This window comes from Lynx canadensis, chromosome B1 (assembly GCF_007474595.2).
Source record: "Lynx canadensis isolate LIC74 chromosome B1, mLynCan4.pri.v2, whole genome shotgun sequence".
In the NCBI taxonomy this organism is placed as follows: Eukaryota; Metazoa; Chordata; class Mammalia; order Carnivora; family Felidae; genus Lynx; species Lynx canadensis.
In genome coordinates, this window is record NC_044306.2 from 133871509 (window position 1) to 133978224 (window position 106716).

The following is a 106716-nucleotide window of genomic DNA, read 5'->3' on the forward strand; positions in this document are numbered from 1 at the left end:
TAGGAGTTTATCCCAAGTGCGACAGAAAGCCATTAATACTGTACGAAACTTTATTCCTCACAACATAGAGAAATAGGTATTATAAAAGTTGGAACTGGACAAACCGTAATATAGGGGTAGGGGTTGGAGTCGAAGTCAAGTTATTACATTCTTAATACTTACCTTCACTGCTATTATCTCTCCTTTTCCATAAACCCCTGGGTCAGAAGAAGCCTACTTTCCTCTTTTTCTTTGCTTGTGGCAAGAATTTTCTTCATATCATTTGTGTTCTTTCAATCAGTGGAAACGTCACACCCACCAGTCCTGTCTCTTAATAAGTTAATGCATGCTGAAGGAAATTAAAACAAAGAATTTAAATGATTTGTTCAAAATCACACACCTAGAGAGTGACAGAGCTGGATTCCAACCTAACTTCAGAGTTTTTGCTTTAACATTATGCTGCCTCAGATTTCATAAAGGCCAAGGGTGAATAGTTTCAAGATGACAGTGATTTCTTCTGATCCAGTCTGTCCCAGTTACTCTAGTAAGAGCCTTTTGCTAACGAAGGCCATTGTTTAGTCACAAGAATGTAAATACTATCTTTTGACTTTTACCTTTCAGAATCAACCATAGACCAAGCACAGAAAATGTTACAGTTACAAAATAGAAAGTCAGCATGATAAGTCCTGAGAATATGAAAGTAAACCAGGTATTAGAAATTGGGAGGTAGAAATGGAATGGACTCCTGAGGAAAAGAATAGGGCTTACCCTCCTTTTACAGAATGGGAAACTGAAAGTTTCATCATACAGTGGCATAAATAAGACATAAAAAGTGTAAAAGTTTTAAATATAACCAAACAAAAGTAGTAAGGATAATAACATAATTTATATTGGGAATATATAAGGAGAAGGGTATTAGAGGAGGAATAAGTGAGCTACATCCTCAGCTGTCATAGAAGAAAATCAATTAATAATGTCTATTATTGGGGCACCTGGGTGGCTCAGTCAGTTAAATGTCTGACTTCAGCTCAGGTCATGATCTCATGATTTGTGAGTTCAAGCCCAACTTCGGACTCTGTGCTGACAGCTCAGAGCCTGGAGCCTGTTTCAGATTCTGTGTCTGCCTCTCTCTGTTCCTTCCCCGCTGGTGCTCTGTCTCTCTCTGTCTCTCAAAAATAAATAAATAAATACAAAAGAAAATTTTTTTTTAATGTCTACTATTGATTAACCAAGAAATGACACTGTAAGCTTTTATTAGAGGCATGGAATCAATTCTGCAAGAGATAGTTAAATAGATTAAAAGTAGTTTATCTGGGACACCTGGGTGGCTCAACTTCAGCTTAGGTCATGATCTCACACTTTGTGAGTTCAAGCCCTGTGTTGGGCTCTGTGCTGGCAGCTCAGAGCCTGGAACCTAGTTCAGATTCTGTGTCTCATTCTCTCTCTGTCCCTCCCCAACTTGTGCTCTGTCTGTCTCTGTCTCTCAAAAATAAATAAATGTAAAAAAAAATTTTTTTTAAGGAGTTCATCTGAAGAATTAGACAAGGATGGGACTCAGAACTGTGTCTTTTTATTATCTGCACCTTTGAACCATTTTTAAACCAGATATAGTCATTACTTTGAATTCATAGATTCATGACTTTTTTAAAAAATATGCTTGGACAAGTTAATTTCTGACACCCTCCCGCTCTAAAATTCAGACCTCAGAACCAAGTATGAAGGCTTCTATCCCAGAATGACTGAAAAACTATTGGAATTACCTCCTTTAACACAGTCTGGCAATCATTTCTGAGTGTTCTTCCTCAGTGTTCTTTAGAATAACGGGGAAAAAGAAAAGTGACTGTTCTTTATTGGCCTATATAATTGATAAGTACAGCGACCTTTCCTTCTGAATCCACTAGCATTCTACAGAGCCAGCCTTGCAAACATAAACCTCTTACTGATGGCTGGTTAAGATACAGTAATAGCTATCATTCATTAAGTATATTTGTATGTAAGGTGTCATGCTCTATGCTTTGTAAATATCTCATTTACTCAACCAAGCTGCTATTATACCCATTTTACAGATGAAGTAACTGAGACCTCAGGGGAGGGTAAATAATTAACCAGGTATCACATAGCTGATAAAAAAAAAATGGCAGGAATTCAAAATCCTTGTTTTTAGACACTTTTCCAAAGAAGATATCCAGATAGCCAACAGACACATGCGAAGATACACAACGTCACTCATCATCAGGGAAATACAAATCAATGCCACACTGAGATACCACCTCACACCGGTCAGAGTGGCTAAAATGAACAAATCAGGAGACTATAGATGCTGGCAAGGATGTGGAGAAACAGGAACTCTCTTGCACTGTTGGTGGGAATGCAAACTGGTGCAGCCGCTGTGGAAAACAGTGTGGAGGTTCCTCAAAATCGAAAATAGACCTACCCTATGACCCAGCAGCAGCAATACTAGGAATTTATCCAAGGGATACAGAAGTGCTGATGCATAGGGGCAGGTGTACCCCAATGTTTGTAGCAGCACTTTCAACAGTAGCCAAATTATGGAAAGAACCTAAATGCCCATTACCTGATGAATGGATAAAGAAGATGTGATTTATATATACAATGGAATACTACTTGGTAATGAGAAAGAATGAAATCCTGCTATTTGTGGCAACATGGATAGAACTGGAGGATATTATGCTGAGTGAAGTAAGTCAGAGAAAGAGAGATAGCATATGTTTTCACTCATATGTGGATCTTGAGAAACTTAAAAGAATTCCATGGGGGAAAAGAAGGGGAAAAAAATAGTTACAAACAGAGAGGGAGGGAGGAAGGCAAAACACAAGAGACTCTTAAACACAGAGAACAAACTGAGGGTTGAAGGGGGGGTGGGGAGAGAGGAACATGGGTGATGGGCATTGAGGAGGCCACTTGTTGGGATGAGTACTGGGTGTTGTATGTAAGCCAATTTGACAATAAATTATATTTTTAAAAAATCCTTGTTTTAATAGCTGCGCTCAAATGCCTATTAGGGATTAAGTTACCTAATGGTATGAGAGGGAGGTGTTATGAATGTTGTAGGAGTTATGAATAATAGGAAGTATTATGAGTAGTAGGAGTTTTGATTCTTTTGAATTTTCAGAGTGATTTATGGTTGGCTTAGCTTTTCTTCTTTGCCCTAAAAAAGAAGGAAATATAACATAGTGATAATGGCCTAGGTCTAAATTCCAACTCTTCCATTCATACTGTGAGCTCAGGTCATCCTTTGTTTCTTTGTGCATATAATAGACATTTCATCAAACCTACTTCTTAAGACTGTTGGGAAGATAAAATGAAGTGTGCATATGTGAATCACTTAGCATAACGCCTACTTAAGACATCGTTGCTCAAAACATCGTTGAAGCGCTCCACATCCTTACCTTTTTTTTCTCGCTTTTTCAAATGCCATTTCAACAGCTAGAAGGGTAGCCTGAAATTAAGATGCTGCACACAGAAAACATTTTAAACTCTCCCAATGAAAGGCATTTTTAAAAACCACAAACATATAAAATCACATTTTGCCACTGTGTCAAATTAGTAGCTAATTATCACTCACAAAACCATCCACATTATAATTATATTAGTGTAAATTATAACTTACATACAGTTGATAGAATACTGTGCTTTATGTTAACTCATTTGAACTTCACAAGAATCTTGTAGGGTTAAGTATTAGTAACATCCCAATTTTACAAATTAGGAAACATCCTTAGGGAGGTAAAGTCACATACACATATGGGATTCAGGTGTGACTATTTGAAAACACTGGGTTTTTTCCCTACACCAGGGAAGCTCTGGTCAACTTTGTGAGTCAAAACTACCCAGTTCTCTTTAAATACAATTTTCTCAATAGAAAATGTTAGAGAAAGAGCCTGAATATGTATGAAAGTCAACATATATGAAAGTAAATACACACACACGTAAAATGTGATTTCTTTGTATAGGTATTGGGCAAAAACGTTTGACAAATCCTCACCCTGCATCTAGCCCAGTTATGCTTTTACTTGCTGTGGGAACTTTAAAAAATTAATCCAACTGATCTATTTACTTATAAAATGGGGAAATAAATAGCTTTCTTCTCTAGTTCCTAAGAGGCTTTAAAAAAAATCTAATGAGATAATATATGTGGAAAAAAGTTCTGGAAACTGTAAACTTTCTACACTATCATAAATGTGGATTTAAGGGCAATAATAAAAACTTGCAGATGATAGATAGGAGTGTGAATTCTTTGTGAACTTCACTTTTTTTTTTTTTTATTTCTTGACATTATACAAATGTGTAGGTAAGCATTTAGCTTCTTGCTGAAAATGTTTTGCTCTCAAGAGGGAAATGTTGGTGGGACCAAAGGAGAATTTAGTCTTTTTTTTTTTTTAATGTATGTTTATTTTTGAGAGAAAGCGAGTGCAAGGAGGGGAGGGGTAGAAAGAGGGGGACAAAGGATCTAAAGTGGGCTCTGCACTGACAGCAGCAAGCTCGATGTGGGGCTCGAAGTCACGAACAGAGAGATCATCATGTGAGCCAAATTCTGACACTCAACCAAGTGAGCCACCCAGGTGCCCCGTGAACTTCAATTTTTTGTGATCTTCCTGCCTGTTATTTTCTTAATGTTTATTTATTTATTGTAATTTTTTTAACGTTTATTATTAAGAGACAGAGTGTGAACAGGGGAGGGGCAGACAGAGAGGGAGACACAGAATCGGAAGCAGGCTCCAGGTTCTGAGCTGTCAGCACACAGCCGCACACGGGGCTCAAACTCACAAACCTCAAGATCATGACCTGAGCTGAAGTCAGACGCTTAACCGACTGAGCCACCCAGGCGCCCCTCATTTATTTATTTTTAAATATTTATTTATTTTGAGAAAGAGAGAGAGCACAGTGCTCCAGCTCGCACACAAACAACACAGGGGCAGAGAGAGGCAGACAGAGAATCCCAAGCAGACCACACTGTCAGCACAGAGCCCCTTGCGGGGCACCATCTCATGAATTGTGACATCATGACCTGACCTGAAATCAGAAGCCCCACACTTAACTTACTGAGCCATCCAGGCACCCCTTCCGGCTTCTTAAATATAAATATAAATATAAATATAAATATAAATATAAATATAAACATAAACATAAACATAAATATAAATAGTGACCATCTGTCACCGACATGACTGAAGCCTCTTTTCAAAGTACTATAGTGTCTCACAAAAAGCCTAAATTCAATTACTGTCAAAAACTGAATTGAAAAACTGCATGTAACAGACAATTATTAAGCTCTTACTGCACAGAAACCCAGAGTTGGGTCTTTTTTTTCAGTAACCAATCTCTAGGATTTTTAAAAATATTTATATAAATAGGCTACTAAACCAAAAATTACATAGATAATCTTTATGCAAGGTGATTTTCTATTTTGTTATTCATTCTGGAGGCAATGATTTATTAACCTGGATAAAGATGCAATGCAATTACCAAAGTGTAATATATATATATATATATATATATATATATATATATACATTTTTTTTTTCACAAGTTCTAACAGGTTGAGTGAAAAAGGTTATCCAAAAAAAATATACTGGTGTTCCTTGTGGAAACAATCCCCTATGATACGATCTGATTTTTCCTGGACCTTGATTATTGCTGTCCTTGAAAGGACAACATTTTCTCTGCTCTCCGGGAATCGAGCTTAGTTCAAACTAAAATGTGAGGCAGCATAATTTTTCCGGGCGGGCTTGGAGGGTATGGAACAACTGACCCCTCTCTCCACGTTCCTTTCAAGACAGGAAACTACATTTGCATCCCTTCGCTAATGATGGGCATCAAGTTTCAAAGAAGCGTCTGACCTGGGCCAGGGACACTGTCAGCTATCTTTGTAACTTTGAGAGGAAAGCAGGCGGCAGCTAAGCGTAGATGGTCGGCTCTCGAGACCCGGAGGTAGTGGGTCAAATAGGACCAGAAGGGGAAGCCTTGCCCTCCTCCGGACTTTGTCCCTCCCAGATTTCTGAGCTGGCGAGCAGCAGCTCCGCACTGCAGCCCGAGCCAATTGTGAAAGGCTGAACGAAGCCCAGCCCAGCGGAAGGAAAGGTTTCAGAGTTGTTTGTTTCTCCCTGATAAAGGAGCCCTTCCTTGCTTTTGCTTTTATTCTCTCTGGTATTGGACGGAACAACCCTCCAGAAGCAATTTAGAGTGATTGGTGAAAGGAAACACACCAAAAGCTCGCAGCAACAAAAAGGATGAAATTCTTTCTGCAGTGTCTTCAGCTTCTGCCCTTACTGATCATCTTCAGCTTAGAGTCGCTTCTGAAGCTTTTCATTCCTAAGAAGAGAAAATCAGTTACTGGAGAAATCGTCCTGATTACTGGAGCTGGACACGGAATTGGGAGACTAACTGCCTATGAATTTGCGAAACTTAAAAGCAAACTGGTTCTGTGGGATATAAATAAGGTAATAGTGCTCACTCTGTTTTACTTTTTGGCACCTTTGATCTGTAGACAGGGATGCATTCTGTAGGCAACATCCCCTTCCAGCATCTCTATAAAGTAGGTAGAAAAAACTACTATTGGTATTTTATAGATTCATTAATGTGTTTATGATTACAGGATAAATGGACTTAGACAATATAGGATTCCCAGTTACTACCCATCACTAATTTGGCATTGTAAACATATACTTCCTTTTGCCCTGAAAATAATTTGTAATCTCCTCCAAAGCCTGATTTCGCTGACCCTTCTATCTTAATCAGATGGGGAAAGTAATCGTTTTAAACTAGTCTATTAAAAGTAAGAGGTTTGCACCTGTTAAGAAAAAAAAAATCCTACTGGCCATTACTGAGATAAGTGGGTTTAAAAAGATAGCCAACAGAAAGCAACATTATTGGATCATAGCAGTTGCCAAAAGTAATTTTTAAAATTATCTTTTTGTTAAAAACGGTATAAAAGAAAAAACTCTTTGAGGTGCCTGGATGGCTCAGTCAGCAGAGCGTGTGCCTCTTGATCTCGGAGTCGTTGAGTTCAGGCATGAAACTCCACATCATGAGTGGAGTGGCAGAAACTCCACATCAGGCATAGAGTTTACTTTAAAAATAAAACGAAATAAAAAATTTAAAAGAAAGAAAAGAAAAAAAAACCTCTTCAATGTACACAGTGTTTTACAAGAATAGGTGTAGGCTTAAGGAAGAGAGGAGGACTTTGAATCTAATCTTTTATTTGGCCAATGGTAGATGGGCAGAGAGGTTTCCAGAAGGCACCTGAAGACCCGAAATGCCATCCCTTACACGTTAGTCAGCACCCAGTGCTGTAAACAAGAATTTAGGGATTGCAAATTTAGATGAGAGTTCACCCAATGAGTGTGTGATTGAGATAGCATTTTTTGAATATCTGTTGCATAGATTGTTAAGAACACAGTGCCAAACAGGACATAGGGTCCCCTGCCTTCAATCTCATAGGGAAAATAGACTTTAAATAATTATGTGCAATGAAAGATACAAACGAGGCCCAGTCCAATCTGATGTGGTCACTGGTGGTGAATGTCTGGCAGGTTGGTATGGTCAGACTCAGCAGAGCTCTCCACTTCTTCACAAGCTACCTTCTAACTTCATAGAGCTTTAGGTTCCTTTTCTGTAAAATGAATAAAATAACAGTACTTGCCTTAAATTATACCAAGTAGCAGATATACCAAATAGCATGCACAAAGCATTTAGCAGTGTCTGGCACATGGTAAACACACATTAGTTCTTATTCACAAAGTGAAGTTTAAGCTACCATTGAAGAATTCAGGTATAAGTATTAGGTTACACATCTGTGTTAATGACTCCCAATGCCCTGTGCCCATTTGTACAATTTTTTTCTGCTTTGGAGTCAAGTGCTTTTATCCAACAAGTATTTATTGAGCACCTACTATCTGCCAGACACTGTTCTAATGCAGAACTGAGGACACAGCAGTGAGAAAAACACAAACCTTATGAACTAGGGACAATAAACAGGACATGCTGTATAATAAACTATGTAATTGCTGGATGGTGATAAGTATAAAGAAAAAGTGTGAAAGGGGAGAGGGACTTTGTATGGTAGGTGGAGGACAGGGATCGTGTTGATCTTATACACAAAACCTCACTGAGATGGAGACAGTTGAGTCAAGATCAGAAGAGGCTAAGGGTGCAGTGAGCCCCTCACCTGTCTCTGCAGAAAGGGATCAGCAAATGCAAAGCCTGGCACAGAGTGAGGGAAAGGAGAGAAGTAAAAGAAAAGTCTAGATCTGTGCTTTCCAACACAATGGTTAGTAATAGCTACTAGCCACTTGTGGCTGTTGAGCATTTGAAATGTGACTCATCTGAATTCTGACATAGGTGTAAATACACACAGGATTTCAAAGACAGTATGAAAAAAAGTATGTTGAATATCTTACAGCTTTTCTGTGGATTACATATTGAAATAGAATATTTCATTATAATAATAAATATTCCAAAATAATATTTTGGATTACTTTCAGTTAAATAAAACATATTACTAAATTAAATTTTATTTTCTCAGGTGTGGCTAGCAGAAAAATTGAAATTAAGTACGTGGCTCACACTATATTTTTATGAGACAGCGCTGGTCTAGAAACTTAAGTAGCAGCAGCTCCAGACCATAAAGTTTCCTGTAAACTATTGTTTGTGCTTTGGCTTTTCCTGGGAGAGCCAATGGAGGATTTTGAGACAGATTCTAGGCTGCTGGCGGGCAGGGAGAGCGGTTAGGAGACCCGCAGTAATCCAAGCAAGAGATGATGCTGGTTTTGTAGGCCAGAGAGGTAGTAAGGGAAGTGGCAGACAATCAAGAATAATGTAGTATTTGTTAAATTTATTTCATTTAAATAAACCTTCAACAATTTTGAGATTATATCCTTCATATATATATATATATATATATATATATATATATATAACTGTGTTAGTTTTAATGTCCTTATTTGGCCACATAAAAGATTGGCAGTCCAGGGTGCCTGGGTGGCTCAGTCGGGTAAGCGTCCTGTTTGGGCTCAGGTCATGGTCTGGCAGTTTGTGAGTTCAGGCCCCTTGTCTGGCTCTTCACTGCCGGCTCGGAGCCTGGAGCCTGCTTCGGATTCTTGTCTCCCTCTCTCTGCCCCACCCCTGCTTGTTCTCTCTCAAGAATACATAAACATTAAAATTAAAAAAAAAAAAAAAGATTGGCAGTCCTGGTTCAGTATATACACCACAGTCCACTTCCCTTGAAATTTTGCATATTTTAAAATTATGAAAGTCTGAGAACCACTAAACCTGACTGGGGAGGAGAGTAGAGTGGAAATTTCAAGCAGTCCATCCAGGCAGCAGATCCTAGAGACTTCTGGGCTGGTGGCTCAGTGGAGAAGGAATGAAAAAAGAGAGTTTCAGATTGTTTTCAGAACAAGCAGGAAGCAGGGAGGGGCCAGATCAAATTCTTCCTCCAGGGTTCAAAGACAGATTGTCTCCAGAGAGAATTTCTCAGATTAAGTCAAGCAGCAAGGTTAGCCAGGTCCAAAGATATCCTACTCAGGGCAGAAGTCTTCCATCTTCCTACTCGTCCTGAGGTCCATAAAAAAGGAGCATGAATTTCGGGAGGGATTAGTGGTGGCTTCAGGTTTCTTATTCTACTGAGACTCATGCCATGAATTCCTTATTGCTTAATGTAGATATTCTCACATTTCTTGACCATTCTCACCCCCATGCCTCATTAGATAAGTCTGTGAAGATAAATTTATAGAAAGTGCTGAGCACCTAGTTAGTATATACTCAAAGACTTTATCGAATGGAAAAGTGAATTAATGAATGGGAAAAAGCAATGGAAATAATCAGAAAAACTTATAGAAGTTTAGTAGTCTAGGTAATGAACAAAGAGTTTTAGTTGTAGGGATAGAGGACAAAGGATTAGTAAGGACTTAAAGGAGAGCCCAGGATTAAAAATTGAGAACTGCATCCAACATACTAGGGAAAAAGGTTAATACGGGAAATCTTGAAGAATGATGAGCAGTTCCACTGGGCTGAGAAAAATGTTAAGGATCTGCTTATTTTTTACTTCTCACCAAATGAATATGGAGGCTGTCTAAAATTTTTCCTGGCAGAATTTTAAACTTAAATTTCTTGCATTAAAAAAAAAACTTAAGAGACTCTTAAAAACTGAGAATAAACTGAGGGTTGATGGGGGGTGGGAGGGAGGGGAGGGTGGGTGAAGGGCATTGAGGAGGGCACCTGTTGGGATGAGCACTGGGTGTTGCATGGAAACCAATTTGACAATAAATTCCATATAAATAAATAAATAAATAAATAAATAAATAAATAAATAAAAAAAATCTTTTCTGGCATAGTTCAAAAGGTGTGGAGTGCCAACCTTGGCCCTAAGTGAGAAAGACCAGGGAAGTAGGAAAAGTGTGACTGCCAGTGTAAAGGAAGGGCATATTTTCCAGCACCCACTCTGTGCATTGACAGAGCCGACCAGTACTAAGCAAATCTCTGCAAATGAAATACATGGCAAATGGAGTTTAATTGCAAAATCTGTTCCAAATAAGAACCGAACTTTGTACAGACCCAAAGAATCAGTGCAATATACTTGCTGAAACTTTTTTTTTTTATAGTGGGAAAGTATGTATAACAAAAATTTCTGTTTAACCATTTTTAAGTGTTGAGTTTAGTTGTGTTAAGTACATTCACGTCGTTATGAAAAGACCTCTCCTGGCCAGGTCCAGAACTTTTTCATCATTGCAAACTGAAACTTTGCACCCCTTAAACAATTGCTCCCCAGCCTCCTCTCCCCCAGCCTTCAGCAACCACCGTTCAACTTCCTGTCACTGTGTATTTGACTATGCTGGGTATCTCAAATAACTAGAATTTTGCAATATTTGTCCTTTTGTTTCTGGCTTGTTTCACTAAGCTTAATATCATCAAGGTTCATCTATGCTGTAGAATGTGTCAAATTTTTATACTTTTTTTTTTTTTTTACTTTTTTTTTTAACATTTATTTTGAGACAGAGAGAGACAGAGCATGAACAGGGGAGGGGCAGAGAGAGAGGGAGACACAGAATCTGAAACAGGCTCCAGGCTCTGAGCTGTCAGCACAGAGCCCAACGCAGGGCTCGAACTCACGGACTGTGAGATCATGACCTGAGCCGAAGTCGGACGCTTAACCGACCAAGCCACCCAGGCTCCCCTCAAATTTTTATACTTTTGAAGGCTGAATAACATTCCATTTTGTATGTATACTACATAAATGCAATATACTTTTTTTAATTTTATTTTTTTATTTCGAGTTTTAATTTACATTCCAGTTACTTAACTTATATGGTAAAATTGGTTTCAGGTGTAGAATTTAGTGATTCATCGCTCACATATAACACCCAGTGCTGGACACAAGTTCCCTCCTTAACCATCACCCAGTTAGCCCATCCCCCACCCACCTTCCCTCAGGCAACTCTCCATTTGTTCTCTGTAGTTAAGAGTAAAAAAGAGTCTCTTCTGGTTTGCTTACTCTTTTTTTCTTTCCCTTCCCCTACATTCATCTGTTTTGTTTCTTGAATTCCACATATGAGTGAAATCATATGATATTTGTCTTTCTCTGACCTATTTCACTTAGTATAATACACTCAAGCTCCAACCACTTCGTTGTAAATGGCAAGATTTCATTCTTTTTCATGGCTGAGTAATGAAATCTATTTTAAAGGAAAGAGCCAAAAGCTGCCTGTTAGGTACTGGAGGGCAACATAAGGTTTCAGTGTCCCTTGGGGAGTAAGGGCTCCTCTCCAGAGTGTACAACAGTTTGTGTGAGAGATTTCAGTAAAAGGGAAAATACCCTATTTCCTTTTATTGCTACAGTTAATTAAGTTCAGTGAGCAAACTGCACATTCTTTCCATAGCTCTCCAGATTTGGGTTTTCTGCAAGAGTAATTGCAGGTTACTAGCAAATTCGCAACACTAGTATTCTGTTCTACCATTCTTTCTGTGGGTAAATGTAGTAAGTCCATCCACTTGTGGGTTAGCTGACAATAATTTCTTGGCTTGCAGTGTTCACAGACTAAAAATCAATCCAAGGTATTATTTGAGACATTCTTCAAAATAAAAAGAAGCTACAAAACTGGTAAAGGCAAACCAACAAGCAAAAATGGAAACAAAAAAAGGGAAAAACAAAACAACTCTATGGTCTGATCCTGAGTTTAAGTGACAAAATCAGTGCTCCAAATTGGGCTCATCATTCCGTTTCTCAAATCTGCTCATGACCTCCATCTGACTTGTTGCAACACCTTGTTGCGAGTTACATAAACTAAAAAGCAAGGACTTCAGCTTTGGTTCTTCCCACCTTCCTCATCCAGTCACCAAGTCCTGCTGATTTTACCTCCTAAAGATATATTTTAAGGCTCATTCTCTTCTCTGCATTCTTTCTAGTAGTGCCACAATTAAACTTGTATCATCTCTTGGCTGAATCATTGGAACTGCCTACTAATTTTTCTCTCTTCCTGCAGTGTTGACCCCTAAAATCTGTCTTCCATGCTTTAGTAAGAGTAATCAGTAAAATACTGACTATATGACATGTAATACTAACTATATTATAACAAATCTGAGTCCATAATTTAATCAGTGGCTCCCCACTGAGTTTTTGGATAAAACTTAGTATGTCATACAATGCCCTTTAATCTGGACTCCTGCTGGCCTTGAACTTTATGACTCAGCAACACCAGTCTGCTGATATTTTTTCCCACTGGACCTTTCTTCTATCCATCCCTTTGTTTACACTCTGCCCGGCATGCCTTTTTCCTTCTCTTTACCTGGCTGTTCTACTCACCCTTAAGATCCAACTCTGGTACCTCTTCTTCTAGAATTGTATTGCATGTCCCTCCTTTGTTGTGTTCCCATAACTCTCTGTATATTGTTCTGTTATTATGCTTACCACAGTGTATTAATGTGAACCATATGACACTGCCATTATTCAGTCCTTTATTCTGACACTAACAATTTCATATGTCCCACCTAAGTCTTATTTTAGGTTTCTTTCTACTACACTGTGAGCTGGCTAAGGTCTATTCTCTGTCTCCTTCATATTTGTGTCCACCAGGTTCTTCCAAGCACTGTGATTAAAAATTAAAATGTTAAAGGAATGAGTGAATGAATGGATGAATGAACTGTAATTAACCCTTTATCTATTTATTTTGCAGCCTGAAATGTACGTGAATAGTTTTTTAGTGACATAAAAAAAAAAGCTTAATGTTATTTTTTAAAATCTTGAAATGGAATACATACATGCATATATTCACAAAGTGTGTAAAATTCATAACTACAAAATTATTATTTTAAGATTTTTTTGTTTGTTTATTTTTGAGAGAGACACCTAGTGCAAGCAGGGGGAGGGACAGAGAGAGAGAGAGGGAGAGAGAGAGAGAGAGAGAGAGAGGGAGACACAGAATCCTAAGCAGGCTACAGGCTCTGAGCTGTTAGCACAGACCCAGATGTATGGTTTGAACTCATAAACCATGAGATCATGACCTAAGATGAAGTTGGACACTTAACCAGCTGAGCCACTCAGGTGTCCAAGATTTTTATGTTCCTTAAAAAAGGTTGCTTTAAGTTCAGTTCAGAATAAAAGGAGCTAGTCAAAGTAGTGAGAGCAAAATGTACCTGCATCCCTGCCAAAAATGCATCCAGGTAAATTATTGCTAAATGCTAGTTCAAACAACCTGACTATCCTTCATTATTTTCAGTTGTTGATACAGGTTCATGTTATTTATTTTGTTCTCTTTTTTTTTGTTGTTGCTTTTCCTAGCACGGAATTGAGGACACAGCTGCGGAATGCAGGAGACTGGGTGCGAAGGCTCATGCCTTTGTGGTAGACTGCAGTAATCGAGAAGATATTTACAGCTCTGCAAAGAAGGTGAAATTTTACATTTGGTTAGGATCGTATCATGTCAGAGCTAGGAGGGATTCTAGAGGTGGCCTCGTCATGATGCAGACAAAGTAGCAGAAGTTTTGTGACTTGCCCAAGGTTGGGCAGCCAGCTCGTGGCAGATCCAGAACTAGAATCTAGAACTGAGGTTCCCAGACTTTGGTGTGTTCTGGAATCTTCCAGAGAGCTTTTTAAAAAATAGATACCCCAAAGGTTTCTTTCAGTAAATCAAGGGCTGGACCCAGGAATCTGCATGTATAATACCTTACACACCCACACCTCACCCATCTAATTCTGCTACAGGTAAATTCTTGGATGACACTGCGAAACACTGTCAGGGTCTTCTGACACCCAAAGAACTGGGTTAGGGAGTTAGGATAAATTCAATTGCTTATCAGGCTTTGATCATAGATAGATAGATTTCTATAAAGCATTATTTGCTTTTTCTGTATATAACTGAGATATGCTATGTATATATATCATGGAGTTTCACTCTGAACACATTCGTACATATACTTGTTAACTAAATACTACGATAGTAAGAAGAATCAGTAGAATTACCTGGTCAAATTCCTTAAAATACACATTCCTGGACCTCACCCCCAGATAATCTGATTTCAGCACAGTATAAAGATTCTGATTCGAGCAGCTTTGAGAACCTCTTTGTTTAGGGAATTTTAGTTTGAGGACATTCTGAACTTCTATTCTTGAATTGTAATCTTTTATTTCAAACTGATGCCTCTATTACTGGTGAGGCCTGAGCTCAGACAAAAGAATAAGTGAAAATTACCCGGGCTAGTGGTGGGAAATAACTTTCCTGGAAGGGGGTACAGTAAGAGCAGGGCCTGTAGGTAAGAAACGTCTGCACTTAACAATAACTGTTTTACTTAAAATTAACAATGGTTTTCCTTCATAGAGACCTACATGCTTCCGGTTAATACTAGGTGTATCACTGCAAGTTTCTTAACCCCTCTGTGCCTACGTTTTCTCAATTATAAAATGGGGATCACAGCAGCACCTACCTCAGGGTTGTTAGGAGAATTAAGTGAATTAATGACGTAAAGTTTTTATATCAGTGCCTGGCACACAGTAATCACTTCTAGACTCATCTTGGAATAAGCTGTTCTGGAAAAGATAATTTCATTATTTGAACCTATTCCATGTGTTTTAACCATGCTGTTTTTTTTTACTGAAATTGCTCAAGGATAAACTATATGCTTAAACAGAATATACACAATGGCATGTGATTATCAGATATTCTGAAGTTGTTTTGATGTGGTTATTTTAGTATCAGAACATTTTTATGTCACCTGTTTAAACTCATGACTTTCTTTCTTTTTTATTTTTTAAAAATTTTAAGTTTATTCATCTTAGAGAGAAAGAGAGAGAAAGAGCATGCGCATAAGCGGGGGAGGGGCAGAGAGAGAGGGAGACAGAATCTGAAGCAGGCTCTGAGCTGTGGACGTAGAGCCCAACACAGGGCTCAAACCCACGAAGTGTGAGATCATGCCCTGAGCTGAAGTCAGACGCTTAACCTACAGCCACCCAGACTCCCCATGGCTTGCTTCCATTATTGAGCCATTATTGAGAAATGTGCAAACCAGACATTCACACCGTGGGGAGACAATAGATGCAGATGGGGAACTCAAGTATGAAGGAAGGGACAAGTGTGTCTGGGTAAATGCTTTGACAGTGTAAAAGAATCAAAGTCCTGTTACTTTGAAGGCGTTATAGCAGCTCCATCATTTCAACCACATACATGTCCTGTTTTTTTCAATATCTTAGGGGCATTATTCTGAACAACAGTTTTCATTTTGTGCTAGAGATGTGGGTATACGTACCAATAGTGTTGATCAAAGGCCAAATACCTTAGCTTGACACTTTAATAATTTAAATACAACCTGATGAAATTCATTTCTGTCTGACAAGCCTTTAGCAGTTGGCACATCATGTCCTGCTGGGTTGCTGATGGGTATTCCACCTCCTGGCTTCCTTTCTGTTTGAGGTTTGAGGTTTGAGGCTTGTCTTGGGCTCTGAGGTCAGAAGATCTGGGAGAGTCTCAGCTCCATGTGACCTTTAGTAGCCATGTGATCTAGGGCAAGAAACAGGCATTCAGTGTTTCATGTTCCTCCTCTCTAAAGTAAGCGTACCAGGAGTTGCAGGCTCATAGAATTATTATGAGAATTAAATGAGATAAATAATGAAATCGTGAAAAATGCATAGCACAATTAAAGCCTTTAATAGGCTATTTGTCACGTCCTCCTCAGTCCCCCAGCACACTGCAACACTATCTAATAATGGTAACTCCTAACAGAAGTTAGCTTTTATTTAGAACACAATGTATAACAGAATGCATTGTAACTCTAGGGTCCAACCACCAAGAAGCTTAGTTACTCAAAGCACCGTAAAAATATCAGATAAGATATTCTTTTGTTGCCAGCCCATAGGCCAACTGCCACCAGGGGAAGATAGTTGGTGAACAATAGAATGGAGTGACAGACCACAAAAATAAAGCAATAGAAGGTGTGACTAGCTTAATGGTATAATCAGTTTTACATAGTTTCTTATATAGTCCCTGCATTTGCCAATTGATTTTTTTTTTTTGCTTACCCTTTGAAGTAGTATTTAAAAAATAAATGCTAGGTTTTTGTCACCGGTTTTGTTTTTATTTGCCAGATGCCTCTCGGGTATAATAAATAGAGCAAAGTCAAGAGACTAAATTGCAAAAGAAAATTTCTACCTGCCAGACTTCCAGGTCTAGCTGTTTTGAAATTAAGTAGCTAAGATTAAAAAGTTCTTTTTTCCATTTTGGCACATAGATTACAAAACTACTCTTTTTTTCACATCTGATGTAAAAAACACATAGTTCTTTAATGATCCTTGCATGCAAACCTTCCTTTGTAACTCTTAATGATGCAGATATTTGTCTTATTTTTAAAGGTGAAAGCAGAAATTGGAGATGTTAGTATTTTAGTAAATAATGCTGGTGTAGTCTACACATCGGATTTGTTTGCTACACAAGACCCTCAGATTGAAAAGACTTTTGAAGTTAATATACTTGCACATTTCTGGGTAGGTATGACTTCTTTTACAAGAACATTCCCTTTTGTAAAACCCAAAGACTATGTTTAAAGTGGAGCTTTCAGTAGACATAAAGATGTGTCAAATCAATACTGAAGTTTTCTCCAGGCACTAAGGATAATGTCATACAAAGAGGTCATTTTTGAGGGTGCCTGGCTGGTGCCATCAGAAGAGCATGCAACTCTTGATCTCAGAGTCATGAGTTCGAGCTCCATGTTGGATGTAGAGATTACTAAAAAAAAATAAAGAAACTTTAAAAAAACAAGTCAATTTTCTTTTATTTTCTAAAAATTTTTTAGTGTTTATTCATTTTTGAGAGAGAAGGGGGGAGGGACAGAGAGAGAGGGAGACACAGAATCTGAAGCAGGCTCCAGACCCCAGGCTCCCAGCTATTAGCACAGAGCCTTACATGGGGCTCGAACCCATGAACAGCGAGATCATGACCTGAGCCAAAGTCGGGTACTCAACCAACTGAGCCACCCAGGTGCCCCCCAAAGAAGTCAATTTTCTTTCTTCCCTTTTTTTTAATGTTTATTTATTTTTGAGAGAGAGAGAGACTGAGCATGAGTGGGGGAGGGGCAGAGAGAGAGAGGGAGACACAGTCTCCAAAGCAGGCTCCAGGCTCCAAGCTGTCAGCCCAGAGCCTGTCGTGGGGCTCGAACCATGAGATATGACCTGAGCCAAAGTCGGAAGCTCAACTGACTGAGTCACACAAGTGCACCCAAACAGTCAATTTTCATGCTGTGGTCAAATCTCATCAACCATTTTCCCTCCCCGCCCCTTAAAAATATTAATAATAATAATTAGTTAATAATAAACTTCAGCTGTTATATATGTTTTAATTTTGAACTGGATTCTTAAAAAAAAATTAAAAACAAAAATAAACTAGATTCTCACATCTCTATGTGATCTTATTTATGAAAGAAGGAATTAGAGATAATCCAAGTCCTCGTCTGTGATTCTGTTAAAAGTGAGCCCAGTTTGCTTTTCAGATTCTCAGGAGACTCAGGCCTTGAGTATTTTCTGGCCCCAAAGCTGCAAACTTTATTATAAATCTCACCATTCAAGGTCTATAGATTATATATATAGAGAAAAAAAAAAAAAAGAATTTCTGAAGAGGCTGAAAATTGCCCAAATAGCCCATTCCTGAAAGGGCCTCTCAAAGTTTTCTTGGATGTCAGTTTGGGAAGCATAATCTCAAAAGAATGTTGGAGTTGGTAAAAATGCAGTATTATCTTATGTCAGTATTTCCAAGTTATTGACCTATGTCTTTGTATTTTTATAACTTACAAGTTTGCCTGTCTTTCTGCCTCTGTTAGAATGTAGGGCATTGCCTTAATTGTTTTTGAATCCTCATCACGTAATAGGTGCTCAGTAAATATTTATTGCATTCGGTGACTACTAGAAGATTGCTGTTCACTTCAGTATTTTGGTAAATGACATAACCAAACTATTTGCTAACAATTTCACATTGCATATAAATTCTTTTGATAACTATAGATTATTATATCTATTCAATATATGAAATGATAGAAAGTATCAGTGACAAAAGGTAAAGAGAGGACCAGGGCATATTAGAAGTTCACAATTTAAGTGAAATGGATTCTTAAAGTTTTCAGTATCCATTGCCTTGCTTAATTAGTTTTTCTAATCCAGGCATCCTATCCATTTGCCTCATGTGGCCACATTTGGCAGTTAATCTAAATTTTTTTTTCTTTTATACTAGGAAAATGTTAATGAAGTATAGCTTTGTCTGGAAATCTTCCCAATAGGTCTACAAAATCAGAAATAACAATATACCATTGTCTCTTAATCAACACTATTTCTAGACTACAAAAGCATTTCTTCCAGTGATGATGAAGAATAATCATGGCCATATTGTCACTGTGGCTTCAGCAGCTGGGCATACTGGGGTCCCCTTCTTACTGGCATATTGGTAAGTCAGGATGTGGTTCCTTAATTTGTTCCTATGCTTGTATGTGATTTCTTACCCTAATGAAAACTACCATTAATGATGATAAACTTGAAGTTGCCGAAATAGTCAGTTGCACAGTCTCTTGTACAATAGCTTTACCAATCATTAATCCTCTCCAGGCTGACCATTCTAGAGGTGGCTGCAGGGAAATTGTCCAATTAGAAGGCAGCTCTTAAAGCACTTCTCATCCCTTGTAGGAGCAAGAAATTATACAACAAGAGTAATCTTTTTGTACCATGAATAAAAGTTAATAATTTTTAATAAAGTAACTTTGTGGAAACAAAGTAGTATAAAGAGAAAGTATAATCCAGGATTCTAAATGATGTAAACATCTAAATAGTGGAATTGTTGTAAAAAAAAAAAAAACTATAATAGTTATCCATTTAGAAATCCCTGCCATTGTAATAAGTGAAGAACTTAACTATCACAAGCAGGTAACAGTAATGGTGTGCTCCACTGTATACTGTAAAGACAATTCTTTGCAATATAGTGAGGCCACCATAGCCAACAGGAACCTACGAGTTGCACACACCTCAACAGTGCTTGGCCAATTTCTAGAAACAACAGATATAGTTGTATGCGTATAAATATATAAACACAGGCATGGGTGGGTATCTTGTTTTTATATAATATCTACACGTGTATACATACATATGTATGCATATATATAAAAGATATATATCTTGCATTTAAAAGTTTGCAAGGTGGGAATGCAAGCTGGTGCAGCCATTTGAAAACAGTAAGGAGGTTCCTCAAAAAATTAAAAATAGAACTACCCTACAACCCAGCAATTGCACTACTAGGTATTTATCCAAGGGACATATGCACCCCAATGTTTACAGCAGCACTATCAACAGTAGCCAAAGTATGGAAAGAACCCAAATGTTCATCGATGGATGAATGGATAAAGAAGAAGTGGTATATATATACAATGGAGTATTACTCAGCAATCAAAAAGAATGAAATCTTGCCATTTGTAACTACGTGGATGGAACTGGAAGGTATGATGCTAAGCGAAATTAGTCAGAGAAAGACAAATATCATATGACTTCACTCATATGAGGACTTTAAGAGATAAAACAGATGAACATAAGATAAAGGAACACAAAAATAATATAAAAACAGTGAGGGGGACAAAACATAAGAGACTCTTAAATATGGTGAACAAACAGAGGATTACTGGAGGGGTTGTGGGAGGGGGATAGGCTAAATGGGTAAGGGGCATTAAGGAATCTACTCCTGAAATCATTGTTGTGCTATATGCTAACTAATTTGGATGTGAATTTAAAAAAATAAAATTAAAAAAAAAGAAAAATATGATAAGATGGTCCACAGTAATTAACTCATATATATTAGTATTTCCTAATATGTTAAGGAAAAGGCAGGTATATCTACTGAAAATGCCCAAGGAACAGCTTGAACTTTTTAGGTAGGTTAACCAATGAAGAAACTTATATTCTATAATTAAAATAGAATCAACTTTTATCCAGAGAATGCAGTAATTTAGCCTTAATGACTGACATTTGACAGGGGAGACCAAGGTCATTCTAAGACGTCTGATTCTTAAGTTGCACTCTTTACAATCTTTCCACAAAACTCATCTCCCATAGGAAACCAAATCAAATCATTATTTGATATGCCTTAAGGTTACTAAAGATGAGGAGAATAAATTGTTTTAGTGTCTAGACATTTTCCTTTAACAAAAGTTGTTAATATCCTGGTCAGAAACCATGCCTAATTATGTGTTCTCTACTGCACTTGGACCTCAATACCTATTAAGTAACAACAGCAACAAGAGGGGTGTGTGGTTCCCAGCTTCATCCCTAGACTGTTGCAAAACTCCTCTGTCACATGGTATGCATAAGCTAAGACTTTCCCATCCAGTCCAAAAGGAAATAGTCCAGAAACAATTCAGTTATCTTTTACCTGAGGGTCCCATATACTGTGGGTATAGTAAGTAATTCATGAATGTTTATTTTCCTTGAAAAGTCAAGATGAGCTTCCTGTGCTTCTGTTTATCTGTTTTGTTTTGTTTTTACTATTTGATCTCTCATGAACAGTTCATTGTAGCTTTATCCAGAAGCCATTGAAATGAGAGTTATCTAATTATCTTTGAACTTTACTGCAGTGGCAGAAATCATTCTAAGCATTGTAATTTGTGTATTACATATCTTAGTGATGTTAAAGATGGAATTTATTTTCTAATGTGACCTTGTGGCATGTACTATAACCCCCAAAAGCCTGTAACTATATTTTCTAATATGGCACAAAAAAGTATATAGACATTTATTAAATCTGGAATTATGTGAAAAAAATAAATAAAAGTTTGCAAGGATATATACCAAGCCATTTTACTCGAACCACACCTAGAGAGTGGTTATTCTTTGGTAATGACAAGTAATTTTATTTTGTTCATCTATATTTTCTGTCTTCCTTTCCTTCCCTTCCCTCCCTTTTCCTTTCTTTTCCTTTCCTTTCTTAACATATATTTGTTTTCTAATAGTTTCTAAAATGGGGTGCCTGGGTGGCTCGGTTGGTTGAATGTTTGACTTTTGTTTTTGGCTTAGGTCAAGATCTTACATTTCATGAGTTTAAACCCTACATTGGACCCTGCACTGGTAATGGGAAGCCTGCTTGGGATTCTCTCTCTCTCTCTCTCTCTCTCTCTCTCTCTCTGCCCCTTCCCCACTTACTCTCTCCATCTCCCTTGAAATAAATAAATAAACTTAAAAACATTTTCTTATGAACATAGACTTGGATTGAGTTTTTGGGTTTTGGGGGGGTTTTGTTTGTTTTTTAAGATGAAATAGCTGTTGAAGCAGTTACAGAACAGATGTGTGATGCAGATCATGTATTGTCTCTTTCAAACCCAGTTTAGGTTAGGTGATTGTCCCCTGGCCATCAAAGGCTCACATCATTTGGCATTGTTTTCCTTGATGAAAGCTAGCTGCAGGTGTTGCTACTCAGCTACTACACGAACTTCTACTCTCTGCCAGATTCTTAGTCCCCAGGCATTGAGGTAACCCAAGAGAATCAGAGGATCCAACAAGGGCTGTGAATGCCCTGTCATGCTTCCTCCTCTTTGCCATGGTAAATACTGTAACTCTCTTGATTCTAATTTGATTCTACTCCACTGAATGTTTAGCTATGAAAACCAAGAGAGAACATGTTCTGTATGAGAAACTATTGATAGTGCTTTCAGCAGAAGTAAAAGTTCTCATCAAGTGTTGTCAAAGCAGGAACGACACACACAGTTTGTGCGCAGATTGCACACTACACAATTCTAGGGGGCACTGTGCATATTCGGGTCCCCTTAAACTTAAAAAATCTTCCAGGAGATGGCAGTAAAGTAGCTTTAGAAGAGGAGTAGGTTTTTCTGACTCACACAAAGGTACCCTTTGGGCTAGAAATAGAAATGTGCTGTGACTGTCTGGATGTATATATGACTGAACCCAAAAAGGCCTGTATATAAACTTGTAAGATTCTGGCAGGTGGGTGTGAGGACCTCACCCTGCGGCTGCCCAAGACAAACCTCCAGGTTCCCTTACTTGTTAAATCTGCCACTTGCCAATCTGGAGTGGCCTGCCTCTTTCTTTGCTCTCTCCCCGCCCTCTGTGTGCAGGGGAGGGGTGGGGGCAGTTTCAGATCGTACCCAAGGAGCTCCAGAGGAGATTGCAAACCAACAACCCCCACAGTGCTTCAGCTTCCTTTTTGGTAAATGGGGATCATAGTAATACCTATTTCAAAGAGTTGTTGTGAGGAGCAAATGCAGTTAATACATCGGAAAAACTGAGGACAGTGCCTGACGTGTAGTAATCAATTTTACGTGCGATTATTTTTGTGTGGTTTTTCAAGTTAAGATTTACATTTTTCTTTCTGTTTTTTTTAATTTTTTTTTTAATGTTTATTTCTGAGACAGAGAGAGACAGAGCATGAGTGGGGGAGGGGCAGAGAGAGAGAGGGGGACACAGAATCGGAAACAGGCTCCAGGCTCTGAGCTGGCAGCACAGAGCCGGACGCGGGGCTCGAACTCACGGGCCGGGAGCTCATGACCTGAGCCGAAATCGGACGCTTAACTGACTGAGCCACCCAGGTACCCCAAGATTTACATTTTTCATGAGTAAAACTAGCCATCTATCTTTTAAGCCTTCAGTATATATCTAAGGTTTAAAAGAAAAAAAAAGTTGAAAGAGAACTTTGCATAGCTTTGTATTTTCCAAAGCACAGGTTAATTGGCAAGAATTTATAGCTACTTTGTGTAATTGCTAATAAATACAGACTTAGAGAAAAATAATCTAGTAATTGATGGCGCTGAGTTGCACATTTTAAAATGGTTAAAATGGCAAATTTTATGTTATGTGTATTGTCACACAATTTAAAAAAATTTTTTAATGTTTATTCACTTTTTGAGAGAAAGAAATAGAGAGTGGGGGGGGGGGTGGGGCGGGTGCTGAGAGAGAGGGAGACACAGAATCCGAAGCAGGCTCCAGGCTCTAAGCGGTCAGCACAGAGGCTGATGTGGGGCTTGAACCCACGAACCATGAGATGATAACCTGAACTGGAGTCAGTCACTTAACCGACTAAACCACCCAAGCACCCCTATTTTCACATAATTTTTAAAAATCAGTAATGTAATATTCCAAAAACCACTGAATTATACACTTCAAGTGGGAGAATTATATGATACATGAATTTATTTCTCAATAAAGCTGATTTAAAAAGAAAAAAAAACCTAACTGGAAAATTAATGTCTGCTTAAAATATTATTAATTTGCCTCTCTTGGCAAATGAAGGAGCTGTGACAGTAAGAATTGCTTTGCATTTTGATTTATTTATTTGACATATTTTTTGAGCAGCTATTATAAGCCAAGCACTGTGGTAGGCCCTGGGGATTCCTTGGAAACCAAAATAGTCACAGAGCTTATAGTACAAGTTTGAGGGACAGACGTTAAAAAAAAAAAAAAAATTCACCCAAACAAGTATTTAATCACAAATCCAAAACAGGCTGTCATGTAAAACTGAAGATTACTACATAATGGAAATAATTTAGACTAGGGGTCAGGAAAGGCCTTGTTGAGGAAGTGAAGCAGAGTCTGAAAGGGAAAATGGGACTTGTCCAGGAGAATTTACCCAGGAATTCCCTGGATGTATTAAATAATTAACAGGCTATGGAGACATTAAATCTTATGGAAACAGCAACAACAAAAACCAACGCTTTACCAGTTTTCCTAGCAAGACCTTTAAACCCACTCAGTTCTCGCTCCAATAAGTGTTCTGTGTCAATGCTTCTTAGACTTTAATGCCTATAAATTTACCTGAGGATCCGTAATGCACATTCTGATTTGGTAGGTCTGGGCTGGACCGAGACTCAGCTGATGGCCATGAGGCTCGGCGGAGGACCACACTTAACTAAAGAAAACAGACATCTGAATTCAATTGGTACCACAGCTTTCTCTAATTATCTTCTGGCCTCTCTGTTTATTTCCAGTTCAAGCAAATTTGCTGCTGTCGGATTTCATAGAGCTTTGACTGAAGAACTGGCTGCCTTAGAAAGAACCGGAATCAAAACAACATGTCTCTGCCCTAATTTCATAAATACTGGCTTCATCAAAAACGCAAGTACCAGGTAAGTTGAGACAGAAATGAAGACGACAAAAGGATTGGTGATTGCTATGAATATCAGCCATTCCGTGGGTTTTCTTAAATATTTTAATCCTTAAAACACCTGACATTCAATTCCCTTAGCTCATCTCAATTTCAGCTCCTGTAGATTGTGGGAAAGCAGGTGAGGCAAAAAGAAGGGGAGAATATATGTAAACATAAATATGAGGAACTCAGGTGAACTTGGTAATCCTCCTTTTTTTTCTTTTCCTGAGCAGTGGTTTTCTGACTTAAGTATACATACCTTTCACCAGGAGTGAGTGCTTGGGAACCATGTAGAGGTCCGACTCCCAGAGATGTTGATTGCTTGCGTTTGGCTAGGAGAGGGTAGTGGTGGGGAAGGGGACTTGGGACTCTGTTTAACAAGCATCATCGGTAATCTAGAGATTATCCTCCATAGTGAGCACTAGTCTTTACTTAGTTAAAAAATAAAACTATATGGCTCAGCATCCGACTTCAGTTTAGGTCATGATCTTATGGTTTGTGAGTTGAAACCCCATATTGGGCTCTCTGCTGTCAGCTCAGAGACCTCTTTGTTCGGATCCTCTACCTCTCTGTCTGCTCCTCCCCTGTGTGCACTCTCTCTCTCTCTCAAAAATAAATAAACATTTTTTAAAAACTTATAAAACTATAAAGGATAAGCTCTGAGGTTAGTTTTTTTTTTTTTTAAGTTTATTTATCTTGAGAGAGACAGAGACAGCACAAGTGAGGATGGGCAGAGAGTGAGAGAGAGAATCTCAAGCAGTCTCCGAGCTGCCATCGTAGAGCCTGATGTGGGGCTCAAACCCATGAGGCTGTGAGATCATGACTTGAGCTGAAACCGAGAGTTGGATGTTAACCATTTGAGCCACCCAGGTGCCCCAGAGGTTAATTTTTAATGTTTCTTTTCTTTGGGAGTAGTTTTAATGTCTTTGTAACATGATGCATAACTTTAAAAAATTCCAACATACAGAAAAATACGAATAAGTAAGAAAGTTTATTTTTAAATTGCCTTGGAACCTTCTATCTACTGCAAACTACTCAACATTTTGATGAACATCCTTCCAGACATCTCTCCATGTATAGCTTAAATGTCTAAATTATATGTAACTGGCATATATTACACATGGGGTTCTGAAAACTGTAGGTAAACTACTTATTTCCCTCAGCCTTATGTCATGGACATCATTTCATGTCAGTAAAGACAGAACTTTATCATAAATTGTGTTGGTTACTTAGTCTGAACATTAGTATCTACTAGTGATTTTTACCCTGGCACAGCTGCAATGAACACCCTAGTGATAAAGTTTTGGGGTGATGGGGGGTTCGTAAGGTCCAGAGTTGACAGCCAAGAAAGAATTCTTGAAGACGTTTTTGGTGCCAAACTAGTGATTTTATTAAAGCATGGGGACAGGACCCATGAGCAGGAATAGCCACATGGGGTTGTGACAGGTAACTCATTGTATACCCTCAGGTTGGGGCAGAGTCAAGGATAGAGTAAGTCTCTAAGGTATTTTGGAAGCAAGGTTTTTAGGACCTTGAGTGGCTAGCTGTTCCTAGGGAAACACCACTTATTACCATTTAATAAAACCCCAGTCATGAGACTCTTCAGATGTATATGGGGGGGGGGGCATAAACTTGGAGGATGATTGACAACCTATATCTTGGGGCAGTTGAGATAAAGGAAGTAGACTTACAGGATCCTCAAGGTTGTGACAGTGTTAAGCCAAGGTTCTCTTTTGCCCCTAGCAAACTGTCATCATCCAGGCAGCTGAGCCCCTATAGAGGGAGGTCACTCTGCTGGTTTGAAGGACTTGTCAATGGGCTGTAGGCAGTAAGGGAATTTAGTTTTTCATTTGTCTTAGTTTCCCACATCACCATGGCAATTTTCTTTGTTCTTCGGTAGCCATGAGTGTCTGAGGAATATCACACACATTCCACCTGGGGGGTGGGGGGAGTGGGTATGTGTGTGGCAGCCTGTATTTTGCCCTCAGCTTGCCCCAAGCTCCCTCATCACTAATGCGCACATATTTTCACATTTTGGTGGTGTCTCCTTCAGGTAGATTTTAGAAGAGGGATTACTGGGTCAAAGGGTGTACACATTTTAAATATTCGTACGTGCTGCCAAACTGCCCCCGAAGTGTTTCACCAATCTGCACCTGTACCCACGAGGGAGGAAGAGTGCCACTGCTTTTCTACTTCCTCAGCAGCCTGCCTTCTGGTGATGTTCTGCCCTTTCCATACAGGAAGGATCATCTTTGTTTCCTGATGACCTAGTAGCTACATTAAAGTGTTTTCTTATGTTTTTTGGTAGTAGGGCTTCTTTCCTTCTTTTTATTTTTTTTTTTAGGTTTATTTATTTATTTTCAGAGAGACACAGCACACACACAAGGGGGGGGGGTGCAGAGAGAGAGTGTGTGTGTGAGAGAGAGAGAGAGAGAGAGAGAGAGAATATCTCAGGCAGGCTCCCCACTGTCAGTGCAGAGCCCATGAACTGTGAGATCATGACCTAAGCCATAACCAAGAGTTGGATGCTTAACCAACTGAGCCACCCAGGTGCCCCTTTTTAAATTTTATTTAAATGTTTATTTTTTGGTAGTTTGACGTCTTTTTTTTTAATTTTTTAAAATGTCCATTTATTTATTTTGAGAGAGAGACTGTGCAAGCAAGGGAGGGGCAGAAAGGGGAAGGTGGAAAGAATGCCACGCAGGTTTTGTGCTGTCAGCACAGAGCCTGAAACAGGGCTCGATCCCACAAGCCATGAGATCATGACTTGAGCCGAAATCTAGAGTTGAATACCCAGCTGACTGAGCCACCCAGGCATCCCAGTAGTTTGACTTCTTTTGTGAATTGCCTGTTTCATGACCTCTGCTCACCTTTTCTATTGAGCAGTAGAGTTTTAAATTAATATCTATAAGTTCATTGTACATTCAAGATACTATCTTATATGTCATACACATTGCATATATTTTTCCCCAGTTTGCTATTTGCCTTTCAACTTCTTTTTATTTAGTTTTACATTAAAACTTCTCAGTTTATTTTCCATCATGGCCTATAGGTTTGGCGAGATATTTATAAAGGTCTTTTTCAGCCCAAGCTTATAAAAATACCCACCTATATTTATTTCTCCAGTACTTTTATGGTTGGATTTTCACATTTGGAGCTTTGCTCCACACAAAGCCTCTGACTCTTGATTTCAGCTCAGGTCATGATCCCAGGGTCATGAGATCGATCGAGCCCTGTGTCCCTGCTTGGGATTTTCTCTCTCTCTCTCTTTCCCTCTTTCTCTCTCTCTCTGCCTGTCTCCTCTGCTTGCATGTTCTCGCCCTCCTTCTAAAATTAAAAAAAAAAAAAAAAGTCACCGTATAGCTTGTTTTTCCCAAATAGTTAATGCATTATTTTGCATTATTTATTAAATAATACATCATTTCCTTCACTACTTTGAAATGTTATAGTAAATCTGCATACATACTGGGATCTATCATGCTGATAAGATTCAATTTTTATTTATTTATTTTTTAATGTATGTTTAGTTTTGAGAGAGACAGAGTGTGAGCGGGAAAGGGGCAGCAAGAGAGGGAGACACAGAATCTGAAGCAGGTTCCAGGCTCTGAGCTGTCAGTATAGAGCCCTACATGGGGCTTGAACTCACAAACCACAAGATCATGACCTGAGCTGAAGTCAGATGACTTCACTAACTGAGCCACCCAGGTGCCCCTAAGATTCAATTTTTAAATTTCATTTTGCCTCTTTCCCCCAATTCATCTGCCTTTGGTAAAAATATATTTTAAATTAATGAAGAATATTCAATGTGGCACTTTGGGAAAATATCAGGTTCTATTTAAATACATCTTAATGTAAATATGTCTACCCACAGGTATAGAGTAGAAAGCCAACATCAAGTAGAAATTTGGTAGCTGTGCAAAGATCTGATGCCCTACAAAGAATCTATCAAATTGTCCTATAAGTCCCTTTTTAAGATACAATTTTGTTAGAAAACAAAAGCATATTTATTTCAGAAGACCTAGTGTTTAAACTCATCTGTATTAATCAAATAAATCCTAATTGGACTCTGAAGAGAAAACAAAAGATGAATTATTTCGGGGTCCTGAGAAGTGGAACTGATCAGAAGTAGAAAGAGGATAAAACTTCATTAAACTGTCAAACAAGTACTGTATGATCTCACTTAAGTGTGGAATCTAAAAAAGCTGGACTTATAAAAACACAATAAAATGGTGGTTACCAGGGGTGGGGGAATTGAGGAGATAATTGTTTCAGGATATAAGCTTGCAACCAGTAAGTTAACTCCTGGAGTTCTAATGTGCAGCATAGTGATTATAGGCAGCAATACCATATTATAAACATCAAAGTTGCTAAGAAGCTAGATCTTAATTGTTCCCATCACACACAAAAAATAACCATGTGATATGATAGAGGTGTTAACTAATTCCACAGTGATAATCATATTGCAATATATAATTGTATCAAATCAACACATTGTACACCTTAACCTTACATGTGATATGTGATGTGTCAATCATATCTCAATAGAACAAATAAATTTTTTTAAGAGTTCATTAAAATTAAAAGGGAGTGTCAGAGAGAGGAGTACCATCCTCAAGGGTAAGATTTGCCAGTTTCCTCCATTATTTAATTATTTTCAGGGGGAAAACTCTCATTGGATCCTAATATAATATTTTGAGTCAACTTTTTCACTCAGACTGTCTTTCAGCAGTTAAAAACAGGTACCATATTTTTATAAAATTATAATTGGGTTTTTTAACCTTGCCCCCAGGACAAGGCTACATAAACTAACGTTCCTCGTGGGCAAGAGTGCCCTCTCTGGCAAAGCTCTACTAGTGACAATTAAAAAAATAATTGGGGGAAATAAATAAATAATAATTGGGAAGCTTGCTATGGGGGGAAAAGGATAAATCGAAGTTGGCAGGAGTCTAGGCCAATCACAGGAATATAACCTGGTTTAGCAAGGGTCTGGGTCTTGGTCCCTGCCACATGAACCCCTTTGAAGATAAACTGATACTAGAGTAGATACCAACGGTGAAGTTGGTTTTAATCTAGAAACTTAGTGCTAATTAGAAGACAGATCTTACTCTATATTGTGGACACTAAATAAAATTTGTAATTTTTTTTTAATATTTTTAATGTTTATTTATTTTTGAGAGACAGAGAGAGACAGCATGAGTGGGAGAGGGCAGAGAGAGATAGAGAGGGAGACCCAGAATATGAGCAGGCTCCAGGCTCTGAGCTGTCAGCCCAGAGCCTGACGCGGGGCTCGAACTCACAGACCGCGAGATCATGACCTGAGCCGAAGTTGGACGCTCAACTGACTGAGCCACCCAGGCGCCCCAAAATTTGTAATTTTCTTAAAACTCATGACAATGCTTTTGCTTGTAGAGATTAAGTAATTTACCTGTAAGGAACAGAACTGAGCCTCAGGCCAAACCTTTTCCCTTTTTACACAGAGGAGGGCCTTTCTGAAAGAAGGAAACTAAACAAACCTCAAAATGATTGATTCCAAAGAATTTGTATCATATTGATGTTGGGGCTTACATTCCCTTTTCAAGCACATCAAAGATACCGTTTATTGATTCTTATATTTACACATCTAACACACTGCAAAGAAACTGGTTTACTATAGCAGTTATAATTCAGCATAATCTGAGTTAATTGGAATTAAGTGTAATCAGGTGTTCTGAGTAATTTTTTTTGACAGCTAAGAGTTATTTGCATTAAATAAACTTGGATATCAAGAAATCGTTTTATTAAAAACATTTTTTGAAAGCCTGCTAACTAGGTGCCCGACTAGGCGTAGATACCTTATATAAATAACCTCTAATCTCTAATCTAGGAGGACTAGATTTGGCACCAGGACATAGTTTGCCTATCCTTGCTCTAATGTTTATCTGCAAGATAAGTCTTACAATGCCCATTTTATGAACAAAGAAACTGTAAGTTGGAGAAGTTAAGAAGATTGCTCAAGGTCACACAGCCTGAAAGTGGCAGACTGGAATTCCTACTAGCTCCCTAACTCCAAATGCCCTGCTATTCCTAGCTTTATTTCTTCACATAAATTAAAAAAAATTTTTTTTCAATGTTTATTTATTTTGAGAGAGAGAGAGAGAGAGAAAGAGAGAGAGAGAGTTGGGGAGGGGCCGAGAGAGGGAGACACAGAATCAGAAGCAGGCTCCAGGCTCTGAGCAATTGTCCTGAGAAACACCATATTTAAAATGTGTACTAGATATGTCATTGGAGGTATCTTTATTGCTTTTGTGATAATGTATAATGATTATAAACAAAATTTAAATAATGTAGAGAAAAGCCCCTTCAAAGCTATAGATGCCGTTAGGTCTAGTTGATTTGTATTTTTGTTCAAGTCTTCTATTTCTTTGCTAATCTTTCTAGTTGTTCAATTCATTTTTGAAAGTAAAATTAATGTCTCCAATTCTTATTTTTAAACTGTTTTTTCTCAATTCCATCAATTTTTCTTCATGTATTTTGGAGCTCTATCATTAGGTATATGAACAGTTTTTTATAAAATGTTCTTCCCTTGGGGCACCTGGTGGCTCAATCAGTTGAGCATCTAACACTTGATTTCAGCTCAGGTTATGATCCCAGGGTCATGGGACTGAGCCCCAAGATTCTCTCTCTCTACGCCTTTCCCCTACTCATGTGCACACTCTCTCCCCAAGATAAAAAAAAAATTTTAACGTTTGTTTTAAAAAATAAATAAATAAATGTTTTTCTCTCAAATAAGTTATCTCTCTCTTTCCCATTAGTGATATAAAGAATGTAACATAATCTGAATTTATGAATTAAGTGAAATTGGATATTCTGATGGAGTTTTTTGACAGTCAAGATTTATTTTTGTTTAATATCCTTTTAAAAACATCTATCCTCCTACATAAAATATGCATTAAAATTTTTCTCTAAAAATTTAGTTTTTGTGTGTGCTACAGAAAGATACTAGTTTTTGTTGGCTAGCACCATAAGAAAGAAAATGTTATGAAAGAAGGTGATAGGTAACATTTGTGTCATATGACTGTATTGAGTACTTCCCTACACATTACCAGTGGAGTGCTGAAGTCAGCTTAGACTCATTTGGGGACACAATGTTAATAGCTTGAAATCAGCCATGGTTCTTACACCATAGAAAGTAAATGGTACAAAACAGATAATTCTGTGCCCTAAAGAGCCAGTTGTAAAACATTTACTAGCAAACCACTGCATTAACTCCAGTTTTCAGATTAAACACAAAAACAAAAACTTCTAAACTTTAAAGAGTTGAAATATCTTCCCCCAAATTACTCAGCTACTTAAGTGGTAGTTCGATTAATCAAACATAGTCCTTCTACCTGAAAATACCCTTTGTCCCTAAGTATTCCTATGCCCCACATGCATTCTCCTACCCCACACCAGCAGATGGGCCTGAAGTGTTTTTGAATACTTGCTACAAAATCGGTCATGAACATTTATTTCATAGGATTTACAACTCTTGTTAACATTAGACTGTCATAGGAAAACATTTTTCCATGTACTGATATTTTAATGTTTAAGATTTTATTCTGCCAATAAATTGATTTTCTGGAAGTCTTTTGGTCTTTTAAAAATCATGATATTGGCTAGCCATTAAATTTCATGAAAATTATTCTGGCAGAGGCTAAAACTTTGGATAAAGAGATCAAACACACTAAGAAAAGTTTAGTCAGTGCAACACCATTTGATTGATAGGCTCACAAGACCACAGTGTGAATGAGGGGGTATGCCGTACTGTTTACACAGGTGTTTGTGAGCTTTCATGGAGCCTGGGAATAGTGAAGTCTGGTAGCAATATGCTAGAAAGTTAATTTCCTTCTGGATACTTCAAGGCACAAGCATCCTTCACTTCCTAGATTCATCATCCTATTGCCCTAATACCCTGCCTATTGCCACAGGCTAAAGGAGTGCTTAGTCTTCTTCAACCTTCCACTGCCTCCTCTGGACCAAAAGCTATCGCCTTTATTATTATATTTTCTCTCCTGTTGCTCTCCAGATTTTTCTTATGTAATTCTTCAGAGTCCAGGGTGAACACAGTGTTCTAATAAATGACTGACCTATGCTGAGAATGAAAGATGATATCCTATATATATATTTTAAACTCTGCCCTCCTTCATGTAGTCAATGATCACACTCACTTATAAGCATACTACTATACTTCTCAACTGTCCCAATTTTACTTTACTGCATATGTTTTCTATCTGAATGAACTATTCTATATTTGTTCCTAATGAATCCCATCCAATTCTTTTTGTCTCATTTCTCTTAACTAGTCACACACATTTAAAGTCTACTTCCCCAAAATGTTAGTCAGTTTGGTGATGTTGGCAAATTTCATGAGTGTATTCAATTATGTACCTTTTTTTCTAAGTCATTAATAAAATGTTAAAAACTGACAACCAATTCTTGTGTAACACCCATCCTTTTTTTTTTTTAAGTTTATTTATTTATTTTGAGAGAGAGAGAGAGAGAGAGAGCACAATGAGGGGAGGGGCAGAAAGAGACAGATAGAAAGAGAATCCCAAGTAGGCTCCACACAGCAAGCACAGAGCCTGATGTGGGCGTTGAACTCACAAACCGTGAGATCAGGACCGGAGCCGAAACCAAGAGTCAGACACTCAATCGACTGAGCCACCCAGAAGCCCCCCCACCTTTTTAAAATTTTATTTGTTTATTTTCAGAGAGAGAAAGCAAGAGCAGGGGAGGAGCAGAGAGAAAGGGAGAGAGAGAATCCCAAGCAGGTGTCACACTGTCAGTGCAGAGCCTGACACAGGGCTCGAACTCACGAAACCACGAAATCATGACCTGAGCTGAAACCAAGAGTCAGACACTTAACCGACTGAGCGACCCAGGCACCCCTTGTGTAACACCATTCTAAGTGCACATGTTCTAACAAAGGCCACTCTTTAGGGACCACATAGTGCATATGCCAGGGTGTTTAGACAGTGAAGATCCAACATGGAACTAAGTAACAAAGCTGAAAATTAAATCAAGACCTAGTAAATATAAGGGTTCCATATGGAGATCAAGGACCTTGAGCTGAACACACTTTTGTATTTTAATTTTCTCTGACACTTTAGAAATTGTTAACTAAGAGTCTTAGTGTGTAATAAAACTTGTGTAATGGTATTTGACTTTTTCCCCAAGACTTCTAAAGATTTAGAAGTGAATTTGTCAGTCTTAATCTAGCTGATTTATTTTTGAGTCCTGGCTCCTTCTTTAATTCTTATTTGCAAAATAGGGACTGTCGTGTCTCCTTCACAGGCTGTTGTAAAACTTCAGTGAGATGTCCTCTGTAAGAGTGTTTAGCACAATGTGCAGTACATGATAAGCGCTAAATAAATGGTTGTTACTATTAATGCTAAAGCAGCTGCTATTTTTGAGCACTTATAATGGATCAGATGCTACAAAGTCCTTTTTGTTATGAGTCCTGTGGTAATTTATCATTTGTTTAGCACCAAACTAAAGCTAAAGTTTCAGGAAATGTTTTGTTGCTAAAGACTGCTTCTGATTTCAGTTTGGGACCCATTCTGGAACCTGAGGAAGTGGTAGACAAGCTGATAGATGGGATCCTCACTGAACAGAAAATGATTTTTATTCCATCTTCTATATGCTTGTTAATAGTACTGGAAAGGTAAGTGACAGTTATGTCTATCAGCATTATAAACAAAGATTTATGTATTATATATTTTCACTCAGATTTAAAACCAGACATTTGGTAAAGTACAATTAAATGCTATTAAAGTAATAAAAATGATAGGCTTAATCCCTCAGTGTGTTTTTTTTAAGTTTATTTATTTTTTAAAGAGAGTGTGAACAGAGAGGGGGCAGAGAGCGAGGAAGAGAATCTGAAGCAGGCTCTGCACAGCCAGTGCAGAGCTGGATGTGGGGCTCCAGCTCACAAAACTGTGAGATCATGACCTGAGCCAAAATCAAGAGCCAGATGCTTAATCAACTGAGCTACATGAAACCCAGTCCCTCAGTTTTTAAAACCACATTTGTTAGTCCTTGAAGCAAGGTTTATACAGCAGTTGGGTAAATGAACTGAATAATTTCCACAAGTGTTAAAGTTTGGTTTTTTTTTTTTTTTTTTTAGAGAAGTGTGTATATTTCTAGAAGTCTTGTCTCATAAATGAATGACTATAAAGAAGAATAGGTGTTTTTTTGTTTCTTTAAAAAAACATTTTTTTTAATGTTTATTTTTGAGAGAGAGAGACAGAGAGACAGAGCTCAAGCAGGGGAGGGGCAGAGAGAGGGAGACACAGAATCTGAAGCAGGCTCCAGGCTCTGAGCTGTGAGCACAGAGCCCAACAGCGGGGCTCAAACTCATTAGCCATAAGATTATGACCTGAGCCAGAGTCCAACATTGAACTGACTGAGCCACCCAGGCACCCCAAAGAAGGATAGTTTTTTAAGCATTGTTACATAATAGAATCATAGGCCAACCATATTAGAGATTTAGGTTTTAGATATTCATTTAAATATACAACAGATAATCATTGAACTCTTGTTTTGTACAAATCATACCGAACCACAGAAATTGTTAAATAATCTTTTACAACTTTAAAGATCCTTGAGCCTTGCTACTTCCATGGACCAGCAACATCAGCACCACCTAGGAGTTTGTTAGAAATACAGACTCTCAAAAAAAATAAAAAAGAAAGAAAGAAAGAAAGAAAGAAAGAAAGAAAGAAAGAAAGACAGACTCTCTTGGTGTCCTGAACTAGAATTTGAATTCTAGTAAGATCTGCATGTAGTTGATTTGAATACATATTCAAATTTGAGAAGTACTACTTTAGAGCAGTAGCTCTCAGCTTTGGTCACATTGGAATTCGCTTAGGAGTTTTCAAAATACTAACGCCTGAGACCTACTCCCCAAGACTGATGTCATTGGTCTGGAGTGTGGTCTGGTCTCTGAGAGATACAACTTCCCCAGTAATTCTGATGTACAGCCAAGATTGGAAACCACTGGTTTAACCACCTTCCTCATAACACATTGCCTCATTATTCATATGTTAACACTGTGTGACAGTGAGGTTGATCCAGGTAGTGAGGGGAAGGTGAAGAGATGGCTTAGGTTAAAGGAAGAGAGGGAAGGAGGAAGGAAGGGAGGGAAGAGAGAAGAGAGAGGAAGGAAGGGAGGAAGCCTCTTGATCTTTGTCCCTACAGTCAGGCTTCTGCAACATGGTGGGGCATCAGGATCACTTAGGAAGATAATTTTAAAAATATAGATTCTTGGATGTCATCCCTAGAGGCTTTAATATTGGATGTTTGGTTGGGACCCAGACATCTGTATTTTAACAGGCAACTGCCACAGGCAGTTGGTTGAAAGATCATACTTTGAGAATTACTGACCTAGGAACTGAAAACATTTCAAGAGATCAAAAGCATACACGACACATGTCAGGCTTTTTAGCCCCTTCTACAAGGAATTATGGTTGAACATACCTTAGAGGTTTAGATAATGAAACTCAAGGAGATCACCAAGGATCTCCTTGGTGAGTAACTAAGTTAAAACCTGTGAAGTGTTGAGCGTTTTGCTTGTTACATTTCATAAGTAAGCACTCAGTGATTACAGTCCTTTAGAATGTAAGTCTATGAGGGAAGGAAATTTGCCTGTTTTTCATCACTGTATGTAGCCCCTGTACTTTGGAGAGTTGATGCACACATAGGGGGCACCAAAATGTTTGTTGATTGAATAAATTAATTCTATTTCCTAGACCTTTAGCATAGAGGCACAAAGTTTGTGCTCTGGGGTTAGATGAAGCTGTGTTTGTGACTTGCTCACACACGAACACAGACGAGTTGTTTATTTTTATTTATTTATTTATTTTCATATATGAAATTTATTGTCAAATTGGTTTCCATACAACACCCAGTGCTCATCCCAAAAGATGCCCTCTTCAATACCCATCACCTCCCCTCCCCTCTACTCCACCCCCCATCAACCCTCAGTTTGTTCTCAGTTTTTAAGAGTCTCTTATGCTTTGGCTCTCTCCCATTCTAATCTCTTTTTTTTTTCTTCCCCTCCCCCATGGGTTTCTGTTAAGTTTCTCAGGATCCACATAAGAGTGAAAACATATGGTATCTGTCTTTCTCTGTATGGCTTATTTCACTTAGCATCACACTCTCCAGTTCCATCCACATTGCCACAAAAGGCCATATTTCATTCTTGCTCATTGCCACGTAGTACTCCATTGTGTATATAAACCACAATTTCTTTATCCATTAGATGAGTTGTTTAATTTCTTTGAAGCTGTGTCGTCATCTGTCACATGGAGACAGTAAGGCTTTATAGGACTGTGAGTAATAAATAAAATGATGCATTTGGAGTATTCAATAAAAGTTATATACAACTGTTATTATTATAATTAACACTATTATTATCATTGCCCTGATTTTTCTCTGACTGTGAATGTTGAGTGCTCAATTGCCAAGCTTTATTTTAATGCCATCTGGTCAGATGTCTGTATATACAGTTGACCCTGAACAACATGGGTTTGAACTTTAGGGGTCCACTTATAGGTGGATTTTTTTATAAGTACAGTACAGTATTATAAGTGTATTTTCTCCTATGATTTCCTCAATAACATTTCCTTTACCCTGATTTACTTTATTATAAGAATATAGTATAGAATACAAATAACATATAAAGCATGTGCTAATTGACTGTTTATGTTATCAGGAAGGCTTCCAGTCAACAGTAAACTATTAGTAGTTAAGTTTTGGGGGAGTCAAAAGATACATGTGTGTTGTTCAAGGGTCAACTATAGTTACACTGATTCATATATTCTGTTTAGATCCCCTCAGACTCATTGGATTGTGACAAGTTCCTCAATATTCTTAAATACAGGCATACCTCATTCTATTGCCTTTTACTGTACTCTCAGATGTATTTTTAACAAATTGAAGGTTTGTGATAATCCTACATCAAGCAAGTCTACCAGCATCATTTTTCCAACACCATTTTCTGACTTCATGTCTCTGTGTCACTCGCAATATTTCAGACTTTTTCAAGATTATATTTGTTACAGTGATCTGTGATCGGTGATTTCAACTTGCTGAAAGCTCAGATGATGGTTAGTGCTTTTTAGCAATAAAGTATTTTTTAATTAAGGTGTATAAAATTGTTTTAGACATAATGCTATTGCACCATAATAGACCACAGTATAGTGTAAACGTCATTTTTATATGCACTGGAAAACCAAAAAATTCATTTGACTCGCTTTATTGTGATATTCGCTTTATTGCTGTATTTTGGAACAAGATCTGCAATATCTCCGAGGTATGCCTATATAGGGTGGGAAGAAAAATTTGGACCTACCACGTATCCATCATGCACAAAATAGAATATTTAAAGTATTTTATATTAACACATTGATTTTTCACAAGAACAGTGTGGAGTAGGTGTTGTTTCCATTTTCATGTGAGGAGTTTAAACTCAAAAGTTAAATAATTTGTTCAGCATTATGCTCAAAACCAAGTTCATTCTCTGCATTTTCACTTAGCAGTTCTGTTTCTTTAGTCTCTTAGTGGAGCATTTGAGCAATATTTTGGATTACAAAGTGTAAAAGTAGTTCCTGTTCTCACTTCCTTCCCAGTGTGACGTTTCTTGTTTCAAAAGTCTTTAACATCTCAGCTCTTCAGTTCTACACACCTCTTCTCTGGATCTTCTGAAAAATACAGGAGCATATTTATTTCAAAAACTAAATATTTCAAGTGACTCCTACCCTAAAAGGTGGTTAAACCTCCTTCCTTTCCCTTTTGAAACCAAAATGGATTTAATTGAAAAGAACATATAGTAGTGACTCAGAGTTAAAGTTCTTAATCTTGTTTAAGATGATACATGATAAAGGATACACCCATACTGGCAGACTATAGATGTATGTTATCTCTACTGATTATGAAACTGCTGACGACAAGAAGTTGCTATTAATATGGTACTGCTTTCCTTCTAATTGTTAAATTAGCTGTCACAGCAGCACATACATTCACTAGAAAATAGTCCAGAGAAGTAAGAGACAAATCATATCTTCAGTTTTCAGACAAGGCTTGTTTGCACATATTTATCCAAGGCTTGGAAGCCTCCACCCTAAAGGTATTTCCATAACCGTCTGTGGATGAGAAAACAGCATTATAATGGAGGACTTTAGAAATATTCATTATTGGGGTGCCTGGCTGGCTCAGTCAGTAGAGCATGTGACTCTTGATCTCAGGGTCATAAGTATAAGCCCCACATTGAGCATGAAGCCTACAAAAAAAAAAAATGTATGTTCATTATTAGGTGGGGACTAGGGCAATGGGGCTAAACTCTGGTTTTTTAAGAAATATCCAAAAAATTTCCTTATTCGTAAATGAAGAAGAGAAAGAAAAAATAGAGAGGAAGCCCAACACAATAGTTTCTGTCTTTTATGTGCCTGTTCCACTTTACTCTCATTTTATCACAGGGCTCCCTGACTGTATTCCAGTATGATTTCTACATTGCATATAGCTGCCTAATCATAGAACATATATTAAAAAGTTATTTCTCTCATGCAAAAAAAAAAAAAAGATGATACATGATAGACATAAGTATTTTAAAAGAATATATTTTACAAGTGCATTTAATATTAATTTCCTAATTATTTTCATGTATCTTTTTTTTAGGATCCTTCCTGAGCGTTTCCTGGCATTTTTAAAACGAAAGATCGATATTAGGTTTGATGCAGTTATTGGATATAAAACTAAAGGACAATAAGTTCTACATGGGCTGCATTCTACATTTAGTTGATGTAAATATATACCTTAAAAATGCCTGCTTTCTAAAACATCATTATATTTAAGTAACATAACTTAAATTCTTCTTCATACGTTAGCCATAGATAAATAAAACTGATTTAGCAGGTTTCAGTGGGTTTCATCTAATATTCACCAGAATTTTAACATTTAGACTTCTGCTTTTCCTAATTATCTTTTTTTTCTTCAGTATCCTCTTTTGAGGCCCTGGCAGTGCACATTTATTACCACCTCTCCTCTAGCTGAAAGCTAATTTCATATAATACAAAGAGGGGAATATCTTAGGAATTGACCTCACAGAAAATGGAGAAAAGGAACAAAAATAATTTTATAATAATTTCTAAGAGTTTGTGGCTTGTGAAGGCTTTGCAAAATTTGTATTATAAATATGTAAGATATAGTGGTATTTCTAATTTCACTTAAGTTTTATATAATTCACGTGTTTCCTTTTCTATTCTCCATGAAAACAGAAACTTCAGGCTCTCTAAATTTAATGAAGAACTGTATCTAATGGCATTTCACAGTGAGTTTCATGTGATGTAAGAAATACTGCTCAAACATTTCATCCTGCACATTACCACACTGTTTCATTTCAAAGCCAAACATTTCAGCTCAAGGAAACTAGAGATGGACACATCTTGCAGGTATAGAAGCACCATTGGGATTTGAGGCAGAGAATTAAGAGAATGTACCCATAGTGGCAACAATAAACAAATCAAACTTAAACTTTTGTCTCTGTCTTTTTGTCTTGAAAAGAAAACTTGATTTATCCTTCAAATTAAAGGAAAATGCATTATATAATCAAATATCTTTTTTTATTTTTTTAATATCTGGAAATTTCTTGGATGCAAGTGAGGCTCAGTGAGATGAGAATATGAATTGAAAAAATATTCAGGCTTGTTGGATTTCTATTGAAAAAAAATATTTCCAAGACTGTGTTAATATACACAAAGTAAAGAACTTTGATCCTTCCATCAGAAGGTTCATACTTAGAAAACATATAACTCAGAATCACTGACCCTGGTGAAATGTAATAAATGAGTCACATTTAGGTACAGAAATTTCATGGTAAAAGATCTTGATTCTGTTTCTAAACAGAAACATACTTACTTATTTTTACTTTTTTAACTTTTAAAAAAAGTTTATTTGTTTTGAGAGAGAGAAAGAGAGCAGGGGAGGGGCAGAGAGGGAGAGAGAGAATCCGAAGCAGGCTCTGCATCGCCAGCACAAAGCCCGACGCGAGGCTCGAACTCACGAACCATGAGATCATGACTTGAGCCAAAATCAAAAGTCAGACACCTAACTGACTGAGTCCCCCAGGCTCCCCAAAACTTATGTTTATTTAATATGTGTCTGGTACTTTCCTAAACAGTTGGCTTATTGAACAATTAAGTTATGTCATCAGTGCCACTGCAGATGATAAGGATCATAAGATAATCAGCTTAAGGAAGGTTATTACACTGTAGATTCTATAATATATGAAAATGTTTCACAGCAGGTATTCCTGCAATAATGTTCTCCCTGCCCATCAACTACCTTCTAATACAGAGAATCCAAATACAATTGCTGTCAGACTACATTCTACATTCAGTTGATGTAAATACATATCTGAGTCAAAAATGCCTCCTTCAAAAACATTGTCACATTTAAATAACATAACTTAGATTCTTCTCCAACATTAGCCATGCTCTGGTAGCACTCTACTGGAGTACCTGTGAATAACCACAGAATTTATAGATTTACCTGAACCCTGTCCTGTTAGGTGAGAGTGACACTAGAAGGTTGGAGAGTCTCTTCCAGTCAGCTTGGGACTCATTTTGAAATACATGTAGTGTTTATTATTTTGATTAAGTTATACCTGCTCCAGCTTGGCAAGAATAATGAAGTAGGTGAGGAGGAAACACAGTGAAACTTCAGTAAGGTGACTGAGGCCCCAAGATTACTGATGACTTTCCTCTTTTCACAATAAACATGTTTACCTCTTTTTTTAAGTTTATTGTTAGTATTTACTTATTTTTGACAAAGAGAGAGAGAGAGAGAGAGAGAGAGAGAGAGCCAGAGCATGGGTGGGGGGGAGGGGCAGAGACAGAGGGAGACCCAGAATTCAAAGCAGGCTCTAGGCTCTGAGCTGTTTGCACAGAGCCCGACGTGGGGCCCGAACTCACAGACTGTGAGATCATGACCTGAGCTGAAGTCGGACACTCAACCGACTGAGCCACCCAGGCACCCCAAAACATGTTTACCTCTTAACACATTTGTCTGAAATTAACACTTGGAAGGATTCTGGCATTAACCGTTATGAGAAATAAGTACTACTTCTTGGATAGTACGCTGACAGAATGGTAATCAGTCCTTTTCATGAATGTTAACCATATGCTAGGCACACTTGGCCATTTAATCTTCCAGCAATTCTGTGTAGTAGGCGTCGAAGGCATTGCTGAAATTCCTGTAGCAAGCAGTAACTCAGAACCTTAGAGGCTGACGCCCTAACTCTGTTGAAAGGTTAATGAATGCTGTAGGAGTTCTAGGTTTTTGTTCTCTGCCTCCCCCCTCCTTTTTTTTTTTTTTTCTTGTTGCTGTTGTTAAAAAAAAGCTTGTTCTGATTCACTAACATCAGGCAATTACTGCTTTGACTCTAAGTCTGAAAACTTTTAACTGTTATTTGAATGAATGAATTCTAACTCTGAACCCACGTCCTAACAGTTTAGTGGGAAAACTCATCTCAACCACCAATAGGGCCACTTCTGAGAGTCACACCAAAATCAAAGAGGCTTACATTGCCTTGGGGTAAACAGGAAAGACTTCTCTAATTGTCAACTATCATGGTACTCTGTGGTCCTAATGTAGGACCTTGATAACAGACGGCTCTCTCTTTTGTGGGGTACAGAAATCCTGACTGTTGGTAAGGAACTAACACTCCCTGGAGACACCATAAAGTCTTCCTGAGCCCTTGCTATCACCCTGGAGCCCTGCTATGGGACAACAAGGACTCACTGGCCTCTCCTTATTCCCTTTGAGAATATTCCCATTCTTGCCTTCAGAGGCACTCTTCCCTGTCCCTGTCCCCATGCTACCATTCTCATGCCAGAAATCTATTCTTTTTAATGGAAATAAGGATTAGAAAGAGTAAGGAATCAAGCCAAGGAAAAGGGTTAAAATTGACCCTTAGTAGGTTGTCAACATCAACTTGGCTAGCAAGTAAATAGCTAAAGAGGATTTTACTGTGGGGGAGGGGAGCAATTATTAAGAGCCTCCTCTCCCAGGCTGGGCAATAGACTTACTCCCTTGAAGAATTCTGGGTGGTAGACATCATTATTCCCATTTCATAGATGAGGTAGCCCAAAGGCATTCACCAAACTTACCTGAAATCACACTGCTACTCAGAGGTCAAGCTGAGGATTTGAGCCCAAGTTTGCTGACTCATTATCCTACAACCTCAGTGGAATTCCTGGATAGTTGAACCATCACCCTAAGCCCCCTCTGCTTCCTTTTACTCAAGCTCCCCTTGGTATTCAGACAATATTCCATAATTAGCCAATGAAAATCTCCAATGGGAATTGAAGCTGTTTCATTTAGGAATTTTTTTTTTTTTAATTTTTTTTTTCAACGTTTTTATTTATTTTTGGGACAGAGAGAGACAGAGCATGAACGGGGGAGGGGCAGAGAGAGAGGGAGACACAGAATCGGAAACAGGCTCCAGGCTCTGAGCCATCAGCCCAGAGCCTGACGCGGGGCTCAAATTCACGGACCGCGAGATCGTGACCTGGCTGAAGTCGGAGGCTTAACCGACTGCGCCACCCAGGCGCCCCTAGGAATTATTTTAAGGTAGAATGAAATCCTAAATCCTAGTTGCTCAAGTATTCTACCAAAAAAAAAAAAAAAAAAAAAAAAAACCAACAAAAAACCTAGCCTGGACTGACCCAATATCGCAACAGTCTAAAGTTGCCTGAAATTAAAACGCTGAGCCTGAAAATATTGGGATAGTCTTAATCTGCACTGGCCATCACATCCTTCCCAAAAATACATAGAAATTCCCGGTACACTTTAGAGCCAATGTGACCACTCCAGTTGTTTTTTATTTTGTTTTGTTTTGTTTTCCTTTTTCTTTCCCTCTTTTTTTTTTTTAATTGGTCTAGGGATGACTGGACAATCTCAGGATGAGAGAGATGTGCCTTTTACTTTCATAGACTTCCCTATAATTACGGGTGGCCTCGTATAGTAATTCAAGCTAGCATCTTCTCTACACCATCTGTGTTCCCCAACAGAAAATGGCACATCTAACAAGTGTCCAAGCTAAAAACCTGGAATTACACCTGCCTCCTTTTGTTCACCTTCATCCCTCATCTCAGAAAAATCCTCTAGTCCTTGGCACACACGTTAAATATTGGTCACCATTCCCACACTTATATTTCCAGCCTGAATCTCTCCTCTGAATGCCACACACATATGCAAATACCTTCTTGATATCTCTGTCTGTATGACCTGCAGGCATTTCAATGCAATATTTCTGAAACTGAGATTTTCGTGTTATCCAAAAACTGTTCCAAACCGCATTATTCCAGTTGCTCAGGTCAAAAAATGTAGTGTCATCCTTGATTCCTCTCTCTCACTCCCCACATTCATTACAAAAACAATTCTGTTTGTTCTACCTTGAAAATATATATGGGGGTGCTTGGGTTGCTCAGTCGGTCAAGTGTTCAACTCTTGATTTCAACTTAGGTCATGATCTCATGGTTCATGAGTTCCAGCTGTGTCAGGCTCCGTACCGACAGCGGAGCCTGCTTGGGATGCTCTGTCTCCCTCCAACTCTGCCCCTCCCTTGCTCTCTCTCTCTCTCTCTCTCTCTCTCAAAAATAGACAAATAGGGGCGCCTGGGTGGCGCAGTCGGTTAAGCGTCCGACTTCAGCCAGGTCACGATCTCACGGTCTGTGAGTTCGAGCCCCGCGTCAGGCTCTGGGCTGATGGCTCAGAGCCTGGAGCCTGTTTCCGATTCTGTGTCTCCCTCTCTCTCTGCCCCTCCCCCGTTCATGCTCTGTCTCTCTCTGTCCCAAAAATAAATAAACGTTGAAAAAAAAATTTTTTTTTAAAAATAGACAAATAAACATCAGATATATCTATATCTATATCCAGAATTCTATCACCTCTTATCACGCCTACTGCCACCACCCTGATGCAAGCCACCATCACCTCTTGTTACCCCCAGCACAGCAGCCAGAATGGGTCTTTAAAGTATGAGTTCACATCATGCTTCAGTTCACAATATCCCATCAGCTTCTCATCTAAAACTTAAAGCGAAAGTTTTTACCATGACCTAGAAGGTCATATGTAATCTAGTCTTCTTCCCCACTACCTTATTACCTGTATTAGAGTTCTCCGGAGAAACAGAGCCAGTAGGAAATTTTATATACATACATACATACACACATACATACATACATACATACATACAAGAAGAGATACAGTTCAAGGAACTGAGGAATTGGCTCATGTGATTGTGGGAGGCTAACAACTCTGAAATCTGTTGGGGAGACAGGAAGACGAAACTCTTGGGCACAAGTTGATGTTGCAGTCTTGAGGCAGAATTTCTTCTAACTCAGGATATCTTAGTTCAGGCTGACAATATCAAGGATTTGGTGTCTAGTGAAAGCCTGCCTCCTGGTTTACAACCAGCCAGCCTGTCTTCTTTCTGTGTCTTTACATAGCAGAAGGGGCAAGGGAGGTCTCTGGTATCTCTCTCTCAGTCTCTTTTTTTCCCCAAATGTTTATTTATCTTTGAGAGAGAGAGAGATAGAGCCCTGAGTGGGGCTCTGTGCTGGCAACTCGGAGCCTGCTTGAAATTCTCTCTCCTTCTCTCTCTCTGCCCCTCCCCTCTTTCTCCCAAAACAAATAAATAAACATTAAAAAAAATAAAGACTACTGATCATAGATATTAAGCACAAAATACCTTCACAGGAATACCTAGATTACTGTTACACTGAATAGCTAGAAACTATAACTTATCCATGTTGACCCATAAAACTGTCACACTACCCTCACCTTCTTTCAGTTCACGCCCTTGATGTTCCATGACCCACCAGACATATTCCTATCTCAAGACCTTTGTATGTCACTTTTCCCTTTCCAGAATGTTCTTCCTGCAGATACCCACATGGCTAGCTCCATCTTCCCTTTAAGTCTTTTTTCCCTTAGATCTTTTCAGAACTTAGCACTCCTTACCTAAAACCCTGCCTACACAACCATGCCCTACCAGATTCCATTTCTGCCTCTGTTCTCGATTTTTCTCCCTGGCACTTACCATTGTGGAGCATACTATATATCTTCCTTATTTATCATCTTTATTGTCTACATTGCCCCTAGAGCATAAATTTCCCAAGGGAAGTGATTTGTTTTGATGTATTTTGTTCAATGCTGTATCCCCAATGCCTGGAACAGTCCCTAAGACTATATCAAGAGTTTGATGTATATTTATTAAATTAATGCCCATTTATTCTATTATTCCCTCTCCCAAATATCTCTTTGCCACCACTTTCATTCAGGCCACCACCATCTCTGGCCTGGGTGACCTAACAGCTGTCCAACTGGTTTCCCTCCATCTATTCTTGCCGTTCTTCCAATGCATCCTCCATCCTGTGGCATTTCTAAATCCGATGATGGCAGTCCTCTGCTCAAAACATTTCACTAGCCTTCCTTGATGCTGAGGCTCTCAATGATTGAGGCTCTATGCACCTATACATTATCTTCTCTCTGCCCTACACTCTCTTATCCAAGACAGACCTAGTCCTTCAATGTGCCATGATCTTTCACATCCCAGTGCCTCTACACATGGTTTCCTATATCTGGAGCATTCTTATCCTCTTCACCATGTGGTCAACCCCTGCTCACCCTTTAGGTCCCATTTATGGCTCACCACCCACCCACCTTCCATCTTCAGGACTGGTGATGCTCACATAGCTCTTTATATTTAGGACCACTATGGCACTATGCACCAGGTGAAGAAGAAAGAGACAAGAGATTTCTATCCTCCCAAGGAAATGGGTAGCCAGAGAACAGAGGTAATTGCTATATAATAATTTGACAGTAAGATATGAAAGACAGGATGGTAAAAGGGGATTGGGTAGGGAAAGATTTCACAGAATATTCTTATAATTGGAGAGATCAGAAGGTAGTTGAAAGCAAAAGAGACAGGTCCTGTAGGCAGGAAGAAGTTGGAATTAATAGGGAAAAAAGAATAATTGGAGGAACAAGGAAAGAAATCTTGAGAAGTACACAATAGCGATCAAGACCCTTTCTTTGCTACTATAAGAAAAAAAGTAGGATTGATATGCAGAGATGAAGCAACGGGTTTCATAAACAGAAAATATGCAGAGGCCTCTACAAGATGTGAACTTGGGATTTGTTCAGGTAGGAACTAGGTTTTGGAGCTTCAAGAAGTTTATAAGACATTTAAGACTACCTAATACTGCTTTATCAGTTTGGTAGGGCACAGAACCTTTGACAATTAAACCTCCAGAAAGGAAGGGGAAATTATTTATTTGAAGAGATTATAATCCTCAACTTATACTTGGCAGACTTCTATAGTTAGACTAAGACAGTGGGTTATAGCAATGTACATAAATCCTGTAAATGTCTCATGTTATGGTCTCCAAAGAAATAGTGGTATTTCCCAATAACCACCATTCTACTTTCTATCTCTATGTATCTGACTAATATAGGTTATAAAACTGGAGCCAAACAATATTTGTCCTTTTGTGTCTTTTATTTTACTTGGCATAATGTTTTTAAGGTTCATTCATGTTGTAGCATATATCAGAATCGCATTCATTTTAAAAGAGGAAAGATATTGCATTGTATGTATATAAAGCATTTTGTTTATCCATTCATCTGTTGATAGACACTTGGACTGTTTCTACTTTGGGGTATTGGAAGTCACACCACTTTTAAGTGGAGACTTTTGGAGCATAAATCAGGAGATTTAATGCTCATTCCCATAGTATCGCAAAGGGATTTGATTGCTTTGTATAACCTCCAATCTCCCCCAAACTTAAGAGGGTTTCAGGGAAATGTGCATCTCATGTAAAAAAAAAAAATAGTTAACTGAAATATTGATGCTGAGCTTTCATGAATAAATGAATCAAACTAAGCTTGGTTGGCCCATAACTTTATTTAAGTCTCCTTAGGACAATACCTCTACTTTCTCTTTTTCCTTCAATTAAACACACACACACACACACACACACACACACACACAAACACACACACGTTTACAGAAAGATACCAAGAGACTACCAAGAGACAATTAGCTGATGCACCATCTCTAGAATTATTTGTAGAATAATTGCACTTAATTGTGCAACACAGCACAAAACTGCTTCTCCGTGAGCAAGTCCAGAGGGCACTTTCTCCAGGATTCCTTTGTCCCTGCGCCAAGCTTTTAGTAGCAATTGCATCATTTCCAAACTCGAGGTGTAGCCAGCCTATCAGAACACATAGAGGAAATCTGGCTTACTTCTGCCAGTCCTATCAACACCTGGAGCACAGCTCTCCCCTGGACCTTTGTGCAGAAGGTGGCTCTTAGCTGCGGGTAGACAAGGATTGAGCCTGTACTTAGCTGCGGGTAGACAAGGATTGAGCCGAGAAGGAGTACAGAGCAGAGCCATGAATATTATCTTGGATCTCCTCCTTCTTCTGCTCACCATCATCTACTCCTATTTGGAGGCATTGGTGAAAATTTTCATTCCCCAAAGGAGAAAATCTGTGGCTGGGGAGACTATCCTCATTACAGGAGCCGGACATGGAATAGGCAGGTCGACTGCCTATGAATTTGCAAAACGGAAGAGCAGACTGGTTCTGTGGGATATTAATAAGGTAATGGATTCATTTGCCCCATCTTTTAAAGTCATAAGTAAGGCATATGTTTCGAAAATTATTTGACTTAGCATCTGCGTGCCTTTGTATTTTTCTTTTTTAATGTTTAACAGCTAACTTCCCTGGTGCCTTATTCTACATGCATTGGGGTGGTTTGACGGAGGGAACATAACTGAGAACTAAGCAGTGATTTTTTTATGCCATGATATTTAAGTTGATAACACAGATTCAGGAGCCAGGCTACTTCCAAGCTTCCAGTTTCCTTATCTTTGAAATGAAGATAATACCTCACAGGATGGGTAATAACAGGTGTTAGCAAACTCCGGCTAATGGAACAAACCTGGTCCTTGGGCAGGCTGTTGAGCTAGCAATGTTTTTTACCTTTTTAAAGGGTTGTCAAAGCAACAAGCAAATAAAGAAACAAAGAAGAACATCCGACAGAACCTCTTATTGCCTCCACTCCCACCCACACAATCCTAAAATATTTACTCTCTCGCAGTTTACAGGAAAAGTTTGTGGACTCCTTGGCAAGAGGATTAAACAAGTGAATTTTATGCACTTAGAACAATGTCTGTCCATACTAAACATAAGCCATTTTAAAGAAAACAACAACAACAACATGCAGTGTGTCAGGCTTTCTCTTGAGCATTCATATTTTTCTTTGTAAACATTATATTAGCTACTCAAAAATAAAACTGAAATTTTGTATCATTTCCCCTACACTTGTGAATTCTGGAAGTCCATAAAAATAATACACAAGAAAATGTGACAGGATTTTTAGGTTGGAAAAACTGTGAAGTTTTTTTAAGAATCAGATTTTCAGGGCACCTGGGTGGCTCAATCAATGATGCGTCCAACTTTGGCTCAGGTCATGATCTCATGGTTCATGGGTTTGAGCTCCACATTGGGCTCTCTGCTGTCAGCACAGAGCCCGCTTGAGACCCTCTGTCACTCTCTCTCTGCCCTCTCCCCATCCATGCTCACTCTCTCAAAAATAAACATGAAAAAAAAATCAGATTTTCCACAGATCACAGTGAGATTTTAATTGCCACTATATTACTACTCTCTGATGTTCTTTGCTGTCATGTCCAGTTGTCCTATTTCTTAAAGCCTTCAAAAATGTCATTTTGGGGCACCTGGCTGGTGCCCCGATCAGTCGGTAATGTGTACCTCTTGATTTCAGGGTTGTAAGTCCAAGCTCCACGTTGGGTGTAGAGATTACTTAAAAATAAAATCTTTAGGGGCACCTGGGTGACTCAGTCGGATAAGCGTCCAATTTTGGCTCAGGTCGTGATCTCACAGCTCATAGGTTCAAGTTCCACGTCAGGCTCTGACAGCTCAGAGCCTGGAGCCTGCTTCGGATTCTGTCTCCCTTGCTCTCTGCCCCTCCCCTGTTCGTGATCTGTCTCTGTCTCTCAAAAATAAATAAATGTAATAAAAAAATTTTTAAATAATCAATTTAAAAAATTAAACAACAAAAAAAAAAGAACAAAAGACCTGGCAGGTGGCATTTCTCTTCCCTACTTCCTCCTCCCCCCACCCAGCCAAGATCGCCCAACACTGGTGGGAAACAGCTCCCACACTCTCCATTTGACTTTCTAACACTGCTTGCCCTGAGTGAGTCTGAGATGCCTGTGGGACATTCTGGTGAAGATATCTAATATGTGGCTGTATATTTAAATTAAAGAGCTTTGTGTTAAAGATATATAAACTCGAGGGGTGCCTGGGTAGCTCAGTTGGTTGGGTGTTAGACTTTGGCTCGGGTCATGATCTTGTGGTTTGTGGGTTCAAGACCTGCATCAGTCTCTGTGCTGACAGCTCAGAGCCTGGAGCCTGCTTCAGATTCCATCTCCCTCTCTCTGCCCCTCCCCCACTCACACTCTGTCTCTGTCTCTCAAAAATAAATAAATGTTAAAATTTTTTTAAATAAAAAATAAAATAAAATCTTTAAAAAAAAAGTCACTTGATCTTAGAAAAGTAGTTCTTCTCTGGTTCTTTCCAGACAGTAAAGAATACTGTACAAGGAAAAGTTGATACATTTTGTATAACATACACAGGCATTTAATAGATGAGTTGATATACAGGGAAGTGATTTGGCATCAGTTGGTCCTTGAAGAGATTCCAATGAGCTTTCTAGAAGGGGACAAGATTTACAAATTGAGAAAACTGCTGTCTGCTGTTCTTAGGCATTCATGAAAGAAAGAAAGAAAGAAAGAAAGAAAGAAAGAAAGAAGAAAGAGAAAAAAGAAAAGAAAGAAAGAAGTATAAATCCAGGAAAAAGTCTTGATAAAATATAACCTTTTAATCTCTTTCTAGCTATGTGTTTGGGAGAGATGACTGATATTTATTACATTTTTTATTTTTTTTATTTAAAAAAATTTTTAATATTTATTTTTGAGAAAGAGAGAGAGAGAGAGAAAGAGTGAGCAGGGGAGGAACAGAAAGAGAAGGAGACATAGAATCCAAAGCAGGTTCCAGGCTCTGAGATGTCAGCATAGACACTTAACTGACTGAGCCACGCAGGTGCCCCTATTGATTACATTTTTTTAAATTCCAGTGACAAGGAATAAAAATGACTTAAGATTCTGCCTGAAGGATGAGTCACCTAACCTCATAGGGTATCTTAGAATCCCTGAATTTTATGGTTAAACAATGAAGGTATTAAGGGCACCTGCATGGCTCAGTTGGTTAAGCAACCAACTCTTGCTTTCAGCTTGAATAATGATTTCCTGGTTTGTGGGATTGAGCCCCAAGTCTCTGCGCTGACGGAGCCTGCCTGAGATTCTCTCTCTTCCCCTCCCCCACTTGCATGTGTGAGTGTGCTCTCGCTCTCTCTCTCTCAAAATAAAAAAAAAAAAAAAAAACTTAAAAACCAAACATTCAAGGTGTTAAATGATTCACTGTAAGGCTATAAATGTAACTCAGATCTCCTTTAACCTGTGGAAGGTGCCAGCTCTCTTGGTTATGGCTGACTTCTTTTGCCTTACTTAGAGTCATGTTAGCAGTGTGCCCTCATTCAATCTAAACTGTTGCTTTAGGAACACTCTGAAAAGTGGAGTCACTGCAAACTGGGGTTGAGGTTAAAGCAAGTATTTTTGCTTAAAAAAAGACAAGACATTACATTTTGTAGTTCTCTAGCTCGGGTAGAAGACTGACACATTATTAATTCTTTAATCAAAGCATCTGATGAAAGCTCTGGTCATGAATTCTCTCTACTGACCATGAGTCTAGAGACAAAAAAATGCATGGTGGTTCTTGTAATCTGACAATGAGCAAGCTATGTCTAAATTGGTGAGAGAAAGGGGCGCCTGGGTGGCTCAGTCGGTTAAGCAACTGACTTCGGCTCAGGTCTTGATCTCACAGTTCGTGGGTTCGAGCCCCGCATCGGGCTCTGTGCTGACAGCTCAGAGCCTAGAGCCTGCTTCGGATTCTGTCTGCCTCTCTCTGCCCCTCGTCCACTTGTGTTCTGTCTCTCTCTCTCTCTCTCTCTCTCTCTCTCTCAAAAATAAATAAAACGTAAAAAAAAATATATTAAAAATAAATAAATAAATAAATTGGTGAAAGAGCTCCTCTCCTCCCTCTTTACTCCTCTGCAAGCCCCAAAAGGCTATGAGGGGATATTGGCTCTGTGACTTTGTGTCCTATGAGGGTCTGTTCTTTGGGATTTCAGGCTGCTACTCTGGGGCTGAGCCTGAGGTAGTGGAATATGAAGGACCCAAGGGAGGCAGCACTGGCTAAGGGAACCACTTGCCACTCATTCAGGGACCGCCTCAAGTAACAGCCACACTGTGAACATCCCGGTGTGAGAAAAGGGCTTTCAGGCGGCCTTGCCTCTTCATCACAGGGAAGAATCTACAAATTGTGAGAGGAAAAAATGTAATTACAAAAATTTTTTTAATGTTTATCTTTCAGAGAGAGAGACAGAGCATGAGCATGAGCATCAGCATGAGCAGGGGAAAGGCAAAGGGAGACATAGAATCCAAAGCAGGCTCCCCACTGTCACCACAGAGCCGGATGTGGGGCTCAAACCCACGAGCTATGAGATCATGGCCTGAGCTAAAGTCAGATGCTTAACCGACTGAGCCACTGAGGCACCCCAAAAAGTGTAATTTTTAAAACCTTATAATCTCTATAAAATCAACAGATGTCAAAACTTGAAAAGAACTCTAGTTTTCCGGAAATACAGATCAAGAAACATCAGGACAGTTTTATCTTAGGAAAAAGGTCTTTGAATTTAGGCTGAAAAAAAGTTTCTCTATATCCATGTCTTGGGTTTCTGCATACAAAGTTACTATAAGCTTATTACATTTATGAAGTTGTTACATAGATGAGACTCTAGCTGTGGCCTTTGCCCATTTTCACTCCAAAACACTTGAACATAATATTATATCACCAAGAGTGGTAGCATTGCCTCCCTAGGGAAGGCTTCCTCGAATAAGGATCCTTCTTTCTCCTTCCCTCCTAGTGGGTTAAATCAGAATCATCAAGAAAAGTATGACAGGCAGAGGCATATGGTTTAAAATTACCACTAGTTTAGAATTGCTACCTGGTGCTTTACTGCTACTATATGGTTGGTGCTCAGCAACAATTTGACAATCTGTCAAATGAAAAGCTGAATTTTCTTTTCTTCTGTGTACCCAACACCTCCATTCATGACCCCACAAAGAGCAACATCTTTCAAGCATGTTCTTCTGTCTATGAGAGTAGTCTGCTTTTAAAAAACTGCTTCTTGAGGAACCTCTAACCCAAGATAAAAAGCTGGAAAAACATGAAGGGTGTTTGGTTTGGTTTGTTTTGTTTAGATGCAGAATGGCTGTTGAGAATGTAGTCAAACAAGATAAAAACCCATATCCAGTATGAGCACTCACTGGCAGAAACACCACATACACTCCCTTTGCAAGTTAGGCAGGCAGTGTCTCTCACGAAGCTTTTGTACAAACAAGGAGGGCAAAGGGGCGCCTGGGTGGCTCAGTCAGTTAGGCGTCCGACTTCAGCTCAGGTCACGATCTCACAGTCCGTGAGTTCGAGCCCCGCGTCAGACTCTGGGCTGATGGCTCAGAGCCTGGAGCCTGCTTCCGATTCTGTGTCTCCCTCTCTCTCTGCCCCTCCCCCGTTCATGCTCTGTCTCTCTCTGTCTCAAAAATAAATAAACGTTAAAAAAAAATTAAAAAAAAAAACAAACGAGGGCATTTTGGACATGAATTTTAATCTTTGTTTGTTTGTTTGTTTATTTATTTAAAAAAAATTTTTTTTTCAACATTTATTTATTTTTGGGACAGAGAGAGAGACAGAGCATGAACGGGGGAGGGGCAGAGAGAGGGAGACACAGAATCGGAAACAGGCTCCAGGTTCCGAGCCATCAGCCCAGAGCCTGACGCGGGGCTCGAACTCACGGACCGCGAGATCGTGACCTGGCTGAAGTCGGACGCTTAACCGACTGCGCCACCCAGGCGCCCCTATTTATTTATTTTTAAAGTAGGCTTCATGTCCAGTGCAGAGCCCAGTGTGGAGCGCAACATGGGGCTTGAACTTGCAAGCCTGAGATCAAGACCTAAAAGGACAGCAAGAGTCAGACACTTACCCTGAGCCACCTAGACATCCCATGAGTTTTAATCTTTAAAGAAATATCTTCTCCAAGTCTTTCTCCCTTTGTCTTGTCCCCTAACTGACCTACATCTTTCTACATTTGTTTTTTCCAATTACAGCACAGTGTTGAGGAAACAGCAGCTGAATGCAGAAAACTGGGGGCCACCGTGCATGTATCTGTTGTAGACTGCAGTAACCGAGAAGACATTTATAACTCTGTAAAGCAGGTGAGATTTCAAACTACAAATTCCTTCAAATAATTTTGTATCTATTTCCATGGACAGTGGAAAGATTCTTTATGGCTGCCTGATTTAAATTCTATTTTAGCCTCTGCTAACTAAGGTGGTTGTATGAATAAGGAAGGATATACATTTCTTTCCTTGTATAGAACCCACTCAACCCTGCCTATTATTATTATTTCATATTACTAACCGATTTCTTTCTGATCAGAAGTTTGAGCAGTGGTATAGAGTGACAGAGAAGAGATTCATCACCAGGAGAAAGAATCACTTTCTTAGTTTTATGTTAATCCTATTACTTTTGCAGTAATTCCTTTTTTTTTCTTTATTTTCTCTATGGTATTTTATTTATGTTGCCAGTAATCTAGTCTTCTATAGAAAATGTAATGTTAGTAATTATTGTAACAATTTTTAAAAGAGTAAATATCAAATGAACCGAACACTCTGATAAACTACTGCATCCTTTAATTTCATCTCTACGATAACTCTATTAACCTCATTTGACAGATGAGCAAACTGAGATTTTGCTCTGCTAAGGAGGAGTTAAGCCAGTCCACGATCATATAATTAGTAGGTGGTAGAAACAAGACTACTCAGCACTATAAAAATGTTTGATCAGAACCAATATATCAATTAATCAACATGAATATTAATTCACTTTATAGATAAAGTTTAAAAATCTATGATTTACATAATATGAAAATTCAGATGTTAAAAAACATAGTTTCTCCTAACTTTATGACAGTGTTCTCTTTGCATCCATTTTTTGGACTAAAGCTCTTTCCAGCCTGAACTCTGAGATTTCTTATCAAGTGGAATAAAGAATCTAATTCGTGGATGACATCAGCCCCAAAACTTTGAGTTTCTATAACATACCCAGTAATTTTTTTCCCTTCACAGGTAAAGAAAGAAGTAGGAGATGTAACCATCTTGGTGAATAATGCTGGGGTAGTATATCCAGCTGACCTTCTTAGTACCAAGGATGAAGAGATTACCAAAACTTTTGAGGTCAACATCCTAGGACATTTCTGGGTGAGTGTGAGAAACATTTCTGGTTTGTGCATGTCTGACTCATCCTCTTAAGGTACATGAAGTTTGTAATTGAGTTCACACCTTTATATTTGCCTAAAATCAAGAATTACCAAATTAATTTGAGTGGAAGAGTCTCTGAGAGAAGGACACAGAGTTTGAAGAGACACAACTCACCAGAATGTAGGCTAGTTGGTCTGTCGTATCCACCAGAATTTAACACAAAACATGGCATGGATGGACCAAGTGCTCAAAAAATACTTGTGGAGTTTTGCTAAGGGTTGTCAGTATACATTTTTTCAGTACTTTATAGGAAATATATACAATATACATTCACTTGTGACCTCATGTCATGAAATTTTAGAACTGAAAGGACAACATAAATCACTACTTCTATGTATGTAGGGGTTGGACATTTTCTGCATGGGACTCAGATAAGCTCTAGATCCATGCTGGAACTTAGATAGATGGCTCTACAAACTTCTTGTAGTTAGTTACTAGAAGACTGAAATATACCTTTGTAGAAAACATTTCCATGGGGGCGCCTGGGTGGCGCAGTCGGTTAAGCGTCCGACTTCAGCCAGGTCACGATCTCGCGGTCCGTGAGTTCGAGCCCCGCGTCAGGCTCTGGGCTGATGGCTCAGAGCCTGGAGCCTGTTTCTGATTCTGTGTCTCCCTCTCTCTCTGCCCCTCGCCCGTTCATGCTCTGTCTCTCTCTGTCCCAAAAATAAATAAACGTTGAAAAAAAAAAAGAAAAAAAAGAAAACATTTCTATGGATTAATCTTACAGTGCCCCGATATCAGTGTAGAGCAAATCTGGATTCTGGAAGAGAGAAGAAAATAGATATGTTCTTTCCATCTTCCCCAACCCCTCACACATGGTAATGAGGATTGATTATTATGACCACAAAAGTACATAGAGACCTCCTGTGTTAGTTGTCTATAGCTGCATAACAAATTTATTAAAATTTAGTGGCCTGAGTTGAGATGGTGGAGTAGTACAGGGACACTATGCTTGCCTCATCCCTCGAACTCAGCTAGATAAATATCAAATCATTCTGAACATCCAAGAAATTGACCTGAGGACTCAGGGAACAAACTGCACAAATAGAGGGAGAAAAGAGGCCACATCATGGAAATAGGGACAGACTTCAGTGAGCAGCACAACATCCACAGTGGAGGTTTGAGCTGCTTACACCAAGCCTTGGCCATCTGTGCTCTGCAGGTACTTTTATATGAGGGCAAGTATACCTGAGAGCCAGAGCAGCAGTGGGCCCCTCCCCAGAAGACCAGCACAAACCCCCACATGCACCAAGTCTACTGACCATAGAGTGCTGCAAAGCCTTAGCTACAGTGGAAATAAGTTCTGTCCTCTTTTAACAGGAAGACCAAACCATATTAGTTGAAACTCACCACACAGTGGACAAGGTCCAAATACTCCCCACTGAAGGCAAGGAAAAACTCTGCAGTGTACTGACCTGAGGGAAAGAGCATCCAAAACACAACAGCGGAGTGTGCATAGCATACACTAGAAACACTTCATGAAGCACCAGAACCTGGACCTCTTCTTAATAAAGCCATTACTCTCAGGAGTAGGAAACATAACAGGCTTTTCTAACACAGAGAAGAAAACAAAGATCTAGACAAAATGCCAACACAGAGGAATTCATTCCAAAAGAAAGAACAAAAAAGGTCATGACCAGGGATCTGAAACAGGTATAAGTAATATGCTTGACTCAGAATTTAAAACAACAATGAAAAGGATACTAGCTGGGCTTGAGAAAAGCATAGAAGACACCAGGAGTCCCTTACTGCAGAAATAAAAGACCTAAAAGCTAGTCAAGCCAAAATAAAAAATGCTATAACTGAGATGCAAACATGACTGAATGTAATGACTACAAAGATGGAAGAAGCAGAGGAATGAATAAGTGATATAGGAGATAAAATTATGGAAAATAATTAAGCTAAAAAGAAGAGGGAAAAAAATATTGGATCACAAATGTAGACTTAGCAAACTCAGCAACCCCATAAAGCATAATAGTATTTGCTTCATAGGAGTCACAGAAGAAGAAAGAAGGGAAAAGGGCAAAAGGTTTATTTGAGCAAATTTTAGCTGAAAACTTCCCCAATCTGGGGAAGGAAAAACATATCCAAATCCAGGAGGCACAGAGAACTCCCATCAAAATCAATAAAAGCAAGCCAACACCAAGACATATCATAGTAAAATCTGCAAAAGACTGAGATAAGGAAAAAATTCTAAAAGCAACAAGGGAGATAATCCCTAACTTACAAGGGAAGGCAAATAAGGTTAGCAGCAGATCTAGCCATAAAAACTTGGCAGGCCCGAGGGAGTGGCATGGTATATTCAACATGCTGAATGGGAAAAATATTTAGCCAAGAATACTCTATCCAGCAAGGCTGTCATTCAGAACAGAAGGAGAGATAAAGAGTTTCCCAGACAAACGAAAACTAAAAGAGTTTGTGACCACTAAACCAGCCCTGCAAGAAATATTGAAGAGGACTCTTTGAGTGGGAAAAAAAGACCAAAAGCAACAAAGACTAGAAAGGAACAGAAAAAAATCTCCAGAAAGAATGACTTTACAGATAACACAATGGCACTAAATTCATATCTATCAATAATCACTCTGAATGTAAATGGACTAAATGCTCCAATCAAAAGACATAGGGTATCAGAATGGATAAGGAAATAAGACCTATCTATATGCTGCATACAGGACACTCATTTTAAACCTAAAGATACTTCCAGATTGAAAGTGAAGGAATGGAGACCCATTACCAAGCTAATGGACATCAAAAAAAAAAAAAAAAAAAAAGCCAGAGTAGTCATACTTATATCGGACAAACTAGATTTTAAACCAAAGACTGTAATAAGAGATGATGAAGAGCACAGTATCATCATATAAGTCTACTGCCAACAAGAAGATCTAACAATTATAAATATTTATGCCCCAAATTGAAACACCCAAACATATAAATAACATAACATAACATAACATAGCATAACATGACATGACATGACATAAAGAAACTCATTGATAATAATATAATAATAGCAGTGGACTTTAAACCCCACTTACAACAATGGACAGATCATCTAAGCAAAAAAATCAGTAAGAAAACAATGACTTTGAATGACACAATAGACCAGATGGTCTTAACAGATATATTCAGAACATTTCATCCTAATACACATTTCATCAGAATACACATTCTTTTTGAGCACACATGGAATGTTTTCCAGAATAGATCACATACTGGGTCACAAATCAGGCCTTAACAAATACAAAAAGATTGAGATCATACCATGCATATTTTGTGACCACAACACTATGAAACCTGAAATCAACCACAAGAAAAAACTTGGTAAGAGCACGATACATGGAGGTTAAAGAACATCCTACTAAAGAATAAATGGGTTAACCAGAAAAGTAAAGAAGAAATTTAAAAAAATACATAGAAGCAAATGAAAATGAAAACATGATGATCCAAAACCTTTGGGATGCAATAGTCATAAGAGGGAAGTATATATCAATACAGGTCTATCTCAAGAAGCAAGAAAAATCTTGGGTGCCTGAGTGGCTCAGTTGGTTAAGTGTCTGACTTCAGCTCAGGTCATAATCTCACAGTTTGCGGGTTCAACCCGCATTGGGTTCTGTGGTGACAGCTCAGAGCCTAGAGCATGCTTCTGATTCTGTGTCTCCTTCTCTCTCTGCCCCTCTCCTACTCATGCTCTCTCTCTCAAAAAAAGAAATAAACATTAAAAAAAATCTTTTTAAAAAGCAAGAAAAATCTCAAATATACAACCTAACCTTACCTGTAAAGGAGCTAGAAAAGGAATGAAGCCTAAAAGAAGGAAATAATAAAAATTAGAGCAGAAATAAATGATATAGAAACAACAGAAAAGAACAGTAGAACAGATCAATGAAACTAGAAGCTGGTTCTTTGAAAGAATTAATAAATTGATAAACTTCTAGCCAGAATTATCAAAAAGAAATGAGAAAGGACCCAAATAAATAAAATCACAAATGAGAGAGGAGAGATCACAACCAACACTACAGAAATACAAACATTTAAAGAAGAATATCATGAAAAATTGCATACCAACAAATTGGGCAATCTGGAAGAAATGAAGAAATTCCTAGAAACATATAAACTACCGAAGCTGAAACAGGAAAAAATAGAAAACTTGAACAGACCCATAACCAGACAAGAAATTGAATCAGTAGTCAAAAATCTCCCAACAAAAAGGGATGTCTGGGTGGCCCAGTTGGTTAAGCGTCCGAATCTTGATTTCAGCGCAGGTCATAATCTCACAGTCAGTGGGTTTGAGCCCTGCATGGGGCTCTGCATTGACAGCAGGGAGCCTGCTTGAGTTTCCCTCTCTCCCACTCCCTCTGCCTCTCCCCTGCTTATTCTCTAAATAAATAAATAAATAAATAAATTTTATTTAAAAAATAAACAAATAAAAAGATTTTTAAAATTTCCCAACAAACATAAGTCCAGGGCCAGATGCCTTCTCAGGGGAATTCTACCAAACACTTAAAGAAGAGTTAATACCTATTCTTCTCAAAGTGTTCCAAAAAATAGAAATGGAAGGAAAACTTCCAAACATATTCTACAAGGCCAGCATTACCTTGATTCTAAAACTGAAGACCCCATGAGAAAGGAGAACTACAGGCCAATATCTCGAATGAACATGGATGCAAAAATTCTCAACAAGATACTAGCAAACTGAATCCAACAATACATTGAAAGAATTATTCACCATGATCAAGAGGGATTTATACCTGAGATGCAGAGGTGGTTCAATATTCATGAATCAATCAACATGATACACCACATTAATAAAAGAAACGATAAGAGCCATATTATTCTCTCGATAGAAGTAGAAAAAGCATTTGACAAAGTATAGCATCCATTCTTGATAAAAAACCTCAACAAAGTAGGGATAGAGGGAACATACCTCAACATCACAAAGGGACCCACAGCTAATATCATCCTCAATGGGGAAAAACTGAGAGCTTTTCCTTTAGGGTCAGGAACAAGACAGGGATGTCTGCTCTCTCCATTGTTATTGAACTTAGAAGTCCTAACCTCAGTGATCGGACAACAAAGAGAAATAAAAGACATCCCAATCAGCAAGGAAGAAGTCAATCTTTCACTATTCGACATGATACTCTATGTAGAAAACCCAAGGGGCACCTGGGTAGCTCAGTCAGTTGAGTGTCCGACTTTGGTTCAGGTCATGATCTTGAAGTTCATGAGTTCAAGCCCCACATCGGGCTTGCTGCTGTCAGCACAGAGCCCTTTTGGGATCCTTTGTTCCCCTCTCTCTGTTCCTCCCCCACTTGTGCTCTCTCAAAAAGAAATAAACATTAAAAAAAAAAATAAGATGAAAACCCGAAAGACCCCACCAAGAAATGGCTAGAACTGATACATAAATTCAGTAAAGTTGCAGGATGCAAAATCAACGTACAGAAATCTGTTGCATTTCTATACACCAATAATGAAGCAGCAGAAAGAGAAATCAACGAATCAATCCCATTTACAATTGCACCCAAAACCATAGGATACCTAGGAATAAACCTAACCAATGAGGTAAAATATCTGTACTCTGAAAACTACAGAACATTTTTGAAAGAGATTGAAGAAGACATAAAGAAATGTTAAAACATTCCATGCTCAAGGATTAGAAGAAAAATATTGTTAAAATGTCTGTACTATCCAAAGCAATCTTCACGTTTAATGGAATCCCTAACAAAATACTACCAGCATTGTTTGCAGAGCTAGAACAATCCTAAAGTTTGTATGGAACCACAAAAGACCCTGAACAGCCAAAGCAATCTTGAAATAGAAAAGTAAAGCTGGAGCCATCACAATTATGGATTTCAAGCTATATTACAAAGCTGTAGTCATCAAGACCATATAGTACTGGCACAAAAACAGACACATAGATCAGTGGGACACAATACAAAATCCAGAAATGGACCTACAACTATATGGTCAACTAAACTTCAACAAACCTGTTAAGAATGTCCAGTGGAAAAAAGATAATCTCTTCAGCAAATGGTGTTGGGAAAACTAGACAGCAACATGCAGAAGAATGGAACTGGACCATTTTTTTTACACCATACACAAAAATAAATTCAAAATAGATGAAAGACCTAACTATGAGACAGGAAACTATCAAAATCCTAGAGGAGAACATAGGCAGCAACCTCTTTGACCTTGGCTGTAGCAATTTCTTACTAGACATATTTCCAGAGACAAGGGGAAAAAAAGCAAAAATGAACTACTGGGACTCATCAAGATAAAAAGCTTCTGCACAGAGGTGCCTGGGTGGCTCAGTCAGTTGAGCGTCTTGATTGCTCAAGACATTGATTGACTCTTGATTTCTGCTTAGGTCATGATCCCAGGATTGTGGGATTGAGCCACGGGTCAAGCTGTGTGCTGAGTGTGGAGCCTGCTTGAGATTCTCTCTCTCTCTCCCTCTGCCCTTCCCCCCCTACTCTCTCTCTCTTAAAATAAAAATAATAAAAAAAAATAAAAACTTCTGTACAGCAAAGAACACAATCAACAAAACTAAAAGGCAGCCTACTGAATGGTAGAAGATGTTTGCAAGTGACATATCAGATAAAGGTTTAGTATCCAAAATCTATAAAGAATTTAGCAAACTCAACACCCAAAAACACAAATAATCCAGTTAAGAAATGGGCAGAATATATGAATACACATCTTTCCAAAGAAGACATACAAATGGCTAACAGACACATGAAAAGATGCTCAACTTACTCATCATCAGGGAAATGCAAATCAAAACTGGGAAGATATACCACCTCATATCTGTCAGAATGGCTAAAATTAACAATACAAGAAACAACAGATGTTGGTGAAGATGTGGAAAAACAGGAACCCTCTTGCACTGTTGGTGGGAATGCAAACTGTTGCAGCCACTCTGGAAAACAGCATGGAGGTTCCTCAAAAAGTTAAAAATAGAACTACCCTGTAATTTAGCAATTGTGCTACTAGGTATTTAGTCAAAGGATACAAAAATACTAATTCAAAGGGGCACATGAACCCCGATGTTTATAGCAGCATTACCAACAATTGCCAAACTATGGAAAGAGCCCAAATGTCCATTGGCTGCTGAATGGATAAAGAGGATGTGATGTATATATACACAATGCAATATTACTCAGCCATCAAAAAGAATGAAATCTTAGCATTTGCAATGACATGGATGGAGCCAGAATGTATTATGCTAAGCAAAATAGAGAAAGACAAATAACATGATTTCACTCATATATGGTATTTAAGAAATGAGACAGGTGAACATAGGGGGAAAAAAGAGAGAAGCAAACCATAAAACAGACTTTTTTGTTATTATTTTGAGAGAGAGAGCAAGAGCATGAGCAGGGGAGGGGCAAAGAGAGAGGGAGAGAGAGAATCCCAAGTAGGCTCCATGCTCAACTTGGAGCCTGACACAGGGCTCAATCTCACAACAGTTAGCTGAGCTAAAAGCAAGAGTCTGACACTCAACTGACTGACCACCTAAGAGTCTGTGCCCCCAGACTCTTAATGATAGCGAACAAACTAAGGGTTGATGGAGGGAGATGGGTGGGGGATGGGTTAAATGGGTGATGGGCATTAAGGAGGGCGCTTGTTGGGATGAGCACTGGGTGTTATATGTAAGTGATGAATCAGTAACTTCTTGTTAAAACAAACAAAAATAATTTAAAAAATTAGTGGCTTGAGGCAACAATAAGTGTTTATTTTCCTTTCACAGTTTCTGTGGGTCAGAAATTTGGGAGTGACTTGATTTCCCAGTTCTGCCTCTATGAATTTGCATGGGGTCCATAGGGTGTGTTTATAAAATTCTCATAAAATATTATTAATATTTCTCACAAAACAGTAAAAGCTTTTTGGAAATAAAGAAAGACTTTTTATTTCCTGTAACATCAATATATAATACATGATGTTACAAATAGGGAGATACTAAATCTATTCATGATGGATAATGATTGTAAATCAGGACAGAACTCAGCTGTTTCTAGTTAACTTGCTATAGTTACACATGATTTCAACTCTTCTCATTAGAATGGTAAAACCTTAAACTAAAAAAAAAAAAGTTACATGATACCAGACTACCATAGGAAATCTTCTCAGTTCTGAAAACTCTGAATTTTTCCCTTGATATTATTGTTCATATGATATATCCATAAAGGAAATATTTGATTGCTTCTGAAGGCAAGACAGAGGAATATTAAGATGAGTTCTTAGCATGTGATATTCAGTGCACAGCCCTCAATGCCAATTTAAACAAATACATTTCAATCTTTTTCATTTCTGTAGAAGTAATCATGAAATCTTGGCACATATTCCATTTCATCACAAAAGTCTCAAATGCTCTTTTTTCTTAAAAATAAAACTACCTACTTTTGAAACTTAACACCTGTGCCATTGTTTTTTTTCTTTCTTCAATGATCTTTAAGATCACAAAAGCACTTCTTCCATCAATGATGAAGAGAAATCATGGCCACATCGTCACAGTGGCTTCAGTGTGTGGCCATGGGGTGATTCCGTATCTTATTCCATATTGGTAAGTATTATTTTCCAGCAATGCCATATAGATAGATGGATGGATACATAATACATACATACATAATACATACATACATACTCACATACTTTTAAGGGTTTATTAGACCTTAGATTCTAATCTTCATAGCAGGGTTATCTATGAAACTGGTTGTAATTGTTTAAAATTTTTTCAGATTTCTGAAAACTCCTCTGTAAAGCAATGAAATGTAATGCCATGTTTCCATCATATCCTGGAATGAGTACATGTTGATAAAAGAAACAGGGAACCCATGGACTAAGAAGTACAACATACAGAAGTCCAAATGAACATAAATGTATTCCATAGCCTGCATGCCCAAGATAAGCTAATTAGGGTGACCCCTGAATCAGAACATTTTCCAGTATTCTCGTGCCATGAAAGATTGTGTGTGTGTGTGTGTGTGTGTGAGAGAGAGAGAGAGAGAGAGAGAGAGAGAGAGGAACAGAGACAGAGAGATTAAGAGAAACCGTCTACCTGATTAAAAGATGCAGATAGTACACTCCATGATCTACCAAGGACACAAAGAGAAAAGGTTGAGAGGCCCTGAGGATACACTATTTGCAAAATATCTTTTCCTTATAAACTTCTTCAATGGCATCTCATTTCCTTACTTCTGCTTTATATCAACTTCATAGAAAAATTTAACTTGCTAACATTTGGTCCAGTTCTTTTTGTAACAGTCAACACATGAGTATCAGTGGGAGGGTGTAGGGGTGCATAATTAATGGATTTATTATTTACTTATACATAATGGTTAAGGTTAAACTGAGTCATGGACAAAATTACTTCTGACACTGAATGTGGTCACAGACACGGCTACATTTCAATGAAGTTAAGGGGTCATTGCACAGACATACGGTGTTTCAAGCTGTCTCTAGCATCTTTTTTTTAATGTTTACTATTTTTGAGAGAGAGAGTGAGTGGGGGAGGGGCAGAGAGAAAGGGAGACACAATCTGAAGCAGGCTCCAGGCTCTGAGCTGTCAGCACATCTTAAAACACAAGTAAGAATTTCACAGATTAAACATTTGCTATTGTTTTCATGTTTAGAAATGTGGAATCCCAATATAATAATACTTTTCCGTTTTCTCTTCTCCCTTAAGAAAGCATCCAGTCTAGGGGCGCCTGGGTGGCGCGGTCGGTTAAGTGTCCGACTTCAGCCAGGTCACGATCTCGCGGTCTGTGAGTTCGAGCCCCGCGTCGGGCTCTGGGCTGATGGCTCAGAGCCTGGAGCCTGTTTCCGATTCTGTGTCTCCCTCTCTCTCTGCCCCTCGCCCGTTCATGCTCTGTCTCTCTCTGTCCCAAAAATAAATAAACGTTGAAAAAAAAAATTTAAAAAAAAAAAAAAAGAAAAGAAAGCATCCAGTCTTTAACTTTACTGTTCTTCTTGTCACCTGGGTCAAAACTACAATGAATAGGGGCACCTGGGTGGCTCTATCAATTGAGCATCCAACTCTTGATTTCAGCTCATGTCACCTGCATTTAGAAACGAGAAAATCAGGGGTGCCTGGGTGACTCAGTCGGTTAAGCGTCCGACTTTGGCTCAGGTCATGATCTTACGGCTAGTGGGTTCCAGCCCCATATCAGGCTCTGTGCTGACAGTTCAGGGCCTGGAGCCTGCTTCAGATTCTGTGTGTTCCCTGCTCTCTGCCCCTCCCCCGGTCATGCTCTGTGTGTGTCTCTCTCTCTCAAAACTGAATAATTAAAAAAAAAAAAAAAAAGAAATCAGAAAATCAAAGAAAATAAAGTGATATGCTGAAGGCTGCACACACAACACACTCACATCACCTAAGGTCTTTTTACTCCAGATTTTCACAATGAAATTAAGAAGGCAAAGTGGCCTCCAGTGTCAAAAGAGAAACTAGCAACTAAGTTAACAAGAGAGGAGAAATGTATAAGGTCCCACAGAAGTTTCAATGTAGATATTAGTTATGTAGTTTTTCTAAATACGTCTTTCCTGATTCATATTTTTCAAAATAAGACAGCAATTAAAACTGATTAGGCAAGAGTTTGAAGACTGAATGGAAAACCTTACCTGTAGGGTGGAAAAGTAAGCAGTAAGCCAGTTAATACATTACTAGGATTTGTTCTATTGCTATCATCGCTAAGAAACTGGTACATTTAAGAAAAAGTAAATGAAAATTGACCAAGTGGAAGATTTGGAAAATTGGCTTCTACTTATTCTCGAACCAAATCAGCATTGCCTTCTTACAGAAAGCTGGAGAATGTGTTTCACTGTACCTTAGCTAACAATGGTGGGTAATTCTCTTACAGTTCAAGCAAATTTGCTGCTGTTGGATTCCACAGAGCTCTGACATTAGAACTTGAAGCCTTGGGAAAAACTGGAATCCAAACCTCGTGTCTCTGCCCAGTTTTTGTGAATACTGGGTTCACCAAAAACCCAAGCACAAGGTAAGGTCAAAGTCAAGTCAGGATGAAAATATGGCATGAGAAATTGACCCAAAAACTGTAGGAGATTTTTAGGTGGGTCAACTGAGAAAATAGAAAAAAAGTGAAAAAGGAAAAATGTGGTTTTTTTTAATGTTTATTTCTTTTTGAGAGAGAGACAGATCGGGAGTGGGGTAGGGGCAGAGAGAGGGAGACACAGAATCTGAAGCAGGCTCCAGGCTCCAAGCTGTCAGCACAGAGTCTGATGCGGGGCTCAAACTCACAAACTGTGAGATCATGACCTGAACCGAAGTTGGATGCTTAAAAGACTGAGCCACTCAGGCACCCCAAAATGTTTTTCTTAATGTCGTATTGCCTTTTTCACTTTGAAATGAGATGAACAAAGGGAAAAAATTCATTGAGGACTGGCAGGAGTGACCAGCTACCGATGATTTAGGCAATTGGGGTTTATTTGTGATCAGGTTAAAGGTTCATCACACTCAGGTGCCAAGAGGGAGTGAAGGGGTGGGGCAGGCTGGAGAGGTGTGCTTTTTTTTTTTTTTTTTGCTTTTTTTTAATGTTTATTTATTTTTGAGAGAAAGAGAGAGCGAGCACAGGCAGGGGAAGGAAAGAGAGAAAGAGGGAGACAGAGAATCCAAAGCAGGTTCCAGGCCCTGAACTGTCAGCATGGAGCATAACGTGGGCCTTGAACTCACCAACCGTGAGATCATGACCTGAGCCGTAGTCAGATGCTTAACCAACTGAGCCACCCAGGCACCCCAGTGTGCTTTTTTTCCTTTAAGTTTATTTATGCATTCATTCTGAGAAACAGAGAGAAAGAGCATAGGGGGAGGCGCAGAGAGCAAGAGGAAAGAGAGAATCCCAAGCAGGCTTCTAGCTGTGCTGTTAGCACACAGCTGGACGCAGGGCTCAAACCCACAAACCATGACATCATGACCTGAGGCAAAATCAAGAGTCAGACACCCAACCAACTAAGCCACTCAGGCACCCCTGGATAGATGTGCTTAGGGGATGTCAAGAATGTCCTCTCCTGGAAACCCATTCCCAAGATGAGCGATACCTAACATCCCCCTCTCCCATTTGTGGTTCATCCTCCTCAAATAGAGTATGGAAAGGTACAGATATATGCCCTTTTCCATTTTCCACAGTGCTAGCATGAAGTACTCCAATATCTTTCAAACTTGTCCTAAGAATCATCACCTATGCTTCCATAAACAATAAATGTTCTTAGGGTCTTCCTTAGAGATTCTGATTCAGTAGGCTGCGATGAGCTCCAAGAATGAGTTGTTTTGTTTTGCTTTGCTTTGCTTTACAAGCATACCTACCAGGTGAGTCTGGAGACAGGTTTGGAAAACATTGATGTATTAAATATAATCACAGTATTTGATTACCACCTTGATTACCATTTGATTACCATTACCACCTTGTCCTCTGTGAAAGTGCAAATATTCTTAGAAGCAGCAATAAATTGAGTCCCTAATCCTTTAGTCAAGGTGAACTTCTATGATAACTTTGTCTCTGGTAAAGGAGGATTTGAGACCATAAGAGAGGAGAAATTGGTCCTGAAAGGAGAGTAAAAATGCAGAAAGGTGAGCAGAAGGGTGCTAAAATTAAGATACCTTCTTCACAAATTTGCCTCAATTCTGGTATTTTTCTGCTGCAGGTTAATAAAATCTGAAGCCAGTTTATTTCTGGAGGGGAATTAGTCCTAAATACATTCATTCAAAAGAGCTAACAGATTCTCCTTTAAGCTTAGCCTCATTTGAAGCTATCAACCCTGAACTCTGAATTATCTGGGTTGTCTCTGGAGCTGTGGTCACCCCCTGGCAGGGGAGTCCTTAATAGTGTTAGGCCATAGATACTTAGCAGTAATACAATATTTAAGTAAATACTATGGTACGATTGGGACTCTGGGCTCAGTTTTCTTAAAAAGCAAACTGGGCCTAATAAAAACCCTCCTGGGAAGCATTTAAGCTTAGTGTATGCCAAGAGAACCAGATGAACTGGTAGGGAAGGCACAATAGATGAGAAGAGTAAGGCTAATAAGATCCTAGGTGGTGTGGATGCCTGGGAGCAACCCCAGAGTCTGACAGCCAATGCTGAAGATGTGGGATTGATTACACCCAGACTGCTGGATTCTGAATATTCCTCGGCAAAAGCTAACATGTCCATAAAGTGAGGTTTGGCTCAGAGGCTGGGTCGATGAAACCAGCTAGGAAAAATCAGGGAGACAAAAGGCAGAACCCAATAATTTAGAGAGGTATTGATTTGTATTACTCTCTGCTGGCTTACTACTCAATGCCATGGAAACCTCAATCACATAATAACCTGTAGTATATCACAGAATATGTCAGGGAAGGAAGTTATAAAATTCATTAACTGCTTACTTAACTCTTCTACACAACCTTTTTTCTTTTAATTTTTTTTTAACGTTTATTTATTTTTGAGACAGAGAGAGACAGAGCATGAACAGGGGAGGGGCAGAGAGAGAGGGAGACACAGAATCTGAAACGGGCTCCAGGCTCTGAGCTGTCAGCACAGAGCCCGACACGGGGCTCGAACTCAAGGACCATGAGATCATGACCTGAGCCGAAGTCGGCTGCTTAACCGACTGAGCCACCCAGGCGCCCCTACACAACCTTTTTATTCACTGGCCGTTCAGCCCATGCCTGGACATCTTCATTTTGATGCAACACTTCCAATCCATTTACATTTTAAACTCTAATCATCATCTTGAACTAATGGGCATTCTACACTGGGCCTGTGGTTATGAATAAATATTCAAGAACCCATGTAGGGGCACCTGGGTGGCTCATTTGGTTGGGTGTCCACCTCTTGATTTTGGCTCAAGATCCCAGGGTCATGGGATCAAGCCCCACATCAGGCTCGAGCTAAGCATGGAGCCTGCTTGAGATTCCCTGCCCACACCTCTCCCCTGCTCTCTCTAGAAAGAAAAGAAAAAAAGAGAGAAAGAAAGAAAGAAAGAAAGCAAGCCCATGTACACAGTCTTCAGTATAAGCAAGGCTACACCTCCAGTAGCAATGCTATACTCCCTGTGCACATCTGGAACTCTCATTAAATTGCAGTATAGGTGATTCAGAGGTGGATCTCAAGTACGGAATGCCTTCAAATCCAGCTTTATGGGATAACTCCAGAAGAAAGAGAGTATGCTTAGCAAAGCTTTGTATTAAATAAGCCCGAAGAAAGATGTCAGATGTTTCCTTTCTGTCCCATGAGTAATCCTACCCACCATTCTGCCTTGCCTCTTCACATCTGTCATTTAATTCCTCTCCACCCTTTTGATATTTTGACTGAGTGAGCCATAAAACATGCATACCTGGTGTGAAAGTTTAAGTCTGTGATAACAAAACATTCCCATGGCATGTGGGGGTGGGGGTTGGTGGGGGCAGGTGGCGTTTGTGCAGTGAATCCTGGAACCTTTTAAATCCTAATTTGGTGATATAAGTTAATTTTCCTGCCTTTGTTAATTAAAATGACAACAAAAAGAACCAAACTTTTTTCTTCTTAATCATAGACTATGGCCTGTATTGGAGACAGACGCAGTTGCAAGAAGCTTGATAGATGGAATACTTACCAATAAGAAAATGATTTTTGTTCCATCATATATCAATCTACATCTAATACTAGGAAGGTAAGTACAGCACAAAACATCTAAAATGCTAAAACACCAGTGGAACTACTGTCGAGATGAAGAGTCTTTCAGTTGTGAAAGTTGCTGTGGAAACTCTGTGCCTGAGGAGAACGGTTACATTGTCTCTGTTATTGCCTTATTCAATCTATAAAAAGAAGAATGATTCATTTGCTCTAACATCTCAGTTTAATCTTTGCCAGAGACTATTTCAATTGAAGGAAACACAGTTGCAAGAGAACACAGTATCGCTAAAAATAAAGGGTCTATTTAAAAGCCTGCTGGAGTTTTGACTGAAATTGCATTGAATCTATTGATCAATTGGGGGAGAAATAACATTAACAATTTTGAGGCTTCCAATCCAAGAAAACAAAGAACCCAAAATATCTTTCCATTTTGTTCTTTTATCTTCTTCAGTATCTCCACACAACATTTTATAGTTTTCAGTGTAAAAGTCTTACACAGCTTTTATCAGGTTTATCCCAAAGCATTTCATGTTTTTGATGGTATTTCAAAAGGCAGTTTAAACAATTTTTCTATTTCCCATTGTTTGGTGCTGGTGTGTGTGTTTGATTTTTGCATTTTATCTTGTATTTTAGCAACCTTGCTAAACTCATCTCTAGCAGTTTTTTGTAGATTCTAACAGATTTTTTTTTACAGATTATTTTAGATGATAGTATTGTCGGCAAATAAAGACACTTTTACTTCTTTTCCAATCTGTATGGTTTTTCTTCTTAGTATATGACACCGGCTAGAACTTTGCATGCAATGTCACATAGGATTGGTGAGAGCATACATCCAAGTAGTCTTCTTGAGCTTAGAAGAACAGTACTCAGTATTTCACAGTTAAGTATAATGTTAGCTGTAGATGTTTTTTCATAGATGCTTTTTATCATGTTGAGGAAGTTCCCTTCTGTTACTATTTTGATGAGAGTATTTACCAAGAGTAAATATCAGTTGTCAAATGCTTTTGCTGATGATATTAAGATCATATGTTCTTTCCATTTTAGTTTGTTGATATGGTGAACTACACGGATTCATTTTAAAGAATAAACCACCCTCGCATTGTAATGTCTTTGTCTGATATTGCATCATGATAATATTGACTTCATAGAATGAGTTGGAAAGTACGCCCTCTTCTTCTCTTTTCCAGAATAGCTTGTGTGGTATTGGCATTATTTTTTCTTTAAACATTTGGAGAATTCACCAGTGAAGCCATCTAGGCCTGGTGCTTTCTTTAAGGGCAAGTTTTTAACTATAAATACAATTTCTTTAAAACCTATAGGGCTTTTCAGGCTGCTTATTTCTTCTTGGTAATGTGTGTCCTTCAGAGAATTTGTCCATTTCATCTAAGTTGTCAAATTCATAGGCATAAATTTATTCAAAATCTTCCCTTATTGTACTTGTAATATGTTTAGAATGTCTGATTCCTGATATTGGAAATTTATATTTTTATTTTTCTGTTCTCATCAGTCTGTCTAGAGGTTTATCAATTTAGTGATTTTTCCAAAGAACTAGCATTTGGTTTCTTTTATTTTTTTATCTATTTTTTTTGTGTGTTCTATTTCACTAATATCTGTTCTGATCTTTATTATTCCTTTTAGTCTATTATTCACTTATTGGCTCTTCTTTTTCTAGTTTGTCAATGTAGAAACTGAGTTCATTGATTTTTTTTTCCAGCATAGGCACTTAGCGCTATAAATTTCCCCCTGTGTACTGTTTTTAGTTCTGTCCCTCAAATTGTGACATTCTATGTTTTCATTTATATTCTGTTAAAATGCTTTCTAATTTCCCTTTTGTATCATGGTTTACTTAGAAATGAATTTTTTAGTTTCTAACTTTTTGGAGATTTTCTAGACATTTTTCTGATTTCTAATTTAATTAAACTTTGTATGACTTGAATGTTTTAAATTTACTGAGACATGGTTAAGTTCAGAACATGGTTTATCTTGGTAAGTGTTCCACATGCACCCAAAAAGAATGAGTATGCTGTATTGTTGAGTTTTCTATAAATGTCAGCTTATGTCAAACTGGTTGATAGTGTTGTTCAAATCTTCTGTATTTTTCGCTGATTTTCTGTTTATTTTATCAATTATTGAAAGGAGGCTCAAAATCTGTAGCTATTGTGAATTTGTCTATCTTCTTTGCTTTTCTTTCCATTCTCGCTTCACGTATTTTGAAGCCGTTTTATTATGTGTATAAGCAATTAGGATTATTTTGTCCTCTAAATGAGTTAACTACTTTGTCATGTTGGAAGTGACCTTGTTTATCCTTGCTATGAAATCTACTGATATTAATATAACCACTTCAGCTTCTTTATATTAATATTATCTTACTGAATCTTTTTCTGTCCTTTTACTCTTTTTCTGTCCTTTTACTCTGTCTTTTACTCCTATTTGTTTCCTTATATCTGAAATGTGCTTTTGTAAGCAGTATATAGGTGGTTGTTTGTTTGTTTGTTTTTTACTCTAATTTGACAATCTATCAGGGGCAATTTAATAGGGGGTATTTAGACTCTTTACATTTAATATGATTATTGATATAGTTAGATCTAAAACTTACTTTAAAGCTTGCTATTTGTTTTCTATTTATCCCATTTAATCTTGGTTCCTTTTTTTCTCTCTGCCTCCTTTTGGTTTGATTGAATACTTTCATGTTTTTATTTTATTTCCTTTGTTGGCTTACTAGCTATAATGCTTTGTTTTGTTACTTTAGTTATCGCTTTAGGGTTCATAGTACGCATCTTTAACTTATCACAGCCAATCTCCAAATGATATTATACAACTTCATGTACAGTCTAAGAACCTTACAATGGTATACTTCTATTTCTCCCTTCCTACTTTAGGCTATGATTGTTGTACATTTTACTTTGACTACATAGTTTTTGTTTGTTTAAACAGCCAATATCTTTTTAAAGAGATTTAAATAACAAAGAAAATTCTTAAATGTTCATCCATGTGGTTAATATTTCTAGTGCTCTTTATTCATTTGTATAGATCCAGACCTCTATCTGGTATCATTTCCCCTCTGCCTGAAGGGTATCCTTTAACAGTTTCTCAGGGAAGTTCTGCTGGTTATGAATTCTTGCACCTTTTGTATGTTTAACAAACTCTTCATTTTGCCTTAAGTTTTAAAAGATACATTCACTGATCTAGGTTGGTAGATTTTTGTCTTTCAGTACTTAAATGATATTCTCTACCACCTCCATGATTTCCATATTATCTCTGCTAGAGGCTGTTCTATCATTTTTAAAGGAACACAATATAATAAAGTTGATTAGGAACAAAGGTCCCACCTAAGTTCAAAAACCACTTTACCACTTACCAGTTCTTTGACCATGGATAAGCTATTTAGCCTCTATGGCCTCATATTTTCCATATATAAAATGGGGATGGTGATAATACCTCCTGTCTAAGCATACCATAAGAATAAAATAACATAACGCAAGGAAAGCCCCTGCCATTAAAAAAGACACAGAAGTCAGATGTTAAGGGTTTAGGAGGTAGAACTTACATAGAATTCTAGCAAGAGGGGGTGCTTGGCTGGATCAGTTGGTAGAGCATGCAACTCTTGATATTGGGGATATAAGTTCAAGCCTCACACTGGGTGTAGTGATTACTTTAAAAGACCTTTAAAAAAAATGCTAAGAAGAAATAGGATTATTTACCCAGAAGAGATAATCTCTCAGCTTTCTTCTGAGGGACAGTTTATAATAAATTGAAATTATATCAATGAGAACTATACAAATTTGATAAGCTCTTGGGTCATTTTGAAACAAATTCATATAAACTGCTAATTTGGAATAGACCAATTCAAGAACAGTGGACAAACTGCATTGCTGCGTCAATTTCAATCTTCCATTTTAGCTTAAATAGACTAACTTAAATTAGCCTAACCTTGACCTCGTAGCAACATCATTGCAAGAGTTGACTAAGTGTTTTGTTGCCAAGCAACTGTAAGAAATGAGTTTCGTGGGATTCCTCCTCTCTTGGGGCTCAAACCAGGTCATATTAATGTAGAAAAAATCAAAATCATAGAATATTTGCATATGAACAAGAGAATGAGCATCCCTATCCTGTCAGAGTTGGAGAATAAGTATCCCTGTACAATAAACAAGAGTCTCAAAATCTTTGGTGCTATTGTGGAGCTGTCATGGTGGTTTGTTACTGAGCAACTGGGAAATATAGTTAATATTCTCCACATAAAATTCCTTTTACAGACATAGACAATTTTGTGAGCAGATGCAAGTATTAACATGGAGGTTTCCTTGTGAGAATAGTTACAAGGCATGTACAAGTTCTCTTATATTTGTCTTTCTCTCAGCCAGAACTTCCCTGCCTCTCTGCTTATTCATCCATCTTCCACTCTACCTAAGGCAAGGATGTAAATCTTGCATTAGTCAACAATACCAAAGTATTTTTCAATATGACTTTCTTTGCAGATGACTACATCTGCTTTCTTATATTCACATGTCGGCTCTTCCTTTCATCTGCCTGCTCAAATCTTACCCATCCTTGAACACTTTTGAAGTTTCCCTTCACTATTCCAGCCCATATTAATCCTCCTCACAGTTATAGTCCTTAATTAGAGAAGGCTAATATTTTTTAATAATTATTTCAAGGTGATCTCTCATCTCATTTTAGCCTCTCCGCTCAACAATAAGCTCCTCAGGCAGGAGCTGTTTTTCGAGGACTTTTGTCTACCTTATTATAAAGTACATAATGGATATTCAGTAAATAGTTAAGGAGGGGTGGAGGGAAGGATGGAGTGGGTTCTGGTGGTGTCTCTCTGTGAATGCTTAATATCAGGGTTCATGGACAGTTTCAGCAGTAAGTCCAGACCTTCAGTTTCAGATCTTTATCACATATAATCTCATATAAGATTTTACTAATATGAGAAGGCTTGAAGAGTGGTATATATCAGTGCTTTCCTTATATATCTATAGTATTTGAACGATGAATATTAAAACACACACACACACACACACACACACACACACACACAGGAAAGAGAGGTTGCTGTGAAGGAAGAAAGGAAGAACAGAGAAAGATTAAATGCAAACCAGATAACTCTCAAGGTATTCTAACTGATGACAAAAAAGAACTTCGGTGTCAAAAATTTTTAATTGAAAACTTTTCTACTTTTTTTCCCATACAGATTTCTTCCTGAACGTGCCTTGGCAGCTATAAATCGTTTACAGAATATTCAATTTGAAGCAGTGATTGGCCACAAAACCAAAAGGAAATGAATAAACGAGCTCCAGCCAGAAATGCAGCTTAATGATGTAAATCTAAGTTTAGAATTAATGCTTCAAAGCCTTATTTCACATTTTTTCAATAATGTTAATAATAAAAACATTGGTTTGACATTAGCAGCAGTCAAATGAACAAGACTAATTACCTGTCTTTCTCAAGAATATTAATGTAGTTTTACTAGTCAGATCCATTTTTCATTCCACACCTCTTAAAAACTTTTATGCTTACATAAACATACTTAAAAGGTAATTTTTCTTTAAGAGATTTTATTTTTTTTCTTTCTGCTTACGGGGGAACAAAGCTACCTCTCCAAAAGTAAACACAAAGAGAACTTATTTACACAGGGAAGTTTGAAGACCTTATCAACATGCACACAGTGTGAGATAGCAGTTAGAAACAAATTTAAGCAGGCGACTGTGCTCCAAAGGACAGAGAGGTTATTTCTATGAAATTCAACATTTGGAATCTTTCTCTAGCTTCTCCCTTTTTCATCAGCCCAAAACAGTGCAACGGTATTCTATGTTTTCTTGTTTGATTCTGTCCTTTATATAGGTCTTATATATCCACTAAGAGTGGGCCCTCCATACTTTCTGTCCTTTTCATAAGCTCTTAAAATACTATGACGCTACAAAAGGTGACCCTCTCTTGAATCTCTGAATATCTGAAATTTTAACCTCATGATACCTCTTTCTTTATAGTTTATGCTTTCACATATCATTGGTACCAGATATGTTTAGATAGTTTTGAGCTTCAAAATGAAAACTAACGCTGGAAAAGGAATTAGGCTGACTACCTAATACTAGACGATGGATCTGACAGGAGAAAAAGAGTGGTCTCTTCTTTTAATAGAGAAGAAATCTGATTCCCACCACATCAAGACTAATCTTGTTTTTATGTTTTTCTCATATGTAAGAGACTGCTTTTACATCAACTATCCTCCTGTTTTTCATTAAAAATAAATTATGAAAAATAAACCATTAATAAAAACAACTTATTGAAAGTAAATAATAAATATGTTGTGCTTTAAAAAAACAACCTCTTGTGTTTATAAAACAGAGTTTTCATTTCTAATCTCTGAGTGTCTATGAATCTCCTTTAGGAAGCAAGGGTCTAGATAGTAATAGCATCCAGATATTAAGGGGTGCAGGGGTTCTCTCAACTTTGGCTTCTCTGATAGTGAGAGTGTTGGTTGATCAAATGACTTACTGAATCCTTTCTATGTGTGGCACTGAGGAGAGTATGATTGTTATGAGATATTTTTTTCCCTTGTTACTTTGGCAATAATTTTTGTTCATGATGACATTTTAATTTTTTGCTTTAAAACTAAGAACTTTAGGGATGCCTGGGTGGCTCAGTCAGTTAAGCATCCAACTGTTGATTTCAGCTCAGGACATGATCCCAGGGTTGTGGGATCAAGCCCCACATTGGGCTCCATGCTGAACGTGGAGGCTGCTTGGGATTCTCTCTCTCTTTCCCTCTGCCCCTTTCCCCTGCATGTACTGTCTCTCTTCCTCTCTCTCTCTCTCTCTCTCTCTAGAATTTAAAATAATAAGATAATAATTTTTTTAAAAATAATAAAACTAAGAACTTTGTAAGTGAAGCTTTAAAATGTATTATTTTAGGGGCGCCTGGGTGGCTCAGTCGGTTAAGCATCCAACTTCAGCTCAGGTCATGATCTCACGGTTCGTGGGTTCAAGCTCTGCCTTGGGCTCTGTGCTGACAGCTCAGAGTCTGGAGTCTGCTTCAGATTCTGTGTCTCCTTCTCTGTCTGCCCCTTTCCCACTCACATTCTCCATCTCTCTCTTTCTCAAAGATGAATGAACATTTTAAAAAAAAAGTGTTAATTACATGGGGCGCCTGGGTGGCTCAGTCAGTTAAGTGTCTGACTCTTGATTTCAGCTCATGGTTTGTGGGATTGAGCCCCACATCAGGTTCTGCACTGACAGTATAGAACTTTCTTGGGATTCTCTCTCTCCCTCTTTCTCTGCCCCTCCCCAGCTGGTTCTCTTTCTCTCTCTCTCTCTCTCTCTCTCTTCCAAAAAATAAATAAATCAACTTAAAAAAATAAATAAAAGTATGTTTACAAAGGTTCAAAAGAGAAATGTGGAAAATAGAAAACATAAACCTATCTCCCACAATCCCATTCCCCAGAGGTCAGGCTACTAATGCACAATCTTTTGATCAGTTTCTAAGGCATACACAAGCATACATATGATAAATACATTACATTCTTTTATTGTATGTATTACATAATATGTTGATAACATACATCATATTCTGTAACTTGTTTTTTTTAACTTACCAGTGCATCACAAAGAGCTTTTTCTTTCATTAGAGTTTAACCTCATGCTTTCTCTTGGGCAAACAGTACTAAATGATATTATAATTAATGATTGATTTGTAATAGACATGTACGATGTTTCCAATTTTTCTCAGTTCATTCACTTGTTTTTTTTTTTTGTCTTTTTTTTTTTTTTTTTTTTTCTTAACCAATACCTGTTGGAGAGCCTGGGCAGATGCCAGAGTCAGAAGAGCTCACCTTGTCCCAGGACACACCTACATAACAGCCGTACAGGCACAACTAACCCAGAAAAAGACTGGCACAACAGACTCTCCACAGTTCATCGTAGAGAGGAGCCCACATTAAAAAAGGGTAGGAAGGGAGACACAGTCAGGAACAAAACTCCTGGAAACTAGCCACAAATGGAAAGGATGCCACAAGCATGAAGAAGGGAGAGGAACAGACCCCACATCAGGTACCCCAGAACGGGAGACCTGCACTGGGAACCCAAGTTCCCATAACATTTGGCTTTAAAAGTCAATGGGGCTTAACTTTGCAAGTTTTTATAATCAATGGGACTTAACTCCAGGTACCTTCAAAATCTGTGGGTTCAGGCTCTGGGAGAGCCAAAGGGCAATAGGAAATAGTCCCCACCCTTAAAGAGACAGCATAACAAACAATCCCTCCAAGATACAACATAGAAACAGCACTTTGAGAAGCATCTGAGGTATGTGGGAAGTAGATTTATTTACTAAACTCAGAACATGCCCTGGGGAGGCAGGGATCTTTAGGATATTTCTTTTTTTCTTTTTATTTATTTTTTTATCTTTTTTTTTAATATATGAAATTTATTGTCAAATTGGTTTCCATACAACACCCAGTGCTCATCCCAAAAGATGCCCTCTTCAATACCCATCACCCACCCTCCCCTCCCTCCCACCCCCCATCAGCCCTCTGTTCTCATTTTTAAAGAGTGTCTTATGCTTTGGCTCTCTCCCACTCTAACCTCTCTCTCTTTTTTTTTCCCCTTCCCCTCCCCCATGGGTTCCTGTTAAGTTTCTCAGGATCCACATAAGAGTGAAAACATATGGTATCTGTCTTTCTCTGTATGGCTTATTTCACTTAGCATAACACTCTCCAGTTCCATCCACGTTGCTACAAAGGGCCATATTTCATTCTTTCTCATTGCCATGTAGTACTCCATTGTGTATATAAACCACAATTTCTTTATCCATTCATCAGTTGATGGACATTTAGGCTCTTTCCATAATTTGGCTATTGTTGAGAGTGCTGCTATAAACATTGGGGTACAAGTGCCCCTATGCATCAGTACTCCTGTATGCCTTGGGTAAATTCCTAGCAGTGCTATTGCTGGGTCATAGGGTAGGTCTATTTTTAATTTTTTGAGGAACCTCCACACTGTTTTCCAGAGTGGCTGCACCAGTTTGCATTCCCACCAATAGTGCAAGAGGGTTCCCGTTTCTCCACATCCTCACCAGCATCTATAGTCTCCTGATTTGTTCATTTTGGCCACTCTGACTGGCGTGAGGTGATATCTGAGTGTGGTTTTGATTTGTATTTCCCTGATGAGGAGCGACGTTGAGCATCTTTTCATGTGCCTGTTAGCCATTTAGGGTATTTCTTCAAGAGCAAAAGACCTGGGGGTGCCTGGGTGGCTCCGTTGGTTAAGAGACTGACTTCAGCTCAGGTCATGATCTCCTGATCCATGAGTTCGATCTCTGTGCTGACAGCTCAGAGCCTGCAGCCTGTTTCAGATTCTGTGTCTCCCTCTCTCTCTCTCTGCCCTTCCCCCGCTCCCACACTCTCTCTCTCTCTCTCTCTCTCTCTCTCTCACAAAAATAAATAATCAATAGAGGCGCCTGGGTGGCTCAGTCAGTTAAGTGTCTGACTTCGGCTCAGGTCATGATCTCACAGTTCGTGGGTTCGAGCCCCACATTGGGCTCTGTGCTGACAGCTCAGAGCCTGGATCCTGCTTTGGATTCTGTGTCTCCTTCTCTCTCTGGCCCTCCCCTGCTCATGCTCTGTCTCATTCTGTCTCTCAAAAATAAATAAATGTAATAAATAAATTTAAAAAAATAAATAATCAATTAAAAAATTAAACAAACAAACAAAAAGAACAAAAGACCTGACAGGTGCCATTTCTCTTCCATGCTTCCTCCCCCCCCCCCCCCCAGCCAAGATCGCCCAACGCTGGTGGGAAACAGCTCCAACACTCTCCATATAACTTGCTAACACTGCTTGCCCTGCTCCCATGTTCTCTTGTGGACTTGTCCCATCCACCGCAGCACACCCCACTCCAGGGTGGCTCCTGACATAGCTCATTCTGCAAGCAGCTTCAAAAGTGACCAATGCCACTCTTTCCCAAAGGAGAGGGGAAGATAACCACACATGCCAGTTTGACAGCAGCCCCAGCAGGGGTCTGGGGGCAGACACCTGATCTGACTGCCAGTCCACCCACCACAAAAAGCTCACAAGGGGTAGTACAAGGAGAGAGTCCTATAGTTCAGGGTCACTGAAATCCCAACAGACTGGGAGAAGATATCTGGTCTAACTGTAGGCACCGCCCATCAACAAAAGCCTTTCAAAGGACAATATAGGAATGGTGCCCTACAGTTCCATGCAACCACAGCCCTGGCAAACAAGTTTAGGGCAGGCATGTGGTCTGACCCATCTACAAGCCTAAGGCCCCCCCATATTGGCCCCTTAACAGGACAGACACCAAATCCTGCCCATGACAGGCAAAGGGAGCCATTGCAGCCAACTGGACTGAAAACAGACATGGCTCAGCCACAACATAAAGTGCAAGCCATACACACAGGAGACCCCCTGAAACATCTGGTTCTGATGACCTGGGGACACTGCCTAGGACCTCTTCTTCATGAGGACATTACTTTCAAGATCAGGAGATGTAACTAACTGTCCTAAAACATAGAAACAAGAGAAAGAGCATGCACACAAGCAGGGGAGAGGCCGAGAGAGGGGGAGAGGGAGAATCCCAAGCAGGCCCCACACTGTCAGCACAGAGCCTGCCACAGGGCTCGACCCCACAAACTATGAGATCATGACTTGAGCCAAGATCAAGAGTCAGATGCTTAACCAACTGAGCCACCCCGATGCCCCATTCTCACCACTTTTATTCAACATAGTACTCAAAGCCCTAGCTGCAGCAATCAGGAGAAAAATAAATAAATAAATAAAAGGCATCCAAATTGGTAAGGAAGAAGTTAAACTGACACTATTTGCAGATGACATGATACTATTTATAGAAAACTTTAAAGACTCCACCAAAAATAACTGCTAGAACTAAAACTGAAGCAGCAGAAAGAGAAATTAAGAAAAGCAACCTCATTTACTATTACACCAAAAAGAATAAAACACCTAGGAAGAAACTTAACTAAGAGGTGAAAGACATATACTTCGAAAACTGTAAAACTTTGATGAAGAAATGCAAATGACACAAACAAATGGAAGGATATTCCATGCTCATGGATTGGGAGAACCAATATTGTTAAAATGTCCATACTGCTCAAAACAATCTACACATTTAATGTAATCCCTATCAAAATACCAAAAGCATTTTTCAGAGAACTAGAACAATTAATCCTAAAATCTGTATGAAACCACAAAAGACCCAAGAAGAACCAAAACAATCTTGAAAAAGAACAAAGCTGGAGGCATCACAATTCCAGATTTCAAAATACATTACAAAGCTATAGTACTCAAAACAGTACGGCATTGGTGCGGAAATAGACACATAGATCAATAGAACACAATAAAGGGTCCAGAAATAAACCCACAACTATATGGCCAATCAGTCTACAACAACAGAGGCAAGAATATGCAACGGGAAAAGATAGTATTTTCAACAAATAGTGTTGAGAAAACAGGACAGCTACATGCAAAAGAATGAACCTGGGCCATTTTCTTAGACCATACACAAAAAATAAAGTCAAAATGGGTCAAAGACCTAATGTAAGACCTAAAACCATAAAACTCCTAGAAGAAAACCTAGGCAGTAATTTATTTGACATTGGCCATAGAGACATTTTTCTATGCATGTCTCCTGAGACAAGGGAAACAAAGTCAAAATTAAACTATCGGGACTTTTGTGCAGTGAAGGAAATCATCAATAAAACAAGAAGGCAACCTACTAAATGGGAGAAGATATTTGCAAATGATACATCCAATAAGGGGTTCATATCTAAAATGTATAAGGAACTTTAACTCAACACCAAAAAACCACAAATAATCCAATGAAAAAATGGGCAAAAAACATGAATAGACATTTTTCCAAAGAAGGCATACAGATGGCCAACAGACACATGAAAGGATGATCAACATCACTCATCATTAGGGAACTGCAAATCAAAACCACAATGAGATGTCACCTCATACCTGTCAGAATGACTAAAATCAAAAAGACAAGAAACAGTAAGTGTTAGTGAGGATGTGGAGAAAATGAACCCTCGTGCACTCTTTGTGGGAATGCAAACTGGTGCAGCCACCCTGGAAAAGAGAATGGAGGTTCCTCAAAAAGTTAAAAACAGAATTGCCATACGATCCAGTAATTCCACTACTATGTATTTACCTAAAGAAAACAAAAATACTAATTCAAATGACACATGCACCCCTATGTTTATTGTAGCATTATTTACAATAGCAAACATATGGAAGCAGTCCAAGTGTCCATCAACTGATGAATGGAGAAAGAAGATGTGGTATACATATACAATGAAATATTACTCAGCCATAAAAAAGAATGAAATCTTGCCATTTGCAACAACATGGATGAAGCTAGAAGATATAATGCTAAATGAAATAAGTCAGGGAAAGACAAATACTATATGATTTCAGTCACACGTGGAATTTAAGAACCAAAACAAATGAACAAAGACACAAAGAGACCAAAAAAACACCCCAGATTCTTAAACACAGAGAACAAACTGATGGTTACCAGAGGGGGGACAGGATGGGGAGAAGGATGAAATAAAGGGGATTAAGAGTACACTTACCATAAAGAGCACTGAGTATGTATATTGTTGAATCACTAGATTGTACACCTGAAGCTAATATAACACTGTGCGTTAATTATACTTAAACAAACAAACAAACAAATAATTGAGTATCAGCCACAGTAGTAGGCCCGGGGGAAACATGAGTTTCCTGCCTTAGTGAAAGTCACATTCTAGTAGGTGGGGTAAACAATAAACAAACGAAAAGTATTATGAGAGCATATTTAAAATGGTGGAGTCAGGGAAGACCTCTCTGAAAGCAACATTTGGGTGCAGAAATATGTGTGAAGTGATGGCATCCCTTCATGCAAATACCTAAGGAAAGGAACATGCACACTCTGACAAAAAATAAACTTCTGTGAAGGACTGTTTGAGGCCAGAGTGGCAGCACAAGTGGGTAGAATTGTAGGTAATACACTAAGAGAAGTAGGCAGGGACCAGATTACTGGGGACCACATAGGACACTAGTAAACGTTTTTATTTTTCTGAGTGTGAGAGGAAGGATCTGAGAAATATGAGTTAGGGATTGACCCAAATAAATACAATCCTGTGTTAGTTGCAAAGAAAACATTTCTTTTTATTTCCATTTTTGGTTTTAATCCTTTATGAGGGAAACTCAGAGAAATGCCTGGAAGCACAAATATTGAGCTCTTTTTTGCCCATTTTCCTAAATATTTTGGGTGTAGACTTCTTCCTTATAAGTTCCAACTGAGTTTCTAAATGCTTTACTATGACAGGCATCCAGTCATGATTCTCCCTGCAGGTTCCCACTCCCACTGGTGCAGCCACCCTGGAAAAGAGAATGGAGGTTCCTCAAAAAGTTCTCGGCTGTCTCTAGGGTAGGCAGGTCCCTGGGCAAATATTTCTTCGGGGCTCCTGTCTATAAAAATAAGGTGATTTAGGAGCATCTAGATGGCTCAGTCAGTTAAGTGTCCAACTTCGGCTCAGGTCATGATCTCGCAGTTAGTGAGTTTAAGTCCCACGTTGGGCTCTGTGCTGATGGCAGGGAGCCTGAAGCCTGCTTGGGAATCTGTCTCTGTCTCTGTCTCTCTCTCTTTCTCTCTCTCTCTCTCTGTCTTTCTCTCTCAAAAATAAATAAAACATTTATAAAAAAAAAAACAGTTTAAGGGGCATCTGGGTGGCTCAGTTGGTTGAGCAGCCAACTTCAGCTCAGGTCACAATCTCATGGTTCGTGAGTTCAAGCCTCACATTGGGTTCACTGTCAGCCTGTCAGTGCAGAGCCTGCTTCGGATCCTCTGTTCCCCTCTGTCTGCCCCTCACCTGCTTGCACTCTCCCTGAAAATAAATGTTTTTTTAATTAAAAATAAGTTGACTTAAAAATATATTATAAAAGGATACCAGGCTGGCTCAGATGGTAGAGAATGTAACTCTCTGTCTCAGAGTCATAAGTTCAAGCTCCATTTTGGGGATAGAGGTTACTTAAAAATTTTTTTAAATACATATTATAAAATTCATAAGTCCATGTGAAGTATAGTGACTTATTGATGAAGACTTAAAATAATAGGTAGATTTCTTTATTGTTCAATCAGTACATGTAAAGTTTCTTCTTGATATCCAGCTATCATCTCTTCTTGTTTGGTCCAGGAATCATTTTCCACTTTCCTTTTTTTTTTTTTTTCCTTTATTACCAAATGAGCTATTTATTGCTAATTTCATATGTTTTGCCACAAGAAACAGTAACAATGCTGTTATTACTCATAATTCCATGGCATTTGTAACATGTTTGTATTGAAATAATATGAATCTTCTAGTCTCTACAATACCTTACTACCATTTATTAATATTAGTTGCATCATTACCTTTCACTTTGCATTATCCATTGTGCTACCTATAAATACTGGCTTCCAATCATTCAAAGATTGCTATGGCACTTCTTAAATAATAATCACAAATTCAAATCTGATCTAGAATGTGCAGGAACATGTGAAGAATTTGTTTTCTGATCCTGTTGAATGTGTGATTTAGAATCCTAAAGCATAGCATGGAAAAACCATCTTCCAACTGTATCTTGTCTTGATATAATATTGAATTAGGGGCTTGACTTATTTAATATGAAATGATATAACTTGGATTGGATTAATATGAAATAAAGAATATTTCTAATAATATAACATATAGGATTTGCTTAAAAATAATAGAAGAAAGAGGTGGAAGCAATCCAAATGTCCACTGACATACGAATAGACAAAGAAAATGTGGTACGTATGTGCAATAGAATATTATGCAACCTTAAAAAGGGAAGGAAATCTTGTCACATGCTACAACATGGATGAACCTTGAGGACATTGTGCTAAGTGAAATGAGTCACTCATAAAAAGACAAATAACATATTATTCTACTCATATGCATTATCTAAGGTAGTCAAAATCATAGAAACGAGATAAAAAGACTGGGAGCAGGAGGAAAAGGGGAATTCGTATTTAACGATAAACAGTTAAAGAAAGTATAGTTTCAGTTTTGTAAGATGAAGAAGTTCTAGAGATGTGTTACACAACAATGTGAATACACTTAACACTACTGAACTGTGCACTTGAAAATGATTAAGAAGGAAAATTTAGTGCTTTTAAAATCATATATTTAAAAACTAATAGAGGAGGTGAAAGTCGGTAGAAATATAGATCAAACAAGTTGGCCAAGAGCTGACAACTGGAGAAGCTGTATGATGTGTAAAGAGATTCATTATACTATTTTAATGTATATTTTATAAATCTCTATAATAGAGAGCCAAGAAAAAAAATACAAAGGTTTTCAATTCCTGGATAATATCTTAACATAATTTCTAATCACACAGCACTCTTTATCCAAAATGAAAATAGCTTTTCTCTTATGAAAATTTTTTATTTTAAATGTTAACTGTTGGGGTATCTGTGTGGCTCAGTTGGTTAAGTGTCAGACTTCAGTTCAGGTCTTGATCTTACAGTTCATGGGTTTGAGCTCCGCATAGGGCTCCATGCTGTGTAGAGAGTGCTTGGGATTCTCTCTCTCTGTCTCTCTGCCCCTCCTCTACTCATGCTCTCTCATCTCTCTCTCTCTCTCTCTCAAAATAAATAAGTGTTAAAAAAAATAAATGTTGGCTGTCAAAATGAAAGAGAAAAAAAAGCCCTAACCCAGATAAATAAATAAACAAATAAATAAATACCTGAAAAGACCTTGAAAATAGAGATGAAAATAGAAAAAAATAAAAAATCATCACCTACAATCCACTGGAAATATTTCAGTGTATATCCTTCTGGAATTAAATATATATATTTATATTTATATTTATATTCATATTCATATATTTTTTTAATGATTGCTTATCTTGAGAGAGAGCGAGAGAGTACACACACGAGTGAGAGTAAGAGAGGCAGAGAGAGGGAGAGAGAGAGAATCCCAAGCAGGCTCCATGCTGTCAGCGTGGAGCCTGACACAGGGCTCAATCTCGCAAATCGCAAGATCATGACTGGAGTTGAAATCAAGAGTCAGACGCTTAGCCCATTGAGCCACCCAGGGCACCCCATAAAAAATCTATTTTTAAATATTATTTGTTGCTATCAGATAAAAAGAACCTATACTCACACCATATGGGAAATGACTCCTTCCTTGTTTTCAAGAAAGTCTTTCAGGGTACCTGGCTGGCTCAGTCAGTGGAGTATGTGACTTGATCTTAGGGTTGTGAATTGGAGGCCCATGTTAGGTATAGAGATTACTTAAAAATAAAATAAAATCTTTAAGATAAAAAAAGAAATAGATCCATTTTGAAATCTTTCAAAATAGATCCATAATGAGCAACTACATATTGTATATGCAAAATTATGTGTTTATGTGCAGATTTTTTTTCCTCTAGAGTTAGTATTGAAAAAGATCACATTCTAGAAATGGAAGGATTATAGCCTATATACATCTGGATAATCATTATGTTAAATGACATGTAATTGGGCAAAGGGCATAATAAAAGAAGAAAAAGCTTATCAGTGAATAAAATGTTCAAATTTTTTAAATCTAGGGCCTTGTTGCATTGATATTGAAGCTCACCAGTTTATCTTTCCAGAGTTAGGAGGCAACAAAAGTCCATTCAAGTTCTAAAACTGGATAATTTATATAGAGATTGCCTTAATATGACAACTTCAGGTTTTCACCAGTATCAGTGTTTGCTCTAAGACTACAAACAACTCAGATGGTAAACACATTTTAGGGAAAAATTCTGAAATCAGAAAACTACATGTTATCAGCTATATCTTACTAAAACTCAGTTTGAACATTTTAATTTTTTTTCAAGTATAATTAACATACAGTGTTATATTAGTTTCAGGTGTACAATATAGTGATTCAACAATTCTGTACATTACTTCAGTGCTCATCATGATAAATGTACTCTTAATCTTCTTTATCTATTTCACCCATCCCCCTATCCACCTCCCCTCTGGCAACCACCAGGTTGTTCTCTAAGTAGTTTGAACATTTTATTTTATTTTTTTAAAGATTTTATTTTTTGTTATCTCTACATGCAGCATAGGATTGGAACTCACAACCCTGAGATCAAGTGTCACATGCTCCACTGACTGAGCCAGCCAGACACCCCTGTAGTTTAAACATTTTTTTAAAAACTTTTTACATTTGTTTATTTTTGAGAGACAGAGAGAGACAGAGGATGAGGGGGGAGGGGCAGAGAGAGAAGGAGACACAGAATCTGAAGCAAGCTCCAGGCTCTGAGCAATCGTTCAGCACAGAGCCTGAGGCAGGGCTCAAACCCACAAACCGTGAGATCATGACCTGAGTCGAAGTCAGACACTTAACCGACTGAGCCACCCAGGTGCCCCTTAAACATTTTAAAATTAGTAGAATAAAGGGCAAAATTTGAATAAAATTATAACAATGTTAATTTCCCAGTTTTAATAATTGTACTTTGGTTTATGTAAGATATTAACATTTAGAGAAACTGGTTGAAGCTTATACCTGCACTATTTTTACCACAGTTCTGTAAATCTGAAATTATTTCAAAATGAAAAAGGTTTTGAGTGCTAGTTTCTCTATATATGATTGGCATCTTCTGAGTAAAACTTAGATTTGTTCACCCAGGGGGCTTGGGTGGCTCAGTCAGTTAATTTGATTTCAGCTCAGATTCGTGAGATTTCACAGTTAGTGAGACCCAGCCTCACTCTGGGCTCTGCACTGACAGTGAGGAACCTGCTTGAGATTCTCTCTCCCTTTCTCTCTCTGCCCCTCTCCTGCTAGCTCCTCTCACTCTCATATATATATATATATATATAATAAAATAAATAAAACAAAATAAAATTCCAAGCTTGATGGTTTAGAAATTGAGAAACGCACACTGTGAGAAGGTAAAAATAAAAGGATGATGGTCTTAGTTACCCTACATCCCAGCAAATAGCAGACATGCAGAGGGCTTCCTGCCCAGAGACCCAGCTACCTTTTTGATGTGTAAAGGAGAGCCGGATACTAATAACTAAGCATAGATACCCATCAAATTCTTAATCTTTGACTTTTTATATAAAATGGAATTCTTATCTGCACAAAGACAAACTAAATATGGAACTTAGAGCCATGCAGACTACAGGAGAAAGGGGACTTAGTGTCATTTTAATTTATTATCATTAGCATAAAGGAAAATATACAAGTTAAGTAAACTAATTTTGTTTTCCTAATAATTGGACATAATTACACTTTCATGAATGTCTTCTTCATGCTTTCTTCCTATGCATCTGAATGAACTTATCACAAGGTCTCTCTATGTTCAATAAATTTAAGCTAGTGCCTGACCCTTTAATGTGCAATTAAGAACATCTCTGAGCCTGGTATTTAAAACTATGAATAGCTATTAATTTCACAGTAGTTATTATCCAGTAAGCAGGCACAGGTCTTATCTTAAAGCTGTTAGCAACAGAGCCAAGTACGAAAAAAAAAAAAAAAAAACTGAGTTAAATTGATATAACACAAGGCAAATAGATGGCCTAAGAAAAATTCAAAGCAACCAAGCAATGGTGCCAAAGATCCAGTTTCAGTAAACCAGATGGTTTTATATCATATAGACATTACTGAAATGTTAATTCTTTTCCAGCTTTCTGGTTTTGCCAATATGTTGAAGATAAGATCAGCTTCGTGGAAATGCAAGCTGTGCAATAGCACAGAACTCTGTGCTAAGAATGGCCCCACGATTGTTTAATGGTCTGCTATCCCCATCTTGAAATTCTTCATATATATATGTATATATATATATATATATATACACACACACATATATATACACACACATATAATTTATTGTCAACTTAGCTAACATACAGTGTATACGGTGTGCTCTTGGTTTCGGAAGTAGATTCCTGTGATTCATCAATTGCATACAACACCCAGTGCTCCTCCCAACAAGTGCCCTCCTCAATGCCCATCACCAATTTTCCCCTCTCCCCCTCTCCCCTCAATCAACCTCAGTTTGTTCTCTGTATTTAAGAGTCTCTCATGGTTTGCCTCCCTCTCTTTTTTCCCCTTCCCTTCCCCCATGATCTTCTGTTAAGTTTCTCAAATTTTACATATGAGTGAAAACACGTTATCTGTCTTTCTCTGACTTATTTCACTTAGCATAATACCCTTGAGTTCCATCCACATTGTTGCAAATGGCAGGATTTCATTCTTTCTCATTGCCAACTAGTATTCCATTGTATGTATAAACCACGTCTTTATCCATTCATCAGTTGATGGACATTTGGGATCTTTCCATAATTTGGCTATTGTTGATAGTGCTGCTGTAAACATTGGGGTCCATGTGCCTCTATGAATCAGCACTCCTGTATCCTTTGGATAAATTCCTAGTAGTGCTATTGCTGGGTCATAGGGTAGTTCTATTTTTAGTTTTTTGAGGAACCTCCACACTGTTTTCCAGAGTGGCTGCACCAGTTTGCATTCCCACCAACAGTGCAAGAGGGTTCCTGTTTTTCCACATCCTCACCAACATCTGTTGTTGCCTGAGTTGTTAACTTTGGCCACTCTGACTGATGTGAGGTGGTATCTCAATGTGGTTTTGATTTGTATTTTCTTGATGATGAGTGATGTTGAGCATTTTTTCATGTGTCTGCTGTCCATCTTGAAATTCTTAATTTTGGAACAAGGGATCCTGCATTTTCATTTTGTACAGGGCCTTGCAAACTGTGGACCTGCTCCTAGCTGAAGGCACCTCCAATACCAATCAGTCTTCATTCATTCTCCTTTTCCCTTTTCTCCTTTCATTTCTTCCCCTCCTGATTCACCCACCAACTAGCGAATTCTTCCTCCTTCATTGGCCTCCTCTGTCCCATTTCTAATGCTTCAAATTCTCACTCCCTTCTCCTCCTTTCCTTTCTATCTAATCCTCACCCATCCCATTCCCCATTCAGGGTGAGATCCTCAAGAACTGGTGTCCCAGGAGCCAGTATGACCAGAGACAACCTGGCTTAGCATTTCAGCCAATGCCAGCTCTGTAGTCTTACAATGACCATGCTCTCAGATCCTTTTGATCCTGCAGAGATGGGGTGAACTACTGTCCCTTGACTGTTCCAACACACATTTAAAATTTGTATTCCCTGAGGCACCTGGGGAATCAGTCGGTTGAGTGTCTGACTTCAGCTCAGGTCATGATCTCACAGTTTGTGGATTCAAGCCCCACGTCAGGTTCTGTGCTGACAGCTCAGAGCCTGGAGCCTGCTTCGGATTCTATGTCTCCCTCTCTCTCTGCCCCTCCCCCACTGGTGTGCACTCTCATGCACTCTCTCTCTCTCCCTCTCTCTCAAAAATAAATAAAAAATAAAAAAATTGTTTTAAATTTGTATTCCCTGCTTCCTAATTATTCCAGACTGAATACAAGGAAAATCCACCTTTCAGTTAAAGGATGTCTTAGAAAACAAGCTATCTCTCTGAAACAACCTGAAAAATGGATCTGAGGGAGGAGATAGACCAGATACCTGGAGTGCTCCTGGAATCTTGGAAATCTGGGCAGTCCAGTCTGACTCTGTAGTCACTCTTCTCAGCATGGAAATGTTGCTGTGTTTTATTCACACTTACGTAACCTGTCACCTCATGCTGTTAAGATCAATCTGTACACATTTCACAAAAGGCGATGCCCTCTGTTTGCAGAACCTTACTAAATAAGGGAAAGGTGAACATTATAAATTTTGTCTAGCAAAGCTTAAACAAAAACAAATGAAACACATCTGGGGGTGGTGCCAACACAAATGGCAGTAGTTACTCTTGATTTTCAGGGCCCCTGGCAGGTGAAGGCCTGATGATTTTGGCATGAAGGGCTTTGCGCAGTTTCATAAAAGAAAATTCAGTATTTGAACTGAAACATGATCCAGGGTCACACAGACAAATATCTTAGTTCAGTCAAGGTAAAAGAGGAGCTGATCTTGAGTAGGTTCTGGAAAAGAAGTCACGATTCTTAGTCTTGATGATGGGGCAAAGTGCAAAGCCCCCTTTCAATATCGCTTGCTTTCTTGATTTTTGAGGGACTGTGGTTTTCTAGCAGAGACATTGTGGTGGTAGAGAGAGGGAAAAAATTATTTTTGTGGGTCAGTGACCAAAAAGTATTTTGTCAAGTAAGTAATGGAGAATGAGTAGCCCATGGTAACACAAGATATTGTAGCAGATAAACTCCACATTTCCAGTGGTTAGTTAATACAATGAAAGTGTGTTTCTTACTCATATAAAGGACCCATGCAGGTATGCCTGGTCAGAGGGCAGTTCCCGTGGTTATTCCAGGGCTCAAGATCCTTCCTTCTTATAGTTCATTTGTTTTCCAAGATCTCAGGCTCTCTAAATTGGATAGTGTAAGAGAGATGGAGAAGCTGCATCTACTTCTAAAAATCCTGTAGCCCCATTCAAATATCCACCAATAGATGAATGAATAAACAAAATGTGGCATAAGCCTGCAATAGAATTCCACTCCACCATTAAAAAGGAAGGACATTCTGACACAAACTATAATATGAGCGAACTTTGAAGACATGGTAAATAAGCCAGAGAGGAAAGGACAAATATTGTATAATTACAGTTATAAGAGGTATATGAACTGGTCAAATATGTGTAAACAGAAAGTAGAACAATGGTTGTCAGAAACAGATGGGAGAAAGGAATGGGGAGTTATTGTTGAAAACATACAGAGTTTCAGAGCACCTGGGTGGCTCTGTTAAGTGTCTGACTTCAGCTCAGGTCACAATCTCATGGTTCGTGAGTTTGAGCTCTGCATCGGGCTCTGTACTGACAGCTCAGAGCCTGGAGCCTGCTTCGGATTCTGTGTCTCCCTCTCTCTCTGCTCCTTCCCTTCTCATGCTCTATCTCTCTCTCAAAGATAAAGAAACAAATAAACAAAGAAACAAACATACAGAGTTTCAATATCACTCATCACCAGAGAAATGCAAATCAAAATCAAAATGACATATTATTTTATACCGGTCAGAATGGCAAATGTCAAAAACACTAGAAACAACAAGTATTGCCAAAGATGTCAAGAAAAAGGAAACTTTGTGCACTGTTGGTAGGAATGCAAACTGGCACAGCCATTGTGGAAAAGAGTGTGGAGGCTCCTCAAAAAGTCAAAAATAGAACTACTCTATGATCCAGTAATTGCCGTACTGGGTATTTACCCAAAACTATAAAAACACTAATTCAAAAGGATGAATGCACCCCTATGATTTACAACAGCCAAATTATGTAAACAGCCCGTGTCCATCATCTAATGAATGGATAAAGAAGACATGATATATAGATGTATAGACAATGAAATATATATACAATGGAATATTACTTGGTCATAAAAAAGAATGAAATCTTGCCATTTGCAATAACATGAATGGAGTCGGTCAGATCAAATACCATATGATCTCACTTATATGTGGAATTTAAGAAACAAAACAAATGAACATAGGGGACAAGAAAGAGAGAGACAAACCAAGAAACAGACTCTTAACTATAGAGAACAAACTGGTGGCTACCAGAGGGGAGGTGGGGGGACAGGTGAAATAGGTGATGGGGATTAAAGAGTATACTTACCATGATGAGCACTGATATCTAGAATTCTTGAATCACTATATTGTACACCTGAAACTAATATAACACTGTATGTTACTATACTGGAATTAAAATACAAAAAATTCTAAAGCTTAAAAAATAATAAATAAATAAATAAATAAATAGAATGTATACAGCTTCATTTGGGATGATGAAAAGTTCTAGAGATGGGTAGTGGCAACAACTGTTACAACAACGTGAATGTACTAAACACCACTGGGCTGTAACTGAACCATTCAAAAATGGTTACAATAGTAAATTTTATGTTATGTATGTTTTACCACAATAATAATAACAAAATCCTCAGCCAAGAACTAATTAAGAGGGTCTAGGAATGAATAGCGAGTGCGAACACCACACTGTAAGAGGAAGCACAAAGTTTGGATGGACAGCTAGCCTTTCTGCCATAACCAGGAAGGGAAAGGGGCAAAGCACTGAAGTATTCTTTTTAAAAATAATCCCTGCCTGATCCTCACTCCTCTCCATTCCAATAAAATTTCTGAGCCATTATTTGCTTTTAATGTTAATAGTTCATTCTCACCTTTTAAAATGTTATCAGGGCACCTGGGTGGCTCAGTTGGTTAAGCATCCGATTCTTGGTTTTGGCTCAGGTCATGATCTCATGGGTTCGTAAGCTCTGCTCTACAATATCATTTAAGGACCCAGACTCTTCTTGCTCCATCTTCTCCTAGCGTGTATCTCTTATGCTCTAGCACATCCTAGTTCCAGTCCAAAGGCAGTGGGAAAGAGGAAGAAAAAGGAAGGCAGCTTCCTTCCAAGTGAATGACCTGGAAGTCACATAAGACCTCCATTCCTATGGCTCAGCCACAATTTAGTCATATTGTCACACCTAGTTATCAGGGGGAGCTGAGAGTTAAGTGTCACAGTGATGAACACATTGGAAACTCAGGGGAAATTTGATTATTAGCAATCTCTGCCATGCGTGGTCATCACATTAAAATCCTGTGCTTAGGGGCGCCTGGGTGGCTCAGTTGGTTGAGCGTCCGACTTCAGCTCAGGTCACCATCTCGCGGTCCGTGAGTTCGAGCCCCGCGTCGGGCTCTGGGCTGATGGCTCAGAGCCTGGAGCCTGCTTCCATTCTGTGTCTCCCCCATCTCTCTGCCCCTCCCCCGTTCATGCTCTGTCTCTCTCTGTCTCAAAAATACATAAAATGTTAAAAAAAAATTTTTTTAAATAAAATCCTGTGCTTAACCATCAGACCATATGTAGTAACCAGGTACCAGAGATGGAGAGTTACTAAGAAGAATTTGTATTGAAAGCAACTTAAAGAAATTCTAGGTCATAGAGAATAAGGTAAAAAATAGTGTGTAGAAACAGGTGGCACAAATTGGTAGTTGGATGAACCCTGATTTTGGATTCCAGAAGACTCAGGTTCTCTTTTGCCTTTGCCATTTATTAGTGTACAGTCATGGGCAACTTGCTTAACTTCTCTCAACTTTGGTTTTCTCATCCGTAAAATTAAATTGACAACAGTACCTACTTTCAGAATTACTTTGGCAATTAATAAGTTGATGCCTATGATATCTAAAAAACATGTCAAGTTTAATTTCCAAAACCAAGCTCTCAATATTCTTTCTCAAACCTGCTCTTCTTGTTGTCTTTTCTGTCACAGTAAATGGCAATCTCATCCTTCTGACTTCTCAGACTACAACCCTCGGAGTTGTCATTGACTGTCATTTTCCATCTTCATATCTAAATCATCAGCAAATCCTGTCCACTCTTCACTCAAACCACATCCATAATTCAACCCCTTCTCACCACTTGTTGGGCTGCTGTCCTAGCCAAAGTCATTATCTTTGCTTTGCCTGGATTATTGCAACAGCCTAGACAAGAGACTGGCAGCTATTTCTTTGAGAAACTGAATCACTCAAGAGAGAAGATCTATTGATTCTGACATTTGGGGGTCCAAAGTGGAAAAATTTAGTGGTCTTGCAAAAAAAAAAAAAAAAAACAAAAACAAAAAACAAAAAAACAAAAAAAACAAAAACAAAACTACAGTGAAGCTGACCTAACAAGACCTACTGACCCATTTCTCCAGAACTTTTTTAATTTTATTTTATTTTTTTTATTATCTGGGGACACAAAGATTGCCAGACACTTGAAAAATATGTTTTCTGCATGGCAGGTAAAGGTCATAAGAAATTTTTAAAATACTAAAAAAGAAACAATAAAGAGGAAAATAAAAACTTACTCTTTAATTGATATCATCAGAGAGATAAGAGAGGATATTATTAATAGGAAGCAACAGAACAAAATCGAGTCCTTGACAATTACAAATTACATAGCAGGCATAAAAAATTCTGTGAAAACGTTGACAGATGAAACTGAGGAAATATCTAGAAAGAGGAACCAAATGAGAAAAAAAATGGAAAATAATAAGGAAAAGGTTTTTTTCTAGTTTGTTTTGAGAGAGAGAGAGAGAGAGAAAGTGTGTGTGTGTGTGTGTGTGTGTGTGTGTGTGTGTGTGCAAGGCAAGGAGAGGAGCAGAGAGAGAGAAAGAGAGAATCTTAAGAGGCTCCATGCTCAGGGTGGAGCCCGATGTGGGACTCGATCCTGAAACCCTTGGATCATGACCTGAGCTGAATTCAAGAGTCAGACACTTGGAGGAGTTAAGATGGCGGTGAAGTAGGGGGACCAGGCCTTCCCTCATCCCTGAAACACAGCTATATTGCAGTCAGATCACTTGGAACACCCAGGAAATCTATGGAGTGGCAGAAGGATCTCCACAGGTCAAGGGAGACAGCTTGGTGGGGTCGGGTGCGTGTATGTGAATTGAGGGAGATAAAATGTGCAGGCAGAGAGGGGAGGGAAGCCCTTCTGTGGAGAGACAAAAGGGAAAGATGGAGAGGCTGTGAGATTGTGGCACTGAATTAGTACAGGAGGAAAACCTCTCCGGACCACAGACTAGGGAACAAGAAATACAAAGCATACCTGTTACTATTGTGAAAGTCTCAGGAGCTGAAGATCAGAGTCTTCAAAAGTGCGAGACTATCTCCAGACAGAAGCCACAGCCACATGTGCATGTCTGTGGGGAGGGAGCCGGCCCCAGTGGCAGTAGTGATCTCAGGGTCACATTGGGAGAGAACAGACCCCTTCCTCAAGTACTGTGCAAAGAGGGCTTATTGCCTCCCCAAGGATAAAAGACCCTGCAGGTGCCAGCCAAAGGCCGTTTATTGGCAAGGCAGAGTGGCACCACCACAGAACTGGGTCTATGCGGGTGCAGGATCCTTTAAGACATCAGGTTTTGAATCCCAGTCAAACACCTAGGAGACATGAGAGACTGTGGAGCAGGGCAAGCCAACTGTGGGCGTTGCTCTGTGAGGGCTGCCTGAACAGTGTGATTTGAGACACCCAGTTCAGGAAGGAGAGACTGGGGTGTCGCCATTTTTCTCCCCATCACCAACACAGTGGGCCTTCAGGGAACAGGACAGGAGACCCCAGTGGAGGTGGGAACTGCTTACACCAAACCCCACTCCTCTGGGTGTGGTAACTGATTATCTACTGGAAGAAGACTGACACTGAGCCAACCAGACGACCTCTCCTCCAGACCAGCACAGCTACTGGTCCCAGGCACCAACAGCCAGCTGTTTTGTGTTTTTGTCTGTCAGGCTGTCTTTTTCTTTTCTTTTTTTCCTTCCTTTCCTTTCCTTTCCTTCTCTTCTCTGTCTTTTTTTTTTTTTCTTTCCACCCTCTTTTTCTTTTCATGTCAGGCTCATAGTTCCTGACTTTTTTTTTTTTTTGGTCAGATATATGTATCTGTAGATATATATCCACAGATATACATATATATATATATATTCTCTGTTTTGTTTGTTTAATCAGGCATTTTTACTCTATTCTTTAAAATTTTTTAACGTTTATTTATTTTTGAGAGAAAGAGACAGACCATGAGTGGGAGGGGGGCCAGAGAGAGAGGAAGACACAGAATCAGAAGCAGGCTCCAGGCTATGAGCTGTCAGCACAGAACACATGGGGCTCAAACTCACAAACCACGAGATCATAACCTGAGCCAAAGTCAGATGCTTAACCAACTGAGCCATCCAGGTGCCCCTTTTACTCTATTCTTTTTACACCTTTTCTATATCTCCTTCTTTATTTTCCTTTTTCTCTCTCTGGATTAAGCCTTATGGGTTTTTTTTTATTCTCTGTTTGATCTTTTATGCACCCCTTTCGTTTTTCTCTTTGTGTGAGATAAGGCTCCCCCCACCCAACCACCTTCGCTTTTTTCCAGGGTTACTGCAACAAAGAAACCAAAGCACACCTAGTGGAAGGTCCAAACACTCCACTACTACAAGCAAGGATGAGTTTTGCAGAGGACTGACCAGTGCAATAGAGCAGCCAAAATGCAGCAACAGAGTGTATGCAACACACTCCAAAAACATTTCCTGAAGTTCCAGGCCCTGAACAGTATATGACCCTTTTATTATAGTAGTACTTGCAAGTGGAGGACACATAACAAGCTATTAAAACATGTAAAAGACAGAAACCTGGCCAAAATGATGAAATGGAAGAATTCTCTTCAAAAGAAAATCCAGGAAGAAATGACAGCCAGAAAATTGCTCAAAACAGATATAAGCAATATATCTGAACAAGAATTTAAAATAACAGTCATATGACTAATGGCTGAGCTTGAAAAAAGCATACAAGACAGCAGAGAATCTAATGCTGCAGAGATCAAAGACCTAAGAAATAGTCACAGTGAATTAAGAAATGCTATAAATGAGATGTAAAATAAATTAGATACAGTGACAGTGAGGATGGAAGAAGCAGAGGATAGAATAGGTGAAACAGAAGAATAAAAGTATGGAAAATGATGAAGCTGAAAAAAAGAGGCAAAGGAAATTATTAGACCACAAGGGGAGAATTAGAGAGCTAAGTGATTCCATGAAACTAAATAATATCTGTATCATAGGAACTACAGAAGAAGAAGAGAGAGAGAAAGGGGCAGAAGGTTTATTTGAACAAATTATAGCTGAGAACTTCCCTAATCTGGGGAAGGAAACAGGTGTCAAAGTCCAAGAGACACAGAGAACTCTCTTCAAAATCAACAAAAACAGGTCAACACCATGACATATCACAGTGAAACTGGCAAAACACAAAGATAGAGAGAATTGTGAAAGCACCTAGGGACAAATGGGCCTTAACCTACAAAGGTTGACACATAAGGGCAGTAGAAGACCTGTCCACTGAACCTTGGTAGTCAGAAGAGAGTGGCAGGAAATATGCAATGTGCTGAACAGGAAAAATATGCAGCCAAGTATCCTTTGTCCAGCAAGCCTGTCATTCAGAATAGAAGGAGAGATAAAGCCTTTCCCAAACAAAAACTAAAGGAGCCCATGACCACTAAACCAGCCCTGTGGGAAATCCTAAGGGGGACTCTTCGAGTGGAAAGCAGCAATGACTACAAAGGACCAGGGACATTACCACAAACACAAAAACCTACAGATAACACAAGGGCACTAAATCCATATCTTTCAATAATCACTCTGAATGTAAATGAACAAAATGCCCCAATCAAAAGACATAGGGTATCAGAATGGATAAAAAAAAAAAAAAAGATCTAATATATGCTGCCTATAAGAGACTCCGTTTAGACCTGAGGACACCTGTAGAATGAGAGTGAGAGCACAGAGAAACATCTATCATGCTACTGGACATCAAAAGAAAGCCAGAGTAGCCATACTTATATCAGACAAACTAGATTTCAAAACAAAGACTGTAAAAAGAGATGGAAGAGGGCATTAATCATAATTAAGGGGTCTGTCCATCAAGAAGAGCTAACAATTATAAATGTTATGCCCCCAGCATGAGAGCACCCAAATATATAAATCAATTAATCACAAACATAAACAAATGTATAGATAATAATACCATAATTGTAGGAGACTTTAATACTCCACTTATAGCAATGGACAGATCATCTAGGCAGAAAATCAATAAGGAAACAATGGCCCTGAATGACACATTGGACCAGATGGACTTAACAGATACATTCACAATGGTTCATCCAAAACCAGCAGAATACACATTCTTCTCAAGTGCACATGGAACGTTCTCCAAAACAGATCACAAACTGGGTCACAAAACAGCTCTCAACAAGTATAAAAAGATTGTGATCATACCATGCATATTTTCAGATCACAGCACTATGAAACTTGAAATAGACCACAAGAAAAAATCTGGAAAGTCCCCAAATACATAGAGGGGACACCCTACTAAAGAATGAATGGGTCAACCAGGAAATTAAAGAAGAAATTTAAGAATATATGGAAGCAAATGAAAATGAAAATACGACAGTCCAAAACCCTTTGGGATGCAACAAGGGCAGTCCTAAAAGGAAAATACATTGCAATTTAGGGCCATCTCCAGAAGCAATAAAGGTCCCAAATACACAACCTAACCTTACTAGAAAGAAAGGCAGAAGCAAAGAAAGGCCAAAGCCAGCAGAAGAAGAGAAATAATAAAGATTAGAGCAGAAATAAACAATATAAAATTAAAAAAAAAACACAGTAGAACAGATCAGTGAAAAGAGCTGGTTTTTTGAAAGAATAAACAAAATTGAAGAGTCAGATACTCAACCGACTGAACCACCAAGGCACCATGGAAAAGGTTTTTGGTTTTCTTGTTTTTTTGTTTGTTTGTTTTGTTTGTTTTTTAAGGCTATCCGGCATGCCTAAGTATCTGTCTAACAGGAAGGCCAGAAAAACAAATGTCTAATTAAAAATAAGAAAGGAAGGAAATTTCAATAAAACCAAAGAAGAAAGGTAACCAGGAATGTTGGAAATAATTATTCAAATTGAAAGGGCAAGTTATATATACGTGAGTGTCCAGATTGAAAGATTGCTACAAACAGTGAATGAGAAAATATTTATACCAAAGTGCATCATCATGAAATTGCAAACCACTAAGGATAGAGATGATCCTCAAAGCTCACGGAAATAAAAAAACTTCACATTAAAAGTTTGAAGAGATAATGGTATCACACTTGTCAACAGCAACATTGGAAACTAAAAGACTAGGGAGCAATGCCTACAAAATTCTGGGGAAATATAATTTTAAAACCAGAATGCTTTATCTAAGAAAATTATCAGAGAAATATAGGGTAGAGGGAGAGATTCTCAGAAGCACAAGTTTGCAAATGTAAATGCAAGCAGAACTGGAAGCTTGTCAACCCACTCTACAGCCTTTCACAGGAAGTAATCAGAGGATATGCTTTGTCAAAATGACAGGATAAACTAAGACAACACCTATTGCAAGAATCAGAAGAAAAACAGGGAAATACAAGAGAGGTGAAGTTACAACAGGCCTACAGAATGACAAGTCCAGATTGGAGCAAGAGGAAGAAGAGTTCCAAGAGGGCTATCTCAGTAATGTGACAGAGCCAACCTGTACAGGCTCGCAAGAGTAGATGGTGTGCTTCTCTTTCCAACTTTTCATTTGGTGACATCACAACTGGTACTTTGAAATCTATCACGGTGGGCATATTTACACAATGGAAGGGAAAAAGCTTAGGGTTCAGTTCCTTCTACCCCCCAAGGAGGGCTAGTTGTTAAACATTTACCAGTCCACTCCTGAACTTAGCAGATTTGCTCCTAAGTTTGAATATATGGAAATTTGTAGCAAGAGATTTTTTACAAAGCTATTGGGAATGTGGGGAATTAGCCATAATTTCAAAACCAAACAAATGGGAAAAAATGAAGCAATTATTATCTCTAGGAAAAACAAAAAGTACACAATAAATATACTATAATTATGATGCATTATCTGGCTCAGCGATGAGCAAATTTTACATAATCATAATAATGAAAGCACTAAATAGGGATTTCATCAAAATTGGAGTATAATTATACTGGAAGGAAGAAATGAAGGGAAAGGGTCTGTGAAAGGGAGCTAAAATCTTCACCTGTCATACTGGAAGCAGTGGCAGGCATGAGAATGTCCCTTCTCAGATCTCTAACTGCAGGGAGCATATCTGTACATTGGGCCTGTTGCTGCACTTTGAAATCTATCACTACATTTATGCAGAGGCCATACTTCCCATGGGCTGCTCCAAACCGGTGACTGAGAGAGAAAGGGATATTAAGGTAGACTGGTTTCTAGAGATAGGGGATTTCTCCAATAGGTGACTATGATTCAAAGACTCCCCAAGAGCTTGCTGACCTTTCCTTTGAACTGCTCTGTGCTGTAAAGTGATTCTACCCAATCTTCCCCCTTTCCCTCTCTCCTGACTTAGTAAGAACTACATAGCAGTCTGATAGCATTTCAGTTTTCCTTTGGTTCCCTCTCCATTTTTCCTTATAGGCATTTTCCTAATAAATTTCCCACTTTTGTGTCCGTCTCTGGGAGGGTCTATACTAACATAGATATCAATTAATAATACCTAAAATTAATTAATCAAAAGATGGCTGTATATACCTTTTTCTCTTAGAATATACATTTAAATATCAAAAGAAATAGCTAAAAGGAGTGATAAAGGGGCATACATTTTTATTTTACTTTTTTAAATATGAAATTTATTGTCAAATGGTTTTCCATACAACACCCAGTGCTCATCCCAACAGGTGCCCTCCTCAATACCCATCACCCACCCTCCCCACCCTCCCACCCCCCATCAACCCTCAGTTTGTTCTCAGTTTTTAAAAGTCTCTTATGCTTTGGCTCCCTCCCTCTCTAACCATTTTTTTTCCTTCCCCTCCCCCATGGTCTTCTGTTAGTTTCTCAGGATCCACATATGAGTGAAAACATATGGTATCTGTCTTTCTCTGTATGGCTTATTTCACTTAGCATAACACTCTCCAGTTCCATCCATGTTGCTACAAAGGGCCATATTTCATTCTTTCTCATTGCCACGTAGTATTGCATAGTGTATATAAACCACAATTTCTTTATCCATTCATCAGTTGGTGGACATTTAGGCTCTTTCCATAATTTGGCTATTGTTGAGAGTGCTGCTATAAACATTGGGGTACAAGTGCCCCTATGAATCAGCACTCCTGTATCCCTTGGGTAAATTCCTAGCAGTGCTATTGCTGGGTCATAGGGTAGATCTATTTTTAATTTTTTGAGGAACCTCCACACTCTTTTCCAGAGCGGCTGCACCAGTTTGCATTCCCACCAACAGTGCAAGAGGGTTCCCGTTTCTCCACATCCTCACCAGCATCTATAGTCTCCTGATTTGTTCATTTTGGCCACTCTGACTGGCGTGAGGTGATACCTGAGTGTGGTTTTGATTTGTATTTCCCTGATAAGGAGCGACGCTGAACATCTTTTCATGTGCCTGTTGGCCATCTGGATGTCTTCTTTAGAGAAGTGTCTATTCATGTTTTCTGCCCATTTCTTCACTGGATTATTTGTTTTTTGGGTGTGAAGTTTGGTGAGCTCTTTATAGATTTTGGATACTAGCCCTTTGTCCGATATGTCATTTGCAAATATCTTTTCCCATTCCATTGGTTGCCTTTTAGTTTTGTTGATTGTTTCCTTTGCAGTGCAGAAGATTTTTATTTTGATAAGGTCCCAATAGTTCATTTTTGCTTTTCATTCCCTTGCCTTTGGAGATGTGTCAAGTAAGAAATTGCTGCGGCTGAGGTCAGAGAGGTTTTTTTCCTGCTTTCTCCTCTAGGGTTTTGATGGTTTCTTGTCTGACATTCAGGTCCTTTATCCATTTTGAGTTTATTTTTGTGAATGGTGTAAGAAAGTGGTCTACTTTCATTCTTCTGCATGTTGCTGTCCAGTTCTCCCAGGACCATTTGTTAGAGACTCTCTTTTTTCCAGTGGATATTCTTTCCTGCTTTTTCAAAGATTAGTTGGCCATACGTTTGTGGGTCCAATTCTGGAGTCTCTATTCTATTCCATTGGTCTATATGTCTGTTTTTGTGCCAATACCATGCTGTCTTGATGATTACAGCTTTGTAGTAAAGGCTAAAGTCTGGGATTGTGATGCCTCCCTCTTTGGTCTTCTTTAATATTACTTTGGCTATTTGGGCTCTTTTGTGGTTCCATACAAATTTTAGGATTGCTTGTTCTAGCTTCGAGAAGAATGCTGGTGCAATTTTGATTGGGATTGCATCGAATGTGCAGATAGCTTTGGGTAGTATTGACATTTTAACAATATTTATTCTTCCAATCCATGAGCACAGAATGTTTTTCCATCTCTTTATATCTTCTTCAATGTCCTTCATAAGCTTTCTATAGTTTTCAGCATACAGATCTTTTACATTTTTGGTTAGGTTTATTCCTAGGTATTTTATGCTTCTTGGTGCAATTGTGGATGGGATCAGTTTCTTTATTTGTCTTTCTGTTGCTTCATTATTAGTGTATAAGAATGCAACTGATTTCTGTACATTGATTTTGTATCCTGCGACGTTGCTGAATTCATGTATCAGTTCTAGCAGACTTTTGGTGGAGTCTGCCAGGTTTTCCATGTATAATATCACATCATCTGCAAAAAGTGAAAGCTTGACTTCATCTTTGCCAATTTTGGTGCCTTTGATTTCCTTTTGTTGTCTGATTGCTGATGCTAGAACTTTTAATACTATGTTAAACAACAGCGGTGAGAGTGGACATCCCTGTCGTGTTCCTGATCTCAGGGGGGAAAACTCTCAGTTTTTCCCCATGGAGGAGGATATTAGCTGTGGGCTTTTCATAAATGGCTTTTATGATGTTTAAGTACATTCCTTCTATCCCGACTTTTTCGAGGGTTTTTATTAAGAAAGGATGCTGAATTTTGTCAAATGCTTTTTCTGCATCGATTGACAGGATGATATGGTTCTTATCTTTTCTTTTATTAATGTGATGTATCACATTGATTGATTTGCAAATGTTGAACCAGCCCTGCAGCCCAGGAATGAATCCCACTTGATCATGGTAAATAATTCTTTTTATGTGCTGTTGAATTCAATTTGCTAGTATCTTGTTGAGAATTTTTGCATCCATATTCATCAGGGATATTAGCCTGTAGTTCTCTTTTTTTTTTTTTTTTTTTTGCTGAGTCTCTGTCTGGTTTGGGAATCAAAGTAATGCTGGCTTCATAGAATGAGTCTGGAAGTTTTCCTTCCATTTCTATTTTTTGAAACAGCTTGAGAAGGGTAGGTATTAACTCTGCTTTAAATGTCTGATAGAATTCCCCAGGGAAGCCATCTGGTCCAGGACTCTTATTTGTTGGGAGATTTTTGATAACTGATTCAATTTCTTCACTAGTTATGGGTCTGTTCAAATTTTCTACTTCTTCCCGTTTGAGTTTTGGTAGTGTGTGGGTGCTTAGGAATTTGTTCATTTCTTCCAGGTTGTCCAGTTTGTTGGTATATAATTTTTCATAGTATTCCCTGATAATTGCTTGTATTTCTGAGAGATTAGTTGTCATAATTCCATTTTCATTCATGATTTTCTCTATTTGGGTCATCTCCCTTTTCTTTTTGAGAAGCCTGGCTAGAGGTTTATCAATCTTGTTTATTTTTTCAAAAAACCAACTCTTGGTTTCATTGATCTGCTCTACAGATTTTTAGATTCTATATTGTTTATTTCTGCTCTGATCTTTATTATTTCTCTTCTTCTGCTGGGTTTAGGCTGCCTTTGCTGTTCTGCTTCTATGTCCTTTAGGTGTGCCATTAGATTTCGTATTTGGGTTTTTTCTTGTTTCTTGAGATAGGCCTGGATTGCAGTGTATTTTCCTCTTAGGACTGCCTTTGCTGCATCCCAAAGCATTTGGATTGTTGTATTTTCATTTTCATTTGTTTCCATACATTTTTTAATTTCTTCTCTAATTGCCTGGTTGACCCATTCATTCTTTAGTAGGGTGTTCTTTAACCTCCATGCTTTTGGAGGTTTTCCAGACTTTTTCTCCTGTGGTTGATTTCAAGTTTCATAGCAATGTGGTCTGAAAGTATGCATTGTATGATCTCAATTCTTGTATACTTATGAAGGGCTGTTTTGTGACCCAGTATGTGATTTATCTTGGAGAATGTTCCACATGCATTCGAGAAGAAAGTATATTCTGTTGCTTTGGGATGCAGAGTTCTAAATATATCTGTCAAGTCCATCTGATCCAATGTATCATTCAGGGTCTTGTTTCTTTATTGATGCTACATGATCTATCCATTGTTGTAAGTGGGGTATTAAAGTCCCCTGCAATTACCACATTCTTATCAATAAGGTTGCTTATGTTCGTGAGTAATTGTTTTATATGTTTGGGGGCTCCCGTATTCGGCACATAGACATTTATAATTGTTATCTCTTCCTGATGGATAGACCCTGTAATCATTATATAATGACCTTCTTCATCTCTTGTTACAGTCTTTAATTTAAAGTCTAGTTTGTCTGATAAAAGTATGGCTACTCCAGCTTTCTTTTGACTTCAGTAGCATGATAGATTGTTCTTGATCCCCTCACTTTCAATCTGAAGGTGTCCTCAGGTCTAAAATGAATCTCTTGTAGACAGCAAATAGATGGGTCTTGTTTTTTTATCCATTCTGAAACCCTATGTCTTTAGGTTGGAGCATTTAGTCCATTGACATTCAGTGTTATTATTGAAAGATATGGGTTTAGAGTCGTTGTGCTGTCTGTAGGTTTCATGCTTGTAGTAGTGTCTCTGGTGCTTTGTGGTCCTTGCAACATTTCACTCACAGAATCCCCCCTAGGATCTCTTGTAGAGCTGGTTTAGTGGTGATGAATTCCTTCAGTTTTTGTTTGTTTGGGAAGACCTTTATCTCTCCTTCTATTCTGAATGACAGACTTGCTGGATAAAGGATTCTTGGCTTCATATTTTTTTCTGTTCATCACATTGAAGATTTCCTGCCACTCCTTTCTGGCCTGCCAAGTTTCAGTAGATAGGTCTGTCACTAGTCTTATTTGTCTCCCTTTATATGTTAAAGCATGTTTATCCCTAGCTGCTTTCAGAAGTTTCTCTTTATCTTTGTATTTTGCCAGTTTCACTACGATATGTCATGCAGAAGATGGATTCAAGTTACGTCTGAAGGGAGTTCTCTGTGCCTCTTGGATTTCAATGCCTTTTTCCTTCCCTGGATCAGGGAAGTTCTCAGCTATGATTTGTTCAGCCCCTTTCTCTCTCTCTTCCTCTTCTGGAATTCCTATTATATGGATATTGTTGCGTTTGATTACATCACTTAGTTCTCTAATTCTCCCCTCCTACTTCTGGATATTTTTATCTCTCTTTTTCTCAGCTTCCTCTTTTTCCATAATTTTATCTTCTAATTTTCCTATTCTCTCCTCTGCCTCTTCAATCAAGCAGTGGTCACCTCCATTTTATTTTGCACCTCATTTACAGCATTTTTTAGATCCTCATGACTATTTCTTAGTCCCTTGATCTCTGTAGCAATAGATTCTCTGCTGTCCTTTATACTTTTTTCAAGCCCAGCGATTAATTTTATGACTATTATTCTAAATTCTTGTTATGTTATACTGCTTAAATCGTTTTTGATCAATTCATTACCTGTTGCTACTTATTGGAGTTTGTTTTGAGGAGAATTCTTCCATTTCGTCATTTTGGATTGTCCCTGGGGTGGCGCGGAACTGCAGGGTACTTGTCCTGTGCTATCTGGAGTAACTTGTGTTGGTGGGCGGGGCCACCCGATGTCTGTCCCCAGCCCACCACTGGGGCCACAGTCAGACTAGTGTGTACCTTATCTTGCCCTCTCCCAGGGGCAGGACTCACTGTGGAGTGGTGTGGCCCCTGTCTGGGCTACTTGCACACTGCCAGGCTTGTGGTGCTGCTTCGGTGGGATCTGGCGTAGTAGCCGGGGTGGATCCACAAGGTGCACGGGGGGCAGGAGGGGCAGGCTTAGCTCACTTTGCCGTGGTCCCCCGTGGGAGGGATCCTGCAGCACCGGGAGGGACGCAGGCCTGCCGGAGGGATGGATCCACAGAAGCACAGCTTTGGGTGTTTGCACGGTGCAAGCAAGTTCGGTGATGGTGAATCCCTTTGGGATTTTGGCTGGGGAATGGGAGAAGGAGATGGCACTTCCCAGCACCTTTGTTCCCTGCTGAGCTGAGCTCTGTCTTCTAGGGCTCAACACCTCACCCTCCTGGTGTCCTCTCCCCCTCCCACTCTCCAAGCAGAGCTGTTGACTTATAACATTCCAGATGTTAAGTCCTGCTGGCTGTCAGAACTCACGCAGTGCGGCCTCTCCGCTTTTGTAAGCCAGACTCGGGGGCTCTGCCTTGCAGGACAGGCTGCCCCTCCACCGCCCTGACTCCCTCCTGCCAGTCCATGTAGTGCGCACC

At 38.6% G+C, this 106716-nt stretch overlaps 2 protein-coding genes across 2 annotated transcripts; both read left to right on the forward strand.

The window, feature by feature from the left end:
* The first annotated feature begins 6078 nt into the window (after window positions 1-6078).
* Window positions 6079-40145, forward strand: HSD17B11 (hydroxysteroid 17-beta dehydrogenase 11). Its single transcript, XM_030313475.1, has 7 exons — window positions 6079-6440; window positions 13775-13882; window positions 16835-16966; window positions 18805-18911; window positions 24439-24576; window positions 34162-34278; window positions 39291-40145. The coding sequence occupies exons 1-7, from the start codon at window positions 6231-6233 to the stop codon at window positions 39379-39381; spliced, it is 903 nt and encodes a 300-aa protein (XP_030169335.1). The 5' UTR covers window positions 6079-6230; the 3' UTR covers window positions 39382-40145.
* A 7808-nt stretch (window positions 40146-47953) lies between these two features.
* Window positions 47954-76077, forward strand: HSD17B13 (hydroxysteroid 17-beta dehydrogenase 13). The gene is made up of 7 exons (XM_030313476.1): window positions 47954-48284; window positions 53990-54097; window positions 55010-55141; window positions 63652-63758; window positions 66052-66189; window positions 69722-69838; window positions 74993-76077. Exons 1-7 carry the CDS (start codon window positions 48075-48077, stop codon window positions 75081-75083), a joined length of 903 nt encoding a protein of 300 aa, XP_030169336.1. The 5' UTR covers window positions 47954-48074; the 3' UTR covers window positions 75084-76077.
* Window positions 76078-106716: the final 30639 nt, after the last annotated feature.

Coding starts and splice junctions, on each gene's coding strand:
- HSD17B13 (XM_030313476.1), top strand. CDS start 48,075: ATGAATATTATCTTGGATCTCCTCCTTCTTCTGCTCACCATCATCTAC. Junction 54,098..55,009: donor TTTATAACTCTGTAAAGCAG/GTGAGATTTCAA, acceptor TTCCCTTCACAG/GTAAAGAAAGAAGTAGGAGA. Junction 66,190..69,721: donor ACCAAAAACCCAAGCACAAG/GTAAGGTCAAAG, acceptor TCTTAATCATAG/ACTATGGCCTGTATTGGAGA.
- HSD17B11 (XM_030313475.1), top strand. CDS start 6,231: ATGAAATTCTTTCTGCAGTGTCTTCAGCTTCTGCCCTTACTGATCATC. Junction 13,883..16,834: donor TTTACAGCTCTGCAAAGAAG/GTGAAATTTTAC, acceptor TTATTTTTAAAG/GTGAAAGCAGAAATTGGAGA. Junction 16,967..18,804: donor ATATACTTGCACATTTCTGG/GTAGGTATGACT, acceptor CACTATTTCTAG/ACTACAAAAGCATTTCTTCC.